This window comes from Schistocerca serialis, chromosome 4 (assembly GCF_023864345.2).
Source record: "Schistocerca serialis cubense isolate TAMUIC-IGC-003099 chromosome 4, iqSchSeri2.2, whole genome shotgun sequence".
Classification (NCBI taxonomy): Eukaryota; Metazoa; Arthropoda; class Insecta; order Orthoptera; family Acrididae; genus Schistocerca; species Schistocerca serialis.
This window is the reverse complement of record NC_064641.1, coordinates 726,135,238-726,279,416: the sequence shown is the minus strand read 5'-3', so window position 1 is coordinate 726,279,416 and position 144,179 is coordinate 726,135,238.

Genomic DNA, 144,179 nt, shown 5'->3' with positions numbered 1-144,179 from the left:
ACAGTATTCTGTGATGAAAATAAAAAATTGTTCTGGCAGCAACAGTTTGTTTTACAAAATTTTTAGCGTTTTTCTCGAAAGTAGAGTCTTCGGGATCAAATCTCTGAAGCTTTATGTCATCTTAGTACGATAGGTACAGAAAGACTGAATGAAGATGACTGAACGCATATTCGAAGTGAGTGCTAATTCAGACACATATCAACAAGTAGTATGTATGGAGTATTACAGAACATTATTCATAAATCATCTTATTACAGTAATTGTTGACATCATAAGTCATCTCATTACAGTCATTATTCGCACTCATTGACCAGTTACATAGAACTTTTATGCATTATTCAGAAGTCATCATTCAAAACAAGAGTTAATTATTGGCATAGCATTTATGCATAAGTCATCACATTAGAGTAATTACTGGCATAGCAATTATGCATAAGTCATTATAGTGATCATTGACATTGCATTTGTGCATAAGGCATCTTATAACAGTAATCATTGGCATTCATTTATGCATAAGTCATCTCATCACAGTAATCATTGGCATAGCATTTATAAAGTATAACAAAACATCATTCATAACTCATCTCATTACAGTAATTATTGGCATCATATCTCATTACAGTAATTATTGCCACTCATTGGCCAGTTACAAAGCATTTTTTATACATTATTCATTGGCCAGTTACAAAGCATTTTTTTATACATTATTCAGAAGTCATCATTCAAAACAAGAGTTATTGCATGTAGCATCAAGCTGTTAGTGTTTATATATCATGTAAGTGACAAAGGATGTATTTAAAATGTAACACATGGTAACTATTACTCAAGGTCTGTAGTCCAATAAGACATAGATATAATGGATTCAATACATCAGAGAAATTTGCATTATATTTAGGACTAGAAATATATCTTAAACTGGTAGCATTATTTGGTTGTATACTGGTAATAGTTGGGACTGATAATAATTTTTTTTGTGCTAACAGTGCATTGCATTGGGATCGACAGTCAATTGCTGGGGCATGAAAATATTTGCTTTTGACTTATTGCTGGAAATAAGGATTAAAACCTCATTTGTCATGAGTCAGCTGTAGCAAGGTTGAAACGTCCCCTTTGAACAATTATACATGACTGTGCTTAAACTGACACACAATATTTTGTTAGCGCAACGCAATCTGACTTTCAAAATTCCCTACAAAAGAATGGCCCTGACTAACATTAAACTATACCTTTCACAAATCACTTACCTCACAAAAATCTTCGCTGCTCAAGCTACTGCAATACAGCGAGCGCCACTACTGCCAGCTAAATAAAAGATTCAAACTACTAAAGGCACTAACTACTGATAGGGATAGTTAGCAAATGAAAGATATTAATAGAGAACAAACAAGGTATTTACCTTAATATCATCACAAGTCATAATATATATATCAGTTCATGACAAATTGCAAACCTCCGCCATCTCTCTCCCCACATCCACCACTGCTGGCGGCTCACCTCCAACTGTGCAACGCTACGCGCTGTTCACATCCAGCTGCCTAACACTACAATGGCGAGTATTACAACAATGCAAAGCAGACACAGACTGCCCACAGCACAGCCAGTGATTGTCATACAGAGGTGGCGTTACCAATAAAAAACCTAAACAGCCTACTTACATAGAGAAAACATAAACAGCCTACTTACATAGAGAAAACATAAACAGCCTACTTACATAGCCCCCATGCTCCCCACAAAAATTTTTACAAATGGTGTTGGGCACTGGCCAATACAGATTTGACAAAAATTTTTCACAATTACAGTAACAAAGATATAAAATGCACACACTTATTAATATTATGTTGGTCAAAAGATCAAAATTTCTCACAGTCCATAAAGACAGTCCACATTGTTCATCACAGTAAAAATGCAGAGTTTTTCTCAAAGTCCAAGCAGTAAAAGAAAATGCACATAGAAGTAGTGGATTTCCATGCAGTCTTGAAGAAGTAGTGTTGACCTTCCAACGGAAAGACAGTGCTGACTCTCGACATGCAGACAGGTAATGGGCCACAACAGAGCAAACCCACAGCAGAGTCATTCGAAGTTTGGAAGAATATTGGTAGGTAGGTCATCACAGAGCAGACCCACTGTAGTCCTGGTAGAGAGTATGGTATTGGTGGGCCACCAGAGGTGCAGACCCACTGTAGTCCTTGTAGAGATAATGGCATGGTGGGTCATCAAAGATGCAGACCCACTGTAGTCCTTGTAGAGATAGCCAGCAGCCATCTGTTGTGACTGTGCAGGTGCACAATCACCATTGAAGAGTCTTGCAGATAATATAGCAAGTCCATAAACCACCACTTGTGCACTCACAAAGTTTCTGGAATTGTCCTTAGAACCAGCAATGCTGTTATCCAGTCCCTTGCTGAATTATAAACACACGTGCAAACACTAACAGTCCCAACTTCTCACATATTATCCATATACTATGACCAACAGAAACGTGGGCAGTGAAATGTAACTTACAAGTTAATAATAAGATGATCTGGTGTCAATTACAATTTTATAAATTTACAACATGAAAATACAATTACAAAGGTACAAAATACATCATTAAAGAACATAATAATACAGATAACATTTGTAGTACAGGCTTTACAAAGAATAGAAATAGACATATACATCAGTGTTACAGGAATTATGACATAAGTACATACATAAAAGATCAGAATAACTTGCGAAACATCAACTTCACACATGAGCATTTAAACAGAATGAATAATGTCTAACATCTTTACAAAGTAAATAACATATTATTAATGCCAATTATATTTGAGCATAACAGTATTCCTCATCATAGTGAATGTAGCTTAATATTAAAAGAAGAAAAAATTCTATGAAACTACACAGAGACAGGAAGAAAACAAATACACAAGAGTACACAAACATATAATGGGATAACACAAAAGGAAAGGACAGGGTTTGTTGTACTGCAGTATTTTGCAAACAAAACTTTCTTTACTTCTTGGAGATCTCCCTTCATTCATCATTATTCCCAAAACGTCCTATCTATACCTGCTTTCTGTATTCTATTCATATTTCTTTCAATATAATTATTTCTCAGTGTACAATACTCATTTTGGCCCAAATCTTTTTCATATAACTTCGCAATGCATTCTTTACCTATTTTCCATAGTCAGTTTCTTATATAGTCTACCCCCTCTTAAGCTAACTTAAATCTACTGAGCTCAGACGCTAAACTAAGGGACGAGGCAATGCAGCAGCACATAAAACAATTAATATAAACAGCAATGAAAAAAATGGAAAATCGCAAAGCAAGCTACAGTAAATCTAAATTACCAAGCAATTCAACATTACAACTAATATGAGCCAATGTGCAGCAACATGAAAAATCAATGAGTAGTAAAATTGGCTTAGCAGAGTAACACAAATTAAAGTTCAGTAGCACTATGCCTGGCAAACAGCAGCTTATATCTAAACATGACATAGTGCAAGCAGAAAAAATATTACACTAAAATGGCCATGTCTAATACCTATGTCACATCTTAACATTAGAGTGATGCATCACAATTTATTCTACAAAAGAAATTACCAAGTACTTGAAAAGAAAATTATGTGTTACTGTTACTAGTTCCTTCTTATTGTTCTTTCCTTTCCAAGTGCTCCTTTTTTTTAAAGAATGTGGATCATAAAATTATTTAATAGATCTGTTGACAGAAAGTGTTCACATTAGTAAATGCATTTCATTTTATAAAAGCAATGCTGCAACACAGCTGGAAAACAGGTGTCAAATGAAATAAGCAATTACGCAAACCAAAGCATAAAAATATCATTCAGTAGTCATGTGACATTTCATAAGTTAGTAGCTCTCAACTCTCGTAGAAAGACGCTTGTCGTAATCAGGTGTGCAGATGTACGAATATTTCCCATCAATTCATAAGCATTTCAGTAATTAGCACAAAGTGCGAGTAATCATATGTTTTCAAGTAACGAGGGTGTCGCATTAGCGATGAAAGGCACACCCTAATGGCTTGTTCTCCAGGTGTTTGACACGTCCCACGTCCCCTTTTTTTTTCTACCTGTGCCGCTGAAAAGGGCTCGCAATAATGGCTTTTTCTCCAGGCGTCTGACACAGCTGGGTGCCCGCGACGCGACGCATTACGTGCAGGTGGTCACTTAACTTTCGTACGGAAATATTTACGACAGCAGTTTCTGCTACCGTTGCAGTCTCATTTAAAAATATTTCACAGGTCAAGAATTAGCGTTGCAAATCTGTAGAAACAAAATCCTATAAATATAAGTGTCCAAAAAAAAATATTCGTCAGCATTGTGATACAGTCACACATTTCATAACTCTTAAAGTACGATTCTTGGTTTCCAACAACCTTTTCATAAATCAGAGTCCCTAAACACTACTCATTATTCCTTACCTCATTATACATATACATATTCGTCGACACTTCTTCAATATTTCATCATGAGAAATACGTAGCATAATAAACATTCCTCAACAACATAATACACATCGTCGTCGTAATAATAACATCATAACACCTCAGTAAAATCTCAAAATCGTCGTAACTTCCTCCAATAATTTCTAAGCCTAAAAAAATTCTCTGCTCATGTCAAAAGTGTCAGCTGCCTCAAACGTACTTTAAAAATCATGATCTCATACCAAATACATCATTCAAAGCTCTCATAGCATCACAATGTGTCCGAAAAAATATGATCAGTTTACAAAGTACAGACAAAATACAGTTTCATAAGTGTGAAGTTACCCAACTGTGTAATTGCGTAAACATGTGTCACTGATGGAATAAAAAAAGTTTATCTCTCAGTTACATGATCAGATAGCTGTGTAATTTGTGTGTTAGAGAAATATGGTACCGATGTGTAAAGTTATATAAGCAAATACCATATTAGCTAGGGTTCCTTGTGGTTGCCACACACATGGTACACAAAGTAGGCGTGTACCCTCCTGAGGATTTATGTAATTATACCCTCAGGTGTAACAGATTACAGCAATGAAATGAAATATATCACGGAAAACTTTCTTTGTAATTCAAAAATCTTTAAAAATAAATGTTTTAAGTATAAAATTGATCACTGAAATGCGTGTCCTGTAGCGCTAAATGTGCATCTTGTTGTAAAATAATCTGTGTGGAAGTGTCGTAGTTATTTTCCTCCGAAAGCTAAGTTCTGCAGAAGCCAATGTACTTACCTCATGATAAACAAAAGTGAAATGCTTTGCGTATAGATATCGTAGTTATTATGCTTATTGGCGTGATGAAGAAAGTACTGTACAGTAACGTATTGTTGTGCCACGAAAAAGCTGTCTCATTGTTGCTATACCACAAAAGTTACTACTAAAACATGTTTTTCTTTCCAGAAGAATTCAGAAAACTGTGCAGATATAAAACAGATACACCGCAAAAGCAACATTGTAAATTGTCACTCATTAGTAGCGTCGTGATAAAAATCGTGTAGCTGTCACATAAACTAACCTCTGTGTCATCTGGTATCTCTCAGAAAGCACTTTAAATACAGAATGTATTTTCAGGTAACCAAAATGTTGCATTAAAATCTCATTAGCAGTACTGGTAAATGTTCTAAGTATGTGAGCCTTATAGTCGTTACGTAATCGTACAACTAACAAGCAAGAATGTACACACACAATAACACTGTGACGTCTGTTCACTATAACAATGCATTCGTCATTTCTGTTTAAATAAGTTCTCTTGGTTCTTGATTGGATATTTAACTTCAAACATTGTTGTATGTTAACAGATTCTAAGTCTGACAAAGCATATTAGTAATGTGAAGCGAAAAATTTTATGACAAAGACTAAGTTAAAAAGCAGATTATCTTTCAATAAACGGTTTTACATGTGAAATGTGGTGTAAACCTTTACTCTTCCTAGTACGCAGAGTTTCAACTTCAACGCAATTATCATGTGGTATACGTCGGATTCTGTAAGGTCCATTGTAAACTAGAAAGAATTTGTGACTCAAGTGTTTCTTCTTATGTGACAATGAATGAGCTTTAATGAGAACTTTCTGACCAATGTACAACTTCTTTGCATTTGCTTTACCGTGTAGTTTTCTCCTTTTGTCTGCTGCAGATTTTATATTTTTAAGAGCCAAATCAATTATGTCTTTGTGTCGAAGTTTACGTGTATTCGGGAAAGGTACAAGCTCTCTGAGTCTGTTCGGTGGTTCTTCATTCTTCAGTACAAGAGTAGGTGGTAAAGCAGTGGAGTCGTGAGGCATTTCATTCAGCACGTATTGAAATAAGTGTAAATATCTGTCCCAATGCTGATGCTTTCTGTGACAATAAAGTCTACAAAGCTTATTGATTTCTTTCATAATCCGTTCGGAGGGGTTACAATGTGGTGAGTACAATGAAATAAAAACAGGTTTGATTTTATGGTTGCGAAGCATGCGTGACCAAACAGCAGATCTGAATTGCGGTCCGTTATCTGAAATGACTTTACTAACGTGTCCAACTTCACGTAAGAAATTTTTAACAAAGGCGTTGGATACAGACCGTCCAGTGGCTTTACGTAACGGTGTGAAAGAAACAAATTTTGAAGTAAGTTCAACAGCGACTAGAACGTACGAAAATCCATTAGATGTTCTGACAAGCGGTCCCAAGAGATCAACAGCCGCAAATTCTTTTAATTTAGAAGGAATAATAGGAAACAACGGAGCACGATGTGAGACAGTGGATGGTTTCGCCTTTTGACAAAGTTTACAAATAGACAAGACTCTTCGAATTCGCTTTTCCATATTGTTAAAATAACAAGTCGTTCGAAGAATATGACAACATTTTCGTGGGCCAAAATGTGCGTAGCTGAAATGAATGTACCAAATGAGCTTATTAACAAAATCGTCAGGAATGCAAAGTACCCATAGCTTGTCATCAACAGTGCAGCGTTTGAAGAGTATGTTGTTTCTAACCAGGTAATAATGCCGAATCTGTGTGTGTGTCTTTTCATGCCATTTGCTCTTGATGTCTTTCCAAATCGGATCTTTATCTTGTTCATGAGCAATGTCCTTTAAAGATGTGGTGATGAAGTTTTCAAAGGCGACTTTCTGAATGTAAAGAATACTGAAATTTTTCTCGAGGTTGCCTTCTGTGGTACTTTTCTCAAGCCCAGCCGGTGCGCGTGACAGTGCGTCCGCAACAATGTTCTCCTTGCCGGGAATGTAGACTATTGTGAAGCGGAATTCTTGCAGAAACAATGCCCAACGTTTTAACCTGTCATGATTTAATTTTGAAGACATAAGAAATTGTAATGCACGATGATCACTGTATACTTTTACGTGCTTACCAGAAAGAAAGAAACGGAATTTGTTAAATGCCCAAACGATAGCTAAAGCTTCTAATTCAGTAACGGAATAATTTTTTTCAGATTTTGTTAGCACTCGGCTAGCAAAAGCAATGGTTTTCTGAACGGTAGTGTCATTTTCTATGGCTTCTTGAAATAAATGGGCACCAAGATCGACTTTAGAAGAATCCGTACTAAGGCAGAAATCTTGTGACAGATCAGGATGAGCTAGTATTGGCGCGTGAAGTAACGCTTCTTTCAAAGAATTGAATTCCAACTGTGCTTGTTCGTCCCAGTTCCAAATAGTATTTTTTCCAGTGAGAGAACAAAGTTTTGGTGTAACTAGAATTTGCATATTCAGAAAACGACGGTAAAAATTTACGAGACCTGGAAAACTGCGGACTTGTCTTTTTGTGGATGGAACTGGAATGGCTCTGATTGCTTCTAACTTTTCAGGATCCGGCTGAATGCCTTCAGAAGAAATAATATGTCCCAAAAACCTCACCTTTGACCTACCGAATTCAGACTTTTCCAAGTTAACTGTAATTCCAGATTCTGCAAAAATACGTAACAGACTGTTGAGGATGCGATTATGTTGTTCCCATGAAGCTTCCGCTATTAGAATATCGTCCACATATAAGGTGATGTGACGTTTTAAGAACTCAGGTAATATGGAATTTAGCCCGCGAATAAATGCTGCTGAAGAAATGTTCAAACCAAAGGGAAGTTTCCGAAACTGATAACAAACGCCGAAACAAAGGAAAGCTGTGTATTTTCTACATTCTGGATGAAGTTCGATCTGATAAAAGCTGGATCTGAGATCAATGGAAGACAACACTTTTACACCATTAAAATTTTGAAGAAGTTCTTCCAACGTTTGCGGCCTGTCTGTTTCAGGAATAATGATCGTATTGATTTGTCTCGAATCTAAGACAAGTCTGATCGATCCATTTTTCTTTTCAACAACATGTAATGGATTGTTGTATGAGCTTACTGCAGGCTCAATAATGCCCTCGTCAAGCATAGATTGTATTTCTGTTCTAACACGGTCCCTATAATGTGCTGGAATTACATATGGTCTAACACAAAATTTAGTATGCTCACGAACACGAAATTGGTATTGAAATCCCTTGATTGTTCCTGTTTTATGAGTAAAAACTGTGGAATGTGCTTGTAAAATCTCAAAAAGGTCCTGCCTATCAGTGTCATTACAATTCTCAATTGTTTGAATTTTATTCTGAATTAACTTATTAATGTCAAATGCGCCGTCGATATCATCCCTGTCAGTACTTGCAGAGTGATTGTTAGTGTCTAGTTCCGTAGAAAAGTCCGAACTGTTGTCTAACAGAAGGTAAAGCCGATTAATTTCCTCGTCATGGTTTGAGAGCCAGTCTTCAAATCTCAAAGCTATTGACTTACCTTCTTTCTCTAAACTTATTTCAGCATCGTGAAAGTTTAAGATTGCTTTGAATTCATTCAAAAAGTCTACTCCCAATATAATTTCCGTCGACAATAATGGAACAATAAGAAAGTTCGTAGAGAAGCTGTGGCTTTGACAAAAGAATTCTAAGTTGGTTTGTTGGCGTACATCTACACTTTTTCCAAAGATTGCACCTTGTAATTTAATCTTACGTAACGGAAGTGTGGGGCAATCGTTCGATTTGTTGCATTTGCTAAAGGCTGTTTCACTAATTACTGAGATGGGACTGCCAGAGTCAAGTACTGCCGTAAATTTTACGTCATTTACAGTAATGTGAATCACAGGATATGCAATGTTGTTAAGTTTTACGTCGTGTTCCTGGAGTAAGATGTCCCTAATGTCTTCCATTTTTACGTAATTACTAGCTACGGCAGCTGCGTCATCAATTTCATAAGTACGTTTTGTTGCTGCCAGCGGTGTGAGTCATTGCCTATTGTCTCTTTGTTGGCGCGCGTCGTTATTGGGATTTGGAGACCTAACTTCTACAAATTCACCGTGACGAGAGGGCCCTGCTCTGTTTGAATCCCGCCAGTTCTGATGCAATTCAGGTCTGTCGTTACGATCATATCGTCTGTCGTCATGTCGGTAGATTCCATAGTTTCTTTCTTGTCGGTCACATGGTGGAGAATTTCTCCCTGAATCGTAACTGCGCGCTGGTCCGTTGCGTCTAAAGTTATTCTGTCTCCCTTGATAGTATTTATTTTGGTTCCCATATTGTCTGTTTCTCTTATTGTCTCTGTGATAGTCATTACCACAGAGAGGTGATCTTTCCCTGTAGTTATTACTACTCTGCCAACGGTTGTCATACGGGTGGTGTCTATTTTGGTCACGATTTGTGTTGTGAGAATAGCCTTGTCGCGTCCAGTTATTATTTCTTTCATCGCGGAATTGCGACTGATGTGATCTGTAATTGTTGTGCTCCTGCGTTCCGCGATTGTCAGTGTCACTTTCCAGTTCTTGTAACAGTCCCTGAAAAGCTTCAATGTCGTCTTTGCAACGTCCTGCCAAAATAATATGTCGTAAATGTTCAGGTAATTTGATTAAGCAAATGCGGATGAGTTCTGAGGGGCTGTATGGATTTGACAGGTACTGATTCTTGTGCAACATGTCTTCAAAATATTTCACAAGACTGGAGAATTCAGATTGTTCGAAATGTTTCATCATTATGATGCCATGTTTTACACGGTCTTGTGTAGCTTGCGACCAATATGCTGAGAGGAAGGCATGGTAAAATTCTCCTTCACTGTGGCAATCGTGAATGACCGATCGCATTCTTACAGCTGGTTCATTCTCTAAGTAGCCACACATAAATTCTAATCTGTGCTCCAATGACCAGTTGGGAGGAAAACAATGAGAAAATTGATGGAGCCATGCTTGTGGATGAATGTCGTTGCCAGAATTCTTAAATGTTTTGAATTTACGTGTAGTAATGAACAGCTTATAGTCAAAATCGTCATGTCGGCGAGTCGCATATCGGTCATTGTTAGGTCGTGTCGGCCGTTCCATCTCAAAATTCGGTGCACATTGCCAATTTCTTTCATAATTTCCGAAATGCCCTGTGTTATTATTTTGCGGCTTTTCCGTGTTTCTAAGTCCCTCTTCCCGTGTTGGAGCGCGAGTGTCCTCTGAAATACGTAATTCTTGTATTACCTGTGTCAGCTGATCTTGTACTTCCCGGATTTCTCTTTGGTGTTGTGTATTAATTTGATTCTGATTTTGTTTGAATTTTCTTATTTGTTCATACTCTTCTGTGTCAGTGAAGGCTACGGGTCTTGTGTCATTCAGATCATCATCTACCTTCGCAGATAAGTTATTGACCTGATCCGAAAGTTCGGCTACTTTCTCCGATAGTGTACTTATTTCCTCCATGTGTCTTTCTGAACCAATTTTCAGGATATCTACTGTGTCCTTTAAGTTTTCCTGAGTTCTTGCAAGTTGCGTAACCGAATCGGTAGATGCAACTGAGTCAATTTTAGCTTGCAAGGTCTCATGATTTTCATGAACAATAGTTTGCAGTTCTTTTATGGCTGCTTCGTGATTCTGTAATGCATTTTCATGCCGCGAAAAAATAGGTTGAAAATGCTCACAAATTTGTGTTTTTACGTCATTACAGACTTTTTGACATTTCGATTCGATTTTATGTAACTCAGTAGTTAAATCTTCACGTGTTTGTTCAGGTGTGGTGTCTAACTTTTGAAGATTTTGTTCCATTGTGTCTAACTGTTGCTGTGTTTGTCTCTGGTGTTGTTCCACTGTGTCTAACTTTTTAAGATTTTGTTCCACTGTGTCTAACTTTTTAAGATTTTGTCCCATTTGTCTGATTTTGTTCCATTTGTTGCATTAATTGCAATAATAATGTATTAGTGTCTGGAATCTGTTTCTCTACGCTTTTCGGCAGTGCATTTGCACCGGCAACATTCACATTTTGACAAGCAGAAAATGTGTCTTGACTTATTTGAGAAAACGGTGATGACCCAAAACCTGAATCTACAGTATTTGCGAAATTGTGTCCTGTCATTTCGGATTCCTGAGGCGAGCTGTTGCCGACCGATCGATCGATAATGCTTCCCTGTTCACTACCTGTTTCAATGTCTACACCATTGTTTGCAGCCCGCTCCATTTCCCTATGCACAATTACCAAATTACTACTTTGAACATCAGTTAATTCATTACTCGGTGGCGCTAACACACTGCTTTCATTTTCACTGTCATTTCTCAGTTTACTTTGGAGCCTAGTATTACGTTTTTCACACGCCATTATTGTCACAGTATTTCACACGACAACACAGAAAAACACAATTTGAAGATCAAAAATAAGAGAACACATTAAGATAGCACTGAAAATAATATCTAGTTAATTACCAGCGCAGCTGCGAAATACTTGGTGCAAATCTACATGCATGCCACAACTGTTTTACAGTACAACAATGAAAGACTGCAACTACAAAGGAGATTCTCTGTACAATTACGCGCTAGCAATAAACAAAAGCTACACTAAATACACAAACTACAAGAAAAAATCAGAAGATTCCAGTGAGGTATCCTAGGCTAAGGGTCGCCATATGAAACGTCCCCTTTGAACAATTATACATGACTGTGCTTAAACTGACACACAATATTTTGTTAGCGCAACGCAATCTGACTTTCAAAATTCCCTACAAAAGAATGGCCCTGACTAACATTAAACTATACCTTTCACAAATCACTTACCTCACAAAAATCTTCGCTGCTCAAGCTACTGCAATACAGCGAGCGCCACTACTGCCAGCTAAATAAAAGATTCAAACTACTAAAGGCACTAACTACTGATAGGGATAGTTAGCAAATGAAAGATATTAATAGAGAACAAACAATGTATTTACCTTAATATCATCACAAGTCATAATATATATATCAGTTCATGACAAATTGCAAACCTCCGCCATCTCTCTCCCCACATCCACCACTGCTGGCGGCTCACCTCCAACTGCGCAACGCTACGCGCTGTTCACATCCAGCTGCCTAACACTACAATGGCGAGTATTACAACAATGCAAAGCAGACACAGACTGCCCACAGCACAGCCAGTGATTGTCATACAGAGGTGGCGTTACCAATAAAAAACCTAAACAGCCTACTTACATAGAGAAAACATAAACAGCCTACTTACATAGAGAAAACATAAACAGCCTACTTACAAGGTTATGACACAAGTAGAGTATATATGGGACACATTCATAAATGATAGACACAACTGGGTAAGAAAATGCAAGTATTAGAACAGGTTTAATAACTAGCTGATGATAGCATATTAATATCATGAAAAGCTTCTCCTGGAAAAAATACAAAATGGATTATTGACCTGAAAGAAAAATGTATATTATGCTGAAAAGTAGTAAACTTCGAATTAACAGGCAATCAAACGTGTACTTAATATGTATGTACTATAGCTGTCTTTCCCAAAACATTCAATCATTATACAGGGTTACTACAAATGATTGAAGCGATTTCACATCTCTACAATAACTTTATTGTTTGAGATATTTTCACAATGCTTTGCACACACATACAAAAACTCAAAAAGTTTTTCTAGGCATTCACAAATGTTCGATATGTGCCCCTTTAGTGATTCGGCAGACATCAAGCCGATAATCAAGTTCCTCCCACACTCGGCGCAGCATGTCCCCACCAATGAGCTCGAAGGCATCGTTGATGCGAGCTCGCAGTTCTGGCACGTTTCTTGGTAGAGGAGGTTTAAACACTGAATCTTTCACATAACCCCACAGAAAGAAATCGCATGGGGTTAAGTCGGGAGAGCGTGGAAGCCATGACATGAATTGCTGATCATGATCTCCACCACGACCGATACATCGGTTTTCCAATCTCCTGTTTAAGAAATGCCGAACATCATGATGGAAGTGCGGTGGAGCACCATCCTGTTGAAAGATGAAGTCGGCGCTGTCGGTCTCCAGTGGTGGCATGAGCCAATTTTCCAGCATGTCCAGATACACGTGTCCTGTGACGTTTTTTTCGCGGAAGAAAAAGGGGCCGTAAACTTTAAACCGTGAGATTGCACAAAACACGTAAACAATTGGTGAATTGCGAATTTGCTGCACGAATGCGTGAGGATTCTCTACCGCCCAGATTCGCACATTGTGTCTGTTCACTTCACCATTAAGAAAAAATGTTGCTTCATCACTGAAAACAAGTTTCGCACTGAACGTATTCTCTTCCATGTTGCAACCGCGCCGAAAATTCAAAGCGTTTGACTTTGTCATCGGGTGTCAGGGCTTGTAGCAATTGTAAACGGTAAGGCTTCTGCTTTAGCCTTTTCCGTAAGATTTTCCAAACCGTCGGCTGTGGTACGTTCAGCTCCGTGCTTGCTTCATTCGTCGACTTCCGCGGGCTACGCGTGAAACTTGCCCGCACGCGTTCAACCGTTTCTTCGCTCGCTGCAGGCCGACCCGTTGATTTCCCCTTACAGAGGCATCCAGAAGCTTTAAACTGCGCATACCATCGCCGAATGGAGTTAGCAGTTGGTGGGTCTTTGTTGAACTTAGTCCTGAAGTGTCGTTGCACTGTTATGATTGACTGATGTGAGTGCATTTCAAGCACGACATACGCCTTCTCGGCTCCTGTCGGCATTTTGTCTCACTGCGCTCTCTAGCGCTCTGGCGGCAGAAACCTGAAGTGCGGCTTCAGCCGAACAAAACTTTATTAGTTTTTCTACGTATCTGTAGTGTGTCGTGACCATATGTCAATGAATGGAACTACAGTGAATTTATGAAATCGCTTCAATAATTTGTAATAGCCCTGTACTATGTGACATAAGAGATACTGTCAAAAGAAACTGCAACAAATACTTAAGTAACTACATAGCATCTCTTAACTAATAGTAAATATATAAACTTCATCATTATTCTCATCTGCAAAGAAAAACTTCATTATTCATATTACCATAACTTCATCATTATCATCATTTGCAAAGAAAAGCTTCATTATTCATATTACCATATTCTTCATATAACTATTCATCATCATTTATTATCATCTGCAAAAAATAGACACTTCATTATTCATATTCATATTACCATTTACTTCATACAACTATTCATTATCATTCATTACTTCCTATAGTATAGAGTTTCTTACTTCTAGCATATTTCATCACTAAAATTACCATGTGTAGTTCTGTCTGACAGCCTGCAATAATAGCCTCGTATTCTGAAAGAAAAATAATTAGTTAAGATTGCTATTATAGAGTGTGTATAGTATATTCTTGTTAATGCTTGTTAATTCTGATCCATTTACTCTTCATGACACAGTACTGCATTTTCTTTCGTTCATTCCGATGGTAAAATTTCCTTTTCATAGTAAACCACTGTGGTTTGTTTAACTTATTTCTTTTACACGCTATTGCTTTCTGAAAATGATGAATAAGAATTAATATGTTGCATTTAAATCATATACCCATTAAATAATAACTTTTTTCTAGTGATACGACTAAGCATACAGCATAGCATGACAGAAAACGTATTATGTCAAAAACATAGACAGTTTTCAAGTGCAAAATATGTACACACAGTATCATAATGTAGTAGGAAAAAAGGTAAAATAATCACGATGTTGAGATATCATAAGACAAAATGTCAATGTCAACTGGTGTTTGTTACATCTTAAAGATTTCATAGTACATACAGAGAAAAATTCTACTTTCGATAGGAAAACAATCATACATACACAAAAAATGGAAAATGTGCACCGTCTGATGTCTAACGACAAGAAAAGCGACCTGCTAACCATACCTTGCCGGGCACTTGCCAAGAAAAATGCGATCAATGTCAGTAAGTAGTCACATAAATATAATTGCATAACTGGCCATATAAATATCAGCAAATGGCATTACAGTGTGATAAATCATAAAGTATGTTCATTCAATAAAGGGTTTAATATTGGAGACATGGTGATTGCCATTGCTTTTTCTGGTTCTCAAAGTTTCGACATGCACTACATTAGGGTGAGGAATGCTTCGTGTTCTACATGGACCTGCGAATAGAAGTTCAAATTTACTGCATCCACTCTTTCCTCTGTTGGATAAATAATGCGTGCGTACTAATATCTTCTGTCCAATGTGGAAGTCACGGCGTGTACAAACCTGTTTTTGCCGTCTCCTCCGGCGCTCTGCAGCACGTTTGGTGTTGTTCAGCGCAATGTCTATTATTTCATGGTGACGTAGTCGACGAGATGTACGAAAAGATACTAATTCTTTAATTTTGTTAGGTGGTTCAACATTTTTCAGTGTAACAGTCGGAGATAGCATAGTAGATTCATTTGGTATAGAGTTAATTACATCCTGGAATGAGAGTATGTGTGTATCCCAATCAATATGTCTTTTATGGCAGTATATTCTGCATAGTTTACCAATTCCTTTCATTAGTCGTTTAGAAGGGTTCGAAGAAGCGTGGTACCTGGATATACAGATTGGAGAAATGTTTCTAGCTCGTAACATACGTGTCCATACCGCAGATCGAAATTTTGGTCCATTGTCGGGGATTACTTTCAATACATGACCTACATGAAATAAAAAAATGTTTTACAAATGCATTCGAAATAGATTTAGCAGTAGCTTTGCGTAACGGAGTGAAGGTAACAAATTTCGAAGTAAGTTCAACAGCGACAAAGATGTAACAAAAACCTCTATTAGATCTGGGAATCGGTCCAAAAATATCTACAGCGGCCATATGTCTCAATTTAATCGGTACAGTGGGATGTAACGGAGGAATATGTGAAGTCGTGTCTGATTTAGCTTTCTGGCAGATTTTACATCACGCTAAAACTCGTCGAATACATTTTTCCATGTTGGCAAAATAACAGTTCTGTCTCAGTATAAGAAAACATTTTCTGGCTCTGTAATGTGCGTAACTTAAATGAATATACTAAATTAATTTGTTAACAAGCTCGTCAGGAATACATAATAACCCGTTGTTGCTGTCAGGGTGAGAGCGGCGAAACAGAATATTCTTGCGTACAGTATAATGGTTTCTAATGGTAACGTTATTCCTATCTTGCAAAAGGTGTTTAATTTCTTTCCTTACGTTGTCTTTGCTTTTCTCTTGTGCTATGTCTCGTAATGATGACGAAATGAATTTTTCGAATGCAACTTGTTGAATGTACATGACGCTAAAATTTGCTTGGCAGAAGTCGGTTGCGATGTCTTGCTGATTGTTGCTGAGAGAACGGGACAGTGCGTCTGCTACAACATTTTGTGTACCAGGAATGTGAGCAATTGTAAAATTAAATTCCTGTAAATAAAGTTTCCATCTGCTTAATCTGTCATGTGTAGATTTAGCGGAAAGTAAAAACTGTATAGCTCTATGGTTTGTGTAAGAGGTAGTATGTCTTCCATAAAGAAAATACCTAAATCTGCTAAATGCCCATACAACACATAATGTGTCAAACTCTGTAACAGAATAATTGCTTTCAGCTGGTGACAGAATGCGACTTGCAAAAGCGATGTTTTTAATTACTGTAGTACCGTCTTCTTCAATTTCCTGAAAAATGTGTACGCCTGAAGCGGTGTTAGAACTGTTGGGGACAATGGAAAAATTTCTGGTAGTATCTGGGTGTGATAAAAGTGGTGCGTTCAACAAAGCTTGTTTCAGATTGACAAATTCAGATCGTGCTTGGCTATCCCCGGACCAAATACAATTTTTACCCGTCAGTTGGCATAATCTAGGGGTGTCTAAAGCAGAGTAATGAATAAATTTACGGAAAAAGTTAATTAAACACAGAAAGCTGCGTAGTTGTTTCTTCGTCGTTGGAACAGTTATGTCACGTAAAGCTTGAAGTTTTTCCGGATCAGGCGTAATGCCTTCTGCCGAAATTACATGTCCAAGAAATTTTATAGAAGTCTTGCCGAAGTGTGATTTGCTAAGATTAACTCTGAGTCCTTGTGCACAAAAAGTTTGTAATAGTTGTTCAAGAATAAAATTGTGTTCAGACCAGTTAGCTTCTGCAATAAGTATGTCGTCTACATATATTGTGATTCTGTCTTTCAGTTCTGTCGGAAGTATAGTATTCAAACCGCGAATAAAAGCTACTAAAGAAATAGTTAAACCGAATGGTAATTTGCAAAATTGATAACAATCACCAAAACAGAGAAATGCTGTGTACTTCCTGCAGTTCAGATGGAGCTGAATTTGCCAAAATCCCGATTTTAAATCTAATGTGGAATAAATAGCAGTAACATGAAATTTCTGTAAAAGTTCTTCTAGTGTCTGGGGTCGATCTGTTTCATTAATAATAATGTCGTTGACATGACATGAATCAAGTACGACGCGAAGTGATCCGTCCTTTTTCTTAACAGTATGGAGCTGATTAATGTACGGACTAACTGCCGCTTCAATAATACCTTGGTCAAGCATAGCTTGCAATTCTTTCTTAACTTGTTCTCTGTGAATATACGGAATGGGATAATGTTTGGCTTTAAACGTGTCGTGCTGTTTAACTTGAAATTCATACATGAAACCGGACATAGTACCAGGGGTGTTGTCAAAAACTGGAGCTTGCTGTAAAAGAATATTGCGTAGTAGAGTACGTTCGACGTCTGTATTTGCACTGCTTTGTTTTACTTTATCACAAATCATTTGCATAACGTCATAGTCGGCTTCATCTGGTGTATTGTAGTTGTGAACATATGTATCTGTGAACAATGTGGAATGACAGTCTTTGTTACGTGATGCAGAAATGACCTCTGTCCGATTAATTGTTTGTTCTTCTGCAGATAAAGAGTGCTGAAATTCTAATGCCAGTTGTACATTTTCTTCCTTTAACATTGAATAGGAATTTTGAAAGTCAATAATTGCGTCGTGTTGTACCAAAAAATTCGTACCTAGAATAACGTCTGTTATCAATAAGGGAACAATCCAAAAATTTGAGTGGAACGTATGACCTGCAATACAAAACGATAAGTGTGTCTGTAATTTTACATCTACTCCTTTACCAGATACTGCTCCTTTTACTTAAGTGTTGCCTAATGGTAACGTAGGATAGGTATTCTCTTTGTTACATTCGCTGAAAGTTTCTTCATTTATAACTGACATAGGTGATCCAGGATCGATTACTGCTGAAAATGTGGATGCTCCAATCTTTACTTCAATTACAGGGTGGGAAATGGCTTTTTGAGTAACTGGTTTTTCATGCAAAAGTGTGTCTCGGATGTCGTTAAAAGTAATAACATTTTCGTGAACAAGATTGTGTCTATCTGGAGTATTGCTTGCGTTGCCGGAGGTTGCAACCTGTACTATATCTAGTAAAATTCTATCTGACGTGCTGTTATTTGCAGAAAGATGCTGTGGCATTTCAGCTATTTGTACTGTCCTGTTACTTCGTCCTCACGTATTAGGTTCGGGATGATACCTACTGTCTGGTTCATTCATGATAATCAGTTGTTGAGGTTGATCCTGCTGCTGGTGAGACCGACTGTTACGCTGAAAATTGTGCTCATTACTTTTACGTCTGTCATGATAGTCATTGTTATACGTCGCGTTGCGATATGAGTTGAAATGATGTGTCTTCTGTACGTAGTGATTTCCTTGTTGCTGTGCGTTACTATTTGGTGTGGCCGACGCTATACGTGTAGGCGACGAAACATTAAAGCTTGGTTGACCTTCCAAACAACGTTGTTGGTTAGGTATGCTAACCGGCTGGTTTTGTTGCTGTTGTGGGGAGAAGCCTCTATTGTTACCAAAATGCGTTTGCTGTTGCTGATAATTTTGACGGTAGTGATAATTAAAATTTTGTCTGTTATTAAAATTCTGGTGGTTGTCATTCCTGGAGCGTCTATCACCGTTGCTATTGAAATGGCGTGGTTGATCGTAATGACTATATGATTGTTGGCCTTGGTTATTATGTGAAAAATTTTTGTTTATGAAAGAAAAGTCTGATTGCTGAACTTCCAAAAGCTGTAACAGATCTCTAAATGCCGAAATATTTTCTTTCTGCTGACCTGTTAAAAGTGATACTCTTAAAGATCGTGGTAATTTAGAAATACACAATTGGATCAGTGCAGATTCACTGTATGGCTCACTTAAGTACTGGTTTTGTTGGACCATGTGTTCAAAAAATTGCGTGACAGTGGGAAAATTTGAGTTCTCATAATTCGGTAAACTAATTAATTGTTCCTTGATTCCGTGTTGTGTCGTCTTCGACCAATACGCTGACAGAAAAGCATTCTGAAATTCTTCTACCGAGTAGCATTGTCTCGTAATCGGTCTCATGCGAGTTGCCGGTTCGCCTTCCAAAAAACTGCAAATAAATTCAAATTTGTGTGTTACGGGCCAAGTTGGTGGAAAAGCAAAGCTAAATTGTTGTATCCAATCCAAGGGGTGAATCTGTGTTCTGTCATTCTTAAATACCTTAAATTTTCTCACGGATAGAAAGTGCTTGTAATCAAAATTATCGTCTCTGAATGTCTGAACAGGTTCAGGATTGTATGAGAATCTATTTGTCTGTGTTTGTCCAGATTCTAAGTCACGTACTCTCTGTAAATTACCTAAATTATACTGGCTGTGTGAGTGTGAGAAATGTTCGGAAAGTGGCGTATGCTGTATCGTGTTAGAGGCTGAGACATTTTTCATCTCTGTCACTTCTTGCTGTAAAGATGACAATTTTCTACGTAATATATTATTGGACGAACCTATCTCACTGATTGTTTGCTGTGTGTTTTGTGATTCACGTGTCTGATTAAACGAAACTGGTGACGTATCGTCTGATTTGGTATCATTGTTATTTTCGATAACGTCAATACGACTGGCCAATTCATCAAATTTTTCGGTCAGTGCTTTTACCAGATCGACGTGTTTAGTGTCATAAGCATTAATTTGTTTCTGCATTTTACATGTGGTTTTGTTTAATTTCTTAACATCTGCTTTAATGGCATCGGTATCCTGTATTAATTCTAACTGTTCAAGTCTGTTGGTCATTGTCTGAAAGTTTACTGTATATTTATTTTCCAAAGTCTGAATATTAGTATCTGTTTTTGTTTTTAGATCGGATATTTCACCATGCATTTCAGTGTTCAACTGTTTGATAGTATTGATTTCGTCTGATACTGTAGCAATGTTGTTGTCTACGTATGTATTTGCTTTCGTAAATAACTTACGCTTATCTTCCTGTCTCTGTACAGTAATTGTTTCCATGACTTGTTTCTGTACTTTGTTTTGTTCCTGTATAAATTTACGGTAACGCGTTTCACTGTTTTGTAGGTGGTGATTAAAACGTTCGTCAATTTGGCTGTTTTGTTCATCAAATTTCTTATCTTTCGCATCCAGTGTGCGTGAAAGTTCTGCTGACATTAATTTAAACTCGTCGCGTAACTGTGTTGCGTTTTCTGAACATTGTTTAGCAGCTGCACTAATTTCATCTATAAGTAATTTCGTTGTGGCTGTATGTGTATTACTTAATTCTTGTGCAACAGATCTAATTTCTTCACTACTGTTCCTAGCACAAGCCTTAATTTCCTCACGTAATTGTTCTTTAGTACCATGACATTGCACGGCAACGGCTGCAATCTGTTCACTAAGTTGTTTGAAGTTGTTGTCTTGTCTTTCTTTCTGTTGTAGCAATACTGCCATAACTTGATCCAAGCCAAAATTACGGACTCTTTTTTCTGTGCTGTGTGACGGTGTATCTGCATGTGTCACGTTTTGTGTAACCATTTGGTCATTGTCTGATTCACAAAAAGGTTTGCCAAATGTATGTGCACTGTTAGTCACTACGTCGGAATCAAATAAATCTGACATATTTTGAGTATTTTGTTCATTTTCGTTGGAAACATTTATCTGTTCACTGTGTAGATTTTGCAAATCAGATGTGTCAAACTGGGCAGCGTTCATCGAAACGGAACGTGCCGCGTCATCAGTTGTCATTAAATTTCGTGTGGACATAATTGAATTTATTTGTTCATCATTTGAAATAAAATCATTACTTGTGGTCGGCACGCAGTGATTGTCTGTAATTGGGGGATTATCATTAAGACACTGAATGTCGCTAGTATTATCGGTCAAATTATTCAGGTCGGTTTTTTCGCTCATAGCACATCGCGATGTACTGTTAGCAGTTTTTCGGGGCAATTTCACAAATCAAAGTTAAGCACAAAATCAAACAAAGATAAAGCAAAAATGGAACAAATACAATTACAACAAAGAGTAATAAATTGCCGATGATCTGTGAATGGAGGAGAGAGAAATTAGTACATGCGTTGCGCCAGATACAAACTACAGTTTATATTATGTAAATAAGAGCAGATGTATAACTGACTACTTCTCAGAAATTCACAAAAATACTATCCTGGCCGGTTGTCGCCAAGTGTGACCTCTGAACAAAAGATAGTGTAACCTCCCCACAGTAAAATAATATTATATATCATTCAGATTTAGTGTAACCTCCCAACAGTAAAATTTTGTAACCTCCCAATAATACAATGTGACTAACTTCTCAATAAAATTGTGACTCAATTATAACCTTTCAATAATTGACTGTAAATGTAAACTGGTAAATTTTTGGACGTCAGCAGTGCTGCGTCATGGCCCTGAAAGATCATTATGAATAAATAGAAAATTCTTACCTCAATAAGGTCGCCGGATAACGCATGTATATCTGCTCATACATGAAACTAAACGTTTCTGGCACAGCCCAGTGCAATGCTGGCCGATAGTTTTGTCATGTATAAAAGGAAACAATAATCGGGATGACCATTGATTGGAGAAATTAGTGAATTCTTTAAATTGAGATGAATGATTGTCAGAAGTTACTTTTTATGAGAAAGATTATTATTAACAGATTTTTTAAAAACATTTACATGGGACTTGATATAACAATACCACATAGGCGCGAGACTGCTTTTACCGTATACTACAACGCTCAAGCACCGCCATCGCTCCCCACGACCGACCCAGCCAACTCCATACACGCGACAGGTCGCTAGCTACTTACTCCTACTGCTACACAGTTCCTACTGCTGACAACACTGCTCTTTGGTCTCTGGTTCCCTTATAGCTTACATATCGCAGGCAGCGCGTGAGCAATCCATCGAAATTACATCTGCTCGAGTGCGCTAGCAACAAATTCCTTAATCATGGACCTCTTACAAGCTTGCAACTTTTTCCCAGTGGAATGTACTGAGTTAAATCTGTCGTAGGATATACAGTATTCTGTGATGAAAATAAAAAATTGTTCTGGTAGCAACAGTTTGTTTTACAAAAATTTTTAGCGTTTTTCTCGAAAGTAGAGTCTTCGGAATCAAATCTCTGAAGCTTTATATTATCTCAGTACGATAGGTACAGAAAGACTGAATGAAGATGACTGAACGCAAATTCCAAGTGAGTGCTAATTCAGACACATATCAACTAAAGTATTTTACGGATGATAGACATAGAAATTGGTAAGGAGCTGAAAAGAGCCGTCCTCACGACGGTTCTATCTGTCATAAATGTATTCTTTTCCAGGATGAGTGAAGGATAAAAGGACCTCTTTTGCATCTTCGAAACGGTAAATTATAAACAACATGAGAATCTGATATGCGTCGCTATGATGATGATCTACTTCTCGGTAAAAAAAAAAAAAAAAAATGGGAATGCGCAAAATAGATGTGCCTTATGTACCTCTCTTATAATATATCCAACATCAACTTCCGGTAAGAAATAATTGCCGGTCGCTGTGGCCTAGCGGTTCTAGTCGCTTCAGACTGAAACCGCGCGACCGCTACGGTCGCAGGTTAGAATCCTGCCTCGGGCATGGATGTGTGTGATGTCCTTAGGTTAGTTAGGTTTAAGTAGTTCTAAGTTCTAGGGGACTGATGACCTCAGATGTCCCATAGTGCTCAGAGCCATTTGAACCATAAGAAATAATTCGTCCCATGGAGCAAGATGCGGTAAAGTAAACTCTAGCAACATGATGTAGATTAGCATGTCTAGGGTTGTCATCCGACCATATATTGGGACCGTCGCACTTATGGACGGACTTGTCCCGGCTTTCCGGCAAGATTCAATTTTGTTCCGAGTTTGCGAACTACTGTTGAGAGCTTGGTTCATCTATTGAAGTAACGCCATCTCTTAGCGCAACATGTAAATTCAGCCTCAGGTTTGCTTATGTCAACAGGTTTATGTTGACAAAGTCGTCTCACAGATGGCGTTGCTCGTTGTGTATCCTGTATCAACGATGGAAGCACCATAAGGATCAAAGTTATAGCAATAATTAAAAATATTCTCGCATCACACACCGTGCCCGAATGTATAAAACAATAGCAAGAAGTTTCATTTTACGACATAGGCAGCGACGCAACAAACTACGAGACTGAAAAGATGTTTGCTTTATCTGTTCAATACTTTATTGAAACTGACGGAATGCAACAGAAGCAGTTGAAGTTTAATTCCCTGAATAACGGAATATCAGAGATAATGTCTAGACACTTTAAGATAACTGCAAATTCCATTAGATAAATTAATGACTTTTTGTTGTGACAGTACCAGTAGCAGTTTCGGAGGGCTTCATCCACGCGGACAGTGGAATGTGTTTCAGCAAATTAAAGAAGAACAAGGAGAAAACGTAGAATTAAATGCTCTGTCCATATTTTCCACAATACTACACTGGTGTCCAAAATTAAAGCAACAAACCGCGATTTCCCCGATCGGTGTCTGATTCGCGATATAATCATACAAACTGTCAACAGACGTCCGTACGCTCGTGTTCTGCTTGGATGATGGCAGTGCGGTCAACGGACAACCACGCCAGTGGTGACGTCAGGGCACCTATCAAACGAGGCGCTGTTTGCTTTGTAGTTCCACATCCACAGTCGCTGTGTACACAGTCACAGACTGTGCAATATGGCATAGAGAAGACGCCTAGCAGACTCTCTACGGTGAAGAGCCATAAGGAGAATGGAAGAAGGACGGTAGCAAACTGATGTGGCCGTATAGCGTTACGTGAATCGTTCTGTTGTTTCTCGGATGTGGCAACCGTTTATAGAGACCAAATCTGTACCCCAAAGACCAGAGCAGGACCGGCCACGTGTGAAATCAGAAACAGAGGACAGTTACTTGTCCGTAAGGGCACAAAGGTACCGCCTTAGCACTGCAGGGCAACTGGCATCTGACTTCTCAACATCCACTGGACGTGTTGTTTCGAGGAAAACGGTGTACAAGAGATTTCGGCAGAGCGGCCTTTATTGTCAGACACCTGCTGTATGCATACTTCTGATGGGTCTTCAGAGAAGGGAACCTCTAGAGTGATGTCATCAACATGTCACTTGGACGGCCGAACAGGGGCCAATATCCTTTACAAAGATGAGTCCCGATTTCGTCTGGAGAGTGATTCTCAACGGACTGGCATCTGGAGGAAACGCAGAACACGATTTCGGGACCCAAACATTGTGGAAAGAAACCGATATCGAGGAGGATCCCTAACGGTGTGAGAAGGGATTATGTTGGCCACTCGAACACTTCTTCATTGCATTGTATGGATGAATCGGAAAGGTTTAACAGCTGTCAGGTATCGCGACGAGATGTTAGGACTTCATGTGTGGTTGTTGTGAGTTGCTATGGGCCCAGACTCCGTTCTAATGGACGATAATGCTCGACCTCATGGAGCACAGGTGGCTGAGGTGTTCTTGGAAACGGAAGATCTTGCAGGTATGGCGTGACCGGTCCCCAAATTTGAACCCCATACAGGATGTAAGCGATGCACTAGAGAGACGAGCTGCATGACGTCAGCATCCACCAAACACTCTCCAAGGCTTGCGAGCAGCTCTACAAGAAGAATGGGCGTTATTGTTGCAACTTGACATTGATAACATCATTCACAACATGCTCCGTCTTTGTCAGGCCTATATTACTGCCGTAGATGGTCACACTATACACTGAGCATATAACCAGTTGTCAGACTGTGTGTGTGCAAATCTGTCAAGTTGGAAAAAACGAACAACATTTTTGTCTACCGTTATCCATGTTGTAGTTGTTCACGTTCTGTATTCTTTATATAGTTTCTACTTTACTGTGACCTGTTTATATTGTTTTGTGGGAAAGTAAACGCAGCCTTGGAAAATTTCCGTTTAGTGCTTGAATTTTCGACACCAGTGTATATCAAGCGCTGCTGGAGTCTTAACTGTCGACATTGGAATAATCGTTATGAAAATACTTAATTATTTTTCAATATACACAATACGAACAGAGAAGCTGAAATAGTTCTGCTTATACGTTGATGTCAATCATCAGACTCCTCTGTCTCACCCAAAACAAGATGGTTGTCGTTAATGCCCGCAGCTGAGAGAGCTCTTAAGCTTTGGATTTCATTAAAACAATTTTTTGATGCCAAAGACAGGTCACCCAAAATAATCTCAGATTTTTCTGTAGTCCGATCAGTTAAATTTACTTCAGGTTTCTGCAGTCAAATTTGGCTCCATTTGGAAAAAAAAACATAAAAAATATAAAATGTGATTACACCATAACCACGAAAAATACCCCATGCCACAACACCATCTCCTTTGAACTTCACTGTTGGCACTGTACATGACGGCAGGTAACGTTTTCCAGGCGTGCACCAAGCCCAAAATCGTCCACTACATTGCCACAGGGTACAAAGTGATTCATCACTTCAAATCGCTGTTTCCAGTCATCCAAAGTCCAATAGCGACTCTCTTTACACCACCCGAAATTACGCTTAGCAATGACTCCAAGAATATATGGTTTACGGGCTGGTTGACAATTCTACCCCACTGTTTTTAACTCGCCACATTCGGTCATCGTTTTAACTGAAATGCTGATAGCACTTTGCAACTCGCTAGTAATTCCTTCCACTTGTTTCATGCGATTTGTAGTAACCACCATCCACAATGATCGACTGCCGTGCTGCAGTACATGAGGTCTCCCTGTCATTCGCTGGAAATATATTTCTTTCATTAGAATATGAATAGCGTTGCACTCCACATGACTAATAGGTCGGAAAACGTACCGCTCTAACATTGTAGCGCGTTTTAAGTGCAGAACCATGCAGCCTTAGGAGAGCATGTGTTTATATTCTCTCTTACAAATGGGGCCTACCTTCTTGGTACTGACCTCAGACACTAGAACACTACTTTAGGATTGATAGCACAGTTGATTTACATAAAATGCTTAAAACATCATCCGTCGCGATCTCCATCATGCATAAAAAGACCCGTTTCTTCTTCTTAATCGTCCATTATCACAACACTTTCATATCTACTATAAACCGATAAGGTTGAGAGGCACCCACATACCTTGCTCATACTGTGGCATCAAGCAGTCAGGCCTGCAAGATGAGTGGTCTGCCAAGCGAGTCGATTCATTCTTATTTCTCGCAAAAACATCAATGACTGATCATGAGCTCTAGTACCCACAGTTAAGCTACAAATTATTCTCCTCTTTGAATATTACGCAACGGAAACGGATAACGCAAATCTATTAGTAATTTACACAACTCTGATTGTTCACTACGCTCTGGCAATACCACATTTTCTTTCTTACCCAACAGCTTTGACCAACACGTGGCCATCGCACTGAATATGAATGGCGCACACATTATAAATTCTGCGTATCATGACTACACACTATTCGAAGAACAAGGCCACCAATCTTTTTCTTTTCACTATCCTTTTTATTCCGATAAATTATATTATGATTCAAGGATTAAACACACCATTACATTTTATACAACAATTACACGTGAGAAACTCCACCTAGTGGGCATGGCTTTACATTGGTGATTCTCTATCTTATGGTCTTGTAACTATTTAACGCTACAGTGCACTTTCTGGGTGGGATGGTGGATCTTCCGCTATCTCACACTTCGACTCTCACATCCATCATCACGAAAATTTCCTCCAGACCGAGCGATACAAAAAGGAACATTGCATAACCCACTGCCTCTGAAACTATCTTGCTACTCTCCCATGCAAACCACACATACTTAAATTACATGAAATACATCACACTGACAACATAGAATACGTCACAAAGAATAGTCACAACGTTAGAATCACATCACTTTCAGCTTTCCCATTTCAATTAGTATTCATCCCAGTTTCACAAGACACTGCCCCACTTCGTAACTCTTATTTCCTACAACGAACTCTGGAGGATATTGCATGGGGGCTTAATTAAATAAAATGAAAATAATTTTTAAGTTTTTAGTTTAGCTGTATGCCCAATTACGCTGTGTCTCGTAAACGGTTGGCCCTGACTAGTATTATTACGCTATCTGACTGCATGGAACAACAACAAAGAATGAAATGAAAATTTCCTGTTGACACAATTAATTAATTAAGTCCCCAGCAACTATAAAACCTACGAATCCAACAAAGCACAAGTGTAATTGTTCTGCATGTGGGAGTGTGACTCAACGTACACATCTGGCACGGTTCTTCTTCAAGAAGACAAGAAATTTCAAATACCATTTATACTGACGTGATAGAAAAAAATTGGAAATACTATAATTGCGCAAGAAACCCAGAATTACACTCTAATACAAGAACACACGCCAGATGCTTTGTTGACTGAACCTGTAATGACGCATTATTCAGGACACTGAAATAATGAGAGAGAAAAGAAATTTTTTTTTTTTTACCTTCGTTTATATTGATGAAAAGCACTCTAAACATTACAATCTCTCCACACCGACTCGTTACTATCACATCTCAACAAGAACTTTTCAGTATCACATCTCAGCAAGCACTGACTCCCACGAGTTCTCCCCAAGCACTCACTACTACAAGTTCTGCCCAAGCACTGACTACTACAAGACCTCGACAGACACTGAGTACCACGAGTCCTCGACAGGCACTGACTACTACGAGTTCTTAACAGGCACTGACTACTATGAGTTCTTAACAGGCACTGCCAGTGGAGGCGGCTGAATAATACTCTTTGGCGCAATCTCTGGCGCTGTGGCTCAGTGTAGCCACCTTTCATATGCCCCTCCTCCACGGGCCAGAATTTGATGGTATTTTTGCCAGCATTGGTGGTGAAAATACCACCAAATTCGTCCACAAAATACAGACAAAAATAAAAGATAAAATTAATACCTAACCATTACATAATCGGATAAAATTTTGGCTTTGCACTGACCTTTCAATGACCTAATATATAAAATACAGTAAGCAATACAAATTCTTTCATACATGTGGCTTTACATAATGGTTTACACAATACACAAAAAATCAGTTTATACAAATGTTCACATAAAATGCTTTCAATGATTAGTTTCAGTAGTGGCACCCAGCGATGGTCAACAGGTGCAAACACCAACAAGTGACATCATTTTAGTAAAAGCAGTTTCATCAGTGGCACCCAGCAATGTTGAACAGGTGCAGACACCAACAAGTGACTTCATTTCAGTAGAAGCAGTTCCATCTGTGGCACTCAGCAATGTTGAACAGGTGCAGACAGCAACAAGTGACATTATTTCAGTAGAAGCTGTTCCATCTGTGGCACCCAGCAATGTTGAACAGGTACACACAGCAACAAGTGACATCATTTCAGTAGAAGCAGTCCATCAGTGGCACCAAGTAGTGTTGAGCAGGTACACACAGCAACAAGTCACATTATTTCAGTAAAAAAAAAACAGTCCATCAGTGGCACCCAGCAATGTTGAGCAGGTGCAGACAGCAACAAGTGACATTATTTCAGTAGAAGCAGTTCCATCTGTGGCACCCAGTAATGTTGAACAGGTGCAGATACCAACAAGTGACATCATTTCAGTAGAAGCAGTCCATCAGTGGCACCCAGCAATGTTGAACAGGTGCAGACAGTAACAAGTCACATTTCTCAGCAGAAGCAGTTCCATTAGTGGCACCCAGCAATGTTGAACAGGTGCAGACACCAACAAGTGACATTATGTCAGTAGAAGCAGTTCCATTACTGGCACCCAGCAATGTTGAGTAGGTGCAAACACCAACAAGTGACATTATTTCAGTAGAAGCAATCCATCTGTGGCACCCAGTAATGTTGAGCAGGTGCAGACAGCAACAAGTCACATTTCTCAGCAGAAGCAGTTCCATTAGTGGCACCCAGCAATGTTGAACAGGTACACACAGCAACAAGTGACATTATGTCAGTAGAAGCAGTCCATCAGTGGCACCCAGCAATGTTGAACAGGTGCAGACACCAACAAGTGACATTATTTCAGTAGAAGCAGTTCCATCTGTGGCACCCAGCAATGTTGAACAGGTACACACAGCAACAAGTCACATTATTTCAGTAAAAACAGTCCATCAGTGACACCCAGCAATGTTGAGCAGGTGCAGACACCAACAAGTGACATCATTCAGCAGAAGCAGTTCCATTAGTGGCACCCAGTAATGTTGAGCAGGTGCAGACACCAACAAGTGACATCATTTCAATAAAAGCAGTCCATCCGTTGCACCTAGCAATGATGAGCAGGTCCAGAGAGCAGTCCATAATATTCACTATCACTGATCACACTGTTCATCAGAGTTTATTAGCAGAAATTAAACATGTCCTAGTGGCACCAATCATGTAGAAAAAGTGCAAGTAACAGTCCATAATATTTACTATCACTGATCACACAGTTCATCAGCAGAAATTAAACATTTCTAAGTGTCACACATCAATGTTGAACAAGTGCAGGTAACAGTTCATAATATTTACCATCACTAATCAGACAGTTCAGGCGTGAACAATAGTTTGAATCCACATACAAATGCTTTTACACTAAACATACAAATCATAACAAACACACAAATGATGTCAGATAATTGTCATATTAACTATTACAAATACACAAATATCAGTAAACCTATAATATTTATGGGTGTCAGTGCAAGGCACTACAAACAAATAAAATAATATTTAGGAGATAGGTGGGTAGGATTAGGAAAGGAAAACACATAAAACACACTCACTCATCTTTCATCCACATTAAGTACTACTGTGTAATTGAATAGTGTTAACTGTGTATATGCAATTCTGTCAAAATTTGATGTTCATCTTGTGTATCAAGTAGTAGTGGCAGCAATGTATAACAGTCAATAATAGTTAAGTCAACGTCATAGTCATCATGTCAAAACCAATGTTTGCCAAGCCAGATCAAAATGTACTGTTGCTGAACAACTGTCAGTGAGCCAAGATATGCAATTACTTCCTCTCTCCAAAAAAAAAAGTATATACTGCTTAGTGATTTAACAAAGTGTGTGTATAGACTATCTTCCTTCTACTTTAGTGTTCTAGTCCGCCATCTTCATCCTCCTTGTCCCATATAGACCAACAAAAAAAAAAATATGCTCCTCACTTACTTTACCTCTTATCCACCAAAACTCCAATAATCATCAACATCACATAATCTCAATACCTCAATAATACCTCTTACGTCGATACATATAAATCTTATCATCAATATCATTTACCTTACCTCTTGTCCACAAAAACTCCAATAATCATCAATTTCATATAATCTCAATAATACCTCAATAATACCTCTTCAATACGTCGATACATATAAACCTTATTACCAATATTATTTCACTTCCATAACAACTCTTTCCTCTAGTCAGTCTCCTCGAACAAGTACAGATAAAATCCTAATGCAAACCTCATCATCCCATACAATCCGAAGACACATTGTCAACACACAACCTCTGTGTAATCCATCTGACCCAAATCTTCTGTCCATCATTAAATAAAAGAAATGCATACATGACCTCTAACAGTCTTTAGTTCGAATAACTCTCAGTAATTAAGTACGATTACGGAGTGTGAATGATCATAATATTTCACAGTGTGTACACCACTTCAAGAATTATGGCAAACAGAAGCAAACATGTGGAGTATTTCTTGTGTCAAGTGTCACTTCCTATTTCAATTGCTCACGAAAAATGCAGTGTAATAACTGTCAATGGTCTAAACCTAGTTTTGGTATGTCATGTCGTTAGCTTCCTTCCTATTAGCATACATTTATACAGCTTTCATAAAACCTCCAGCTCATGTGACTTCTATGAAGTTTCTTGTATTAATGTCGTTCGTCGAATTATAGCAGTTCATTTTCTTATCTTAAAAATATAAGGCACCGAGCGTAAGCAAAACATGCAATAGCGAGTAAATATACCAGTAGAGAACAGAATGTCAACAAGTGGATGCAGCACAATTATTACAACGAGGCTCTGCCAAGCGAACAATCTATAATTAATACAATAATGTGACCTAAACTCTCTGTTCGTACACAGTACATCAGCATTTCTATATACCAAATTAAAGAGTAGTTGTGCCGACAAACAGAAGTGTATAAATATGCAATCCATACGCATAGCAGTAAACATATATCTTACGTAATAAACAGGTCATTAGCATCATATCAGCATAAGCAAATAAATGTTCATATGTCATCTTAATAAGTAAACATGAAGGCGCAAGCAGATAAATCACAAAGTATAACTTACATACATATCCACAGTCAGCACAATTAATCAGGTGACAATTATAATTTAAATAAATAAGCACAGCATGCATATAATAGAAAAATATGACATCAGTGAAAAAGCATAGCAGCCATGCGATGCATAATATACACAAATTACAACCCAGTTCATTAATAATCATTGTCAAAATCAGTTAACGTACGCAAGCACGTCGCTTCACAAGTAATTTCATAGAACATGAAATTTAGCTCTAAGTATGAATCAGGTAATTGCGAGCAGAAAATTACGTCTAAAGTACGTACCTAAGTGGAAATTTGTTACCTGAAAAATGAACTCAATTAATAGTTACCTTTTTTAGTTTATTAGTTTCTTCTCCGAAATTACATTCTTCCTGAAAATTTCTCGATAGCAAGTCGTCTTAACGTCGGACACGCACAGAATTTACCTGAAGTTCTTAAATATTTTATAGAACCGTATCCTGAAAAATACTGAACGTTAATAACATAATTCAACAAGTCACTATAGCTTTATACTGAATTTAGTCGGAGAAATTAGACTGTGTATTTGTTTACGGCTGTCAGTGCATTCGCACTGAGCGCTCGATCAGCTGTAGGCGCGTGACGTAGGAAGCAATTGTTTGCGGTCAACGACTGCCTTGTGCGGCGCGCAGACTTGACTGTTGCTTTGAGTATATGCCGCCGACAAAACACAAGCCCGGTATCCTTGTACTCTCTGCGTGTTTACATGTAGCTGTTAGTTTCTCACAAGTATGTCATTCCACAAAAATATTAACGTTAGATATATGATGTATTCCCTTAGAGCGTCGTGATTTAAGAGTTTCTACTTCAACAGTGTTATCATGAATAATTTTGCGAATTCTATATGGACCGTTATAAAGCAGAAAAAAATTTGCGACACAAGCCCTTTCCTTTGTGAGACAAACGGTGAGACTTAATTAACACTTTTTGACCAACTGACAAAATTTTTAAACGACGAGGACGTTTAACTGATTTTTCTCTTTTAGCAGCCGCAGATGCAACATTTTGTAGAGCCAGGTTGACAACTTCAGAATGCCGCAGTTTCCGTGTAGGTGGAAAAGGAACGATTTCAAATATGCGATTTGTCGGTGCTTTGTTTTTTAATATCAGTATAGGCGGTAAAGAAGTTGAATCATTAGGAAGTTCGTTCAGAATGTTTTGAAAAATATGAAGATACTGATCCCACGTTCTGTGATTCTGATGACACTAAAGTCGACACAATTTATTGATTTCCTTCATCCATCTCTCTGAAGCGTTAGATTGAGGGTGAAAAAGTGAAATGAAAATTGGTTTAATTTTACGACGCCGTAGAGCACGAAGCCAAATTCTAGAACGAAACTGTGATCCATTATCTGATATAACCTTATCAACATGACACACTTCTTTAAGAAAATGTTTGATGAAAGCGTTAGATACTGAACGAGCTGTTGCTTTGCGTAACGGTGTAAAACACACATATTTTGATGTCAGTTCCACTGCTACGAAAATGTACGCAAAACCATTAGTAGATCGAACCACTAGACCGAACAAATCAACTGTAGCCATGTCCTTTAATTTCGCTGGAATGATAGGAAACAACGGTGATCTGTGAGAAATTGTTGGCGGCTTAGCCTTTTGACATAATTTGCATTTCGCCGGAACAGATCGAATACGTTTTTCCATATTACTGAAGTAGCAATTTTCCCGTAATTTATGAAAGCATTTTCTGGGACCAAAGTGTGCATAACTGAAATGCGTATACCAAATCAGTTTATTAAGCCACTCATCAGGAATACAAACTAACCAAACAGAGTTGTCGACCGATTTTCGTTTGAAAAGAAGTTTCCAGATAGATCGCAAAAACGAGGTGTGGCCAAATTGTTCAATCTAACAAAGCGTCTAAGAAAATTACAGACACCAAGGAAACTACGAACATCACGTTTTGTGGTAGGAACAGCATAATTACGAATAGCGTCTAATTTCTCTGGATCAGGAAGAATACCTTCTGTAGAAATAACGTGACCGAGAAATTTCACCTGAGAATGACCAAATTCAGATTTTTCTAAGTTCACTGTAATGCCAAATCTTGCAAAAATACATAATAATGAATCCAAAATTTTGTTATGCTCACTCCAAGAACGTTTCGCAATAACAATATCGGCAACATATGAAGTAATATTGTTACGAAGATAAACAGGTAAAATTTCATTTAAACTAGGAATGAATGCTGCTGAAGATACAGTAAGTCCAAACAGTAATTTTCGAAATCTCCTTTGGGTAAAATCGTCATATCCGGTTATTGTTTATCTACTGTCTAGATAGATTGATAGTCGAAGAGTTGTTTTTGACAGATGTAAAGAATAGTAAAAGAGTAGGCAGCGGTACAGGAAACTAAAAGAGAAATACACTCCTGGAAATTGAAATAAGAACACCATGAAATCTTTGTCCCAGGAAGGAGAAACTTTATTGACACATTCCTGGGGTCAGATACATCACATGATCACACTGACAGAACCACAGGCACATAGACACAGGCAACAGAGCATGCACAATGTCGGCACTAGTACAGTGTATATCCACCTTTCGCAGCAATGCAGGCTGCTATTCTCCCATATAAACGATCGTAGAGATGCTGGATGTAGTCCCGTGGAACGGCTTGCCATGCCATTTCCACCTGGCGCCTCAGTTGGACCAGCGTTCGAGCTGGACGTGCAGACCGCGTGAGACGACGCTTCATCCAGTCCCAAACATGCTCAATGGGGGACAGATCCGGAGATCTTGCTGGCCAGGGTAGTTGACTTACACCTTCTAGAACACGTTGGGTGGCACGGGATACATGCGGACGTGCATTGTCCTGTTGGAACAGCAAGTTCCCTTGCCGGTCTAGGAATGGTAGAACGATGGGTTCGATGACGGTTTGGATGTACCGTGCACTATTCAGTGACCCCTCGACGATCACCAGTGGTGTACGGCCAGTGTAGGAGATCGCTCCCCACACCATGATGCCGGGTGTTGGCCCTGTGTGCCTCGGTCGTATGCAGTCCTGATTGTGGCGCTCACCTGCACGGCGCCAAACACGCATACGACCATCATTGGCACCAAGGCAGAAGCGACTCTCATCGCTGAAGACGACACGTCTCCATTCGTCCCTCCATTCACGCCTGTCGCGACACCACTGGAGGCGGGCTGCACGATGTTGGGGTGTGAGCGGAAGACGGCCTAACGGTGTGCGGGACCGTAGCCCAGCTTCATGGAGACGATTGCGAATGGTCCTCGCCGATACCCCAGGAGCAACAGTGTCCCTAATTTGCTGGGAAGTGGCAGTGCGGTCCCCTACGGCACTGCGTAGGATCCTACGGTCTTGGCGTGCATCCGTGCGTCGCTGCGGTCCGGTCCCAGGTCGACGGGCACGTGCACTTTCCGCCGACCACTGGCGACAACATCGATGTACTGTGGAGACCTCACGCCCCACGTGTTGAGCAATTCGGCGGTACGTCCACCCGGCCTCCCGCGTGCCCACTATACGCCCTCGCTCAAAGTCCGTCAACTGCACATACGGTTCATGTCCACGCTGTCGCGGCATGCTACCAGTGTTAAAGACTGCGATGGAGCTCCGTATGCCACAGCAAACTGGCTGACACTGACGGCGGCGGTGCACAAATGCTGCGCAGCTAGCGCCATTCGACGGCCAACACCGCGGTTCCTGGTGTGTCCGCTGTGCCGTGCGTGTGATCATTGCTTGTACAGCCCTCTCGCAGTGTCCGGAGCAAGTATGGTGGGTCTGACACACCGGTGTCAATGTGTTCTTTTTTCCATTTCCAGGAGTGTAGCACCACTACAGCTCGGGGACCTATGCTCGCTACGGCACATATTCACTTAGAGTAGTGAATCCCCTGAGGACTTTAATAGCCGCACATAATTTCTAGTTTGTGATTTTGTGGCAAATCTGGCGGAAGTGCGTACATAAATTGATCTAACCATGCACATGGATGTATGTCATTCTTAGAATTACGAAAGATCTTAAATTTCCGAACAGTCAAAAAGTGTTTATAGTCAAAGTTTTCGCCTCGTGGCGACAAAGACCTACCGCGTCTGTCCCAGTCACAATGACGATTATTGTTAAATTCACGCTCCTGGCGCTCTCTTGTTGCATCCCGTAAATGAAATAAATTATTTTCTTCAAAGCCCTCTGCTATCTGTGATTCTAGATTTCTTCTGCTGTCTTTTCCTACTATTTCGCCTTCAATTTGTTTGACTTGCTTTCGTAATGCCTCAACTTCCCTTTTAACGCGTTCATTAAATTTTCCCTGATTTTCAACATGTTTATTTATGTTCTGATACTCTTCGGTTTCTGCAAATGGCAATGGTTCTGTATCATCTGAATCTTTGTCCCCATTTACACTAAGATTTGTCAATATGTCTGAAATCTCCTCAACTCTTTCCGATAAGTCACCTATTTTTCCTTTCTGTTTATTTACGTCTTCCGTAAGTGTCGCGACTCGGGTTTCAGTACTGACACATTTGGTAGTTAACTGTTCATATTGTTGTGTTAGGTTATTTAATCTGTCATTTGGCACGGATTCCTCGATTCTCTCAAATATTTCCTCCTTATCGTGTGCACGTTGTAAATTTAACTCTGAAAATTTCTGTACTATCACGCGATCTCTTTCCTCCTGTTCTCTATCCTGTTCCCTTTGTCTATTCGTGAGTCTAACCGTGTTTCCAGTGTTCCCATATCCGTTTTTAATTCAGATCCCAAAGTTCCCATCTCTGTTTTTAATTCAGATCTCAAAGTTCCCATCTCAGTTTTAATTGTTCCTATTTGTGAGTCTAACCGTGTTGCCAAAGTTCCCATCTCTGTTTTTAATTCAGATCGTAACTGTGATCCCAAATTTAATATTGCACTCGTCAACTGCTCCGTACTAACTTGTTCGAAATTCTTTTCGCCCCTAACATTTCCCGCAAAACCAGTTTCCTTCGTCATAGCTGTAAAGCTATCTGTGTTCGATACTATTCCAGAATCTTCTATCGTTAATCTCGTATTCTGTGAATTTTCTGATTGAGAAAAATTTTGAAATGGTTCCGGACTATTTTCTCGACTGATTAAATTGTTTTCCACTTCATTATTCATGATACTGTTTTCCTCTGTTGGCGAGTTCGCCATGTTAACAATTTCGTCATTCTCACTATCCATCATTTTTGCCTTTTTCATCGATCGCGTAATCATTTACAGAATATACAAAACTCGTCACTATATGAAAATTGCACACAATGACACTTTATCTCCAACAATACCATTCACACGAAATGTTTCCTTCAAACACGATTAACGAACAATTGAAATAATTGCACTAAATTGTCAAACGCGTGTACAAGGCAATAAAAATTAAATTTTGAAAAATACCATTAGAAGAATGCCAATTACCAAATCTACACATGCAATATAGACTACAATTACTAAACTACAAATTACTACAACAATACTACTGTCTACTATTTTTACAGTCAGAAGATTACAAGGGACGATCCGAAGCAGCGGTCGCCACGTGCATGGGGGCTTAATTAAATAAAATGAAAATAATTTTTAAGTTTTTAGTTTAGCTGTATGCCCGATTACGCTGTGTCTCGTAAACGGTTGGCCCTGACTAGTATTATTACGCTATCTGACTGCATGGAACAACAACAAAGAATGAAATGAAAATTTCCTGTTGACACAATTAATTAATTAAGTCCCCAGCAACTATAAAACCTACGAATCCAACAAAGCACAAGTGTAATTGTTCTGCGTGTGGGAGTGTGACTCAACGTACACATCTGGCACGGTTCTTCTTCAACAAGACAAGAAATTTCAAATACCATTTATACTGACGTGATAGAAAAAAATTAGAAATACTATAATTGCGCAAGAAACCCAGAATTACACTCTAATACAAGAACACACGCCAGATGCTTTGTTGACTGAACCTGTAATGACGCATTATTCAGGACACTGAAATAATGAGAGAGAAAAGAAATTTTTTTTTTTTTTACCTTCGTTTATATTGATGAAAAGCACTCTAAACATTACAATCTCTCCACACCGACTCGTTACTATCACATCTCAACAAGAACTTTTCAGTATCACATCTCAGCAAGCACTGACTCCCACGAGTTCTCCCCAAGCACTCACTACTACAAGTTCTGCCCAAGCACTGACTACCACGAGTCCTCGACAGGCACTGACTACTACGAGTTCTTAACAGGCACTGCCAGTGGAGGCGACTGAATAATACTCTTTGGCGCAATCTCTGGCGCTGTGGCTCAGTGTAGCCACCTTTCAATATATGCACGTCTTCCTGCGCAATGCAAGCCACGTGGCGGTTCTGGATAGACGGCTGACTTACCTTATAGTACCAACTCATAGTACACACGCCAGTAAAGCAGCTTAACCTTAGCACTGGGAAGTATTTCAACATAGTACTAGCACTCGCAATTATTTAAACTTAGTTCTAGCACTCGCAAGTATTTCAACTTATTCCTACACGTGGTTTCACTGACAGTTGGTCACTTCCGAAGATTACTACGACCCCCTTAATATTACCTGCCTGTCGTTTAATTCTCCCTCCAAAAGTTCCTGAAATAGAGAAATAATTATTCCAAACTACTCTTAAGTATTACACATGCATACCATTTTCTCCACTCTTTGTCTTTACGGAGCACACCTAAGACAGGTCTTACCAACACAAGATCCAGCGCCAGAGTGCTGAAAAATGGCCGTTCTTCAGGTCATCTCGCACCTCGGCCGAGGTGGGGGAACACCATGCTAACGTATTCGTCAGCCAAATTTCAGGCGCTCAAAGCTCAGGTAAATTTCATCCCTTTGGTTCCACCAAAGGTGACCAAAGGACCGTCTCAAAGATGATCGTATATAGCACATTCACTATCTGCGGTTAGCAGACGACCATACATTCATTCATTTCACAGATCTCATCAAATTGGATGTAGGGATTTATTTTGTGGGAGTGCACATGTAATCAATTAAATAAATAAATTGTCATTCTTTCCTACACTGGTATCCGGCTTCAGTGTATTAAGTGAAATTGAGTTATTATTACAAAAAATATGTTGTTCTGACAAGAATAACGAAGAATGTTGTTCCTATTTTCAACGTCGGGAGGTACTGTGCCCTTTCAACGGGTGCTAACCTCCTCGACATGCACTCATCTGGAGAAATCTTGTGCACGTGGATGGGTGCTGTGAGTAATATTGCTGCAGAACAGCAGTTACGGACTCAGCTCGATCTGCTCCTTCATGAGAAGTGGAATGTAGCAGTCAACTTCTTGTCAGCTGTAGATTAAATCAGTAGTTGTGTTGCAGGGAGGGTTTGTCAAAAACGATGCGAGGATATCTTTCAATCTCTAACTTTATCCTAAGAATGCGAGTATGCTCTGTGATTCCCATTCGCATACGGAATGATCATAAATTGCGCCCTATGATCGAAGTGCTAGAAATATGTAGGACGCTGTCTGGTATACTTTGGTGAATAGAATTAACAACGAATGGACATACTGTACAGTCCTCTACCTACATTCGCAGACTAGTATATGTCACTTGCAAAATAATGGAGGGGCGGTTTTAGCGATTATACAGAAATTTGGAAGCAAGCTGCCACGCCATTGGTCGCCGTTGAAATTACGGACAAACTGGTAAAATTGCTAAAATTTATCGCACTATCAACTGTGATGCTTTTTACAGCACATCAACGGCGTCGTTTCCATTCCATCCATCCACTGGCACCCTGTTTATTACCACGTAATGAATGACTGACATAGCTTGTTTCGAGATGGAGAACCATTCCAGGGATGGCTAGCACCAAGACAGTGATTGCGTACATGACTGCAACATGAGGAATCAATCGAAGTGGAACACAGAGCCATTTGCTATCCTGTCACTGTGAAAGGTACTTTTAAATATAGAGGCTGTCAAACACCTTTGGACAGCTGTTTGGAAACTCTCCACATGCCACTCTTTCAGTTTCCATATGCTCTGACTGTCATTTACTTAAAATCATCCTGTGTGTGTGTGTGTGTGTGTTGTGGGAGCAGCAGCAACATGATTTACACTGTGCAATCTCCAGCTTTCACTGAGAGATGGATCGAGAAGTGTAATGTCAGTTTAGAACCTGACACAAACCTTGGACTTTTGATGGAGAAAACAAAATGTATGACGGTGAACAAAGCTGTGTCATACACTGCTTGGATGAGTTACAGCAGAAAACAAAACACAGCATGTCAAACAACAACACAGGGCACAGGGACCCTCTCTCATGACTGATAGTCTGTGGGATATGGTCCTCCTTCGACTTAGATCACTGAGTGGATCAATAGCTGTATGTTTAACGGGGTCGGCGCATATGCTTGATGCCATCACACAGATGGAAAACAGGGACATGGTAACATCTTATTGAGTTCTCTACTGGATGATGTTAGCAGTCTTTTTACAGTTTGTAGCTTTTCATTCTCTGTTGGATGCTACAAAATAATGATGAACGAGAGAATGTTTGGGTGACAAATGTGAATGCACCCTGAGAGAGACACAAGTCTGTTTCAAATTGCAGTATCTGTATGTTGTTTGGAGACATACCACAATGCAGCAGCAAAATCCTCGCCTTCTCCCAGTTCCCATAACTGCTTGTTCTGTCTGTTCCTACTAGCGATCACCGTCTGTATTCAATGTTGCAGTGTTTGTATGGTAGACGATGTCATTCAGAAGCAATATCATAACATGGATATCGTTAATGATACTTGTGTCTGCCGGTAGAACCAAGACTGCTTGTGTCAGTAACATAGCCGTTGCAGTCATGCTTCTAACATCTGGTGGTTTGTAAGACGATTTGTCTCTGTTCCTAAGACACAATGGTACCATTTGCAAGAAAAAATATCCATGGCGAATTTTGGCTCAATATTGTTTTGTATCGCCAGCATTCAGTTATTGGAGAAGTAATACTTAGTAGTAGGGGGTGTGCGATAGTTTCGCTGTGATCAGCAGGCTTAAAATGCACGTGTACTGTGGTCAGTGTTCTGACATGTACGAAGAGAATGATTATGTCCTGTCATAGGGAAGGTATGGATTTGATGTGGAAAACTGGAATAGCCGAATGGGGAATGAAAGTTTCTTTTACGTGAGAAATTATGTCCAATCATAAGAAAGGTATAGATATTTGTATTTCCAGAGCCACAGCCATCAGGACCGGGTATTTCTGATACTTCATTCATTGTCGAATGTCACCAGAATGCGACTGCAATCGTGACATTTAATTGTAAGTACAGTGATAGGATATATGTGGCTGGTTTACTAGGACGATTCTGCCTGGGATGTGAAAGCATGCGCGTTGTGGCAGTAGCCTGTGGCTGGAATAATCGACATTTCCAGCTTACGGCGGGAACCATCCGAAATGGGGAGGCACCTGCAGCACAGGAATGTAGTTGACCTAACCGTGTCGCACTCTAGGCGACTGAATAGCGAACTAGAACTCAGTATGTGTTGGGCAGCCTTTGTGATCACGTGTGTTCTCCGTGAAAATGTGAAAAGATTCAGTATGGATGTGTGTTTGTGCTGGACCATTATTCCCTCCCATGTAAATTGTCGAATTCTGCATATTTCTCGTCTTTATTTGGTAGAGAGGACACCGATTGTGGTGTGTGTGTGTGTGCATCTAGATAGTGAAAGACAGGCGGAAGACGTGTTTGCTGGTTCTCTAGACATGAGGAACAGCTTAGTTGAGTTTGAAAAGTAGCAGCATGATTTGGAATATGTTAGATCATTGACATCAGTATTCATGAGTGGAACTACCAATTTCTGCTATCTTTTCAAGTTTATACATAAAGATCTTCACAGACGAGATAAGTTTCTGGTTACTTAGTGGTTTGCAACATGTTCCACCTTGCTGAACCTCTCTAAAGTTTTGGGTTTGTAGAGAAATAATTTCCACTCTTTATCTTCGGAATTATACTGTGCAAGTTGATGTGACGTAGCATGTGAAAGTTGCTGAATTGGACGGGTTACTCCTGTAACTTAAATATCAGATCTGAAGATGGTTCTGAATGAACCGAAACCGGTCATATGAATAATAAAAAATTTGCAATCAAGACGGATTTAAAGTAACATTACAAGTGATCGGTAGTTAACTGTTATGTGCTTGATATAGAGAACAATCACGTAAATGGTATGACATTCTGGCAAACCACATGAAAATGCATATGTTCTTGTAACTCCACAGTATGGATATGGATATAGAAAGTGTGGCAGGAAGCAAGCAGGTCGGTGCCAGAAACAGCAAAGTCTTTGTGCTGGGAGGGGGGTGGGGAAGGGTGAAGGAAACCAGCCCAGACTTTGGACAATAGTTCAGAGTGACCACTTTGCATTGAGTGTTCTTTGATCCCGTGCCAGGCCAGCATGTGTGTGGGGGCAGTTCACTCATGGCTGTTGGCTGTGGCAAATGACTGACGGACCTTGTGAGGAATATCTAGTGCTGTGACTATATGTATAGTGCATATGCTTATGTTTTTTCTTTGGGATCTGTCAGTCTTCTTGGCATATGTAGGAGTTTCTGGTGGTCGACAGCTATCTGCAGGATGCGGAAGTGATGATTTTGTATGGTGCAGGATACGATTTGTGTTTCCTGCATCGATGTGGTATGTGGTGATATGGCCCAGTTGGAGATTAGTTTCGAGCTGAATATTTCAAGCTTCCCTCAACAATAGCATAGCAGTGTAACTGAAGAAGTGTCTTTGGCAATAGTTTCCATATTTCATGATCTGTAAACCACTTTTGCAATGAAACTTCCTGGCAGATTAAAACTGTGTGCCCGACCGAGACTCGAACTCGGGCACACAGCTTTAATCTGCCAGGAAGTTTCATATCAGCGCACACTCCGCTGCAGAGTGAAAATCTCATTCTGGCACTTTTTCAATGGTTCAACTGTCAGTGCAATATGACTGCTATATTTTTCGACCTGCACAAAATAGTTTTGCTGCTGAAAGTCTCGTAATTTGTCTGTGTGCAGAAAGTGGCGGACAGTGCTGCCTCACTGGCAGCAGCAGCAATATGGTAGGTAAATTTAGTAAGAGGCAATGAGAATGCTCCATTGATAAGACATCCTTTGTGCAGATTATAGGAGCCTCTACAGACTGGTTCGAACAAGACAGGGGCAAGATATCTACAGAAAGATCCGAGAGTAACGTGATATCTTGTTTGTTCTAGTATTTAGAGACATGTTCAAGTAGATCATCCACCTTTGGCGGACTGCTGGCCCTCATCCGTCATTGTGGCTTTTGAGCAACTCCAGACCAGCCGTAGGACACCGAAAATTCACTGAAAATTCCCATTATTTTTTTGTCTGCAGGACAGTGCTTCGAATTCTGTTTGTGTAATTGCTCTGATTTTCCCATATGTACTTAGACACCAGTGTGGGCTTCGAGAAGTGAGGAAAAAAACGTCCCTGACTCCAGGAGCAGCAAATATAAAACTAGGCCCACTCACAGTTTCAGAGAAGTGATGAACACCACAGCAGCTGTAGGACTCAGAAATGTTTCTCTCTCTCTCTGGCACTGCCTTCACACAAGTAGCTAAAACTCGAAAAGTGGTGAGCGTTCTGTTCAGAGGTACAGAGATATTTATTTCGACTTCCAAATATAGTCGTTTTGGCATGTAAAATCAGATATTGCAACTGATATCTGCTTCAGGAACTGTTTCCCACAAAAGCATGTGAAGTGTATCAGGGAGGTTTTACAAGTGTGCAGCCATCTTTTTAGAGTCCATGTTCGAGTGCGGCAGTATACATCGTTTATTTTGTTTAAATAAACAATGTATACTGTACTTATGTCCATCCTGTCTGGCAGCCCAACACAGATTGAGTTCTTTTACAGCCAATTTCACGATGGGGGAGAGAAGGCTTTAACTCGTTCTTCGGAAACTCCTTCCAAAAGGGAGGCGTGACGTCACTCTATTCGAGAGCGTCATGTCTTTTCTTGCTCCTCAGAACTCTTGAGTCACAGACGCTTAAAATTACTTCCCTCCAATGCAACGTCATAGAAGCGAAATTCTGATGGGTAGTAGCACAGGCGAGTGAGTTTTCATACCCCAAAGCAGCCATATTCTTAACAGTTTACCATTTTGCTTCAAACGTGTACAGTTCCCAGTGAGCTTACAGTACACCGTGACCGCAAACAAAGCAATAGGCCAAATGCTGTGTGTTGCGGGCGTGGACTTCACTGTCAGGTTCTTTTTCCATAGTCAGCTCTATAAGACTGTCTCCTGAGTTAGTGAAACAAACAAGCTCTTCGTTCACGTCCCCGATCGTACTGCTTAAAACGTTGTAAACAATAAAGCTTTATAAGTCAAAAATAAATCCCACGTGCACGGAGACTCGTGCACAGCTATAAATAAATTCTTAGGCAACGCTGGATTTTTCAGCTAGTTTCATGATATTCCTTTTATTGCTTAAGTTTATGTACTGTGATTCTGAAGCACAATACTGACTATATATGTGCATGAGGTTTAAATATTAATTACTCATTTTTCGTCTAAAAACAAAACAACGTGTTCTTGAACAAGAGGTGCTTCCCTCCTCTCCAATCTTGCCTCTTCTTCAACAGTCCGCGAACAGGAGGGCGCTCGGTGTCACAACACTGTACAGTACGTTGGGCCGGCCGGATATAGGGGGGGGGGGGGGGGGCTGCAGTGGGGCGGAGCGAGTGGCAAATAATTAGAGCACGCAAAGTTTAAAAACTGTAATTTCAGAAGGTCATAACCTCGTACTAGCAGAATTACGGCCACTGTTTTCACGCGGGTACTGATGAATGGATCTGATATGCTGCTGATGTGCTCAGTTAACATTAAAACACAAGGTCAAGTTGGTAATGTTTCCATTTACACTCAAGTTCAGAAAAACAGGATACGTTGAACGACTGGATATAGGACGTTCGTATTAACGGGGCATGTACATTAGCATGTTCTGAAGAAATGATTTGCATTTGAAACACGTTGGCCATCGGGCTCAAGATCAACATTGATACAGCGGCGCAACACCACCCACCTGTAAAATGTGCCTGCGGCTCTCGTTGTCGCTATAAGCCGAAGGTAATGCATCAGTGTGACTTGAGCAGACATGCTGGGTGCCTCGCAGACATATGCGCGAACCGTACCGTCAAATTAGTCAGTCTGAAAGAGGGCGCAATATTGGCATGCGGGAAAGTGATGCATCCATCTGAGAAATTGCTGTTCGTGTTGGATTATTTATTTAATAGTATGGTGCTTTTATACAATATACAGTTGATATAAGACAAGTTATTTTATGCGATATATATATATGATATAAGACAAGATCAAACCTTGAAGTCCGTGTTTTTCAACCAATTAATTAAGCTGGGTGTGAGAGTGAACAAGTCGTCAGGAATTCCAGGGTATGAATGGACAGCGTTGGGCTAGATGTTCAATTGTCTGCTCTTCTTGATTACATTCACACATTTGAGAACTAATCCAGCCCCATTTGTACCTGAACAGTTACAACATCCATGTCCAGTCCTTAACCTGTTGAGGTGGCACCAGAGGTTCCTCAGTAGGTCAAAACCTTTTGGCTTCTTTGTGGGATCAAGGTGATGGGCTCTTGTTCCCAATGTTTTTGTTGACCATTCATGCTTCCAGCTTTCTTTTAGATCAAAACCATCTGCGATGAGTTGTCCTGCAGTAACACTTGCTGGTCTTCTTGATCGCAATCGTTGCTGAGGCGGATGACAGAATTCCTGGTGCAGTGGCAGAGAGGGTGATGCAGAGATTTTCTTGGCCTCCCTCAGTAGAGCTTGTTTCCGCTTTAGGTGAGGGGGAGGGATGTGACTCAGTACAGGTAACCAGTGGTATGGGGTTCATTTGATGGAACCAGTAATGCACGGCATTGTGTCGATCAGTTTTGTGTCTACCTTCTTCACACTTTCCAACCAGACAGGTGCACAGTACTCGGCAGCAGAGTACACAAGACTGATGTCAGTTAAACGCAGACAGTCAGCAGAGGTTCCCCAGGTGGTACAACTGAGTTTATGTAGTATGTTCTTCCTTGCAGCAACTTTATGAGAAAGCTTGGTGATGTGCTCTTTGTAGCTCAGGATTCTATCTAGAGTGATTCCGAGATATTTTGGGAAAGGATTGTACCTCAACGTTTGTCCATCGAGCAGAACTCTTGGTTTGTAGTTGGAAGCACGATTCGCTAGGTCGAAACCACTTTTTTATTTGCTTGGGATCAATCTCCAGGTCTTAAAGAAAGTTGACATCTTCTCCATATCCTCCATAAGAATTCGTTCACCATCTTCGAAACTACTGCTCCGTGCTACCAGTGCGAAGTTATCAGCATAGACGAATTTAGTTTATGTTGTGGTTGGTAAATCATTAATGTATAAATTGAATAGTGATGGGGCTGAAACAGATCCCTGTGGTAGTCCATTATTTAATTTCCGTTTGTGGCTTTTAGAGCTGCCTAGAAACACTTCGAATTGCCTTTCACCTAGTATGCTGGATATTAGATCCACAATTTCTCGACTTGGTACAACTTGCAGTCGTTTGTAGATCAGTCCCTAGCGCCAGACAGTGTCATAACTGGCTGTCAGGTCGATAAAGACAGCTGTCGATTTCAGATGGCCTTGAAAACCTGCTTCAATATGGGTAGTTAGGGCAAGCAATTGATCGGTGCAGCTGCGTCCTTATCTGAAGCCAGCTTGTTCAGGAGGGGTAGCAACTCGTGTGGGATGAACTGTTTCGATAGTGCAACAGGTGTATCCAGAATTGTTCAGGAAGGCCGTAGAACACGACGAGATGGGTCAGGTCGCACCACTTAGACCAACGCCAAGGAGATGGACACCTCATCCAAATGGCATTGCAGAACAGATCTGCGTTCCTGTCTGCTCTGACGCACATCGTACACTATCAGGGGCGACAGTCCGTCGCCGTTTATTACGGCCTGGGTTACGTGCGCGTCGTCCACTTCTCCGCCTACTTTTGACGAATGTGCAGAAACATGCTAGACCGCAATGGTGTATGGAACGACGTCACTAGGTACAGGAATAACATCAGACAGTGTTTTCGGACGAATCCATGTTCCGTTTGTTTGATAATGGTTGCCGCATTTTGGTTCGCAGCAGACAGGGAGAACGGCATCACAATGACTGAATTCGCACAAACTCAAGGCATTATGGTGCGGGTTGCTATTGGGTACAGCCACAAATCACAGATGATGAATTTCCAGGACAATGTGACCAGTCTGACCTACGTGAATTGTAATATTTGCGGCTTTACAGCCATCATATTCAGGTACAAGGAGCTCTTCTTAGTGCAGTTGAGAAGGCTGTAGCGGCACGATGACGTAATGTGGTGTGAGGTACCGATGACAGGTGGTTTGTTCGGTACGGGTATCGTGAGGAGGACCGCCTAAATTGTGGTTCTTCTCCGCGATTGGCTGCTGCATTCGGAAGCTGCGCGCCAAAATGATAAACATCTGTTATTAACATTACACAAATTAAACAGCGTGTTTACTTGCATTTCAAATTACTGCATCTCTCAATAGCATCCTATCTTTCATTATTTCAAAAGTATTAATAAACAGCAGAATAATAAACAACTGATAAACAAATAAACAGACGAAGCACTTTGGTGGTCGTCGGATCGGGCCTTATATGGATGACGGGCGAAGTGGTTCGGCTGTAAGATGAGAGCTGGTTCGGCAGGCTCGGAGGACAGACACGTTGTCTGCCGCTGCATCAGTAGAGACTTAATATGCAATGTCTGGTTTGTAAATGTGATAGCTGGTTCAGCAGTGTCGGCGGACAGACATATTGTCTGTCGCGGTCGGTGCCAGTTAAGACTTGATTAGCGATGTGTAGTTTGTAGGTAAGAGAACTGGCTCGGCAATGTCGGAGGACAGACATGTTACCTTCCGCGGTCGGTGTCAGATAAGACTTTATTAGCAATCTGTGGTGCCACCGCCAGACACCACACTTGCTAGGTGGTAGCCTTTAAATCGGCCGCGGTCCGGTAGTATACGGCGGACCCGCGTGTCGCCACTGTCAGTGATTGCAGACCGAGCGCCGCCACACGGCAGGTCTAGAGAGACTTCCTAGCACTCGCCCCAGTTGTACAGCCGACTTTGCTAGCGATGGTTCACTGACAAATGTCAGACTCAATTCCTTTAACTGTTCCAGACCTCACGCCAGCCTGCGTGAGCTTAAACGCGTACCTTTCGGCTATCTCCTAGTGGCTTGGCTGTCTTGCCAAGTCACAACAAATTGGCGACGAGCTAAATCGCGTTTGTCCTAATTCTGCCCTGACTTACTTGTGTAATGGCTTCGCCACAATCTCCAGATGTACTGTCCGAATTTTATCGCTTGCAGAACCAGCAGACGCAGGCCTTATTGGATGCACTTGGACAGCTCGTCCTGGGTCAACGTGCAATGCAAAACGATGCGGCCGCCGCTGCTCCACCGCTCCCGCAGCCACAACACGCAGTTGCACCACCTTTTCGTCCCTTTGATGTGGCACTGGAAAGCTGGATGGAGTGGTCTCGCCAATTTAGATTCCATCTCGCAGCCTACAGAATTCAAGGTAATGAGCGGCAGCCTTTTCTCCTTTCCGCCGTAGGCGTACAGACGTACCGTGTGATAGTGAAATTATTTCCCCGACGCGACGTAGCAACGCTGTCCTACGAAGAAATTTTGTCTGCATTAGATGCTTATTTCAAAGAATCAGTCAATGTAGTTGCCAAACGGTATACGTTCTTTCGTACAAAATGTACGGCCGGTCAGACTAATCGGGAGTGGGTTACAACTTTGCAAGGCCTTACTAGGGATTGTGCTTTTGAATGTGAATGTGGACTCCCTTATTCAGTTACTGTGGTACGTGATGCAATTGCACAGAACGTTTCTGCTGTTCGTATACGGGAACAGATTTTGAAACTAGTCAATCCCTCCCTTCAACAACTGATGGACATATTGGATTGGCAGGACACACTTGACTTTGCTCAGGAATCATTTGCAACTTCGCCACCCGTGTGTCACGTTAACCGGTCCGCCGGGCGAGCTGCACGGAACAGTAAACAGCCCTCGCGCCCATCCGCGCAGCTGCCGCCAAGCTCTCCGCCACGTGTGCCGCGCCAGCAAGCAAATGCAGTGCTAAAATCATGCCCGCGGTGTGCTACTAGACATTCGCGTGAGAATTGCCCATCATGCCAAGCTATTAGCTTTTTCTGTAATAAAAAAGGACATGTTCAAAGTGTTTGCCAGAAAAAGCTCCGATTGGAAGCTCAAAACCATTCCAGGCCCTTTGCTTCGCGTCGGAATCACCTTCCCCCATGGAAATTCATGTAGTTCATTCCACTCCGCCCAGTGCCACTCTCTCTAACTGTGACTGTGTTCGTCCCACAAATAGTGTGCATCGACATCGCCGGAAATCCCGTCACGTCACAAGTGATTCTGTACCAGTGTCAGTTCATGTTGCACGAGACAGTCGCTCTTGTCGTCAGCAGGATAATAAACTTTTTGTAGACTTGGATATTAATGGCAACGTGATACCATTCCAGCTCGATACCGGAGCTGCAGTTTCCTTGATCAATCAAGACACATACTAACAGCTGGGCACCCCTCCGTTGCGTGCCCCAAATGTTAAGCTCAGTAGTTATTCAGGACAAGCGATCCCCGTTTTAGGACAGTGCAACCTTCTTGCAACATACAAAGGACAAACAAAACTTGTGTCATTGTACGTCCTTCGTTCATCTGCTGCAGTGAACTTGTTTGGTTTAGATTTATTTCAGTTGTTTAACTTGTCTATAGTAAATCAGGTCCTATCAGTGAACCAGACTGTGCCTTCAGACAGTGTTTCTCGTCTATGTGAAGAGTTTGCAGACTTTTTGCACCGGGCCTTGGTTGCGCTAAGAACTATAAAGCACATTTGGAACTGAAAGTAAACGCGCAACCGAAATTTTTCAGGGCGCGCAATGTTCCCCACGCATTGCGTGATGGGGTCGCAAGATCATTAAACGATTTGGAACCACAAGGTGTGATTGAACGTGTGCAGGCTTCTCTCTGGGCATCACCCTTAGTAATTTTGCAAAAACCTTCCGGAAAATTGAGACTTTGTGTGGACTTCAAGGCAACAGTGAATCCACAACTAGTGATTGCAACTTTTCCTTTACCCCGTCCGGAAGATCTTTTTGACAAACTATGCCCGGGTAAATATTTTTCGAAGTTGGACCTAGCAGATGCGTACTTGCAAATACCGGTGGACGAAGAATCCCAGTGCGTTTTGGTGGTTAACAAGCATCTTGGTTTGTACCGATTCAAACGGCTGCCATTCGGGTGTGCATCTGCCCCTGCATTGTTTCAGCAATATTTACAAACTGTTTGTGCGTCGGTCCCTACTGCAGCAAACTATCTGGACGATATTGTGATCTCCGGAAAGATGGAAGAAGAACATTTAGCCAATCTCAGAACATTATTTCAGGTCTTGCGACAGAATGGCCTTCGCTTGCGGAAGGACAAATGTGTGTTTCTTGCTCGTGACTTACCCTATCTGGGCCCTGTACTCAATGCCCAAGGCATACATCCCAGTCTAGGGTACCTCCGTGCCATACGAGACTTGCCTTCGCCGCAGAATTTGAAGCAGCTACAGAGTGTGCTGGGAAAAATAAATTATTACCATAAATATGTGCGCCACGCCTCTTTCATTTCAGCTCCGCTTCATCGCTTACGCGGTAAAGGTGTTCCGTTCGTCTGGACGACGGAATGCGAACGCGCCTTTCGCCAGTTGAAATCGGCGTTGCTTTCCACTACTTGCCTTACGCCATTCGATCCCCAGAAACCCCTTTTGTTGATGGTGGATGCATCGGATTTCGGAATCGATGCTGCGATTACGAATATATGCTCTTCTTGCATGGCGTGTGCCGCACAACAATCCGCACCACCGCGGAAATTCTTTGCATGGCCGAAAGCCACTACCCCTTGGCAACGCTTACACATCGATTTTGCTGGTCCATTCTGGAATGCTCGATGGTTAGTTGTGGTAGATTCATTCAGTAATTTTCCTTTTGTTGTCCGGATGTCTTCCACGACGTCATCTGCCACCATCCAAGCGTTATCCGCTATCTTTTGCAATGAAGGTCTTCCACAGACTATTGTTTCCGACAATGGCCCACAGTTCATGTCCGCAGAATTTCAGTCATTCTGCAAGGCAAATGGTATTCAACATCTGACGTCCGCGCCGTTTTCGCCGCAGTCAAATGGGCCGCTGAACGTTTGGTCAGGACTTTCAAGTCACAGATGTTGAAGTTGAAAGAGTCTCATTCTCGGGAGGACGCGTTATTGCTCTTTTTGTCCACGTATCGCTCTCAGCCCCGAGATGGTCGCTCGCCGGCTGAGTTGTTGCACGGTCGCCCTCATCGCACCTTGATGTCTTTGCTACATCCGCCGCGTCAGGTTCCTGTGCAGCGGCAGACACCTGCTTTTGCCCCTGGCGACGTTGTATACTATCGCAACTACCGAGGTTCACAGCGTTGGCTCGCAGGGCGCATTCTTCGCTGCCTCGGCCGCGCTATGTATCTGGTTTTGGGGGCCTCTGGTGAGGTGCGTCGGCATCTCAATCAGTTGCGCCTCTGTCGTGGCACGGGTTCTGCCGCTCCCCGTCTGCTTTCAGCGACGGTGCCGTCCGGTCAGCGCCCTGGGGACCCATCTACTGGCTCGCCTCATCCCCAGGTGTTACCGACGCTGCCTTCCATTTTGCCCCATGGCGACGCGCCGCCGCCGCCGCCTGTTCTCCCGCCGGCGACGCCCGCAGTGGGTCGTCGCTGCAACCGCCGGGCGCCTCCCTGGGTCACGCGCCGCCGATCGCTTCCCGTGACCCGTTGTCCTCCGCCATGGACTTCTTTCCCGCTCCGGACCACATGGCGTCTTCGCCCGTCGGGTGCCCCGACCCGATGGAGGTCGACCCTTCGGCCCCTCCTGTCGCTTTAAGGGCGCATACACCGCTTGTTGGCGTGCACCCTGGACTAGGTTTTCAGGCGTTTTCTAGCTCCCCTCGGATCGAATGGCAGGGTGCGGGTGGCACAGCCTCGCCTGTTGTTAGGTTCCCCACCTCGTCGCATACGTCAACATGGGGTCCTCCCCACGGCGGGCGGAAGCCTTATAACACCACCGTACGCCGATTTGCGGGGGAGGAATGTAGTGTCGCCGCCAGACACCACACTTGCTAGGTGGTAGCCTTTAAATCGGCCGCGGTCCGGTAGTATACGTCGGACCCGCGTGTCGCCACTGTCAGTGACTGCAGACCGAGCGCCGCCACACGGCAGGTCTAGAGAGACTTCCTAGCACTCGCCCCAGTTGTACAGCCGACTTTGCTAGCGATGGTTCACTGACAAATTGCGCTCTCATTTGCCGAGACGATAGTTAGCATAGCCTTCACCTACGTCATTTGCTACGACCTAGCAAGGCGCCATTATCATTTGCTATTTATCTTGTGATGCATGTACCGTCAGACCGATGTTCACCAATTATGGATTAAAGTTAAGTATTCCAGCAGCTATGTACCTTTTTTGCTAGACTCAATTCCTTTAACTGTTCCAGACCTCACGCCAGCCTGCGTGAGCTTAAACGCGTGCCTTTCGCTTATCTCCTAGTGGCTTGGCTGTCTTGCCAAGTCACAACACAATCTATGGTTTGTAAATGTGATAGCTGGATCGGCAGTGACGGCGGACAGACACGTTGTCGGCCGCAGTCGATGTAAGTTAAGACTTTATTAGCAGACTCTGGTTAGTTGCACGTGTAGTTGAGAACAGTGTGATGGTATTTACGGAAATACACAGTTCGTTATTTTGTCGAAGAAGGAAATTATTTGTGACTCTAAAGTGAAATGTAATTGTGCTGTTTCTGGTGTTCTGCTAATAAAAAGCGCGTGCCATCCCGTATAAGCAAAAATAACTGAAAATTTAATGATTCACAGAATATCAGTTCCTCTCTAAGAGATTCTTACAGCCTCAAGAGAACGGATTCACGACCTACGGTTTGTTTTCTGCGCAGAGGCAACAAATAAAGAGGGCTGCGGGTCGGTGAGCATTTATTAGAACGTATGCATTCCAGTCGCGGCGGTGGAAGCGTATAGGCACCTCGCGTGTACTACAACCTAAGTAAAATGAGATCAGTGACACGTCATCTGTGGCGCCACACTGGAGGTATGAAGGGGAGAAGTTTTCACGGTAAGGGGTTTATCATACGCACATATATACAAAGTGTAAATTTTAAGTTGACAAACCAGAATACCTCGAAAAATGAGCTTAACACGAAAAAATGTGTAGAATGTAAAGTTGATTATTTTCGAGGGGGACATTTGCTGGTGCTAAAATTAGCCCGCCACTCCAGCCCCCTGGGGGTGGGGCGGAAGGCAACTTTAAAATTTCAAATGGGAATCCCCATTTTTTATTGCAAAATCAGATTCTACATGAAGAACTACGAACATTTTGTCTTAAAAAAATTTGTTTTGATTCTTTGTATTTGGCGCTGTAATTCAAGAAAATCCTTGTTCTCATTTTTGCGTGGAAAATAGTTACGGATAAATAAAAAATATTTACTTCATAAACTCTTCCTCTCTCAAACCCCACCGCATGGGGAGAGAGGGAGGGTTTTAGTTTTAGCGCCGGCCGAAGTGGCCGTGCGGTTAAAGGCGCTGCAGTCTGGAACCGCAAGACCGCTACGGTCGCAGGTTCGAATCCTGCCTCGGGCATGGATGTTTGTGATGTTTAAGACAAAATGTACGTAGTTCTTTATATAGAATCTAATTCTGCAATAAAAAATTGGGATTCCCATTTGAAATTTTAAAGTTGCCTCCCGCCCCACCCCCTGGGGGCTGGGGTGGCGGGCTAATTTTAGCACCAGCAGATGTCCCCCCCGAAAATAATCGACTTTGGAGTCTACACATTTTTTCGTGTGAAGCTTATTTTTCGAGTTATTTTGGTTTGTCAACTTAAAATTTACACCCTTTATATATCTCGCTCTCTCTATTCTTCTCTTTTTCAAGTTGCCGTACATGGCATCCACGGTGGGGATAAATATTTGAAATCGAAATGATGTGGAATTGCGAGGTTAGACTTTATTAACGAGAATTGTGAACTGTTACCAACCAGCGAAGTATATAAGGACTGTGATACAGTTATACTGTTGGCAGGGAACTGCATGAGAACTGTGAAAAGTAGGCTTTGAACTGTGTTTGAACTGATTTTGAACTTTAGTTGAACTATAGTAACTTACGCCTTTCCGTTACAATGAAAATAATATCGGTATAAAGCAGGAATGGGATGTACGGAAGTGTAACGAGAAAAAAAAATTAACATTGTGTGCGCAGTCCATGAGGTTACATTATTAATCATCACTTCAAGATTCTTAATGTTACGAGACGCCGCAGCGTACAGAGCAGCGTGAGGCAGCCACAGACGAGAGCCTCGGCGGCAACAGGCAGCGGCCGGCGCAGTTAACACTACACGGCGCGCCGCAAGTGGCAGCTGTAGCACACCACCACAGCGGAGTTTCAGCACGGCAGTACGCCAAAGAAGAAAAGTAGTGCAAGTGTTGCGCTTGCATATAGTTTTCTAATATTCTCTCCTTCATAACTTCTCTGTGTTACCATAATAAACATTTTAGCAAAATGTGTGAGGTAAAAGAAGTAAGTCATGGTACAGCATCAGCTGACGCTTTACAACTCAGGATGATCAAGATATAAGGTCTATGCTAAAATTAATTTTGCAACAAGAAAAAGAAAATAAGGAGGAATTAAGTAATAAATTAAATAAGTGGTTAAAAGAAGTCAATGTAGGAAAAGCTCAAATTAACGGTAAGTCCAATGCTTTGGAACAAAAGGCTTAAAATACTGAAGCTAAAACTGAGGGATGTTGTAAGAAAAAAGATCCTGAAACAAAAGAATTGGGGTGAAAAATTAGAAATTTGTAAGTCAATAAATCAAAAAGTTGATCATAAAAGACTTATTTGTAACATTTTACATGTAGTATCCTCTTGTAAAGGCAATACAAGTGTGATTCAGGGCTAATAGAGAGAAATAGAGCAAAAAGTACTTCCTCAGATGTGAGACAAAATAGAAAATGAAGTTAAACAAAAGCAGAAATTAGGTGTGATCAAGAAAGAAAAAAAGGCAGGTCTTGTACAAGTAAGTGAAGTAGCAAACTACGCTAATTCATATAAATTCCATCATATCTCTTGTAAGGGAATTATACACTTAGTAGCCTTCATTCAGCAGTTTGAGGGCATCATTACTGCAAACATGACTGAACAACAAAAAATCGAATTTGTGGCCAGCAGCTTAGAAGGAGAAGCAAAATCATGGGGAACAGGGGTCAGAAATACATGTAAAACACGTAACTAATTTGTTCAAGTATTCTTGAACCAAGACTGGTCTTGCAGCACACAAAACAGAGCGGCAGGTGAAGTATTTGTCGACAGAAAGCTTGATGGTGAAAAAGTCATTATACCACGAATGGATAGGAGTAAGGTACTAGAAGGTCCCGTGCCGTAGTTCAGTGGCGTCGTGATATCAAAAAACATAGCCTTGACAGCCAGCTTCTGTCAGTGGCCACTATCAAAAAATGGTCAAATGTATACTGCATTCGTCTATGCGAGACAAAGCTATCAGTTTTGTTCTAAAAAGCATCATATGGGGGGTAGATTACGTGGATGAATTTGAGGAGGTTGTGAATGATGTGCCTCATACTACCACGGAAATACCGCCACAACAATTATTACATGAAATGTCAATCAGTGACATGAAAAAATATTGTGAATACTAACCTCAGCCGACAATAACGTTTTTTGTGCTGTTAGGTAACGGACGATTACCAGGTGCCAGAGTTAACTGACAGCATGCTACATTTTCCGTTCCTGCTCTTAGTTCTTCCCCTTCTTTCATTCAGAACTATTATCTGTCTTCTTTAACATCTTCACTATCAAGGGTAAGACGAATAAATTTTCTTATACTGATAGGGACAACAAAGAAACAAGGTATGACACAAACAAAGTAATCCAGCAGAATAAGCATCTGCATAGCACGGGTGAAAAACAGACTTTTACTGGAATGGTGTGAAACGCCCGACGATAGTATAGGATTACATATACACCAGCAAGAGAACATAATATATAGTTGCAACAAGAAACCAAGGCCATAATAATGCACACAACTGAAAACGTATTATGAAGTATGTAGTAGAAGAATTTCTAAATATTTACAACAACGATACGTAAACCTTTATGTCTGAAAAAATTCTAAGAACAGGAAAGCAAGACGAGCGCCGTTGTATATAATACAGATGAAATAACGCAAAATAAATTAGCTGATAGCTGATAAGAAGAGAACTATGCTAAACCAGGGAAGTGAGTATGATAACGTACGATAGCAGAAATTCTGGTGACAAAAAGAATGGAAATAACTAAATGTTGTCTTGATGTATAAAATGTGTCAACATAGACATAACGTTACTCATTAGTACGAATTGAAACGGCGAAGTGGTTTACGCTGTAAGGAATCATGATATACTGACAGGCTAGGAACCTTCCTGCCACAGAGGTTTATGGTAAATGAAGAGTTATGGTTATTTGGTGACAGGAAAGTCTGTCAATTATTCATGAAGAGCTAAAGGAGGTAAATTGGGAGTTACAGATTAGGCGACAGAAAAGCTGGCCAACTGTGTACATAGAGAGAGAAATGTGAAGCATTGGTATTAGAACGACACGAAAGTCGGCCTATCACTTATGAAGAGTGAAGGAGGAAAGGCAAAATGCGATGTGTAAGTCAGCCGGTAAGTAGTATTTATGGGCGAAGTGGTTTCCGCCAACATTTTTGTGATGTACAAGAGAGTAGACATATTGCCCATACAGTACACAACACTGACATGGAAATCTCATAAGAGAGGGAAATGTAGTAAATAGGGCGTAAACAGAAGGCCACGTATTTTGAAATATGGAGAGTAATGACACACACTGGTTTTAAATATGATAGTAAGGTAGAATAAAGGTCTAGCTAAGAATAAGATAATTAGCCCCAACATATTACAAAGTCACATAATGCTCATATATGAAAGTCAGTAAGAAATCCACGATCATCACATGAGTAGAGTTCCGCTAGTGCTTTTTGTAGCAACAGTGACACTCAAATGTAGAAGGAATGATACCTCATACTGTGGAATGTGGCAACGAGTTGATAATGCATTATGTTCGAAGCAATATTCCAGAAGGTTCTCTCGATGTATCTGTGAATCGCAGTTGTGAGCCTCCGTACGTAAGATATTGTAAGTAGGCTGTTTAGGTTTTTATATTGGTAACGCCATGTAGCGCACTGTATGAAAAATCACTGGCTGTGCTGTGTGCAGTCTGTGGCTGGGTGACATTGTTGTAATATTCGTCATTGTAGTGTTGGGCAGTTGGCTGTTAACAGCGAGTAGCGTTGCGCAGTTGGAGGTGAGCCGCCAGCAGTGGTGGATGTGGAAAGAGAAATGGCGGAGTTTTGAAATTTGTAAGACTGAATGTCATGAACTGCTATATATATTATGACTTTTTAACACTAGTAAGGTAAATACATTGTTTGTACTCTATTAAAATCTTTCATTTGCTAACTATGCCTATCAGTAGTTAGTGCCTTCCGTATTTTGAATCTTTTATTTAGCTGGCAGTAGTAGCGCTCGCTGTTTTGCAGTAGTTCGAGTAACGAAGATTTTGGTGAGGTAAGTGATTTGTGAAACGTATAGGTTAATGTTAGCCAGGGCCATTCTTTTGTAGGGATTACTGAAAGTCAGATTGCGTTGCGCCAAAAATATTGTGTGTCAGTTTAAGCACAGTCTTGTATAATTTTTCAAAGGGGACGTTTCAATATAAAGAGCAAAGCAGATGACGCCGGCTTTCTGCGTGAGTCATTACCTAAGCACATCGATAGCAACAGATGGTGCGACCAAACACGGAACTCTTTTTAAAGAGTGCGAAGGGCAATGCCCCAGCTGTGTGTAGCTACAAGAGTTCAAATGGCTCTGAACACTATGCGACTTAACTTCTGAGGTCATCAGCCACCTAGAACTTAGAACTAAGTAAACCTAACTAACCTAAGGACATCATACACATCATGCCCGGCGCAGGATTCGAACCTGCGACCGTAGCGGTCGCTCGGTTTCAGACTGTAGCACCTAGAATCGCACGACCACTCCGGCCGGCTATGTAGCTACAGCTGTGACCAAAACAAAACGTTGATGAACCACTGTTGTAGTACGATGTAAACAGTGGCATTGTTTATAAACACCCAAAATCAAAACAAAACATTACTTATTACGTACTTATATTGTAATAGTGCATGAAAAGATATTTATTTAAATTTGGTTTAAAATTATTAGAAATCTAATTTAAGGCACCTTTTATTGTTTCATGGAATTGTACTGGAGATGTATGCTGAGGTTGGTGATGGGAGAATGGGCTGGCAGTTGTTGACCTTAACACCACTTTGGGAAATCTGTGGTTTCACGACGCAAGAGTACATCACGGACAGCAGAATTATCAGTGTGGGTTGCTGTTGTGGGCTGCTTGCGTGTGTTCTGGTAAAATGCGTGAGTGTAACGTTCTTCCGTCTCCACGTATTTGTGAAATGTATAGGTGCTGTGTTTGTACCACTAGTAACCATGAGAAGTGGACGTGTTTATGACGCTTTCAAATATAATTAAGTGCAGAATGGCGTGGTGCCAACATAACAGTGAGGAAAATTGGAAAGTGTATAGAATGTTTCACCTTATTGAGAGGACGGCAATGCGCCGATAATAGTAGTGCTACAGCAGTTGGTCAGTTCTGGGAACGGCAATGTGCCAAAAGTGAATAACAATGTAACTTCTTCACGAGAAATATTTTGTTGAATTTAATGGACGGAAATGCGCCGATAATAGCGTAACAGCAATATAAAGTAGTGTAAATGAAACTTTCCTAGGAGATAGTGGAATACTATAGAATTTTCTAGTAGAAATGGTAGATTGCAAATTAACAAAACGATTGTTGACAGCATAAAGGTGCAGAATGATGTTACTTTGAAAACCTTAACTATTTAGTGATTGATGTAATTATTGTGCAAAGTGTGATATCGGATGTAAGGTGGAACACGAATTTATTTAAGCTAACAATCAGTTTTTCTAATCACAAAATAATTAATTCTATGATTATAGAAGCTGATTAATAATATTAGAATGCAAAAATATAAAGTAGATTATGCTTTTAAAAAACAAAAACAAATTACCAGTATCGTGGAATGATATGGCGCTTGAGAGATAATAACCGAAAAATTTATGAAAATTTGAGTAAAATTTAGTTTATTTCCAAAACTGAATACTGTCTGCGAGAACATCCCAATTTTTGAAAATCACTGAAGGAGAGGGATATGTAATATTCATGACTTTACAGCCATCACATTCAGGTACAAGAAGCTCTTCTTAGAGCAGCTTAGAAGGTAGCAGTGGCAAGGTGACGTAATGTCCTGTGAGGTACCGATGACAGGTGGTTTGTTGGATACGAGTATCGTGAGAAAGACCGAGTAAATTGTGGTCCTTCTCTGTAATTAGCTGCTGCGCTCGAAAGTTGCGTGCCAAAATGATAATCTTCTGTTATTAATATTAGACAAACTAATGAGCGTTTTTACTTGCATTTCACATTAAAGCATCTCTCAGTAGCGTGGAATCATTCCATTATTTCACAAGTATTAATAAACAGCAGAATAATAAACAAGTGCTAAACAAATAAACAGATGAAGCACTTCGCTGACCGTCGGATCGGGCCTTACTTTATTTGGATGACGGGTGAATTGGTTAGTCTATAAGATGAGAGCTGGTTCGGCAGTATTGGAGGACGGATATGTTGTCTGCCGCGGTATCAGTTAAGACTTAATTTGCAGTGTCTAGTTTGTAAAATTGGTAGCTGTTTTGGCAGTGTCGAAGGACAGACATGTTCTCGGCCGTGGTCGGTGTCAGTTAAGACCTTATTAGCAAACTCTGGTTGTTTGGACATGTAGTTGTGAACAGTGTGATAGCATTTACGGAAATACGCTGTTAATTATTTTGTTGAACAATGGAAATTATTTATGACTCTACAGTGGAATGAAATTGTGCAGTTTCTCGTGTTATGCTAGTAAAAAGCGAGTGGCACCCCGTATAAACAAAAATAATAGATAATTTAACTATTCATATAATATTAATTCCTTGCTGACAGTTTCTTACAGCCTCAAGAAAGCGGATTCTCGACCTACGTGCTGTTTTCTGGTCAGAGGACAATAACTGTTTCGCCAGGTTTGCCGAGAGCGCTAATACGCTGCTTTCCTGACCCATGTAGGCGCGCCATCCCCGGATCGAATCCGCCTGGCGGATTAACGACGAAGGCCGATGTGCCGGCCAGCCTGGATGTGGTGTTTAGGCGGTTTTCCACATCCCACTAGGTGAATATCGGGCTGGTCTCCACGTCCCGCTTCAGTTACACGGCACACCGACATCTGAGCACATTCACACTATTCCATGGATTACACTAGATGCAGATAGTTGTGGTACATTAATTCCGTTCCAGGGGGTACGAGGTGGTGGCAGGAAGGGCATTGGCCACCCCTTAAATTAACCTTGCCTAACCCGATTAACCATACTGACCTTGTGTAACCATGGGAAAAAAGGCACCAGCAAAAGACAAAAAGAAAGGACAACTATAGAAGATTGCAGGTTAGTGAACAGGTGAACATTTATTAGAACTTATGCATTCCAGTCACGGTAGTGGAAGCAAATAGGAACCTCCAGTCCACTACAACCTTAGTACAAATGAGGTCAGTGATAAGTCATCTGTGGTAACACAGAGGAGGTTTCAAGGAGAGAAGTTTTCGAGGCAAGGGGTTTATCACACTCACAGATATATATCTCGCTCTCTCTATTGTTCTCATTTTCAACTCGCTATAGAATTACGTCCTGCGACTTGTAGCCATACTCGTTCTGCACAACACCCCAGAAAGACAATGCACAACGGCATGTTGCTGCATGAACACGTACCTTCTTGGTGTCACAGGATGTGAGCCTTTGGTCCTGGATCGCCACATTATCAGACTTGTCGCCAATCGAAAATGTGTGGAATATAGTGAAATGATGGCTGCAGCGTTGTGACCCAGTGGCAACCACCACAGATTAACTTTGGAACCAGATGAAGGTTCTGTGAATATGAGCGTTCTATCTCTAGTTGTTCAAGGTGTTCAGGTTTTTCTGAACATCATTGTAATAAACGAGGCTCTTCCCATTATTCCACCGAAGCTCACCGGCGTAACGCCAAGTGGCCGAGATCACGCTGGACGAGGAGAAATATACACGCCAATGACGGGGGCCTTTTTTAATACTAGTGATTTTTGCGTGCTAAAACAGAACATGATAACAAATAAGTTGAAAAACCAACCTTTGTTTAGGATTAACATTTAATATTTAAAAAGAAGTATTTTTAGCGATTTTAATGACATGTACATTGCCTGACAAGAAAGGAAAGCACCCAGAAGACATCGTTGGATGCCTATGTAGCTTCGTACATGTACATACTATGAACACCCACTTCTCTTTGACAAATAGTATGGCTACAAGCGTGCATTTACATGTACATTGCCTGACAAAAAAGGAAAGCACCAAGCAGACGTCATTGGATGCCTATTTGCCTATTTGCCTCTTTGACAAGTAGAATTGAAACCTTCTCGTCTCCTCTATATCTCTTTTGTTACGCAACCTTCCCTTCTACAATATCCTATGAAACCTTCCCGTAGGATTTCTATCTCTTGCTTAATAATAACAAATGAAATCTTCCCTTTGAAATTAATTCTCTTTCTCAGTCTTCGCATACAGATTTAAATGATGCTTATTAAAAGTTAATTGCTGATTATTTGGACGAAACATAGAATGTGTCGTCGTCGTGGCCCTCAGTCGTTATCTGCAATAACCCAAAACTGTTCCTTGCCGTTTTTTACAGTTACTGGATCGCCATCTGACTGCTACATCGAACTGCGACATGAATAAACTTACTCCGTTTTACTATACTCTAAAAGCTGCTGGTGGGCTTTCATAATAAGTGGCTGTATTTATTACCAAAGCTGACGTTATTCTTTAATATCAAAGCTGACGTTATTCTTTAATTACTTTGACTGAAGTTACGTAATTCATAGTTAAATTTTTCTTGACAACAATAAAATTTTGGAAAGTTTTACGTTGATGGTTTTTGAGATGGATTATAGTCAGTAACGCAATACTGCTGGCAAAAATTAATTATATTCTGAATGAAATGATTTTACAAACGTTCAAATGGGACCTACTTTTTAAAATACTATTACAACTAGCAATACGCAAACATACCTTCAGTAGTCTTGAGTTTCTCAAAAAATTAATTCAATAATATTAGATCCTCTTATGACAATAGTTAGCTGATGTCTGTGTACATCCGTTTATAGTCTCTTGTAAATCATAGCTAGTGGCCGGCAGGCACACCGCTCCTCTTACCCTCTCCCTTCAGACCTGCTACCGACTCGCTTTACATCTCGCTTACTACTGACTTCCTACGAACGCTAAAGTGCGGCTCTCCTGCCAACAATGCTTTCTGGTGCAGAAAATCCCTGTTACCATTACAAAATGTATCAATGCGCGGTCTTTCCCGCTCTTTCCTTAAAATGTATCCATACGTGGTATCTCCCGCTCTTTTTAAAATTATGTCAATGCGCGGTCTCTCTTGCCAACAATACTTTGGTGTAGACATTCCCTACTACCACAATTATTTCCAACATGACAAATATGAATTATTCCTACTTAATCCAATTAATAAAATATAAACATCTTTCATAAATTGTGGTTTGGCAATAGAAATATACACGTCTTACAGAATGGCTACCAGAGTGCATTCATTCTGGAGGACGACGGTTCAATGCCGCGTCCGGCCACCCTGATTTAGGTTTTCCGTGATTCCCCTAAATCGCTCCTTTCAAAGGGTACGGACGACATCTTTCCCCGTCCTTCCCTAATCCGATGAGACCGATGACCTCGCTGTCTGGTCTCCTTCCCCAAACAACCCTACCCCAACCCAACCCAGAGTAAATTAGTGTTGTTCTTGTTTAGGGCTGTTAGCAGGCCTGGTAGGGTAGGGTATATACAGGGCTTGAACATCGTAAGATGTTGAGCGATCGATTTCACGTACTTTGTTTGAGAGAGCATTATCAGCTCTTGATAGAGTTTGAAAGGGGCCTCAATGTGGGCCTCCATTTGGTCGGCTGATCGAATCATGTAGTATCCAGATCTGTGCGGCGTTCAGCTGTAATAGTGACCCAATGTAAGATTGCATGGCAACGTGAGGTAGTGCATACTCATCAAAGTTCCAGTCGACCACGTCTGACCACCAGAAGGGAGGATCATATTTTTGTGCACCGAGCATATCGTAACCCTTTCACATATGTGCCTGCCATGCGAGAACAAGTAATGGATTCCCTGCCACATTCTAAGTCATCCCGCACCATCAGTTGGAGACTAATAAAAGCCTTCCTATATGGCCTGTCGCTAACACCGCAACACAAATGACCGCGTTTCTCGTGGTGCTGTGACCGTGAAGTATGGACTACTAATGAATGGTATTGCATTGTTTTTAGCGCTAAATCGCTGTTCTGCACTACTCCGAATGGCCATCGTCGGTGAGTATGACAGTGACCTGATAAGAGCTTCTATTCTTCCAATGTTTCGGGGAGACACCACTGTGTTACTCCAGGCATCATGATGTGGGAAGCCGTCGGGTATGACTTCAGGTGTGGCTGGTAGTGACTGAGGGAGCCGTGACGACATAATAGTACTTCACTGACATCCTGCATCCTTAGTTGTACCTCATATGCGACAGTATCATGATGCCATTTTTCAACAGGACAATGCTCCGTCACACATGGGACGTATTTCTGCAAACTGTGTGCGTGATGTTTAGGTACACCCGTGCCCAGAAAGATACTCATATTTCCTCTTTATAGATCGTGAGTGCGACCAGCTCGGACGACATTTCCGTCCCACTGCCAGTACTCAAGATATCAAGGATCAGGTGCAACAGCTTGCCTCAGTAGAGAACATAACGGATTTATGACACCCTTTCCAACTTAATTTGCGCATGCATCCGGGCCACAGATGGTGCAACGTCACACTGATAAGTGGACTCATGCTGAAATAAACCTGACCTAATTTGTGATCACCCTCTCAACTCGTGCAGTTTCGTTTCGTTTCCTCCTCCTCTTCTGTGGATTCTCTTTTCTTGCCAGCCAGTGTATTTCATATATTATTTCAGTTAACATTAATATTAGTAATAGAAGGAATGAAAATGATCCAAAATAAGCTGGTCTGCCAGAAAGCTTTGAAGTCTGTCAAGATAAAAGTTTTGCCCAAGAACGTCGTGGACCCGAACTGAATTCTATGAGTGTTTCAAGTATTTCTTCGAGACGTTTCCTATCAATGAGAAACTAAATTGAAAGAAGTTGTTCTTGGGAATGACTTTCGAAAAATAATGTTTGAGTCCAACTTTGAAATAGTAATGAATGTGAAGACAGTGGGAGGCTTCGATAATATCATCCAAGGAGGTAGGCAGGCAGTTTGATGAGCCTCTTGGTTCACTTTTTGAACTGCCACCTGGATTTTTTTGCCTATAAATTTTGGTCATGCCAAAGAGGAGCCAGGCAACTGCTTTCATGATGACATCAAAGTTGTGGAAGGACTGCATTAGTGCAGCTGCAAAACCAATGTGGTAGGAGACTATTTGGGTCTCTTTCCACAGACGTCAAAGATAATTGGTTCAAATGGCTCTGAGCACTATGCGACTCAACTTCTGAGGTCATCAGTCACGTAGAACTTAGAACTAATTAAACCTAACTAACCTAAGGACATCACACACATCCATGCCCGAGGCAGGATTCGAACCTGCGACCGTAGCGGTCGCTCGGCTCCAGACTGCAACGCTTAGAACCGCACGGCCACTCCGGCCGGCAAACATAATTAATTGGAGAAAAATCTGTACTGGTTTTCACTGCATTTACATTTGTTTTGCTAATTTTCAAGTTCATAATACAGTCATATTGTGACAAATGCGTACATGAAAACTGAGTTCAGTTACGGACTCAGGTATCAAAGCTGTTATATAACAAAATGAATATTTATTTGTCCATTGGCCTGCGATATTAAGGGACAACTTCTAGTCAACTAAGACGCCATTAGAGACGGAGCAGAAGGTCGAATGGACAAGGATGACCCGAGAAATCCATGATATCCCCATAGAAAAACTCTTATAGACTTTAACGAATCAATGGAAAATCTAAACCAGCTTCACCAGACATCACACTCATCCGAATGCGAGTACAGCATGTTATTCACTGTGAAAATCACTCGGTCCGTGGAAAAATATTCCGCCAAAAACTCATCATCGCCCAATCTGTATGTTTAGATGATTACTGAAATTTTTTGAAAAGTGTTGCAGCATACTGTAACGTTTAAACCAAACGGTCATATAAAAATCTCCCAGGAAGTGTGGGGTAAAATGACAAGCAAACTTTTTGTACATGTTACCGACAAATATACTACACTGGTGTGAGAAACGTCAGGACGAAAGTACGCTGAAGAGCCAAAGAAACTGGTACACCTGCCTAATGTCGAGTACGGCCCCCGCGAACACGCAGAAGTACCTCAACACGACATGGCTTGGAGTCGACAAATGTCTTAAGCAGAGCTGGCGGGAATTCACACCATGAATCCTGCAGGGCTGCCCATAAATTCGTAACAGTATGAGGGGGTGGAGATTTCTTCCGAATAGCAAGTTGCAAGGCATTCCAGATATGCTCAATAATGTTCATGTCCGGGGAGTTTGGTGGTCAGCGGAAGTGAACTGAGAAAAGAGTTCCTGGAGCCACTCTTTAGTAATTCCGGACGTGTGGGGTGTCGCATTGTCCTGCTGCAATTGCCCAAGTCCGTCGGAATGCACAGTGGACATGAATGGATGCAGGTGATCAGACAGGATGCTTACGTACGTATCACCTGTCAGAGTCGTATCTAGACGTATCAGGGATCCCATATCATTCCAACTGCACACGCCCCACACCATTACAGAGCCTCCACCAGTTTGCTAACATGTAGCGTCCATGGATTCATGAGGTTGTCTCAATACTCGTACAAGTCCATCCGCTCCATAAAATTTGAAACGAGACTCGTCCGACCAGGCAACATGTTTCCTGTCATCAACATTTCAATATCGGTGTTGAAGGGCCCAAACGAGGCGTAAAGCTTTGTTTCGAGCAGTCATAAAGGGTACACGAGTGGGCCTTCGGCTCCGAAAGCCCATATCGCTGATGTTTCGTTGAATGGTTGGGCAAGCTGACACTTGTTGATGTCCCAGAATTGAAATCTGCAGCAATTTTCGGAAATGTTGGATTTCTGTCACGTTGAAAGAATCTTTTCAGTCGTCGTTGGTCCCGCTCTTGCAGAATTTTTTTCCGACCGCAGCCCTTTCGGAGATGCTGTGCCCTATCGCTCATGCACCGACTATAGCACCACGCTGAAATTCACTTAAATCTTGATAGCCTGCCGTTGTAGCAGCAGTAACCGACCTAACAACTGCGCCAGACACTTGTCATTCCCGACCGCAGCGCCGTATTCTGCCTGTTTGCATATCTCTGTATTTGAATACGCATGTCAGTACCAGTTGCTTCGGCGCTTCCATGTAAGACCCTCATGATGTGCCATTGTCAAGTAACATAGCTCGATAAAACTTGGACCATACATACAAAGAATGCTGCTGTATAGTACAGAACATAATTGAAATAAATACTGCATGAGCCGAACAAGAATGTTAGGACAGTTTAAAGGCAGAACATGGTTCTTAACAGGGTATGTGATCACCATGGACGGGAATGCATGTTCTGCAAAGTGCCCCCATCCTGACCTCAAGTTGGTAACGAGTTCTTGATGTAGGGCATTCCATTTCTCCACCAGGACGGTTGACAAATGCTGGAGGGTCGTTGGTGCAACGCAACCCACGCGTGCTCGGTGGGATTTAAGTCGGGGCACGGTCATGTGAGTCCATTCGCCAAATATTATGTCGTTCCAAGAGCTCTTCCACCTGCGTAGTTCAATGCGGTCGCACAATGTCGTCCATAAAAATGAAGGTAAGGCCGAATACTTCCCAGAAAAGACGCACATTGGGAAGGCGAACAATGTCACAATACGAAACTTTCTGGCAGATTAAAACTGCGTGCCGGACCGAGACTCGAGCTCGGGACCTTTGCCTTTCGTGGGCAAGTGATCTACCATCTGAGCTACCCAAGCACAACTCACGACCTGTCCTCACAGCTTTAATTCCACCAGTACCTCGTCTCCTACCTTCCAAACTTCACAGAAGCTCTACAACTAGTTCTGGCCGGCCGGAGTGGCCATTCGGTTCTAGGCGCTACAGTCTGGAGCCGGGCGACCGCTCCGGTCGCAGGTTCGAATCCTGCCTCCGGCATGGATGTGTGTGATGTCCTTAGGTTAGTTAATTTAATTAGTTTTAAGTTACAGTTCTAAGTTATGACCTCAGAAGTTAAGTCGCATAGTGCTCAGAGCCATTTGAGCCATTTTGAACTAGTTCTGCAAGGTCTGCAGGAGAGCTTCTGTGATGTTTGGAAGGTAGGAGACGAGGTACTGACGGAGTTAAAGCTGTGAGAACGGGTCGCGAGTCGTGCTTGGGTAGCTCAGATGGTAGAGCAGTTGCCCGCGAAGGGCAAGGTCCCGAGTTCGACTCTCGGTCCGGCACACAGTTTTAATCTGCCAGGAAGTTTCATATCAGCGCACACTCCGCTGCAGAGTGAAAATCTCATTCTGGAACGTCACAATACCGCTGACCAATGAGTGTACAATGGTGATCACACATCTTATTAAGAACCAGGTTTCGCCTTCTTAATTTTTATAGGACCATAATAAATTGCGGTGCTTTCAGTGCAGTTATTTCTTTCAGTTTTCATCTGAACTACACTGCAGCAGTTCTTTTCATGTATAGTCCTAGTATCATCGAGCTATGTCACATGGCAATAACACATCACGTGAAAGTTACTTTCGTTCTTAGGTCTTGTGCACCAGTGTACTTCTCCGTAACGACCGCCTGAAAATCACATTTCTGTTTACGAAGACATTAATCGAGGTATGAAAATTTGGTATATTATACCATGAAAGTTGTTGTCTGCAGGATCTTCAAGAGGGTGCAAGATCGTATTGTAAGTCCGTCGGTCACAGAAATAGCCACTGCCGTCTCAATGCCATAAGACTTAAACCAAGAAAAAGCGAAAGAACGGAAATGATAGGGCGGTCAGAACAGCGAAAGGAAAAGAAACACGGGAATACAGCCGTGTAATTGCCTTTATAAAAAGGGAAAACGGCACGAGTAATACAGAAGCGAAACAACGAAGCTGCTGTGACTTCCCTGTTTTTCTGAATGTACTGTTTCGCTGAACTGTTTATTTTAATGATAGTATTACTGAGTAGGTGCGACCGACGTAAGAAATAAAATAAATGCTCTTTAAAACGCACCAGAATTGCTACAATGAAGGAGTCTCTTAAGTGGGAAATTCATCAAAATACGATAACTGAGAAGATCTGGAGAACGAGAGAGAACAAAGGCATAATTTGTTTCGTGAAGTATGATTACGACTTCTCTGGGTGCAGTTCTCGGAAAACTATTGTGGAAATTTCCCCGTCTTTAATTTACTTCATAGCTTGACAGCTTGTCATGTGTACGAAATATTAAGATGTTTGTTGTGTTACTCGGTGTACTACTTGTCATGTTTTCAAAGGACGGGTACCAAAGCTGGAAGTTTAATATCTATGTGATAAAGAAAAACATTGTAAATTGCAACTATTTTTTAGCGTAAAGCAACGTTAGCACAGTTCACATTTTTGGATGAATGTAGAGGGAAAGTTGCTTGGCGCAGGATGAATGTACAAAAAAACAAAAACATAGAAAGCTGGGAAAGAAAAAGAGAGAGAGAGCGCGATAAAGGGGGGAATGGAATGAGGAGTTACGGGGGGCGAGGGTTTGACATTTATAATCTAACGCTACGCTTCACTTCCACTTTCATGAATTCCGACTCGACTGTTCCTCTTTCTTTCCAAACCGTACTGGATCTCGTCAATATTCCATGACAAAACCTCTGTATAATGAATATGCGCAGGTTCATAGTTTTTTCTATATAACAGTTACTGATGATCGTTAGGACATTGCTGCTCTGGTTATTACAGCAGCTAGGAGGAGGACTTGCGCCTAGACTTTGTGTAGTGATTTCCTTTCTAGCTAGAAAATGTCTTTAAATATTAAATATAAAGATGAACGAAAGTGGTTAGTCAAGTTCTCAGAGCAACTAACTGTTCCTTACCATTGTTGAAGTTTAAGGGAAAACAATCTCCTAAAACAACCATTTGTGTCGATGAAGTTCGTGATGATTACGCAGTACAACACGGAATGTTGTCACCAAGGGGAGAAAGCGTCAGTGTAGGTAAATAATGTGGAGGACAGTCCCATATTTGGGCGATCGGTTAACTGGCTACTTACAGTCTGAACGTTTACATTGACAGTGTGTGGAAGTTTTAATTATGCGAAACGCTCGGAATACTGTAATGCCACACACCTTGGATCAGAACGAGTGCAACATCCTGCTTTACAAGAAGGTTTCGCTGCCTACCCATCTCCTTACCGACGATCGCATCCTTTCGGCTGTATATTCCAAAACGTTAATTGTCCCGTACACCGGTCTAAAACTCTGATTTCTGGGCTCGGAGAACATTCAAAGACAATAACACATCAGTACTAGGTTGCTAAGTTCCTGAGTTTGAAAATTTCTGGTCAGCCCCGAACAACGCACTACATGATACGGATAACATCAATGACAGCTGGCTGATGCGGAGGAGTTGTAAAAACACAGGTCGGACATTCAAATCTACTGTTTCCAGAATCTTTTTCAGTCCATGTCATACCCAATTTTTAGCTGTCAGAGTGAAGGTAAGTATTTTTTTCTGTAAACTTGTCGGCCACCAACTACAAGTTTTGCGGTGTTCCGGATATACATATGGAAATCACTGGATCCAAAGCGTTTCTGGGTTGCTGAAATCAATACACAGTGCTCTGAATCACAGTAACGAACACATCTGAAAAATACAAAGGAGGATATAAGATAAACATCAACAAAAGCAAAACGAGGATAATGGAATGTAGTCGAAATAAGTCGGGTGATGCTGAGGGAGTTAGATTAGGAAATAGCACACTTAAAGTAGTAAAGGAGGACACAAAATATAGACTGGCAATGGCAAGGAAAGCGTTTCTGAGGAAGAGAAATTTGTTAACATCGAGTATAGATTTAAGTGTCAGGAAGTCATTTCTGAAAGTATTTGTATGGAGTGTAGCCATGCATGGAAGTGAAACATGGAAGATAAATAGTTTGGACAAGAAGAGAATAGAAGCTTTCGAAATGTGGTACTAGAGAAGAATGCTGAAGATTAGATGGGTAGATCACATAACTAATGAGGAGGTATTGAATAGAATTGGGGAGAAGAGGAGTTTGTGGCATAACTTGACTAGAAGAAGGGATCAGTTGGTAGGACATGTTCTGAGGTATCAAGAGATCACCAATTTAGTATTGGAGAGCAGCGTGGAGGGTAAAAATCGAAGAGGGAGACCAAGAGATGAATACACTAAGCAGATTCAGAAGGATGTAGGTTGCAGTAGGTGCTGGGAGATGAAGAAGCTAGCATAGGAAAGAGTAAACGGAGAGCTGCATCAAATCAGTCTCAGGACTGAAGACCACAACAGCAACAATGAAGATTATGTGATCGACTAATTATGTTCTTTCATTTTCTTACAACGACAATCATAAACGCATTTCAAATGCTGATACTAGAATCGAACAGCGAGTAGTGTTCATCAGACTGCGTGAATACACATGCTGCAAGTTGTAGCGTGGGAGTCCTTTTGCATTGTCCACATACGTTTCCGTAGGCAGTCTAGTGAAGACCAAACGCTGGTCGCATCTGGTAACTGCAGTTGAAATGATTTTACGACTACTGTCGTAAAATAGCAGAACAAGTTAGTGTGCAAATGACAGTCATTAAGGGATGTGAAAACTTAAGTTCTACCGGTTCTTCATGAGCCCATTGGGCTTTACATAGCCAGCGGAATACGCAAAAAAACGGGCAAGAAATTCCTGACTCTACGAGCATACTTGACTATTTCCTCGGCTGACACGGAACTGGAAGGTTGAAGATTCTGTAGAGAGTTTAACTTCCCGTTAAAAGATATCAAAGACAGAAAGCAATCTAGAGTTGAACTAGGATCGTCTTCTTACTTAAGAAACGATTCAGAAATTCATTTCCAATAAAACCACGGAATACATAAATCAGGATGTTGCGAAACATTTGAAGATTTGAGAAGATTCTGAATTTGATGTTTGATATTACTCTGAGGTGTCAAAAGTCATGGAGATATGGACATACATAGATAGTGATAGTTGTCGTGTCCTGACTTCGGTGGGAGAGGGAAGAAAGGGGTTACTGGTCAGGCTGCGCTCCTGAGCGGTACATGGCAGAAGGCAGAAGGACAATGTACAATGAAGACATTTGATGTTTTCTTCTATCTGAGCCAACAGTGATACGGGCATTTACTAGAATGCAGCTGGTGAGGCTCTGTCGGGAACTCGTTGTGGAGACTCTTGGACAAACACGGTTTTGAAACAGTTGTTTATTCCAGACAGGACTAACTAATACACTGGAGGATAGTTCTAGGGTTAAAAAAAGCATGAATAACACTGTTACAACAGAAGCCATTGCAGAAGTCCCAGGAGTGGAGGCTAACCACAGTAGTAAACACTAGCAGCATCTTAAGGCAACAACTTACTTGAAAAACAAAACATACTGAATGTGACACTGTTCACTGAGGCACTCCAAGAGACAGAGCAGACTTACGCGGAGCTGGACCGAGGCTGGAGTAGACGGACGCGGATTCGGAGCCCAGATCGTCTGACTGACAACTCTGCAAAATTGCGAAATCTAGGGGTTTTAAAGAGTCGCATAGGGGCACTGTTTTTCCTACTTAAAGCCACCCAGCCAGACCCGTAGGTCTCTCCGAGATGCCTGCCAATCACGGTTTAGTTAGGTCCCCTCTACTGCTCCTAAGGCGGGGATGTTAATGCAGTTGCACTAACTAAGTCCTTATTTGGTATCAACATTGTTCAGCTGAAAGCTAAACGTAACTGCTCTGCCAAATAAGGCTTGCAACATTATTTTTGTACGTCATTTAGCCCCGCCCATCGGTCTCCCCGGAGTAGAGACTGTTAGGTCAACAGTTTTTTGTCGTTTTCGCTCTCTTTCTAACCCTTGTGAGCCTACTGACGTTGCTGTTCTCAGGGCTGGTATCAAGATGGCTATATACGCTAGTAAGTGCCTGTTGGTAACCAAGTTCTATGGTGGCAACCTACCACAGAGTCTAGACGACATATGAAGTTACATGTTAACTCTTTGAAGAGTAACTAACGCCCTGGGACCGCGTCAGGGGGCGTCTGCATTTTCGCAAGGCTCTCCCCTTATGGTTTACTTCATGTAAAAATATCTCTCATAGTTTCGTCTCAGCGTCGTCACTGCTTCCGCGCCTTGGAACGCCTGCCCTACTTTCTCACAGCTTCAAGATAACACTACAGTAGCAAAGAATAATCAATATATTACATAGTGTCGCGTACACGAGGTATAAATTGGCAGTGTATTGGCGGAAGTCATTTTTCGTCAGGTGATTCCTGTGAGAAGGCTTCCGAAATGATTGTGGGCTCACGACGGGAATCAACAGATTTATTGCAGAATGTTTGCTGGAGCTAGACGCATGGGATGCCCCATTTTGGAAATCTTTAGGGAATTCCATATTCGGAGATCCACAGCGTAAAGAGTGTACCGAGAGTACGAAATTTCAGGCGTTACCTCTCATCACGGACAACACAGTGGCTGAGGGCCTTCACTTCACGACCGTGAGCAGCGGCTTTTGCATAGTGTTGCCAGTCCTAACAGACGAGGGACACTGCGTGAAATAACCGCAGAAATCAGTGCGGGGCGTACGACGCACGTATCCGTTAGGATAGTGTGGTGAAATTTGACGTTAACGGTCTACGGCAGCAGACGAGCGACGCGATTGCCTCTGATAACACCACGAAATAGCCTGCAGCGCCTCTCCTGAGTTAGTGACCGTATCTGCTGATCCAAAACGAATGGAAAACAGTGGCCTGAACAGACGAGTTCTGACTTCCGTTACTAAGAGCTGATGGTGTGGTTTGATGGTGGCGCAGACCCCAATGCTTAATGGTGTGAATTCTGTGGTCCAACTGAACCCATCATTGACTGGAAATGGTTATGTTCGGTTACTTGGAGACCATTTGCAACCATTAATGGAGTTCATTTCCCAAATAGTCATGTCATGTCCCAATTGTTCGCGATTGGTTTGAAGAACATTCTGGACAGTTCGTGCGAATGATTTGATCACGCCGATCGTCCGACTGGAATCCCAGCGAACATTAAAGGGACGTAATCGAGAGGTAAGTTATTGCACAAAATCCTGCACCGGCAAGACTTTCGCAATTACGATCGGCTATAGGAGGAGCATGGCGCAATGTTTCTGCATGGGACTTCCAACGGCTTGTTGAATCCATGCCACGCCGAGTTGCTGCACTAGCTGGGCAGTATGAGGTCCGACACGATACTAGGAGGCATCACATTACATTTGTCATCTCAGTGTATGTTGGCAACGCAAAAGTAACATATTTCGTCAGTGCTGAACGGGTTATTACAGTGTTTTACGTTCAATATCGGACAGCTGTACATATTTTACTGTACGAAACTGGCTTCAAAATTAAGATTTTTGGTGTACTAAACTGGACTAAAATTACAATTTCAAGTAGACATTATGTTTAAAATATTAAATTTTTAAAGTGAATACACTCCTGGAAATTGAAATAAGAACACCGTGAATTCATTGTCCCAGGAAGGGGAAACTTTATTGACACATTCCTGGGGTCAGATACATCACATGATCACACTGACAGAACCACAGGCACATAGACACAGGCAACAGAGCATGCACAATGTCGGCACTAGTACAATGTATAACCACCTTTCGCAGCAATGCAGGCTGCTATTCTCCCATGGAGACGATCGTAGAGATGCTGGATGTAGTCCTGTGGAACGGCTTGCCATGCCATTTCCACCTGGCGCCTCAGTTGGACCAGCGTTCGTGCTGGACGTGCAGACCGCGTGAGACGACGCTTCATCCAGTCCCAAACATGCTCAATGGGGGACAGATCCGGAGATCTTGCTGGCCAGGGTAGTTGACTTACACCTTCTAGAGCACGTTGGGTGGCACGGGATACATGCGGACGTGCATTGTCCTGTTGGAACAGCAAGTTCCCTTGCCGGTCTAGGAATGGTAGAACGATGGGTTCGATGACGGTTTGGATGTACCGTGCACTATTCAGTCTCCCCTCGACGATCACCAGTGGTGTACGGCCAGTGTAGGAGATCGCTCCCCACACCATGATGCCGGGTGTTGGCCCTGTGTGCCTCGGTCGTATGCAGTCCTGATTGTGGCGCTCACCTGCACGGCGCCAAACACGCATACGACCATCATTGGCACCAAGGCAGAAGCGACTCTCATCGCTGAAGACGACACGTCTCCATTCGTCCCTCCATTCACGCCTGTCGCGACACCACTGGAGGCGGGCTGCACGATGTTGGGGCGTGAGCGGAAGACGGCCTAACGGTGTGCGGGACCGTAGCCCAGCTTCATGGAGACGGTTGCGAATGGTCCTCGCCGATATCCCAGGAGCAACAGTGTCCCTAATTTGCTGGGAAGTGGCGGTGCGGTCCCCTACGGCACTGCGTAGGATCCTACGGTCTTGGCGTGCATCCGTGCGTCGCTGCGGTCCGGTCCCAGGTCGACGGGCACGTGCACCTTCCGCCGATCACTGGCGACAACATCGATGTACTGTGGAGACCTCACGCCCCACGTGTTGAGCAATTCGGCGGTACGTCCACCCGGCCTCCCGCATGCCCACTATACGCCCTCGCTCAAAGTCCGTCAACTGCACACACGGTTCACGTCCACGCTGTCGCGGCATGCTACCAGTGTTAAAGACTGCGATGGAGCTCCGTATGCCACGGCAAACTGGCTGACACTGACGGCGGCGGTGCACAAATGCTGCGCAGCTAGCGCCATTCGACGGCCAACACCGCGGTTCCTGGTGTGTCCGCTGTGCCGTGCGTGTGATCATTGCTTGTACAGCCCTCTCGCAGTGTCCGGAGCAAGTATGGTGGGTCTGACACCCCGGTGTCAATGTGTTCTTTTTTCCATTTCCAGGAGGGTAGTTTTTTCTACCACGTTACTTGGCATGTTTGTAGGAAGGACCGAAACGCAACGATCCCCTTGCAACTGAGAGAGAATAAAAGAAGAGGGTAGCAGAGGAAGGAGGGGGGAGACATAAATAGAGAAAGAAAGAGAGAGACAGAGAGAGAGCTTCACAGTGCAGCTTCAGTATAAAACTACGTGACGAGTTGTATATGTATATCACAATAATTTGTTTAGATTGATACCGAAAAATAAAGTTAGTAAAAATATTTTACTGATCCTATTGTGATGTCCAAAATAGTTACATGCAGTTGGTGACCAGCTACGTATAATCAAATTGTGGTTACAGTAACTTCGTATCCGTCACATGTGATGCCTTAAATTAGACATTTTTTCAATTACATATCGTTGCTCTTTCATTTTATTACTTTCACACTTATTTCGTAATATTTCGGTACTAAAAATTACCTTAAAGTTGTAAATGTCTTATTCAGCTTTTCCAATAAACCCATAATACACAACATCTTATAGACAACTAGAGAACTACTTAATGAATGTGCCATCATCAATAAGAGCTTCAAGTAGGGAAGAATGTTGAACCTGGTAAACTTCTAAGGCTTTCGCTTCAAGCGATTTGTAATGTATTTTCTTATTCTATTTGTAAATCATAGCATTTGTGTGTGCTGCAGTCTTTTTCTGAAATTAAAAATATTCCTCTAGAAAATTTACGTTTTTAGAAACATAAAAAAGTGCTCTAACGTGCTTCGTCATCTACATACGAGGATGTACTCTACTGAAATTTAAAAGTGTTGTAATCAAGAAAATCGTGGTAGTACTGTATTTAATAGTCCATGTTTTACATTATTACCCTACCACACACTAACAATCAGCAAGTGGAATTCAAATAAAAAAGTGTTAGCAAAATCCACTTACATCCTAACAGAAGCTATTTGTAACTAAAGCGAATTTCCATATCCAAGGCAGAGAAATTTGTTAATACATTAAAGAAATTCATTTTATTTGCGTTATCACCTGCTCCATAGTAGGAGACCTCCTTCTACAATGTTACGGTACACGTCGATGTAACGTATGTTAATCGGCTATAAGTTATATGATTAGTTTTAAAAATATATAGTAATTTACTCCCCATAAAATTTTGTAACTAAAGCATTATCTTCCAAATAACTTTAACATGTTATAGAGCACATACATGTGTAGAGCTCGTAATATTTACAAACGTTGCCCAAAACGCAATCTTATATCTCAAAACTACCAAAATAACATAATTACTTATGGCGATTTCAAGTGCGCGTTCCTTTATGTGATTGTAAAATCAATCACTGCACTGAAACAGCTACCAGGAAACAGTATGTCTTCGCTAGCACGCTATCCTCTAGATACAACAACCTCATATACAAATAAAGATTTTCTTTCAATTAACTTCTGTCTTCGCAAAATCATTCAACATTTCGTACCTGTGTAAACGTCTGAAATATCTATTAAGGTATATTTAATTGCAAATATATTACAATGACAGAAAATGTAAGTAGGCTGTTTATGTTTTCTCTATGTAAGTAGGCTGTTTATGTTTTCTCTATGTAAGTAGGCTGTTTAGGTTTTTTTATTGGTAACGCCACCTCTGTATGAAAATCACTGGCTGTGCTGTGTGCAGTCTGTGGCTAGTTTGCATTGTTGTCTGCCATTGTAGTGTTGGGCAGCGGCAGCTGGATGTGAACAGCGTGTAACGTTGCGCAGTTGGAGGTGAGCCGCCAGCAGTGGTGGATGTGGGGAGAGAGATGGCGAAGTTTTGTAATTTGTCATGAACTGCTATATTTATATATGATGATATCAAGGTAAATACATTGTGTGTTCTCTATTAATATCTTTCATTTGCTAACTATCCCTATCAGTAGTTAGTGCCTTCCATAGTTTGAATCTTTTATTTAGCTGGCAGTAGTGGCGCTCGCTGTATTGCAGTAGCTTGAGCAGCGAAGATTTTTGTGAGGTAAGTGATTTGTGAAAGGTATAGTTTAATGTTTGTCAGGGCCATTCTTTAGTAGGGAATTTTGAAAGTCAGATTGCGTTGCGCTAAAAATATTGTGTGTCAGTTTAAGCACAGTCACGTATAATTGCTCAAAGGGGACGTTTCATATGTCGACCCTTAGCCTAGGATACCTCACTGGAATCTTCTGATTTTTCTTGTAGTTTGTGTAATTGGTGTAGCTATTGTTTATTGGTAGCGCGTAATCATAGAGAGAATTTCCTTTGTAGTTGTAGTTTTTCATTGTTGTACAGTAAAACAGTTGTGGCATGCATGTAGATTTGCAGCAAGTTTTTCGCAGCTGCGCTTGCAATTAACTAAATATTATTTTCAGTGCTATGTTAATGTGTTCTCTTATTTTTGCTCTTCAAATTGTGCTTTTCTGCGTTGTCGTGTGAAATATTGTGACAATAATGGCGTGTGAAAAACGTAATACTAGGCTCCAAAGTAAACTGAGAAATGACAGTGAAAATGAAAGCAGTGTGTTAGCGCCACCGAGTAATGAATTAACTGATGTTCAAAGTAGTAATTTGGTAATCGTGCATAGGGAAATGGAGCAGGCGGCAAACAATGGCGTGGACAGTGAAACAATTAGTGAAGAGGGACGCATTATCGATCGATCGGTCGGCAACAGCTTGCCTCAGGAATCGGGAATGACAGGACACAATTTTGCGAATACTGTAGACTCAGGTTTTGGGTTCTCGCCGTTTTCTCAAATAAGTCAAGACACATTTTCTGCTTGTCAAAATGTGAATGTTGCCGGTGCAACTTCACTGCCGAAAAGCACTGAGGAACATGTTTCAGACACCAGTGCATTGTTATTACAATTAATGCAACAAATGGGACAAAAGCTTGAAAAGTTAGACACAATGGAACAACACCAGAGACAAACACAGCAACAGTTAGACACAGTGGAACAAAATCTCAAAAAGTTAGACACAGTGGAACAAAATCTCAAAAAGTTAGACACTACACTTGAACAAACACGTGAAGATTTAACTACTGAATTACATAAAATCGAATCGAAATGTCAAAAAGTCTGTAACGACGTAAAAACACAAATTTGTGAGCATTTTCAACCTATTTTTTCGCGGCATGAAAATGCATTACAGAATCACGAAGCAGCCATAAAAGAACTGCAAATTATTGTTCATGAAAATCATGAGACCTTGCAAGCTAAAATTGACTCAGTTGCATCTACCGATTCGGTTACGCAACTTGCAAAAACTCAGGAAAACTTAAAGGACACAGTAGAAAGACACATGGAGGAAATTAGTTCATTATCAGAGAAAGTAGTTGAACTTTCGGATCAGCTAAATAATTTATCTACGAAGGTAGATGATAATCTGAATGACACAAAACCGGTAGTCTTTAATAACACAGAAGAGAGCGAACAAATTAGGAAACTGAAACAAAATCTGAATCAAATTGATACGCAACACCAAAGAGAAATCCGGGAAGTACAAGATCAGCTAACACAGGTAATACAAGAATTACGTATTTCAGAGGACACTCGCGCCCCAATAAGGGAAGAGGGACATAGAAATACGGAACAGCCACAAAATAATAACATAGGGCATTTCGGAAGTTATGAAAGAAATCGGCAATGTGCACCGAATTTTGAGTTGGAACCGCCGAAGCGACGTAACAATGACCGACATGCGACTCGCCGACATGATGATTTTGACTATAAGCTGTTCATTACTACACGTAAATTCAAAACGTTTAAGAATTCTGCCAACGACATTCATCCACAAGCGTGGCTCCATCAATTCTCTCATTGTTTTCCTCCCAACTGGTCGTTAGAACACAGATTAGAATTTATGTGTGGCTACTTGGAGAAGGAACCAGCTGTAAGAATGCGATCGGTAATTCACGATTGCCACGGTGAAGGAGAGTTTTACCATGCCTTCCTCTCAGCATATTGGTCTCCAGCCACACAAGACCGTGTAAAACATAGCATCATGATGATGAAACACTTTGAACAGTCTGAATTTTCCAGTCTTGTGAAATATTTTGAAGACATGTTGCACAAGAATCAGTACCTGACAAACCCATACAGCCCCTCAGAACTCATCCGCATTTGCTTAATCAAACTGCCTGAACATTTACGACATATTAGTTTAGCAGGACGTTGCAAAGATGACATTGAAGCATTTCAGGGTCTGTTACAAGAATTAGAAATTGACACTGATAATCGCGGAACGCGAAAACAAGGACACAACAATTACAGGTCACATCCGTCACAATTCCGTGACGACAGAAACAATAACCGGACACGACTGGTCTATTCTTACAACGCAAATCGTGACCAAAATAGACACCACCCGTACGACAACCGTTGGCAGAGTAGTAATAATTACAGGGAAAGATCACCTCTCCGCGGTAGTGACTATCACAGAGACAATCAGAGAAACAGACAATATGGGAACCAAAATAATTATTATCAAGGGAGACAGAATAACTTTAGACGCAACGGTCCAGCGCACAGTTACGATTCAGGGAGAAATTCTCCACCACTTAACCGACAAGAAAGAAACTACACGAACTACCGACATGACGACAGACGATGTGATCGTAACGACAGACCTGAATTGCATCAGAACTGGCGGGATTCAAACAGAGCAGGGCACTTTCGACAACGTGAATTTGTAGAAGTTAGGTCTCCTAATCCCAATAACGACGCGCGCCAACAAAGAAACAGACAATGACTCACACCGCAGGCAGCCGCGTGCGCCGGCTGGCTCAGAGAAAAATAACATTGACGCTAACCTTGAGCAAGATTCCAGTATTCTTTACGGACGAATACCGCATGATAATTGCATTCAAGTTGAAATTCTGCGTACTAGGAAGAGTAAAAATTTACACCATATTTCACATGTAAAACCGTTTATTGAAAGATAATCTGCTTTTTAACTTTGTCTTTGCCATAAAACGTTTCACTTCACGTTACTAGTATGCTTTAGAAACTGTTACCATGCCACAATGTTTAAAGTTAAATATCCAGTCAAGAACCAAGACAACTTATTCAAACAGAAATTACGAATGCATTGTTATTGCGAACAGATGACACAGTGATTAGTTTATGTGACAGATACACGATTTTATCACGACGCTACTAATGAGTGACAATTTACAATGTTGCTTTTGCGCTATATCTGTTTTATATCTGCACAGTTTTTCTGAATTATTCTGGAAAGTAAAACAGGTTTTAGTAGTAACTTTTGTGGTATAGCAACAATGAGACAGCCTTTTTCGTGGCACAACATTACGTTACTGTACAGTACTTTCTTCATCACGGCAATAAGCGTAATAACTAAGACATTTATACGCAAAGCATTTCACTTTTGTGTATTATGAGGTAAGTACATTGACTTCTGCAGAACTTAGCTTTCGGAGGACGATAACTACGACACTTCCACAGAGATTATGTTGCAACAAGACGCACATTTAGCGCTACAGGACACGTATTTGAGTGATTAATTTTGTACTTAAAACATTTATTTTTAAAGATATTTGAAGTTCAATGATACAAAGGTTTTCAGTGATACATTTCATTTCATTGCTGTAATCTGTAACACCTGAGGGTATAATTACATTAATCCTCAGGGGGGTTCACGCTTACTTTGTGTACCATGTGTGTGGCAACCACAAGGAACCCTAGCTTATATGGTATTTGCTTATACAACTTTACACATCGGTACCATATTTCTCTAACACACAAATTACACAGCTATATGATCATGTAACTGAGAGATAAACATTTTTTTTACTACAACAGTGACACATGTTTACGCAATCCACAGTTGGGTAACTTCACACTTATGAAACTGTATTTTGTCTGTACCTTGTAAACTGTTCATATTTTTTTCGGAATCATTGTGATACTATGAGAGCTTTGAATGATGTATTTGGTATGGATTCATGATTTTTAAAGTACTTTTGAGGCAGATGACACTTTTGACATGAGCAGAGAATTTTTTTTAATTATTGGAGGAAGCTACGACGATTTTGAGATTTGACTGAGGTGTTATGATGTTATTTTTACAACGACGATGTGTATTATGCTGCTGAGGTATGTTTATGATTAATAGGCTGAGGCTATATGAGTTATTTGATTATGCTTCATATTTATAATGACGAAATATTGACGAGTGTCGATGGATACGTATATGTGTAATAAGGTAAGGAGTAATGAATAGTGGATAGGGACTCTTGACTTGTGAAAAAGGATGTTGGAAACCAAGAATCGTACTTTAAGAGTTATGACATGTGTGAATCATGTGTGAATGTATCACAATGCCACTGAAAATTTTTTTGGACACTGTTATATTTATAGGATTTTGTTTCTACAGATTTGCAACGCTAATTCTTGACCTGTGAAATATATTTATATGAGACTGCCACGGTAGCAGAAACTGCTGTCGTAAATATTTCCGTATGAAAGTTAAGTGACCACCTGCACGTAATGCGTCGCGGGCACCCAGCTGTGTCAGACACCTGGAGAAAAAGCCATTATTGCGAGCCCTTGTCAGCGGCACAGGTAGAACAAAAAAAAAGGGGAGGCCATTATCCTCGGAAATATTCTTACATCTGCAAACCTGATAATGACAAGTGTCTTTCTACGAGAATTGAGAGCTACTGACTTACGAAATGCCACATAGCTATTGAATGATGTTTTTATGCTTTGGTTTGCGTAATTGCTTATTTCATTTGATATCTGGTTTCCAGCTGTGTTGCAGCATTGCTTTTATAAAATGAAATGCATTTGCTAATGTGAACACTTTCTGTCAACAGATTTATTTAATAATTATTTTATGATCCACATTCTTTAAAAAAGGAGCACTTGGAAAGGAAAGAACAATAAGAAGGAACTAGTAACTGCATTCATAATTTTCTTTTCAAGTAATTGGTAACTTTTTGGTAGAATAACTTCTTGTGGTGCACCACTTTAATTACATAGACATTAAGATGTGAATATACATTTCCCTTATCTGCATTGTTATCTTTAGTGTACTATTTTTTCTGCTTGAGCTATGTCATGTATAGGTATAAGTTACTGCTGTTTGCCAGGCATAGTGTTACTGAATTTAATTTGTGTTACTCTGCTAAGCCAGATTTAATTTTTTGTTTACTGCGCATTGGCTCATATTAGTTGTAATTTTGCATTTTTTCTGTTAATTTAGATTTACTGTAGCTTGCTTTGCAATTTTCCAATTTTTTGGTCATTGCTGTTTGTGTTACTTATTTAGTGCTGCTGCATTGCCTCGTCCCTTAGTTTAGCATCTGAGCTCAGTAGATTTAAGTTAGCTTAAGAGGGGGTAGCCTCTAAGAGAATGAGTTGCGATGAATTGGAAGAAATGCATTGAGAAAACACGTTTAGGTAGGATTTTCTTGGAAATAAATGTTGAGGTAAGAAATGTGTGAACATATAAATACAGAAAGCATGCTTAGATAGAATTTTTTTGGTGGAAACAATGGATGAAATAAGAGGAAAGATATATGAAGTTTTGGGTTGGACTGCAGTACCAAAAGTTACACTGAAAACGAACCCTGTCCTTACCTATTGGTGTTATCCCACTATGTGTTTGTGTACCCTTGAGTATTTGTTTTCTTCCTGTCTCTGTGCAGTTTCATAGAATTTTTTTTTCTTTTAATATTAAGCTACATTCACTATGATGAGGAATACTGTTATCCTCGAATATAATTGGCATTAATAATATGTTATTTACTTTGTAAAGATATTAGACAATATTCATTCTGTTTAAATGCTCATGTGTGAAGTTGATGTTTCAAAAGTTATTGTGATCTTTTATGTATTTACTAATGTCATAATTCCTGTAACACTGATGTATATGTTATTTCGATTCTTTTGTAAAGCCCATATTACTACTAATGTTATCTGTATTGTTATGTTCTTTAATGATGTATTTTGTACCTTTTGTAATTATATTTTCGTGTTATAATATTGTAATTGACACCAGTTAATCAAATTAAGTAACTTGTAAGTTACATTTCACTGCACACGTTTCTGTTGGTCATAGTATATGGACAATATGTGAGAAGTAGGGACTGATAGTGTTTGCATGTGTGTTAATGATTCAGCAAGGGACTGGATAACAGCATTGCTCGTTCTAAGGACAATTCCAAAAAACTTTGTGAGTGCACAAGTGGTGGTTTATGGACTTGCTATATTCTCCGCAAGACTCTTCGATGGTGAATGTGCACCTGCACAATCGCAACAGATGGCTGCTGGCCATCTCTACAAGGACTACAGTGGGTCTGCATCTTTGATGGCCCACCATTACCATCATCTCTACAAGGACTACAGTGGGTCTGCACCTCTGGTGGCCCACCAATACCACAATCTCTACCAGGACTCCAGTGGGTCTGCTCTGTGATGACCTACCTACCAATATTCTTCAAAACTTCGAATGACTCTGCTGTGGGTTTGCTCTGTTGTGACCCATTACTTGTCTGCACGTCAAGAGTCAGCACTGTCTTTCCGTTGGAAGGACAACACTGCTTCTTCAAGACTGCATGGAAATCCACTACTTCCGTGTGCATTTTCTTCTACTGCTCAGACTTTGAGAAAAACACTACTATTTTACCGTAATGAACAATCAGGACTGTCTTTATGGACTGTGAGAAAATTTGAGCTTTTGACCAACATAATATCAATAAGTGTGTGCATTTGATTTCTTTGTTATTGTAATTATGAAAAATTTTATCAAATCATTATTGGCCACTGCCCAAAAAAAAAATTTGTAAAATTTTTTGTGGGGAGCATGGGGGCTATGTAAGTAGGCTGTTTATGTTTTCTCTATGTAAGTAGGCTGTTTATGTTTTCTCTATGTAAGTAAGCTGTTTAGGTTTTTTTATTGGTAACGCCACCTCTGTATGAAAATCACTGGCTGTGCTGTGTGCAGTCTGTGGCTAGTTTGCATTGTTGTCTGCCATTGTAGTGTTGGGCAGCGGCAGCTGGATGTGAACAGCGCGTAGCGTTGCGCAGTTGGAGGTGAGCCGCCAGCAGTGGTGGATGTGGGGAGAGAGATGGCGAAGTTTTGTAATTTGTCATGAACTGCTATATTTATATATGATGATATCAAGGTAAATACATTGTGTGTTCTCTATTAATATCTTTCATTTGCTAACTATCCCTATCAGTAGTTAGTGCCTTCCATAGTTTGAATCTTTTATTTAGCTGGCAGTAGTGGCGCTCGCTGTATTGCAGTAGCTTGAGCAGCGAAGATTTTTGTGAGGTAAGTGATTTGTGAAAGGTATAGTTTAATGTTTGTCAGGGCCATTCTTTAGTAGGGAATTTTGAAAGTCAGATTGCGTTGCGCTAAAAATATTGTGTGTCAGTTTAAGCACAGTCACGTATAATTGCTCAAAGGGGACGTTTCAAAAAAATCTGGCCGTGCGGGATTAGCCGAGCGGTCTAGGGCGCTGCAGTCATGGACTGTGCGGTTGGCCCCGACGGAGGTTCAGTCCTCCCACGGGCATGGGTGTGTGTGTTTGTCCTTAGGATAATTTACGTTAAGTAGTGTGTAAGCTTAGCAGTTAAGTCCCATAAGATTTCACACACATTTGAACATTTTAGAAGAAATGTCAGTAGGAACTGCCATCAGCTGTTGTGGGACCATGCTGTATGTTTAGGATACTCTTATAAAAATTTATGTATAAATGCTTGATGTACTTACGTTTAGGTAATCCTCTACCCCGGCCGAGCTGCGACTGCCACTGCATTGGCAATATAATCTGCTGAGTCTTCCACTAATCTGTGCCGTTCCTCGACATCGTACACGTTTCGTATACGTCCTGTCTGTGCAGTTTTGTGTGTAGTAGTCGCCGTCAGAAACGAGCTTTAGATGGTGCCCAGCAACAGACAAGAGAACGGAAATTAGTGACCAGAAAACAAATAAACCCCGAACGTTCCCAAACTTTGACAAAATGTTAGTGATAAGTTCAATTAGGGACAGTAGTCTCTGTACAAGGAAGCGAATGTCTGTACAGTCTGGAGTAAGTAACGCAGAAATGAGCGAGGGTTTCAAGTTACAGGTTAATTGGCCGTCAAAAATCGAGGTCATTTCCGAGGACGTGTTGCAAACTAGTGCCTCCGAATGTATGCAAAAACTCTTGAAACTTTTTCAATAAAATAAACGTTACTAACATTGTGCGTCTTTATTCTTCATGTCTACACCTCTGCAGCGCTCTGTCGCTAGAGTGCTCCGGAATGGACGGTGTAATGTAACTACATTATGTGATCAAAAGTATCCGGACACCCACAAAAACATGCGTTTTTCATATTAGGTGCATTGTGCTGCCACCTACTGCCAGATACTCCATATCAGTGACCTCAGTAGTCTTTAGATATCGTGAGGGAGCAGAATGGGGCACTCCACGGAACTCATTGACATTGAACGTGGAAACTGGAAATTTGTAGTAAGGCCTTATGGTAGCAAACTGCTGAGGTCATCAGTCCCTAAGCCTATCCACTACTTAAAGTAAAACTAACGTACGCTATGGACAACACACACACCCATGCCCGAGGGAGGACTCGAACCTCCTACGGGGTGAGCCGCGCGGACCGTGACAAGGCCCCTTAAACCGCGCTGCTGCCCCGGGCGGCACTTCGGACGTGGTCAGGGGATTGTGTGTCACTTGTGTCATATGTCTGTATGCGAGATTCCCACACTCCCAATCATCCCTAGCTAGGTCCACTGTTTCCAATGTGATAGTGAAGTGGAAACGTGAAAGGACACGTACAGTACAAAAGCGTACAGGCCGACCTCGTCTGTTGAATGACAGGGACCGCCGACAATTGAAGAGGGTCGTAATGTGTAATAGGCAGATGTCTATCCAGACCATCACACAGGAATTCCAAACTGCATCAGGATCCACTGCAAGTACTATGACAGTTAGGCGGGAGGTGGTAAAACTTGGAATTCATGGTCGAGCGGCTGCTCATAAGCCACTCATCACGCCGGTAAATGCCAAACGACGCCTCGCTTCGTGTAAGGAGCGTAAACATTGGACGACTAAACAGTGGAAAAACGTTTTGTGGAGTGACGAACTACGGTTCATAATGTGTCGATCCGATGGCAGGGTGTGGGTATGGCGAATTCCCGGTGAGCGTCATCTGCCAGCGTGTGTCGTGTCAGCAGTAAAATTTCGAGGCGGTGCTGTTACGTTGTGGTCGTGTTTTTCATGTTTGTTGTTTTGCGTGGCACTATCACAGCACAGTCCTACATTGATGTTTTAAGCACCTTCTTGCTTCCCACTGTTGAAGAGCAATTCGGGGATGGCGATTGCATCTTTCAGCACGATCGAGCACCTGTTCCTAATGCACGGCGTGGGGCAGAGTGGATACACAACGTTAAGATCTCTGTAATGGACTGGCCTGGACAGAGTCCTGACCTGAATCCTATAGAACACCTCTGGGGTGTTTTGGGCCGCCGACTTTCTGCCGGGCCTCACTGACCGACATCGATACCTCTCCTCAGTGCAGCACTCCGTGAAGAATGGGCTGTCATTCCCCAAGAAACTTTCAGCACCTGACTGAACGTATGCCTGCGAGAGTGGAAGCTGTCATCAAGGCTAAAGGTGTGCCAACACCGTACTGAATTTCAGTATTACCGATGTAGAGCGCCACGAACTTTTAAGTTATTTTCTGCAAGGTGTCCGGATACTTTTGATCACATGGTGTATGTCGGTGCGTGAGAAACAGCGTGCTGTAATTGAGTTTCGAATTCGAAGAGTTCGCCCACACATGGCCCACAGTATCCTTCAGCATGACAATGTCAGAACCCATACGAGCGCTGCGACATCTGCAACAATCCGATGCCCTGGGCTCGCTGCCATCCATCACCCTTCATACGGTCTCGACTTGGTCCCATCCGATTTTTATCTGTTTCCTAAACTTAAAGAATACCTTCGAGAGCTTCACTTTGATAGTGATGAAGCGGTGCAAACAGAAGTGAGCTTGTGGCTCCGTCAACAAAATCAAACATTCTACACTGACGGTATCAATAAATTGGTCTGTCGCTGGGAGAAACGTATTCATCGCCACGATGACTATGTTAAGAAACAATAGACATGATGAATAAAGATATAAAATGTTAAAAATGTCTACCCCGTTTCAAAAGCTTCAAGAGTGTTTACATAAAAAAATCTGAGGCATTACTTTTCAGCACGCCTTCGTAGGTCAGTTTTCGTTCATTCGTCCCGTACAGAAAACACATCAAGGAAAAAACCTTCGGGGATGTGAGGAGACATATATTAACTCATAAATGCTGCCTTCGGTTTAATATGAAACAAGTGTTTATTCATATATTGCTGCTCTCTCAGTTGACGAGGTACGAAGGCAGTTGATCCACTATAAATTCCTGGTTTCTCTGAGGGTCTCATACCCCATTGTTAAAGCAAATGTCAGACACATTTTTTCTTCTGCTATCAACTGGGTTGTTCCTTACTTCATCAGAGAGACCTGAAACGACCGTGTTCGACCGTATTGCAGTGAAGCGGTTCTACAAAAGCATATACTAGTGGTAATCGCTGCTTTTCCTCTTTTCTGTATCAGCATGTAGGTTATTCGGAACACCTACTCGGAAAATTAGCACGCCGCTTCTGGGTTCGAGCAGGTGCGTGAGCTCCGGATCGTATCAGCCAGGGTGCCAGCCAGTCTGAACGTGGTGTAAGTAGGCTGTTTAGGTTTTTTTATTGGTAACGCCACGTAGCGCTCTGTATGAAAATCACTGGCTGTGCTGTGTGCAGTCTGTGGCTGGTTTGCATTGTTGTTGGCTATTGTAGTGTTGGGCAGCTGGGAGTTAACAGCGCGTAGCGTTGCGCAGTTGGAGGTGAGCCGCCAGCAGTGGTGGATGTGGGGAGAGAGATGGCGGTGTTTTGAGAGCGGATGATCTGGACGTGTGTCCATCAGAGACAATAAATTTGTAAGACTGGATGTCATGAACTGATATATATATATATATATATATATATATATATATATATATATATATATATAATGACTTTTGAACACTATAAAGGTAAATACATTATTTGTTCTTTATCAAAATCTTTCATTTGCTAACTATGCCTATCAGTAGTTAGTAACTTCAGTAGTTAGAACCTTTTATTCAGCTGGCAGTATTGGCGCACCCTGTATTGCAGTAGTTTGAGTAACGAAGATTTTTGTGAGGTAAGTGATTTGTGAAAGGTATCGGTTAATGTTAGTCAGGGCCATTCTTTTGTATGGATTATTGAAAGTCAGATTGCGTTGCGCTAAAAATATTGTGTATCAGTTTAGTGTTGATCAGAATAAGTAAAGAGAGTAATGTCTGAGTACGTTCAGTTTTGCTCAGCTGTTTGAAAAGCGAATAATGTAAGAGGTTATCAGCACAGTCATTCATAAATTTTTCTAAGGGGACGTTTCAGTGGTTTCAAAGTGATTTCCCGCATCCGACTTGATGAATACCGCGCTGGATCCCAAGTTACCAGTTACACGATTCGAAAACATTTAAAAAAAAAACGTTCGCACACTTCCATCCCACCCCGGAGGTCACGGGAGGGGGGGGGGGGCGACAAGGGTATCCGCTCGCCCCTTAAATTAACCATGCTACCTCCAGTATACGCCGACCTCGCGGCGATGCGACAGCAAAAAGAAGAAGACAGTTGTATACGAAAGGAGCGAAGAAAATTATTTAGAATCAGTCACAGTGGGCATATTCTGTGATGTTCTCGGCACCTTCTTGACGCAGTATATCTCGAAATATTGAATTCCCCAACGATTTCTGAAGTGGAATGTCCCATCTACTATTTAGAGTCAGTTAATTCCCGTCGTGTGGCCATTACCACTCCGAAAGTCTTTTCATGTGAATGAATTGAGTACAAATGAATACCCTTTTATACCTTTTTGATTTAGCCCGTTCGTATCTGGATCGCGACAATACAACGAATTATAGTAATGAACGTGAAATAGAGATCAATTAAGTTTACAGATTGGTAAAATATGTTTCGTTCAAACTCTCTGTGCTCGAGCATGGCTTTTTTCTGTTAAAGGTCCGTTGATGTATTTTTAACCCTGTTTCTTCTCTCTGTGTTTTCACTAAAATCGGACATCGTAATAAGATAGCACCCGAAGACGACGGTGGATCGAGCTGGTCGACTTTTTTCTTAAAAGTACGGAACCTTTTGCCATATCAAGTCACCCAACAATCTTACAATGTCTAAAGATACAAAATAAAGCATACATAGGTTAGTAATAACAGTATATTCTGAAATAAAACACAAATTACGACACTTACATTGAGCTTGCATTACGAAGTTACGAGTGCCGATTGGTTGAAACTCGTGAATGTATTTAAAAAAATGATATAGTATTAATGGCGGTGTGCCAAAATAGGTCCGATCTGGACAAAACCTAGAAAACTAAAGGTGCCTCTTATTCCGCCAATAAAGCGATGATCAAAAATCTTCAAATGTTTCCAGCGGCTGCATATAATATTTATACAGCCGTGGACCGTATTTATGGCTCAAATTATTTCTTTATTTCATTACTTATAATTTCGTTTTCTAATAATAAAAGCTCAAGCATGCAAGTATACCTCTAAACCTTGTGTCAGCAATACTGCCGCCAACTGTATTCAGGACGAACATTAATAAAACCGACAAACGGCAATGATGGATCCTGACTGGGAATAGAGGAAAGTAGTTCTTATGAACACATGTCTGGAAATGTATTATTGCCACGGTAGATGCTGTGTATTCCTTGTGTGTTACAGGTTGTGTCATAGACGTAGCGTACCGTAACCAGCAAAATGATCTATCATTTACGTCAGGAACAAGCCGAGAAGATGTTTGTGCATGGCCAAGCAGATGTAAACGGTCCAGAGGCAGCACGGCTGTACCGAAACATGTACCCTTACAACGCTAACCACATCACAACACACTTCAAGCCCTTTTCCGGAGGCGGTGACTGTGGCCGAGCGGTTCTAGGCGCTTCAGCTCGGAACCACGCGCCTGCTACGGTCGCCGGTTCGAATTCTGCCTCGGGCATGGATGTGTGTGATGTCCTTATGTTAGTTAGGTTTAAGTAATTCTAAATCTAGGGACTGATGACCTCAGATATCAAGTCCCATAGAGCTTAGAGCTATTCTGAACCTATTCCGGGGTTTGTGTGATCATGTAAACGCCAAAGAAGGGTTTGTAATGTTGTGTGATGTGGTTGGCGTCTATGAGGGTACATGTTTTGGTATAGCCGTGAGATTTCAAATGTGTGTGAAATCTTATGGGACTTAACTACTAAGGTCATCAGTCCCTAAGCTTACACACTATTTAACCTAAATTATCCCAAGGACACACACACACACACACACACACACACACACACACATCCATGCCCGAGGGAGGACTCGAACCTCCGCCGGGACCAGCCGCACAGTCCATGACTGCAGCACCTTAGACCGCTCAGCTAATCCCGCGCGGCTTGGTATAGCCGTGCTGCCTCTAGACCGTTTCCATCTGCTTGGTCATACACAAACACCGTCTCCGCTACTTCCCGATACAAATACCGGACCATTCTGCTGCTTACGGTACACTGCGTCAGGGACACAACCTGAAACACACAAGGAACGCACGTCACGTGGTCAGAGGAACTGACATTCGTGAGCACCATCTACCGTGGCAACAATACATTTCCAGACACGTGTTGATAGGGCCCTTTTTCCTCCATTTCCAGTTTGGAATCCTTCCTCGCTGTTTATCTGCTTCATTAATGTTCACCCTGTATGTGCATATCACTATTCCATAACTTTTTTCGTCTCTGTTTATCTCTGTTTTAGAAAACTGAATGAAATGATAATTGCCAGTTTTTTAACAGACAACAATTCATCAAAACAACTGAATCATTTATTTATTGTTTCACTTTTCTTGGGATTCGTACCATATGTAGTTTTACATTTCAATTTCTCTGAAACACATTTAGGAACCATTTCGTAGTATGCTTTTAAATGTGATACATTTGGCAGTCTTTACTAATTTAATATTCATGTTACGAAATTGCTCCATTCGATATGTGAACCTAGACAGTCGCCTAAGCGTTTCACAGGCAGTGCTATTCTGACTAGGCCACAATCCTAGGTCCCACGATTATTTAAAGCTTTAAAGCGTCTTTAAAATTTTTACTCTTCCAGGAATATGTATTAAGAAAGTGACTGTTGCCTTAAATCACGCAATGAATTTTCGGAATTAAACAGCCGCGATCATAACTATGGAACTAGATGCAGAAATGATTCTGGCAGAGAAGTATATAGTAACGCCGTATTTCAGAAAAGTATCTACTTCTATCTTCTGTATATACCTGAAAAAATATCACAGTCTACTGCCGCGATTCTGGCTATATATTCGTGATTATCTCAGGAAATAATGTAGAAATTGTAGTACGGTTCACAGTAATAGATAGATTGACTTACAAGCAAGGTATGTCTACGTACAAGGTGTATAACTTTGCTTCCGCCGTTTGCCGATAGGTGGCGACAACGGTAAATAGCGATCGAAACAAACAGATCGCAGACGTCAAGCAGTTTGCTTGGACCTCGGTCAACATAACCTCATTCAAACATCAGTCGATTTGTGCCTGCATCATGAAGTTGTTCTTGATTGAAAATGTCAGTTTACTAGCCTAATTCTCGTTATTTGAGGGAGGTGTTACTGTTTCGTTTCAATATAAAGAAAACAGCGGCAGAGTCTCATTGAATGCACTCAAGTATGTATGGTAAGGACGCTATTAGTGAAAGAACGCGTCGTGAGTGGTTTCAACGCTTCAAGAACTGTGATTTTGACGTCGTAGACCGGGATATTGGTGGAAGAGAGAACGTTGTCGAAGATGCAGAATTGGAGACATTATTGAGTGAAGACTCGCATCACACTCAAGAATAATTGACTCTATTAGTGGGAGTGACGCAGCAAGTCATTTCAAAACGTCTCAAGGCTATGGGAATCATTGAGAAACAACGAACGTGGGTCCCGTGTGAGCTGAAACCAAGAGACTTTGAACGGTGTGTGTGTATGTGAACAGTTGCTTCAGATGCAAAAACGGAAGGGATTTGTGACAGGGGACGAAAATTGGGTTCATTACGATAACCCTAAACGCAAAAAATCATGGGGATATCCCGGCCATGCTTCCACGTCGACGGCCAAACTGAATATTCACGGCTCCAAGATCAAGCTCTGCATTTAGTGGGACCAGCTCGGCGTCGTGTACTATGAGATGTTAAAACCAAGTGAAACAATGACAGGTGCTCGTTATCGAACGCAATTAATGCGTTTGAGCAGAAATTAAAAGACAAACGGCCGCATTACAGCGAGAGACACGATAAAGTGATTTTGCCGCACGACAACGCTCGATCCCACATCGCAAAAGAGGTCAATACTTACTTGGAAACGTTAAAATGGGAAGTCCTACCCCACCCGACGTGTTCTTCAGATGTTGCTCCCTCTGACTATCACCTGTTTAGATCAATGGTGCATGGCCTGGGTGACCAGCACTTCCGATCTCACGAAGAAGTCACAAATTGGATCGAGTCGTGGATCGCTTCTAAAGATGGACAGTTTTTTCGACGCGGGATTCGTACAGTGCCCGATTGATGGGAGAAAGTAGTGGCCAGCGATAGAAAATACTTTGAATGATACACGTGTAACCAATTTGTTTCATTAAAGTCTTAAATGTTGGGGAAATAACGGCGGAAGCAAAGTTGTCAACCTTGTAATTTATAAATCTTTCGTGCAGATTCACTGAACTGTGATGATGCAGCTGCCGCTGTGAAAACGCTGCCATGCCAGCTATCAGTGAATGGGGATCGCAGTAGCTGATGCGACCTGACGATGCAGTAGCGGTTCTGTGTGGTAGAGGCTGCTCCGTAGCGTCGCTGCATGGTGGAGGCTGCTCCGCACTAACGATGCGTGGCAGAGGGTGCGTCTTACCAGTTTTACCTGTCAGATGGTGCTTCGTGCCGATGTTGTATGACAGAGGTTGCTCCATACCAGTGTTGGTTGGTAAAACATGCTTCATACCATATGCGGCAGAATTTGCTTGCTCCATTTCGGTGTTGAGTAACATGTGGTTGAATGTGCTTGGTACCGGTTGTGCGTGGCAGAAAGTGCTACGTACCAGTGTTACGTCACAGAGGGTCCTTCGTACCGATGTGTGGCAGAAGTTGTTTCATACAAATGTTGGGAGACCAAATGTGCTCTATCATGGGCGACAGAGCTTGCTTACTTCATCCGTACCATCTGGTGGAAGGTGCTTGGTACTAACTGTGGGTGGCAGAGAGTGCTACGTACAAATGTCTCGTGGCAAAGGGGGGCTTCGTATCGATATGTGTGAGAGGTTGTTTCATTCATATGCTGCGTGGTGGAGGGTGCTTCGTACCAGTTTATGCGGCAGCGAGTGTTTTGTACCATTATTATGTGGGAGGAGCTGTTTTGTACTAATGTTGGTGACAGATGATGTTTCGTTGCGATGTTACATTCCAGAGGATGGTTTGTGCCAATGGTGCACGGCAGATGTTGCTCCTGATCAATGTTGTATGGCAGAAGGTGCTCCTTACCAGTGAAAACTAGCTGAGGGTGCAACACACTGAGGTGACAAGTCACTGGATAGCGATATCCACATGTAGAGATGGCGGTAGTATCACGTAAACAAGGTATAAAAGGGCAGTGTATTGAGGGAGCAGTCATTTGTAGTTAGGTGATATATGTGAAAATGTTTCCGACGAGATTATGGCAGCAGGACGGGAATTAAGAGACTTTGAATACGGGATGGTAGTTGGAGCTAGACGCTTAGGACATCTCATTTTGGCAGTCGTTAGGGAATTCAGAACTCTGAGATCCACAGTATCAAGAGCGCGCCGAGAATACCACATTTCAGGCATTACCTCTCACCAGAGGCAACCAATGGCTGAAGGCCTTCTCTTAACGACGGAGAGCAGCGGCTTTTGCGTGGAATTGTCAGTGCTAACAGACAAGCATCACTGAATAAATAACCGCAGTAATCAATATGAGTCGTGCGACGATCGTATGCGTTAGGATTTTGCTGCGAAATTTGGCGTTAATGGCTATGGCAGCAGACGATGGACGCGAGTGCTTCTGCTAAGCTACAAAAACGCCTGCAGCGCCTGTCCTGGACTCGTGACCGTATAATTTGGATCCATACGACTGGAAAACCGGGGCACGAGTCCCGATTTTAGTTGGTAAGAGCTGATGGTAGGGTTCGTGTGTGGTGCACACCCCACAAAACTATGGACCCAAGTTGCCAACAAGACACTGTGCAAGCTGTTGGTGGTTTCATAGTGGTGCGGGCTGTGTCTACGTAGAATGGACTTGATTCTCTGGTCCAGCTGAACCGAATATTGATTGGAAATGGTTATATTCGGCTACTTGGAGACCATATGCAGCCATTGATCGAGTTCATGTTCCCAAACAAAGATGTAATTTTTATCGATGACAGTATTTCATGCCACTGGGCCACAACTGTTATCGATTGGTTTGAAGAACATTCTGGGCATTTCAAGCCAATGATTTGCCCACCCAGATCGCTCGATATGGATCCTATAATCTAGATGATGGCTTATAATCTAGATGTCAGTTTGTGCAGAAAATCCTGCACCGGCAACAGCTTCGCAATTATGGATGCCTATAGAGGCCCCCCCCCCCCCCATGAACCATGGACCCTGCCGTTGGTAGGGAGGCTTTCATGCCTCAGCGATACAGATGGCCGTACCGTAGGTGCAACCACAACGGAGGGGAATCTGTTGAGAGGCCAGACAAACGTGTGGTTCCTGAAGAGGGGCAGCAGTCTTTTCAGTAGTTGCAGGGGCAACAGTCTGGATGATTGACTGATCTGGCCCTGTAACAATAACCAAAACGGCCTAGCTGTGCTGGTACTGCGAACGGCTGAAAGCAAGGGGAAACTACGGGCGTAATTTTTCCCGAGGGCATGCAGCTTTACTGTATGGTTAAATGATGATGGCGTCCTCTTGGGTAAAATATTCCGGAGGTAAAATAGTCCCCCATTCGGAACTCCGGGCGGAGACTACTCAAGAGGATGTCATTATCAAGACAAATAAAACTGGCGTTCTACGGATCGGAGCGTGGAATGTCAGATCCTTTAATCGAGCAGGTAGGTTAGAAAATTTAAAAAGGGAAATGGATAGGTTAAAGTTAGATATAGTGGGAATTAGTGAAGTTCGGTGGCAGGAGGAACAAGACTTCTGGTCAGGTGACTACAGAGTTATAAACAGAAAATCAAATAGGGGTAATGCAGGAGTAGGTTTAATAATGAATAGGAAAATAGGAATGCGGGTAAGTTTCTACAAACAGCATAGTGAACGCATTATTGTGGCCAAGATAGATACGAAGCCCACGCCTCCTACAGTAGTACAAGTTTATATGCCAACTAGCTCTGCAGATGACGATGAAATTGAAGAAATGTATGATGAAATAAGAGAAATTATTCAGATAGTGAAGGGTGACGAAAATTTAATAGTCATGGGTGACTGGAATTCGGTAGTAGGAAAAGGGAGAGAAGGAAACGTAGTAGGTGAATATGGACTGGGGCTAAGAAATGAAAGAGGAGGCCGCCTGGTAGAATTTTGCACAGAGCGCAACTTAATCATAGCTAACACTTGGTTCAAGAATCATAAAAGAAGGCTGTATACATGGAAGAAGCCTGGAGATACTGACAGGTTTCAGATAGATTATCTAATGGTAAGACAGAGATTTAGGAACCAGGTTTTAAATTGTAAGACATTTCCAGGGGTAGATGTGGACTCTGACCACAATCTATTGGTTATGACCTGTAGATTAAAACTGAAGAAACGGCAAAAAGGTGGGAATTTAAGGAGATGGGACCTGGATAAACTGAAAGGACCAGAGGTTGTACAGAGTTTCGGGGAGAGCATAAGGGAACAATTGACAGGAACGGGGGAAAGAAATACAGTAGAAGAAGAATGGGTTGCTTTGAGGGATGAAGTAGTGAAGGCAGCAGAGGATCAAGTAGATAAAAAGACGAGGGCTAGTAGAAATCCTTGGGTAACAGAAGATATATTGAATTTAATTGATGAAAGGAGAAAATATAAAAATGCAGTAAATGAAGCAGGCAAAAAGGAATACAAACGTCTCAAAAATGAGATCGACAGGAAGTGCAAAATGGTTAAGCAGGGATGGCTAGAGGACAAATGTAAGGATGTAGAGGCTTATCTCACTAGGGGTAAGATAGATACTGCCTGCAGGAAAATTAAAGAGACCTTTGGAGATAAGAGAACCACTTGCATGAACATCAAGAGCTCAGATGGAAACCCAGTTCTAAGCAAAGAAGGGAAAGCAGAAAGGTGGAAGGGGTATATAGAAGGTCTATACAAGGGAACAGGATGTAGATGAAGATGAAATGGGAGATATGATACTGCGTGAAGAGTTTGACAGAGCACTGAAAGACCTGAGTCGAAACAAGGCCCCTGGAGTAGACAGCATTCCATTGGAACTACTGACGGCCTTGGGAGAGCCAGTCCTGACAAAACTCTACCATCTGGTGAGCAAGATGTATGAAACAGGCGAAATACCCTCAGACTTCAAGAAGAATATAATAATTCCAATCCCGAAGAAAGCAGGTCTTGACAGACGTGAAAATTACCGAACTATCAGTTTAATAAGTCACAGCTGCAAAATACTAACGCGAAATCTTTACAGAAGAATGGAAAAACTAGTAGAAGTCGACCACGGGGAAGATCAGTTTGGATTCCGTATAAATGTTGGAACACGTGAGGCAACACTGACCCTACGACTCATCTTAGAAGCTAGATTAAGGAAGGGCAAACCTACGTTTCTAGCATTTGTAGACTTAGAGAAAGCTTTTGACAATGCTGACTGGAATACTCTCTTTCAAATTCTGAAAATACAGGGAGAGAAAGGCTATTTACAATTTGTACAGAAACCAGATGGCAGTTATAAGAGTTGAGGGGCATGAAAGGGAAGCAGTGGTTGGGAAGAGAGTGAGACAGGGATGTAGTGTCTCCCCGATGTTATTCAATCTGTATATTGAGCAAGCAGTGAAGGAAACAAAAGAAAAATTCGGAGTAGGTATTAAAATCCATGGAGAAGAAATAAAAACTTTGGGGTTCGCCGATGACATTGTAATTGTGTCAAAGACAGCAAAGGACTTGGAAGAGCAGTTGAACGGAATGGATAGTGTCTTGAAAGGAGGATATAAGATGAACATCAACAAAAGCAAAACGAGGATAATGGAATGTAGTCGAATTAAGTCGGGTGATGCTGAGGGAATTAGATTAGGAAATGAGACACTTAAAGTAGTAAAGGAGCTTTGCTATTTGGGGAGCAAAATAACTGATGATGGTCGAAGTAGAGAGGGTATAAAATGTAGACTTGCAATGGCAAGGAAAGCGTTTCTAAAGAAGAGAAATTTGTTAACAGCGAGTATAGATTTAAGTGTGAGGAAGTCATTTCTTAAAGTATTTGTATGGAGTGTAGCCATGTATGGAAGTGAAACATGGACGATAAATAGTTTAGACAAGAAGAGAATAGAAGCTTTTGAAATGTGGTACTACAGAAGAATGCTGAAGATGAGATGGGTAGATCACATAACTAATGAGGAAGTATTGAATAGGATTGGGGAGAAGAGAAGTTTGTGGCAGAACTTGGCTAGAAGAAGGGATCGGTTGGTAGGACATGTTCTGAGGCATCAAGGGATCACCAATTTAGTACTGGAGGGCAGCGTGGAGGGTAAAAATCGTAGAGGGAGACCAAGAGATGAATACACTAAGCAGATTCAGAAGGATGTAGGTTGCGGTAGGTACTGGGAGATGAAGAGGCTTGTACAGGATAGAGTAGCATGGAGAGCTGCATCAAACCAGTCTCAGGACTGAAGACCACAACAACAACAACAACATAGAGGCGGCATCGCCCAATATGACTTCCGACGACTTATTGAGTCCACACCACGTCTAGTTGCTGCACTACGCTAGGCAAAATGAGGTCCAACACGTTATTAGTAGGTATGTTACAACTTACCAGCCGGCCGTTGTGGCCGAGCGGTTCTAGGCTCTTCAGTCCGGAACCGCGCTGCTGCTGCGGTCGCAGGTTCGAATCCTGCCTCGAGGATGGATGTGTGTGATGTCCTTAGGTTAGTTAGGTCTAAGTAGTTCTAAGCCTAGGGGACTGATGATCTCAGATGTGAAGTTCCACAGTTCTTAGAGTCATTTGAACCATTTGAACAACTTACGTAAACTGAGCGTGCACCAATATTGCATGGCCGAGAGTGTTTCATACCAATATTGCATGGTAAGGGTGCTTCGTATCATGCTGTGGAGAGCTCATCATAGCGATTGTGCGAGGCAGAGACTGCCTTGTACAAAATTTGTGCAGCAGAGGGTTCCTCGTACCAATGTTGTGTGGCTGAGGGTGCATCCTACCATTATTGCGTGACAGACGGTGCCTCGTGGTGAGGTTGGGTGACAGAGTGTGCGTCATATCTATGCTACATGGGAGAGGATGCTTCATACTGATGTCTGATGGCAGAGGGTATATCCTACTGAAGTTACGTGGCAGAAAGCACTTTGGACCAATGTTACCTGCCAGAGCTTATTTTGGGGTGATGTTACGTTGCAGAGGTGATTCATATCAATGTTGTATGATGGAGAGTGCTTCTTACCAATTTTACGTAGCGTTTCGTGATATAGGGTGCATTCAAGCGGCTTTGCTTAGCAGACGATGCTTTGTAGCGATTTTACATTGGGAAATGTGAGAAAAGGTTACATATAAAATGTAGCTGTTGTCGGACTGGTGCTGGAGTGGGGTGGCTAGAAAGTGACCGCAGCTCGTGCCGAACTGCGTTGTGTTCTGGCAGACAATGACCTGCTGGTATTGCGGTAAGGCGGCTGGCAAGTGCCTGTAGCTCACGTCTAACTAGCAGTGTAGTAAGACAGACTGAGCATTTCAGTAGCTCGCGGTTCCCGTCATTGCCATGTGATGTCAGTACAGACGCTAGGTAAATGTGGAACAGATAACATTCGCATTCTGACGTGTGCTGTTAAATCGTTTAAGTTATATGGAAGAGATGATATGACACTGTTCTCTGAATTTTTATCAAACTGTCAAGTCGTCTGGCTTCAAATACTTATTGCTGTCCATATGAAATTGCGGTGGGTCGCTAGAGCTATATTAATCACAACTAGTATTTTCGATGTACACTGACGGAAAAGATTGCAACACCAAGAAAGGGTTGTGTGACATAAACGAAAGTTGGTAGCGGCACTAAGCTTTAATTTGAATATACGTTGTGACGGACGTGAGCGACAGTTATCTTTGAGACTGGACGTAGTGAGACGATGTTAGTCAAAATGTCTTTAAGGTGACAAAGATGCCATTATCAACACTTCACTGAGTTTGAAGCTGGATATTCCTTCTGCCATACTGCAGAAAGATTTCGCAGGAATGTTGACAATGTACCTGATTGCTGGCGTTGGTGTTCACGAGAATGTACGGTCGTGAGAAGACCAGGCTCCGGAAGGTCACCGTAGAGTCAAGAGAGAGCTCACTGGAGGGCACAGTGGAGGTCTGTGTTTTCCGATGAACGCTGGTTCTGCCTAGGTGAAAATGATGACCGTATGTTGGTTATAAGGGGGCCAGTTGAGGACCTACATCTAACCTGTCTGCGTGCTAGACACACTGGACCTACACCTGGAGTTATGGTCTGGGGTGCGATTTCGCATGACAACAGGAGCACTCTTGTCGTTTTCGCACGCTGCCTGACAGCAACTTTGTATGTCAGTCTGGTGATTCAACCTGTTGTGCTGCCATTCATGATCAGCATTGCAGGGGGTGTCTTGCAACAGGATAACTCACGCTCACAAACCGCTGTTGTAGCTCAGCATGCGTAACAGAGGATCGACATGTTGCCTTCGCCTGTCGATCACCCGATCTGTTTCCAGTCGAGTACATACGAGACGTTATTTGACGACAACTCCAGTATCATCCACAACCAGCATTAGCCGTTCCTCTACTGACCAAGTAAGTGATGTTGGAACTCCATACTACAAACTGACATCCGGCAACTATACTACACACTGCATGCACGGATGCTCGCATCCAACACACTGGCGGTTACACCGGTTATTAATGTACTAACATTTCACATCTGCATTGCTTATCTTGCGCTTACATTCTGCAATGTTAGTCACTTAAATATGTTACATAGACAAATGTATTCCCGAAAATTTCATTACTATACATTAATAATTTTTTTGGTGTTTCGATTATTTTTATCGGTATAGTTAAGAAAGAGTAGAATAGATACTAATGACCAATAGTTTTTATGGCATTGTGCAATCCATTAATTATTCGAATTGACAAAACCTGCCACTCTTTTCAGGAATATTTGTGATGTATTTTAATATGTCATTTATATAAAGAATGTTTTTGCTGCTGTTTCGTGTTTTGAAAGTTTCATACAATTGGGGGCCCCTAAAGTTGTTGAAGAAAACTTGGGGATGAGCAACAATAATTATAAAAATCTTAGGGCTTTCGTGGCTGTACTCAACAATGACAAATCATATGAGTCGTTAGACTCAGTCATATTCCTCTACGAACTTCTTCACTGCTCGACGTTTCGATCCCTCTGCTGGGATCTTCTTCAGGATTCCGCTGGTGTTCCTGGATGCGATAGTGCTCAGCCGTCCAGGGACACCAGTGAAATCTTGAAGAAAAGCCAAGTAGAGGGAACGAAACGTCGAATAGTGAAGAAGTTTGTAAAGGAATATGACGCGGCTTAACTCAGAAGAATTAGCAATCAATCAGGAATAACAATTGCTTGACTGAAATAATTTGGAAGAAATGTTGTGATTGAAAAGTTATCAGTATGTGTGGGCGTGTGTGTGTATGTCTGTATAAATTTCTGACTCTGGAAGTGAAGAAATATGAATTAAGACACAAGAGTTTTATCGTTATCGTAGATGATAAGACATTTTTTCCCATGTTGCGATATCCACATTCTGTATAGTTCTTTCTAGGCGACTTTTCTAGTCAACGAAAAAAATGAGCAAATCATGAGTAATCATTATTGTTACTATTATATTTCTATTGTCTAAAGAATAAAAGTGGGTTATCATCTACAGGTGTGATAGAATGTAGCTCTGTACAGATAATTTACACTGATGCACAGAATACAATGGAAATCGCTCCCTGAGTTTTGCACAGTAGTTAATATTTGGGATGGACCTTCAAGAGCAAAGAGCTTCAAATACTCTCTTTGATTTTCTATAAATTTTTTTTATCGTCTCAGACGAATGCCACCGCGGGAACCATAGTTGTCAGTCTGCGTTAGTACTCCTCACGAACTTCATGTTGACAGAACGTCAGATTCTGGCTTTGTTCTTGTTTCACTTCTTCTTGGACGATTGTCGAAATCATAATTAAGCTGTGGTACTACGCCAGATAATTATTGGTGTGATTCACGAAAGCATATGAAGCTTTCATCTCTGTGACTCAGAAGCAGAGAATTGCAGTTCCTGGTGTTTCAGTCGGATGACAGCATCGTCTATTCATTTCAGTTCAATTCTTCTTTGAATTTATTAGTTTGTAGTATAACACATGGTTATCGCTGTTAGTTTTCATTAAGTTGGTGATGTATTGACATTAGCGCGGCCTTTGGCCATAAACAGTGTAATTATAATTAAAGTTAAACTTTGAAAACGCTGTAGAAATAACACCACTGGTCAGAACGACGTCAAATTGCAACGTAGTATTATCGGAGAAAGGGGAAAAAAAGGCAGAAGAAAAAAAGTTGTGTGAAAATTAATCAATAGTTGGCGCTGTATGTGTCAGAATACGTAAATGAAAACACCTGTGCTGCGCACGACCCATTAAAGTCGGTATAAACATGCCGGATATTTTCCTCCTTTCGCGTCTGCGACGTTCGCCATGACTGCCTCAATGCAGGATCGCGCTCTGCTTGTAAAGCTGTATTACAAGAATGATGACTGTGCGCACGTCGCTCTGCAGAAGTTCAGGACACTAAAGGGTTTGAAAAAAGTCGTTGATCCGATGATTGCTATGGGTCTGGACAAAATGATTCGGAAATTCAAAAAGATGGGTTCTTTTGGTGTGTAACCTGGTAGAGGGAGGAAACGAATTGACTCGACGTCAGTGGAAGCAGTGACCACAGCAATGCGGGAGGAGACGAGTGATGAGTGCAAACGTGTAGTGCACGGAGAATTGTCTGAACATTGGGTATACCCGTGGGTACGGTGCGTACGAAACATCCTCCTTTGCTATCCATTCAAAATTACCCCGAGTTACTTCCTGTTGACCTGCCAGCAAGAGAGAGACCTTTGCTTTAGAATTTCTTTTTCGCATGGAAGTGGACATTGATTGGACGTGGAAGATTTTGTGGACAGACGAAGCCCACTTCCAACTGACGGGATATATCAATAAACAGAACTGTCGAATATGGGCAACAAGAAACCCACACGCAAATCAAGCAGTACCACTTCATCCTGAAAAGGTCACTGTGTGGTGCGGGTTTACGGCATCATTTTTTCGAAGAGTCAGGTGCTTCCGGCCCTGTTACCTGTATCATCCATCACTGGTAAGTGCTATAAGTGTCTTCTGCACAGTCACGTCATTCCAGCTCTCCAACAGCGTGGATGTGAGGATGGGATCATTTTATGCAAGATGGCACACCTCCATACATTTAAAAAATCCAGTTAAGCAACTGCTGAAGCCCCATTTCCCCACATTCTGGCCGTCCCTATCACCTGATCTTAATCCGTGTGACTTCTGGCTGTGCGGCTATCTGAAAGATGTTGTGTTCAGTGTTCCGACTGCAAACTTTGCTGCATTGAAGAAACGCATTGCGAACACATTCTGAACGTGACCCCGGAACCACTCCGATCAGTTGTGGAACATGCTGTTTCTCGATTTCAGCTTGTTGCAGAAAACGGTGGTCAGCAAATTGAACATGTTTTGGGCCAGTCACACGGAAATTAATAATCCGATTTGATTTTGATTCTTGCTTTTTATGCAACTTTTGGCCTCAGGACAATAAAAATCGGATATAATTGATGCTTTTTAAGCGGTTTTTGGCTTCGGGACAATTAAAAACCGATGTGGTTGATGCTTTGTATGCGGCTTTTGGCCTCAGGACAATTAAAAACCTATGCGAGTGATGCTTTTTATGCGGTTTTTAGCCTCAGGAAAATTAAAAACCGAGTTTTACCATCCGATGTGATGTGACCCTGCCGTGATGGATGGGCTTACGTAACTAACAGTATCACACGTGTAAACCCATGCACACTGAGTAGTACAATTTGTCTAATGTCAAACGTACACCTTAAGCATTGCTGTATGATTCATTTGTCATTTGTAGTCGGCCACTATTAAATTATGATGCTTACAACACCATCTATTGCTACATTTCTTAACTATTTATTTTTCTTCCCCCATACGTTTTCCCCTTCTCCAATAATTTTCCATTGCAATTTGACGTCATTCTGACCAGTGATGTTATTTCTACAGTGGTTTGAAAGTTTAACTTTCACTGTAATCACCATGTATTATGGCTTATAGTGTAGACCTTTCTACCACGTCTCACTAAGGATATAAGATGGTACTGTCGGTGAAAGTTTTATTCAGTGGGAAAATTCCAACTTTGCTGGAAGATCAGTCTGTGTACTTACAGCGCGTCCGGAGCGCGTTTTGAGGACATCAATTACACTACCCACGCTGTGTCGAAACGGTAGTGAATACTCGAGGGCCCCGGTAATGGCTACCTTTGGTTGAATGTTGAATTTAATAACCCAAAGCTGATACAAATAAAATAACGACTATTTCTCACATAACCCTTTTTCTCAGTGACACTTATCACATCTGACATAACTTCCCACCTGTAGTAAAATATGTAGCTGAGTAGTCCTGTTAACTGAAAAAATTATTTTAGCGTACCGAATTACGAGAAGGGAATATACAGAATGTTTCAATATTTCTCTTACACAGTTGTCTCGTTGTCATATTTTGGCAAGAGGTGGAATGAAAGACTGACTTTTGTGCCTTATTTTCACAAATTTTCAATATTGGTTGACATGGACTGTTGATCGAAAACATGACAGACAAATAACCCCTAGAGCTGGCCTGTCATTGTTCCGTATGTACGAGAATAACAATCACTATTGTTATATACTTACTAACGGGAGGCCCTAGTCACACGACATTTACATTTACCGTCAGTACATTTATAAACTTACAAGATACCGGAATACGCAATATTTATTTCGTAGATAAAATAGTTATGATTTCTAACTTGCTTCATTGACAGATATTCCAATGGCAATGAATTATTAATTCAGCCACAAATGTTTTTGAAGTCATGTTTGAAGGCGCAATTAGGAATTATTTGTTTACGTGTTTAATAAACAGCCACCTTGTTTCACATCTTTTTCTAGAGAGCTTTATGATGCGAATTACAACTAAAAGATGGTATTAAATAACAGGATTGAAGTTAAAATAAATATACAGACTGAAAAAGATGTTAGCTCATTCTTTCGCTTTATACATTATCGTGATTTAGCATAAAACATGAGATGATGAACTTTGGTGTCTTTAAACTATTTAAAATGATCTTAAATAGCATTTAATACATGTGAATGCCAGAAACATCAACATAAAATGCAACTAAACGTGTTAAAGCTATACGACGATGAATCGAGTATTGAAGTAAACATTAAATATTGCGTAAAACAACAGAAAAGTTTATCGCCTACTAACATATTTCATTATGTAGCCCTTCTAACTTGGTAGTTGCATCTCACATTGCTCTTCTGATTACCCACTCACTTTTTTAATAAATAACTTGCTTTCTTTTTCAGATTAGTCTTACTAGTAAAACATAAACTAAACGAAAGGTAGGCAAATTGATTTTGGGTCAGATTCGTCGATACATTATTTACTTAATCTTCGTAAAAACACAAGTCCTCGAAGTATACACTCCACAAAACATTCACGGAAATAACGTACTGATGGCTCCGGTTACGCATGCATCAATGTTTCTGATTCTCGTTATATGGAGGGCATTGGGGCCTGAAGATCGTATTAATGAGATGGCGAAAATGGCGTGAAATAAAATAACAACTTCTGAAAACATACGGCAGTTTGGTGATTTTTCTTTCGTAAATAAAATAGGGAAGATTTTTCAGAATCGAATTAGCCAACATCTAGCCTAATCAACAGCTTTTAAAATACCCATACTTTACTCGCACTTAATAAGATGATTCCGCTAACAGTATTTATAATAGGATGTGCATTTCATTTTTTAATGAGATATTGTAAAAAGTTTAGAAAGAAACCTGAGATAATTAGGAAAAATAACAGGAAACAAATTGTATTAAAAAATGTAATGTACACAGAAGTTCCCTTTCGAACCGTGCACTCAGATGCTCCCAAATGACTTTTTTTATAATATTCTGCTGTACAATCAGCACACTTTTGACTTTTACGTATTTAATCATAAGTGCTTTTTCTTTGGACATTTTGTAGTGTAAGTATCATACCTCTGCAAGGTGTGTTTCAACAATGAGTAAGGCCTGCATTGTTTCAACTTTCATTCTGTTATTCTGTGTTTTTTCTTTTCCTGACCGCAAATAATTCAATAAAGACTGATTACCACGACGGAAACGGAATTCCTGATATCTAAACCAATCGAAAATACAACTTAACATGAATCTATTGTAGAGCAAGTTATAGAAGTGGCGCTTCCTAGCGCATGCAGTTGCGCAATAAATTGCTAGCGTAAAATACTTTAACCAAGCGGAATCACGAAAAAGCATCCCCAAAAAGATGTTCGGGGCAGTGGGATATTTTGGGAAAAAAGGAACACTCCCGGAAAAAACGGAAAGAATGAACACCCTAATTTAGACCAGAGGTAAATACCGCGACTTTCGATATGTCAACTTTTATTGTTAAAACGTACTACACATTGATCTTACAGACGACCTAGATCATAGAAATAAAGAAGTACACGTGATATTATGGTGATGTTCGCATTCTGAAGTACAAGTACATTTTTCAGACTAATAATGATTGCACTGAAATTACAGGTTAACAGGTAGAAGTTCTGCAGAAGCATCTATGGACCTTACGTTCTTCCCCGATTCATATAATGCTCTAAAGCAGCCGTGACTCGATTAGCCTGAAGCTTGACGTATAAGCTGACAAAATCTCTCATTCACAACAGTGGCATTCTAGAAACAAACGATTCATATGCTATAATGAATTCCTTAAGGCCTTCTGGATTCCATAGCTTGTAAGTAGTTTAAATGATACGCATTATTAAAACATATCACAAAAGAGTTATCTGTGAAAGTCTCATTGCCACTTATTTTATGACGCGTTGCGAGCGATTGGATTCTTATCTTCAAGTGTATATTTGTTGATATCCATCCGTTTCATATTTTTCCAATACTTAAACACTCGCCACTTTCCCAAAAACAACTCAAAATTATTACATAATGTTTAATAAAATCTTTATATAGATAAAAGCATATTTTTATTGATTCACTCTGGAATCCCAGCAGTGCTGCACCTTTAGCGTTGAGTTACACGTTCTTCGCATGACTGTCTTTGTAAATACCCACTATGTGACCATGATCTGCAGTCGCTCAAGTGCTAGCTACATTTTGTCGAGGATGTTAAAAAGCAAAGAATCCGAATGTCACCACCGTACAAAATACTTCTCATCTTAAAACAATAACCTAAAAATTAAAATACAGCCTCTAGGGACTATGCCTACAGTACAGAAGGTTATTTCCACCTAGCAACGGCCTCTGCGTGGAAATTTCTCCACAGTATGGCAGGTCGTGTAGATCTCACTGCAATCACACAGTACGCCTTCTCTTAGACCACACTTATGCGGTACGGCGTTGACGACTCTCCATCCGCTAAATAACAAGAGCTGAATAGAAACTGTGATGAGACTTTTTCTTTCATGGCTGCGGAAATGAAACCTGGTTTTTGCACTGAAGTCGAAAGAAACAGAAGGAAAACTCATTCGCCTCCAAATGAGGCACCGCGCTATGCAAAATACGAAATCACTGACTGCGTAGCACAGGCTCAGTGACAATTGGAAAGCGGAGACACGATTGCTGTAAGGAGCACCGGAGAAAGTGCAGTGAAATGCTTTCGTTTCTAGCGAATAAAAGTGAAATTATGAAGCCTGAAAGTGAATCTAAGTAATGAAGCTTGTACTTTAATCACTGCAGTTTGGAATTGACGGAGAAAGTATTCGCAAGAGATTCGATTAATGAGAAAGCAGCGGAGAGGCAGATGCTATCGTATTTCCAGGTGAGAAGTAAACAAACGCTACTGCCATCGTTTTCTACCTTTTTTGTGTCTAACCGCAACACAAGGTAGGAAGGCCACTGCCGTGTAACACGTGCCGTGTGGAAACTTAAATCTCCGCTAAGTCGATGGCCGATAACGTAATGGACCGACCATGGTACGACTGCCAATTACGTCTTCTATCTTTGCAGAAGCGGTGTTTTGGAACCTTCTTCTTATTCATCTTTTTCTTTCTCGTACTCTGGGTTTGTGTTTCTCGTGAATTACCAATTTACAGTAGAGTTTTCCACTTGTGTGAAAGGAATTTTTTTCTAATCATCTACCGCCAACGCAGTTCAAATTTCCAACCGCAAGTTTTACAAAGCAGTGGAATGGCTAAGGATAAAATAAAACACCGATTAAAGTTTCATAGAATTACAATTGTCGATACTACTGCCAAAAATTATCTTCTACTTTAATTGGTTTCTATATTTATTATTTTGTAAGTCGATGGAAGACGAAGCATCAAACGTGATATGTCCACCGACGGTGGCACAAAAAATATCCGTCTACCAATGACTGGACAAGGTTAATGATGCTTATACTCCGACATGGGTTAAAACAAAACATAAAATAAGTCAGCTCTTGAAATAGAACAATAATACTCCTGGCAGCTGAAGGCCACAGAGACTTTTAGTGACCCTAAGCTCGTTTAACTCATACTTCATAAAAGTGAAAGTTCTATACGATTGTCAGGAAGTAGAAACTGAACGAACATAGTTTAAGTCCTATAGGAGGCAAATTTGTCCAAGTCCAGCGTGTAGGAGTGAAACAAGAACAAATTTACAGGTCCACAAGTCTGCATTGAGGGCAGAGTCCCCGTCTTCTTTGTGAGTAGGCCCTGAAAACTCTATGCCCTCTGCTGATGACTCCCTAGATGACCAAGTCAGACATGGATGACAAAGACGTCGTGGTGGTGGCTCTCGAGGGAGAATTCTGATTGAGGGGATCCTTGCATCATAGGTGCCTGGTCCAGGAAACTCACCTGCAGCGAAATGATCTAGTCTGACCAAGAGCTGCCCTAGATACCACTCAGCGTTAGGATATAGCTGGGCCTATCTTCGATCACGTATCCTGTGGAAGACAATTAGTTCGTAAAACCCGCGGCTTTCGGGTGCTTCGATTGCCTGCTAGTGCACTGTCGGAGCATGGCCGTCTGTCTTCTAGAAAATTGTCCCCAATGTATTAGGCATCTTTGAAGCACTAATGTGATGTCGGTTGCTGACACTACAGACATTAAGTCTCGGTGGACCAACCCTCCTCCGAGTCGTGGAGACGGGCAGATAGCGAAGCTCATCTTGACATCCCTGAACTGGTCGCTGTCAGTTGGGGTCACTTGGGGCTGGGGGGGGGGGGGGGCGGTGTTGATGACGTCAACTTCCCCTATAGTGACATGGTGTGTCAACGGCTGCTCCACTGAGCTAGCTGCTAGCAGCTGTTGAGATGGCCAGGCCGTGACCAGGGTGGAGGCGACAGGTGGCTTTATCCCTGGAACAAACGAAAGTGAGTGTCAGTAGAGGGACCACGACGAGGTCGTAATTGGTTGGCATGTTTATGACACCGTGTGCCGTCCTTGGACATGTCCCTGTCTAATAATTTGCGAATTGCTGCCAGAAACCAATGCTGGTGTCCCTTAGTAAAAAGAGCGGTCCACAGTAGGGCCTTACGAGACAAACAGTGGCACCTCGACCACCGAGTGAAATGTGGGGTGCAGGATAGAAAACTGGGACTGATGGGATTGGCCGTAAAGTTTCTTAGCAGGAGACTAGACATCCAACAGGGCTGATCAGTAGGGTCCCAGGAAACGGATGAGGGCTTCATCCAGAAGATGGTGAATTTAGGCATTTTAGTTTCAAAGATGCAGACGGAACACACCGTTAATCCAATTGAGGCAGGGCGGAAGGGTGCTGTGTGAACTGGGGTGAAGCCATATGTGGATAATTCTGCAAATGAAGACTGGGGACCATTTTAGGTGACAATGGTGTCACGAAGTCATACAACGGGAAAAAAGCGAGATATACACTCCTGGAAATTGAAATAAGAACACCGTGAATTCATTGTCCCAGGAAGGGGAAACTTTATTGACACATTCCTGGGGTCAGATACATCACATGATCAAACTGACAGAACCACAGGCACATAGACACAGGCAACACAGCATGCACAATGTCGGCACTAGTACAGTGTATATCCACCTTTCGCAGCAATGCAGGCTGCTATTCTCCCATGGAGACGATCGTAGAGATGCTGGATGTAGTCCTGTGGAACGGCTTGCCATGCCATTTCCACCTGGCGCCTCAGTTGGACCAGCGTTCGTGCTGGACGTGCAGACCGCGTGAGACGACGCTTCATCCAGTCCCAAACATGCTCAATGGGGGACAGATCCGGAGATCTTGCTGGCCAGGGTAGTTGACTTACACCTTCCAGAGCACGTTCGGTGACACGGGATACATGCGGACGTGCATTGTCCTGTTGGAACAGCAAGTTCCCTTGCCGGTCTAGGAATGGTAGAACGATGGGTTCGATGACGGTTTGGATGTACCGTGCACTATTCAGTGTCCCCTCGACGATCACCAGTGGTGTACGGCCAGTGTAGGAGATCGCTCCCCACACCATGATGCCGGGTGTTGGCCCTATGTGCCTCGGTCGTATGCAGTCCTGATTGTGGCGCTCACCTGCACGGCGCCAAACACGCATACGACCATCATTGGCACCAAGGCAGAAGCGACTCTCATCGCTGAAGACGACACGTCTCCATTCGTCCCTCCATTCACGCCTGTCGCGACACCACTGGAGGCGGGCTGCACGATGTTGGGGCGTGAGCGGAAGACGGCCTAACGGTGTGCGGGACCGTAGCCCAGCTTCATGGAGACGGTTGCGAATGGTCCTCGCCGATACCCCAGGAGCAACAGTGTCCCTAATTTGCTGGGAAGTGGCGGTGCGGTCCCCTACGGCACTGCATAGGATCCTACGGTCTTGGCGTGCATCCGTGCGTCGCTGCGGTCCGGTCCCAGGTCGACGGGCACGTGCACCTTCCGCCGACCACTGGCGACAACATCGATGTACTGTGGAGACCTCACGCCCCACGTGTTGAGCAATTCGGCGGTACGTCCACCCGGCCTCCCGCATGCCCACTATACGCCCTCGCTCAAAGTCAGTCAACTGCACATACGGTTCACGTCCACGCTGTCGCGGCATGCTACCAGTGTTAAAGACTGCGATGGAGCTCCGTATGCCACGGCAAACTGGCTGACACTGACGGCGGCGGTGCACAAATGCTGCGCAGCTAGCGCCATTCGACGGCCAACACCGCGGTTCCTGGTGTGTCCGCTGTGCCGTGCGTGTGATCATTGCTTGTACACCCCTCTCGCAGTGTCCGGAGCAAGTATGGTGGGTCTGACACACCGGTGTCAATGTGTTCTTTTTTCCATTTCCAGGAGTGTAATTCGAATAGTTTGACTAGTTGATGTGGTAGACTTGCGGGAAACGTATGGGAACCAGCTGCCTGTGTCTCTTGCAGTGAGCCAAGTGCGGCCTAAAAAAGGCTTTGCGAAATCCAAATAAAGCATGAACCAAGGGCTGGAATAGGCTGGCCAAGGGAAGAACCGGCGTGGAGGGGACTGCTTGTTCTGGAAAATGGTGCAAGACGATACAATTTGGGTAATAGCAGTGTCCATGACACTCCAAAAGACATGGTAGCAGACCAGACATCTAGTGAGCAACGCATCCCAGAGCACAACAGGAAGCAGTGACAAAAAGTGCTGTTGGACAGATGCAGGGATGGGCATCTGGGTGCGATCATTTTCAGCTTGGAGCAGCAGCAAATCATTCAGTGTAGAGAGCTCATTACGACGCTCCTAATAGGCCTACACCTCTGGCTGCCAACCTGCTCCAGTCTGGCGGCCAATAGCGCCGTACCAGGCGGAGGACGTCGCTGGAAGTTGGGTTCTCCACAGTGTGGCGTGGGATGAGCTTGCTACCCAGTGGTAGATTGTCCATGATTTCTTCTGCAGCGATGTACTGGCAGAAACACACTCCAGGATCCTTATCGAACACCAGTGTTTGCATGTTACATGTTAGAGTGACACGTCTTAATATCGTAACTATAACGCAATACGAACAGGGCCCACTGTTGAAGGCGGCACGCGGTTTTGATAGGAGTGTTGGCTGAAACCTTGAAAAGAGGAAGCAAAGATTTATGGTCGCTGCATAATGTGAAGGACCTACCATGCACATACTCACAGAATTTTTAATGACAAAAATGGCGGCTAATTCTTCTTTCTCAATTTGGCTATAATTTCACTGAGCATCACTAAGCGTTCTGGACACAAAAGCGATTGGGCGTTCCACCTCAGCAATTACATGGGACAGTAGTGTCCCCATCCAGTAGTCCAACGCCTCCCCTGCCAGGATAAGAGGTTCACCAGAGTCGTATGCTGAGGGATGAGAGGCAGGGAAGGGTCTGTTTTAATTTTCTGAAAGCTTTGTCACACGCTGGGGTCCACTGCCAAGGATGTTTCTCTACAGAAGGTGATGTAGTCGTTTGGCAGTGTTGGCCATATTGAAAATAAACTACCGGAAGTAGTTTAATTGTCCCTACACTGATTTAGAATGGGTAGTTTTAGTACTGCCTTGATGAACATAGGCGTGAGGCAGATGCCAGAAGCATTGAAAACGTGTCTGAAATATTCAATTTGATGAACAAAGAAACAACACTTGTATTTATTGTATTTATGATTGGAGGACCATGAAAAGAGCATCCAAGTTGTTGGCTAGGTCCTAGGCATCTTTGCCTGTAATGAGAATGCCGTTTAAGTAATTTTCTAGTACATTGCGAGAGAGGTGCTCCAGATATTGTTGAAATATCGCTGGGACGCTGGTTATACCATGAAGAAGTTTGTTGTACTAGAACAATCTGAAGGGAGTGTCAATTGCTAGGATACGTAGGTATCCTTGGTCCAGTGATAGAGGTATGTATCCTATAGGTCAATTTCTGATAACACTTTTCCACCCATTAGACAGGCAGTACTGTCCTCTATCTTAGGTAGCAGGTTCGCATCAGTGACTGACTAGGTACCACCATTTGGTTCTTCAACAGTGACAATGCGCATGGCCCATTGGCTTTTGGGGACTGGGCTGAGGATACCCTCATCTTGTAGACGCTGCAATTCCCCCTGAAGCATATACCTGAGTGCAAACGGAATATTTCTAGCCTTAAAAAACTTCAAAATCTCTAACACATGACGAGGGCTGTGAAAATATGGAGTCCAATTTTGAAAAAAGTCTTTGAGGAACAAATTTGTACCCAGGGAGTTGACAGTGGGGGCTGGAGTCGAGAATTTCTAACCCAAATGAATTAAAAAGGTCCATGCCTAAGAGACCGACAGCTCTCGTTGCACCCGCCATCAAAACCATGGCGGTTATGGTGTGTAACTTGGGCCATAAATTATTCATGAACTTTTGTAAGGTCGTTGCTGTAGCCACGCACTGGCTATCAAAAGGTTGGAGAAGAAGGGATCCAACGCTATAACTAGATTCCCTGTTGTGACTAGGCGAAACTACTTCCATCCGGCTCTGGGAGAAGGCCCATCAGACTAGAACACATGAAATATTAGTGCACTGTATTACATTAATGAATAAAAATTTACTTTAACACATTTCTTGTCATAGGAGTCTGGATAATTTACAACTGCTATTGACTGTGAAAGCATCACTTCACTAAGAAACGAACCGTTCTCTTGAGGTAAGACTTTCGACATTTACAACAGTTCAAGTTCATTTGACACTTTAATAGCTCCTTCGTTCTATACTGTGATGCTGACTTCTTCAGATATGGTTATGAACTGGGGAAGACAGTTTATTTGCTAGGCTCTATACTGATCTCCAGTTTGAGGGTGCTGCTGCCGATAGGGGAGGCATGGTCTTCAGGAGCGCCTCCCGTGTGTTGTTGCGAATTCCAATGAGACCTCGCTAAAGTCTGTGGTATCAATTCGCAATGCCGATTTTCGTGTGCCACCGTGATCACTGGATGATAACACGTTCGATAATGGTCGTGGCAGACCTCTTATCTATGTGAGAGAAGATGGTAATATCACTGATTTTGTCAGTTAATGGTGAGAGACTTTCAGTATGGTGTTGGAACACTGACTGAATAAAAGCTGCCTCTGGATACTGTTAATCCATGTTATCTGCACCATGTTTGAGGGGTCCATGTGGGTACAGTCTACTGATATCTTCAAACTTGTCTGACACGCTTCTGCCTTATGTCTGGATTTCCTACAACAAGTGGACTCTGCTCGCGAGTAATGCTATTGTTGTCGCTGATGTCTTTCCTTGGATTTTGTAGATCCTATCAGACGGGAGTCTGTAATTGGGTTTGAATACGATGTGTTACCCAAGTTGCAAACACTTGTGAGGATCCTGTAAGGTAGCTGAGGACCAAAGAGGTTGTTCGAATGACCTCATGATGGGAAGACAAGTTTCTTGATATGGATCCCCGAGTTTCAAGAGATCAGTTCTAAGATCATAATCCAACGTACGCACCAAAAGCATGTCTCTAACCATGGGAGCAGCATATGATTGCTTGCACTTGAGGTTGTTGCTTAGAAAACGGCAGTTGCTATATAAACCCTGTTGGCAGGCAGTCCATTCCCTGTGTGACCGTCCTTATAGCTTGTGGCTAGCTGCCGCCATGTAGAGTCAAAAGATTCAAGTAAACTGGTCTTCAGCTTGTCATACGGAAGGGCACTAGTTGTAGTAATTAATTGTTGATAAAGGCCTACATCTACATCTACATCTATACTCCGCGAGCCACCTTACGGTGTGTGGCGGAGGGTACTTATTGTACCACTATCTGATTCCCCCTTCCCTGTTCCATTCACGAATTGTGCGTGGGAAGAACGACTGCTTGTAAGTCTCCGTATTTGCTCTAATTTCTCGGATCTTTTCGTTGTGATCATTACGCGAGATATATGTGGGCGGTAGTAATATGTTGCCCATCTCTTCCCGGAATGTGCTCTCTCGTAATTTCGATAATAAACCTCTCCGTATTGCGTAACGCCTTTCTTGAAGTGTCCGCCACTGGAGCTTGTTCAGCATCTCCGTAACGCTCTCGCGCTGACTAAATGTCCCCATGACGAATCGCGCTGCTTTTCGCTGGATCATGTCTATCTCTTCTATTAATCCAACCTGGTAAGGGTCCCATACTGATGAGCAATACTCAAGAATCGGACGAACAAGCGTTTTGTAAGCTACTTCTTTCGTCGATGAGTCACATTTCCTTAGAATTCTTCCTATGAATCTCAACCTGGCGCCTGCTTTTCCCACTATTTGTTTTATGTGATCATTCCACTTCAGATCGCTCCGGATAGTAACTCCTAAGTATTTTACGGTCGTTACCGCTTCCAATGATTTACCACCTATGGCATAATCGTACTGGAATGGATTTCTGCCCCTATGTATGCGCATTATATTACATTTATCTACGTTTAGGGAAAGCTGCCAGCTGTCGCACCATGCATTAATCCTCTGCAGGTCCTCCTGGAGTACGTACGAGTCTTCTGATGTTGCTACTTTCTTGTAGACAACCGTGTCATCTGCAAATAGCCTCACGGAGCTACCGATGTTGTCAACTAAGTCATTTATGTATATTGTAAACAATAAAGGTCCTATCACGCTTCCCTGCGGTACTCCCGAAATTACCTCTACATCTGCAGATTTTGAACCGTTAACAATGACATGTTGTGTTCTTTCTTCTAGGAAATCCTGAATCCAATCACAAACCTGGTCCGATATTCCGTAAGCTCGTATTTTTTTCACTAAACGTAAGTGCGGAACCGTATCAAATGCCTTCCTGAAGTCCAGGAATACGGCATCAATCTGCTCGCCAGTGTCTACGGCACTGTGAATTTCTTGGGCAAATAGGGCGAGCTGAGTTTCACATGATCTCTGTTTGCGGAATCCATGTTGGTTATGATGAAGGAGATTTGTATTATCTAAGAACGTCATAATACGAGAACACAAAACATGTTCCATTATTCTACAACAGATTGACGTAAGCGAAATAGGCCTATAATTATTCGCATCTGATTTATGACCCTTCTTGAAAATGGGAACGACCTGCGCTTTCTTCCAGTCGCTAGGTACTTTACGTTCTTCCAGCGATCTACGATAAATTGCTGATAGAAAGGGGGCAAGTTCTTTAGCATAATCACTGTAGAATCTTAAGGGTATCTCGTCTGGTCCGGATGCTTTTCCGCTACTAAGTGATAGCAGTTGTTTTTCAATTCCGATATCGTTTATTTCAATATTTTCCATTTTGGCGTCCGTGCGACGGCTGAAGTCAGGGACCGTGTTACGATTTTCCGCAGTGAAACAGTTTCGGAACACTGAATTCAGTATTTCTGCCTTTCTTCGGTCGTCCTCTGTTTCGGTGCCATCGTGGTCAACGAGTGACTGAATAGGGGATTTAGATCCGCTTACCGATTTTACATATGACCAAAACATTTTAGGGTTCTTGTTTAGATTGTTTGCCAATGTTTTATGTTCGAATTCGTTGAATGCTTCTCTCATTGCTTTCTTTACGCTCTTTTTCGCTTCGTTCAGCTTTTCCTTACCAGCTATGATTCGACTACTCTTAAACCTATGATGAAGCTTTCTTTGTTTCCGTAGTACCTTTCGTACATGATTGTTATACCACGGTGGATCTTTCCCCTCGCTTTGGACCTTAGTCGGTACGAACTTATCTAAGGCGTCCTGGATGATGTTTCTGAATTTTTTCCATTTTTGTTCCACATCCTCTTCCTCAGAAATGAACGTTTGATGGTGGTCACTCAGATATTCTGCGATTTGTGCCCTATCACTCTTGTTAAGCAAATATATTTTCCTTCCTTTCTTGGCATTTCTTATTACACTTGTAGTCATTGATGCAACCACTGACTTATGATCACTGATACCCTCTTCTACATTCACGGAGTCGAAAAGTTCCGGTCTATTTGTTGCTATGAGGTCTAAAACGTTAGCTTCACGAGTTGGTTCTCTAACTATCTGCTCGAAGTAATTCTCGGACAAGGCAGTCAGGATAATGTCACAAGAGTCTCTGTCCCTGGCTCCAGTTCTGATTGTGTGACTATCCCATTCTATACCTGGTAGATTGAAGTCTCCCCCTATTACAATAGTATGATCACGAAACTTCTTCACGACGTTCTGCAGGTTCTCTCTGAGGCGCTCAACTACTACGGTTGTTGATGCAGGTGGTCTATAGAAGCATCCGACTATCATATCTGACCCACCTTTGATACTTAACTTAACCCAGATTATTTCACATTCGCATTCGCTAATAACTTCACTGGATATTATTGAATTCTTTACTGCTATAAATACTCCTCCACCATTGGCGTTTATCCTATCCTAGGCCTATGTATTCCAAAGGGAAAGCACGCCGCTGGTCGTTACCTGGGACAACGTGAGCCAGAAAATGCCGCTACGTGCCTGCAACTCAGTTCGCCCATGGTTCGGCCTTTCTTTCGAATGGCTGGAAAACTGGTGGTGCTGTCGGGAAACCCTTGATTGCGGAGCTGATCTCGGAGAGGCGCGAAGGTTACATAGAGGCGGCCACCAGACGCTTGAACAGAAGTTCGTGGCTGCTCTGCATCTGTTGTAGTAGTACCAACACCTGAACGGAGGGATCCACCGGCTCTGTCATGCTGTAAGCAAATTTGTAATGAGCATATCGTCAAGTGCAAAACACGCGCAAGCACCGTCTACAAGGATCAGAGCACACGCATTAGCCTGATCTAAACACATTACTTCGTCATCAACTGACAAATCCACGGACGGTTACTCATAAAATATCTAGGTAGCAATGACTGGGGGAGTTTATTTGACAAAGATTAAGATCATGTCTACTATGACGTGGACTGAAATAAAACATAAAATAAGTCACTTATTGAAATAGAACAATGACATTTCTGGGTGGTTAAGGCCAGTTATATTATCACTGAATCAAAGTTAATCAAACAAACACTTCACACACTTTATGAAAGTTAGAGTCCCATAGAATCCTAAGAGTTAAAGTAGAAACTGAATGAACAAAGTTTAAGTTCTGTAGGAAGCAAAACTATTTACGTTTGATCCATAAATATGCTATGTCGACAAAGTCCCCATCTTTTTTGGCGAAGAGACCCTGATCACCATGACCATCACCCATTCGACAGCCACTGCTGGCAGCTTCAGGAGTAGTGAAGACAGGCATGACTGGCAGCGATGTCATGCAGGCAGCTCGAGTGACAGTCCTGATCGATGGAATCCTTGATGAATGGCACAGGAAACTCACCTGGAGCGAACTGGTCTGGTTTCTCCCGAGCACTGCCCTAAGCTCCACTCGGCGCTAGGATACACCTGGGTCAATTTTCGATCACGTCTATTGTGTAAGAGAACAGGTCCATGCGATCCGCAGTCTACAGCGGATGGACAGTCGGAGCATTGTCGTCTGTCTTCTGGAAAACTATCTTTCGTGTGTTAGGCATTTTCAAAGCATTGAGGTGGTAGTGGTTGCAGACACCACATGCGTTAAGTATCGGTACAGCAAACCGGGCACAATTTTAAACAATTTGGAGCCGTTCTTAAATCTTGTGTTCACGGTCGACCAAATTATAGTGCAAGAAATGGGAAACTATAATCAAATTCTAATGTATCAAACAGGTACCCCATGTAACGATAAAATAAGAGATCAGACGAGGAAACAAAGAGGCAGGACGCACTCTCTTCAGTCACTGTTTTAGCTGATAACTAAATAGTGACTAACAGTTTCATATTTGAGCAACTACAATATTTTAATTTTTTTCGCTGTGAAGTTACAATAAACCAAAATAGTGACATAAAAACAAAGTTAATAACATTAAATTTGAACGTGGAGCGATAAGCAGAAATATAAAATATGTGAAAAAAGTAAAACCACGTAATAATGTGCAATTTGCATCCCTGACGGAGGATGTTAACTATATACCGTCCATCAAAAAATTTCCGAGACTGATTTCATTCCTGGCATACAAGAGACGACAGCGTAGTTAATACGGTGGCAGGTCGAACTAACAAATGCAGCAACCCAAATGCTGCTATGAGCAGGCAGTGAAGTAGTGCTGCCCGTTGTTGCGCCACAAGTTAAAACGAAGCAACATCTCTAAATCAATTGTTCAAGAAATTGTCCGTAATGTCTTGAAAAAGAGTAAGTGCGAAGTTTGTCCCGCACACTTTCACTCCCGAACAAAAACAATGACGTATGGACACCTGCAACGATAGGATTGAAATGCAGAACGCTAACAATTCTTTTCTTGAAACAATCATTATGGATTAGGAGACTTATTGTTATCAGTATGAACCTATCACAAAATGACAGCGTGCAGAAATTCACAAAAGGGCTAACGCTTCGACAACATAACCGATGTTCAAGTCAGTGCGATGCGTGAGTTGGACAGCGTCCCAAAGAAAAACTTTTCTGGGGATTTCTCATAGTTGTAAGTACATTCTGTGCTTTGTGCTCAAGTTGGGGAAGTGTGTAGAGCCCCTAAAGAACTAAAACCAGAATAGTAATGTTTCGCTATTGTTCATTAATCCAGCCTAGGAACTTTTTGCACTGACGGGATGGGTGACTAGTAACAATGGCGAATTAAAATTACTCTCAGCTGAAATACAGTTGCCCAAACAAATTAAGGGCCCAGAAAGCGATGGGCATCTAATCGCTGAGTTTTTCTTAATCCGTGATGGGAATATAATGTTAAAAATGTGCGTTTTTAAAAATTCCAGGTTGAAAAGCCTTTCTTGAAGTGAATGCACCAAGTCTGTGAGGTGTTGGATTTATTTCCCACACGTTATATGTTAGCTGCGTTGATCGATTGAACAGTTCTGTCATACTGACTTCTAAGTTTTCGACTGTTGTGTGATCAAATCTCTAATTTTTAGCAGATGATATCTAAAATTAATACGTAAGTAGGTACGTGCTGTAAGAACGTTCTACATTTGAGTAATATGTAATGGGGTGCTTGCCATATTACTGAAAAGTACAGTTAGGAGTGTGTTTCAGCTAGGTTATCGCTTTGGTCTTTATCAACTTCTCAAACGGAACAAATACACTTGAGAAGAATGCAGATCGTCTATGCTGCCCGAGAAACATCGCTCCAGCATTCCTGTTAGTCGATGAGTGTTCAACAACATCACAACCCTCATCTATTCAACACCCATTGCTGGCCTCCTATAGACTACCATTACGTTACGATATTCAGCTATGCGTACCTATGTCGTTACTGTGTGTTTTCTTATGTCCTCTCTTGGAAACCAGAAAATAGAGCTTCCTTGGATCCTCTGCCAACCATTAGCCTGGTTTCATGTCCCGTGTATCTCTACATGAATTTCATTATAATTATAATCACGGCTTCCTCTCTAGTTTATTACCTTATCAAATCGCTCGTTTTCCTTTATCTCCAAGTAATTTCCATCATGTGTATTCATTGTTCGCTTAGCAATCATTAATTTTGACTTTTTTTGCCTTAAAAATCCGAGTCTATAAGATATTTATTTGTTTTCTGGTATGCCCCGGTACGAGTGCTATTCGTTTATAAATGTCTGATAGTCGCGTAATGGAAACCACAGTGAAAATAAAAAATGTTTTACACCTTCCAGCTACATAGTCGCCGTTCCAACATAGTCACATGTCGTAGCATTGTACCAACGTTCCAATACTCCTGTCATAGAAGGCAGCCGCCTGCGCTTACTGCCAATTCTCTATGCTGGTTTGCAACTCGTCGCCTGTGCCAAAATCCTTACTTCAAAGCAGAGATGTGAACAGAGATGAAAATCAGAGGGAGCAAAGTCCGGGCTGTATGAGGGGGAGGGGGGTGGTGATCAAAGACCTCCCATTAAAAACGCTGCAGGAGCATATTCATTGCTCTTGCAATCTGTGGCGGAGAGTTGTCATGAGGAAGGAAATACGTGACAGTTATGTCGCCTGCATGAAATCAGGCGAAATGTCTCAGCACGCACTCGTACTTGGGGCGGAAGTTATTATTTTCTAGGCGTCTTTAGTTGCTCATTGTGAGCTTATAACAGAAAAGAGCTACGTGAAATGATCAACAGACATACTAGAGGCACTGCCCAACACATTTTTGCAAAATGTAATCGCATTTTCACTGTCGTGTCCATTTCGCGACCGATTGGAACTTAATTAATGTATAGCCCTCGTAATGTCCAACGTACATCATCACCGTTTGCTGAAAAACCCTATTGTTTTGAATCACTTCCACTATAAGATACCGTGTCTCATTTTCGCCTGCCAATAGTGGTAGTTCTGTTAGTTTTGGATACAGCGGATGCTTAGTTACGAAAACTTCGTTTACCTCTTCAAACGCGCTACTGGCTCTTCTACTCTTCGATTTATTTATTTCGCTGTCCATCATGTCGGTGTCTTCATATGCCTTAAATACAAAAATTCATGAACTTGTTCTATGACCTTATTCTTAATTTGTGAAACTTTGTGTTGATTATAAATTATTTCAATCTTATTATAACAGACTTTCACTCACCGGGTACAAAATTTTCCCATTACTTGTTGAAGTTTATCTGTACTTTACTTAGAGAATAACTTGTACCAGAAAGGAGGCTGAAAGGCTTTTAGTTTTTTAACACCTGGTCTGTTAGCTTTCTTGTTTAGAGGGCCAGCTACAATATTGCTACACTTTGGCCAAATAATCTAATTTGCAAAAATGCTGTTTATTTTGTGCTGAACATTGGGAAAGTGTTTCATATTTAGTATACTTTTCTTGTAATTTTCTTTTTTCAATTGTTTTGCTGGTAACTATGAGTTTCTGTAGCACTTCATAGACATTTTTTTCCTAGTCATTAGACTGTGAGCCGTTTGGTTAACAATCTGGAATGAAACATATAGATTTTATGCTAAAATGACAGAAGTCGTGGGATACTTCCTAATATCGCGTCGGACCTCCTTTTGCCCGGCGTGTTGTAGCAACTTGACGTGGCACGGACTCAACAGGTCGTTGGAAGTCCCCTGCAGAAATATTGAGTCATGCTGACACTATAGACGTCCATAATTGCGAAAATGTTAACAATGCAGGATTTTGATCACGAACAGATATCTCCATTATCTCCCATAAATGTCTGATGGGGTTCTTGTAGGGCAATCTGGTGGGAAAATTATTCGCTCGAATTGTCCAGAATGTTTTTCAAACCAACCGCGAACAACTGTGGCCCAGTGACCTGGCGCATTGTCATCCATAAAAATTCCATCGTTATTTTGGAAGATGAAGTCCATGAATGGCTGCAAAAGGCCTCCAAGCACCCGAACATAACTATTTCGAGTTAATAATCGGTTCAGTTGGACCAGATAACCCAGTCCGTTCCGTGTAGATACAGACCAAATTATTATGGATCCACCATCGCCTTGCACAGTGCCTTGGTGACAACTTGGATCCAATGCTTCGTGGTGTCTGCGCCACACTCGAATCCCACGACCAGCTCTTACCAACTAAAATCGAGACTCATACGACAAGGCCACTGTTTTGCAACAGATATGACCACGAGCCCACAAGAGGGGCTGCAGGCGACGTCGTGCTGTTAGGTCGTCTGCTGGCATAGCCCAATAAAGTAATATTTCACTGCAATGTCCTAGCGTATACATTCGTCGTACGTCCCACAATGATTTCCGCTGTTATTTCACACAGCGTTGTTAGTATTTTAATACTGACGATTCTACGTAAACGCCGCTGCTCTTGGTAGCTGAGAGAATGCCGTCGTCAATGTGTTGTCCGTGGTGAGAGGTAATGTCTGAAACATGGTATTTCTCTGCACAGTCTTGACGCTGTGGATTTCGGAGTATTGAATTCTCTAATGATGGAATGCCCCATGCGTCGATCTCCAACTACCATTCCGCGTTCAAAATGTGTTAATTCCCGTCTTGTGGTCTGAATCAAGTCGGAAACCTTATCATATGAATCACATGAGTACAAATGTTAGTTCTGCCAATGCACTGCCCTCTTATGCCTCGTGTACACGATACCACAGCCGCCTGTACATACGCATACCGCTATCCTATGACTTTTGTCAACTGAGTGTGATTCTGTTTTATCTTTCTCAACATTTATGATCTCTGCAACGTATCATTTTGAGTTAGTAATATTCTACAATTTATTGACATTAACTAGAAAGCCGTGAAAACATTAATATGATATTCTAAAAGAAAAAATGGAGAAACGTGTGTGCTGGGGTTGTCTAGACCTGAGAGAAACTAAATTTTCCGACTTACTCAAGTCACGCCCAAAGCAGAGACGGAGAAGGTTCAAGATAATGATCGAAAGTGCGTTCTATATGATATGAAGTTATTCATCTTAAGCCTAGCATTTATTTTCTATTTGTTCTTTGAGTTTTTTTCTTTATTCTTTTCAAGAACTATAATTTTTATTTTAGGTATCTATTCTTTAGTAATTGATTATAGAGTTTTTGTTGAATGAGAACTATTTAATTTGAATGGTTCTATGGTTGTTACGACTTTGATTTTGGATTGAATGTCTCTTATTTTTATGTCTTTTGTTATATATATTTCTTCTTTGGTAATTTACTATAAAGAGGATAATTTGTCAGGCGAAAAAAATATAAACGTATTGTTATTATTGGTTTAATGTTTATTCTTTCAATGTGATTTTTAATTATTAGTCCTACATTGAATAGAATTTTATTAGGATGAGATGGTTTAGGTTTGGTTTCTTATTTTTTAGTTATTTATTACCAAAATATAAAATCTTACAGTGCTGGTATGTTAACTGCTCTTTCTAATCGGATTGGTGGTGTTGCTATTTTAATTTCTATTGCTTGAATATTAAATTTTGGTGGTTGAAATTATATTTATTATTATGATTTTATTTCTAGTTCTTTTGAAATAAAGCTTGTTACCATATTAATTGTTTTGTTTTTCGTCTTGACTTCCTGCTGCTATGGCTGGTCCTACTCCTGTTTCTGCTTTAGTTCATTCTTCTACTCTTCTTACTGCAGGCGTTTATTTGTTGATATGTTTTAGACCAATGTTAGATACCTACAAATGTGGTTGATTTTTACTTTTTATTGGTTGTATAACTATGTTTATAGCTGGATTGGGTGCTAATTCTGAATTTCATTTTAAAAAAATTATTGCTCTTTCTACTTTAAGACAACTTGGTTTAATAATAAGAATTTTTGGTTATCCAAAACTTGCTTTTTTCCATTGGCTCATGCATTATTTAAGGCGTTGTTATTTATGTATGCAGGTTCAATAATTCATAATTTAAAGGATTCTCAGGATATTTGTTATATGATTTCAATTGTTAATATTATACCCTTAACTTCTGTTTGTTTCAATGTTTCTAGTTTGTCTTTATGTGGTATACCTTTTTTCGCTGGTTTTTATTCACAGGACTTAATTCTTGATATAGTTTGTTTAAGATGAATTAATTGTTTAATTTTTCTTCTTTATTTTTTTCTACTGGTCTAACTGCTTCTTATTCTTTTCGTTTATTTTATTATTCAATATCTGGAGATAATAATTTTTATTCTAGAGTTTCTTTTGATGGTAAGGGTTATTATATTTCAAAAAATGGTTCAAATGGCTCAGAGCACTAAGGGACTTAACATCTGTGGTCATCAGTCCCCTAGAACTTAGAGCTACTTAAATCTAACTAACCTAAGGACATCACACACATCCATGCCCGAGGCAGGATTCGAACCTGCGACCGTAGCGGTAACGCGGTTCCAGACTGAAGCGCCTAGAACCGCACGGTCACGCCGTCCGGCTATTATATTTCATTTGGTATAATTGGTTTATTATTTGTTGCTGTTTTTGGTGGCAGTCTACACTTATATCTACGTACATACTCCCCTCACGTGAAATTCTGAGCTGTGACCTCTTTTTTCCGCACATGTCGACACCTTGCTTTGATAATTACAGTGAAACAGGCTAAGGCTATTATCTCATGTAAATAACGAAGTCGATAGTTTATAGGGATCGCAGCTATTTTTTCCTTATAAAAGTATTCCGTCAGAGAAAAGACCGAACTGAGCTCCACAGAGTAGCGTAATGATATGTATGCCTGTCAAGTTCACACGATAAACCATCGACAATTTTCGTTAGTCAAAACTCAGTCCTTCATCACTTGCTAACTGAAGGATACGTGTTATTAACATACCCCAAGACATATGAAGCATCCCTGAACTCATAATAAAATCTGCGTTGATGACCCAGCTACCCGCTCACTTCCTAAGCCATGCCACGACACTTATCACTGACTAGTTGGAGCGAACCACTTCGCTGGTCGGTCATCCGTTACATTGCCGATGATGCACAAAGTAATTTGTGTCTCCTTAGAAAGTTAACTGTTTGCAGAAAATTAAATCTAAAAGAAAGTTCTGATTACATCATAAAGTACTGAAACAATCTCCTTGTCTACTTTGGACTGTTTTTAAAGATTCATTTAATTGCTATAAATGAATGAAAATAAGCAGTTTCGAGCACAGCCACACGGGTAATGCTGTATTTTCATTACAGCAGTCATTCAGAAAGCAAGTAGTTTCTGCTGGTGCATTTTCCCACCAGCACTGCATCTAGATAGCAGTGTGAATAGTAGTTGCCTCATCCTACCTTATTACGTCATCCGTCTGCTATTATAATCTCGCTCAACTCGGATGCAGTCTACAGGAATAAAGTGACGGCTCCAAGGGCCAGAAATGCTGCAACAGACATGACATTTTCCTTATAACCACACATCCAGTTTCAGTGAAGCCCAAAGAAACTGGTTCACCTAACCAATATTGTGTAGGGCCCTCGCGAGCACGCAGAAGTGCCGCAACACGACTTGGAATGGACTCGACTAATGTCTGAAGTAGTGCTGGAGCGAACTGACACCATGAATATGCAGGGCTGCCCATAAATCCACAAGAGTACGAGGGAGTGGAGATCTCTTCTGAACAGCACGTAGCAAGGCATCCCAGATTTGGTCAATAATGTTCATGTCTAGGGAGTGTGGTGGCCAGCGGAAGTGTTTAAACTCGGAAGAGTGTTCCTAGAAACATTGTGTAGCAATTACGTACGTGCGGGGTGTCGCAGTGTCGTGCTGGAATTGCCCAGGTCCGTCAGAATGCACAGTGGACATGAATGGATGCAGGTAATCAGATAAGATGCTTACGTACGTGTCACCTGTCAGAGCCGTATCTGTACTTATCAGGGGTCACATAACACTCCAAGTGCACACGCCCCACGCCATTACAGAGCCTCCACCAGCTTGAACAGTCCCCTACTGACATGCAGGATCCATGAATTCATGAGATTGTCTCCACACCCGGTCACGTCCATCCTCTCAATACAGTTTGAAACGAGACTCGTCGGACCAGACAACATGTTTCCAGTCATCAACAGTCCAATGACGGTGCTGACTGGCCCAGGCGAGGCGTAAAGCTTTGTGTCGTACACGAGTGGGCCTTCGGTTTTGAAACCCCATATTGATGATGTTTCGTCGAATGGTTCGCACGCTGACACTTGTTCATGGCCCAGCATTGACATCTGCAGCTATTTGCATTTCTGTCGCGATGAACGATTCTCTTCAGTTGTCGTTAGTCCCGCTCTTGCAGGATCTTCTTCCGACCGCAGCGATGTCAGAACTTTGGTGTTTTACCGGATTCCTGATATTCATGGTACACTCGTGAAATGTTAGAACGGGAATATCCCCACTTCATCGCTACCTCGGAGATGCTGTGTCCCATCACTCGTGCGTCAACTATAACACAGCGTTCATACTCACCTAAATCTTGATAAACTGCCATTGTACATCTACATCCATACTCCGCAAGCCACCTGGCGGTGTGTGGCGGTGGGTACTTTGAGTATCTCTATCGGTTCTCCCTACTATTCCAGTCTCGTATTGTTCGTGGAAAGAAAGATTGTCGGCATGCCTCTGTGTGGGCTCTAATCTCTCTGATTTTATCCTCATGGTCTCTTCGCGAGATATACGTAGGAGGGAGCAATATACTGCTTGACTCCTCGGTGAAGGTATGTTCTCGAAACTTCAACAAAAGCCCGTACCGAGCTACTGAGCGTCTCTCGTGCAAAGTCTTCCACTGGAGTTTATCTATCATCTCCGTAACGCTTTCGCGATTACCAAATGATCCTGTAACAGCAGTAACCGATCTAGCGACTGCGCCAGGCCGCCCGGTGTGGCCGAGCGGTTCTAGGCGCTTCAGTCTGGAACCGCGCGACCTCTACGGTCGCAGGTTCGGATCATGCCTCGGGCATGGATGTGTGTGATGTCCTTAGGTTAGTTAGGTTTAAGTAGTTCTAAGTTCTAGGGGACTGATGTCCTCAGATGTTAAGTCCGATAGTGCTCAGAGCCATTTGAACCATTTTTGACCTGCGCCAGACACGTGTTGTCTAACATACGCGTTGCCGACCGCAGCGCCAGATTCTGCCTGTTTACATATCTCTGTATTTGAAAATGCGTACGTACGCCAGTTTCTTTGGCGCTTCAGTGTATGTGCCGACGAATGAAAGTATTCCCATCTCTACGAGACGAACACGTCTTGGAGGTGGGAGAGGTCTCTTCAGTGACGGAGAATATTCTGGTCGGAGCTTTCGACCTCCTGCTCTGAACGAATCGGTCAGCGAACGTGAGCGGAGACTGATCGATAAGGGAGCCGAATTAAGGGACGACTCTCACCAAAACCGATGATGGCCAGGCGTAACGCTGGGAACGGCGGCGGTGGGAAAGAGTCGGATTTGGCGAAAGGGTGGCGGGCTGGCGGTCCGGTTGCGGTGCGAGCGCAGAGGCCAATCCGTCATGAGGCGGCGTGACTAAGGGGCGCGCGGGCTGGCCGTGGCGACGTGTGAGGCCCTGATTGCCCCTGACAGCCGCACAATGGCGCGCGCCCATTAGCCGGCTACTCGCCGCAGACTGCGGAGGGCGCCCATGGGCCGCCGCTCGCCTCACGAGCGGCCGCGCAGGTAGGCGACGCACGGGACGCAACACCTCCGTTCTACTGGTGGTCCACAGATGCATTAGATTAGATTAGATTTACTTTCATCCCAATTGATCCATAGTGAGGAGGTCTTCCAGGATGTGGAACATATCTTAAAAACAATCATACATGACAAATATTTACAACTGAAACAAACAAGCTAATGTACCTTCCACAGGTCCCAAGTGGAATGACCATCTTTTTTTTAATGAACACTATATAAAAGAATCATTTTACAAACACTAATGCACCGAATTTAAAATAATTTTTTATTTTATTTATGAGGTAATGAACATGATCATGTTAGAAACTTCCATGAATGGTGGAGAAGGGTAACTGTATCAATTTGAGTTGTTGTTGTAGTTGTTGTGGTCTTCAGTCCTGAGACTGGTTTGATGCAGCTCTCCACGCTACTCTATCCTATGCAAGCCTCTTCATCTCCCAGTACCTACTGCAATCTACATCCTTTTCAATCTATTTAGTGTATTCATCTCTTGGTCTCCCTCTACGATTTTTACCCTCCACGCTGCCCTCCACTACTAAATTTGTGATCCCTTGATGCCTCAGAATATGTCCTACCAACCGATCCCTTCTTCTAGTCAAGTTGTGCCACAAACTTCTCTTCTCCCCAATCCTATTCACTACCTCCTCATTACTTATGTGATCTGCCCATCTAATCTTCAGCATTCTTCTATAGCACCACATTTCGAAAGCCTCTATTCTCTTCTTCTCTAAACTATTTATCGTCCATGTTTCACTTCCATACACGGCTACACTCCATACAAATGCTTTCAGAAAGGGCTTCCTGACACTTAAGTCTGTACTCGATGTTAACAAATTTCTCTTCTTCAGAAACGCTTTCCTTGCCATTGCCAGTCTACATTTTATATCCTCTCTACTTCGACCATCATCAGTTATTTTGCTCCCCAAATAGCAAAACAATTTTACTACTTTAAGTGTCTCAGTTACTAATCTAATTCCCGCAGCATCACCCGACTTCATTCGACTACATTCCATTATCCTAGTTTTGCTTTTGTTGATGTTCATCTTATATCTTCCTTTCAAGACATTATCCATACCGTTCAACTGCTCTTCCAAGTCCTTTGTTGTCTCTGTCAGAATTACAATGTCATCGGCGAACCTCAAAGTTTTTATTTCTTCTCCATGGATTTTAATAACTACTCAGAATTTTTCTTTTGTTTCCTTCACTGCTTGCTCAATATACAGATTGAATAACATCGGGGAGACACTACATCCCTGTCTCACTCCCTTCCCAACCACTGCTTCCCTTTCATGCCCCTCGACTCTTATAACTGCTGGCTCTGAGCACTATGCGACTCAACTGCGGAGGTCATCAGTCGCCTAGAACTTAGAACTAATTAAACCTAACTAACCTAAGGACATCACACACATCCATGCCCGAGGCAGGATTCGAAACTGCGACCATAGCGGTCACGCGGTTCCAGACTGAAGAGCCTTAAACCGCACGGCCACACCGGCCGGCTTCTTATAACTGCCATCTGGTTTCTGTACAAATTGTAAATAGCCTTTCGCTCCCTGTATTTTACCCCTGCGAGTTAAGCGACCCTAGTATGGGAACGAAAGTTATAGGGAAAAATCGTGGGTGAAAAGTATTTAAACCGTAAAACTGTGGGAGGTTGTAGGGGACATTAAAACAAACATTTTTCCCTAAAGTCATTTTTTCCTATGAGGAGTATTTAAACAGGTAGAGGAAGATTTCTCTGACGGCAAATTAATTAAACCAACAAATACTTTATTTTTTTATGACCAAGAGACAACAACTAGGTAGCAGATACGGCCCAATTAAACAGTCCCCAACAACACCGACCCACACATTAACGAAGAACCGCACCTGATGAGCGCTAGTAACTGTGGCATGTGGGTTATCCTCACTCCAAACATGCGAATTGTGGTGTCTCCGCCAGACACCACACTTGCTAGGGGGTAGCATTTAAATCGGCCGCGGTTCGTTAGTATACGTCGGACCCGCTTGTCGTCACTATCTGTGATTGCAGACCGAGCGCCGCCACACGGCAGGTCTAGTCTAGAGAGACTCCCTAGCACTCGCCCCAGTTGTACAGCCGACTTTGCAAGCGATGGTTCACTGACTACATACGCTTTCATTTGCAGAGACGACAGTTTAGCATAGCCTTCAGTTACGTCACTTGCTACGACCTAGCAAGGCGCCATATTCAGTTACTACAAGAATGTATTCTGAACAGATAATGTTGTGACTCATGTACTGTCAAGAGCGACGTTCATCACTAATGGATTAAAGTTAGCCGGCCGCGGTGGTCTCGCTGTTCTAGGCGCGCAGTCCGGAACCGCGCGACTGCTACGGTCGCAGGTTCGAATCCTGCCACGGGCATGGATGTGTGTGATGTCCTTAGGTTAGTTAGGTTTAAGTAGTTCTAAGTTCTAGGGGACTGATGACCGCAGCTGTTAAGTCCCATAGTGCTCAGAGCCATTTGAACCATTTTTTTGATTAAAGTTAAGTATCAAACTAGCTACGTCCGCTTTCTGAATTCTAATTCCTTGTCATGTTCCATACCTCACGTCAGTATAGTTCTTCCCTCCTCACGCCAGCCTGCGTGAGCTAATCGCGTGCATTTCGGTCTCCAATAGTAACACGGTGTTGGCTCTTCAGCCAACACAACACGAATTGTGCATGTTGAAGACTCCATCACCCCCGAACGTTGCTTCATCGGTAAACAACACTGAGGATGGGGATTCAGGATGCATTTCACACTGTTCCAGGTACCTCTGCGAAAACTGTGCTCTGCGTGGATAATCAACTGGTTCCAGGTTATGGACACGCTGTAAGTGAAATGAACGTAACACTTGCTCTCGAAGGACTGTTCTTACATTCGTTCTGATTCGTCTCCATGTTACGTGCAATTGCGCGACTGCTGATTGAAGGATCCCGCTCCACATGCTGCAAGACAGCTTCCTCAACTTGTAGCGTTCTTACCGTGCGACGGCGTCCCTGTCCAGGAAATCTGCTAAATTACGCGGTCTCACGCAGACGTTGGTACACAGCAGCAAAGGTCGTATGATGCGGGCTACTGCGATTAGGATATTGTTCTTGATAAACCCGCTGTGCAGCTCGTCCGTTGTGGTGCTCTACGTAGTACGCACCAACCATATCAGTGTACTCACTCCAGGTGTATCGCTCCATTAGTAAACAGAGACAATGCACTACTGCACTGGTGGACAGCAGTTGGCTACAACTGGAGAGCGTAATACGCCGTATAACAACTGAAGATCGTAATACGGCCTCTAACAACTGAAGAGCGTAATACGGCCTCCACCGGTTTAAATAATCCTCACAGGAAGAAATGGCATTAGGGAAAAATATTGGTTTTGATGTCCCCTACAACCTCCCAGAGTTTGTCGGTTTAAATACTTTCCACCCTGTATACCTCCGACACTAGACCTCTTGTATTGCAAGCTCCTTGCTTTCCATGTCTTAAGAGGAGGTACTATGGACCAAAACACGAAAAAACGTCCACTGAATGTAGACTCTAAAGAGCATACCTTAAGAGCTATGAGCACTTGTTCATCTATGCTACTGCGGAACATATCTCTTCTACCGAACAAGTACTAATAGCTCTTGACGTATGCATTTTAGAACCCAAGTTTACTAGATTTCTTTTCTTTTCTTGGTCCATAGGATCTCCTCCCAAAATATGGAGAGCAAAGACCTTGTAATAGAAGAGGTTCGTTGTCAGAGGTATCAGAAGAATTTCCGCCTACAACTTGAGACTCGGTCGTTTCCGGACCATGGTCCCTAACATTAGATTGATACAGTTACCCTTCTCCATCATTCCTGAAAGATTTCAACATTATCACGGAATCATCCTGTGCAGTCAAAATATACCGAGAACAAAGACATATAAGGTGAGCATAATCTCTTTGCCGCATTACAATAATTTATTGCTAAGAGACTGTGCTGGATACAGCTATGTGCTTTATTGCATAAGGTGGCTTAATTCAAAGTTCTTTGCGGCTACACTTCCACACGTGCTGCGTCTGTTTCCTGTACAAGGCCTAGGCTCCATGTCTTTGTCAATATTTCTTCAAATGGTTCAAGTGGCTCTAAGCACTGCGGGACTTAACATCTGAGGTCATCAGTCCCCTAGACTTGGAACTGCTTAAACCTAACTAACCTAAGGACCTCAGACACATCCATGCCAGCAGCAGAATTCAACCTGCGACCGTAGCAGCAGTGCGGTTCCGGACTGAAGCGCCTAGAACCGCTCGGCCACAGCGGCGGGCAATATTTCTTCCATCACCACTTCTACACCATCTCGTATTCGTGCCGTAAGACTGCACATCAGGAATTGGTGAAGCGAATACTTTATCCTTAACGAAACCCCACAGAAAAGTCAGGACGCTTTATGTCTGATCAACGTTGTGGGCATGATGTTGGGTCGTTTCCGGTGGTCCATCAGTCGAGGGAGATTTCATCCAAGAACTGGCTAACTAATAACACCCCAGTGCAGTGGAGCACAGTCTTGTTGAAATCCCTGTAACTGAAGTGTAACGACCAATTCCAACACGCCCAGGGTAGCTGTTACTGTAATAGCAGGCTCGGTGAAAAGGAACAGCCCGAGAACTGTATTGTGTATTAAGCCACACTACACATATCGTTCGGGCTGTCACTTATCTGCTGCACCACGATACGTCAGTTTTCCGACCCCCAAATTAGGACATTATGCCTGATTGCTTTCCCTGAGATTTGAAAAGTTGCTTAATCGAAAAACAAACTTTATTAAGGTGTCCCTGTCCGCATGTGTTCGTTCCAGCATGTTCCTAGAAAACTCATCACGACTGAATCTATCAGGTGGTTGCAAAAAACTTGCGGGAGCTGCATGTTGTATGCATGGAAATGCAGCTGTTTGCGTAAAATCTTCGCCTCAGTCCTCGATTTCCGCGGACTGCGTTGAAATTATGTACGCTCGGCATCAACAACGTAACTGACTTCAGGTCTCCCTCTTTTTGCCATGTCACCAACACTGCCAGTCTCTTTAAACTTCTCGTATCATTCTGCGGTGCTCTTCACAGCTGGCGGATCTCGACCATAGACGCAATGGAAGTGTAGCCGAACTATAATATGCGATCTTGCGTTCTTCTGCACAGACTCCATTGTGGCAGCTGCATTCTTTAAGTTATACTACCTGTAACAAGAAAGAGAGAGAGGGAAGCAGATAGTGTCAGACTAAATGTAGAAGTACAACCATAAAACCTTTCTGAGCTAAGCTAAGCTTTGCAACAAACCGCTTAGCTTTATCTAGCACTGTTCCTTTTAAAAAAAACTTTTGTAGTTAGGCACAGACTTTACGAGGTTTACATCGAGGTTTCGGCAGCAGAAAACGTTGTCAGAAAGGAAAATTGTAAATTAATGTCCCGTCGTCAATAGCTCTGACTTGGGAAGGATAGGAAGGAACTACCTTGGCATTCGTCGGAAGGGTTTTAGATTATGGTTGTTGTAGCCTACAGACCAAAATTGATTTTATGCAGCTCTTCATGCTAGTATATCCTACGCATGTCTTTCAGTATCGCGTAGCTATTGCAGCCTACATCCTCTTGAACTTGCTTACTGTAGTTCAGCCTTTGTCATCTTACCCGCGCTTCTCTTCCTTACCAAATGAGCTATTCCTTGATGCCTCAGTATGTGCCCTATCAACCTATCCCTGGATTCAGTCCATTTCCGCCATAAAGCTCTTCTCTCCCCAATTCAAGTCAGTCTCTCTTCATTAGATAATCCATCTGCCTATTTAAGTTCCAGCATTCTTCTGTAGCAATACATTTCGACAGCTTCTAATAGTTTCAAGTGCTTGTAGTCCACGTTTTACTTCTGTATACGGTTGCACTCAAAACAAATACCTTCAGAAAAGACTACCTAACACACAGTTTGTTGTTAGCAAATATCTCTTTTTCAGAACCGCTGTTCTTGCTATTACTGCTCAAACTCAGGCTTCGTTTGCCACATTTCTGCCCGAGTAGCAAAACTCATCAACCACTTTCAATATCTCATTTTCTAGTCTAAAACCTTTAGCAAAGTTTGACTTCATTCGACTACAATCCATTATCCTAGTTTTACTTCTGTTTACGTTGATCTTATAAACTTTTTTCATGACGCTATCTATGGCGTTCAACTGATCTTCGCAATCATATGCTGTCTCAAACAGAATTACTATATCATTAACAAACCTCAAGGATCTTATTTCTCTTGCTAAAGCTTTAGTACCTTACTCTGTTCCTTCTAGGTTTCCCTTACTGTTTCCTCTGTGCTCGAAAACATGGAGAAGGCGAGGGACCAGCATGGACTGAAACTCGGTCTCATTCTCATCTCAGTCGCTGCTTCCCTTCTATGTCCTTCGACTCTTACAGCTGCAAGTTGATATCTGTACAAGTTGTAGATAGCTTTGTACACTTGATAAAATTCTCTACATGCTCAAAATCTACAAATGCTATGAATGTATGTTTCTTTATCTGCAATCTGTCTTCCAATGCAAACGGTAGAGTCAGTATTGCCTCTCGTGTTCCTACATCTTTCCGGAATCCCAGTTGATCTTTCGTTACACGTATTTCCACCAGTTTTTCATGTGGTTCATTCGTGTTAGTATTTAGCAACTGTTAATTATTTAACAGGTAGCTCCTATTTTAACTATAAAACACTGTAGACACCTTGAACGAAAAACTGTGCCCAGTGATTGTAAGCAAGCAAAGAAAGCAGAGGTCAAACCTCTCCACAAGATAGTTAGCAGATATGATCCACAAACTAGCTAATGAGGTATCTCGAAGAGAATGATCTCCTCATTGCCGACTAGCATCGATTCGCAAACCATAGTTCATGTGAGTCTCAACTTGCGTTTTTCTCACATGACATCCTGAAATCCATGGAATAAGACAGTCAGGCGTTGAAGTATTTTCATCGGTAGCACACTAATGGCTATTAACAAAAGTTCAGTTATATGTGATGTCAAAGACATTTTTTAACAATATTGAGGATTTCTTGATAGGAAGAACGCGGCTGTTATCATTGATGGTGAAAGTTTACCCTACGGGGCTCTTATACAGGGTGTTACAAAAAGGTACGGCCAAACTTTCAGGAAACATTCCTCACACACAAATAAAGAAAAGATGTTATGTGGATATGTGTCCGGAAACGCTTACTTTCCATGTTAGAGCTCGTTTTATAACTTCTCTTCAAATCACATTAATCATGGAATGGAAACACACAGCAACAGAACGTACCAGCGTGACTTCAAACACTTTATTACAGGAAACGTTCAAAATGTCCTCCGTTATCGAGGATACATGCACCCACCCTCCGTCGCATGGAATCCCTGATGCGCTGATGCAGCCCTGGAGAATGGCGCATTGTATCACAGCCGTCCACAATACGAGCACGAAGAGTCTCTACATTTGGTACCGGGGCTGCGTAGACAAGGGCTTTCAAATGCCCCCATAAATGAAAATCAAGAGGGTTGAGGTCAGGAAAGCGTGGAGGCCACGGAATTGGTCCGCCTCTACCTATCCATCGGTCACAGAATCTGTTGTTGAGAAGTGTACGAACACTTCGACTGAAATGTGCAGGAGCTCCATCGTGCATGAACCACATGTTGTGTCGTACTTGTAAAGGCACATGTTCTAGCAGCACAGGTAGAGTATCCCGTATGAAATCATGATAACGTGCTCCATTGTGGTTTAAGACCACAATGGCCAAGGGGTGCAGGAGTGAGTCAAGTACTCTGGCCCTAAAAATGTGGATAGCGCAATCTGAATCTATGTGACACTGAACAGACTTTGATTGATTAAATCTGCTGTGGTTTCACTACATAGGTGCAGCCGAGAGCAAGTGGCGATTGAGATCTGTACGCCCTGATAATGCCAGAGCAGCAGTAAGTTACCCAGTTTGCTTCGTAAGGCGATGTAACTTGCAGCAGGCGAGATGGGTGGAGCAGAGGTGAGACGCGAGGCGGTACCTGTGAATCGATCGCGGCCATGAAAGAAATGCAAAAATCTCACGGACTAATGACCAGGCAGACACATCGGAATTTACTCTCTACCAGAGCCCTGATATCACGGTAGATTTCAGTGTGTGACACACCTGTTCGCTGGTCATACCAAGGACCAATATGGCTCACTTATACAACAGAGCACACAAGGATACCAAACGTCAAGACTGGTAAACCGAAAACAAATAAGTGCGCCATCGGAAAATGAGTAGTCTGAGATGTCTGAAGTCACACTGTTGGTACAGTAAGAACTTCAGCACAGGCTCCCCTGTCTAAACTACTCGCAAGTGAAGTCAGTCTCAGAACAGGCCCCAAGCACTAACCACAAATGCCAGAGCATCGACCAGAAGTTCCCTTACCAGACCATAGTCGAGCACCCGAGTGCTTCGCACCTCTTCAGAAAAAATTCCATTTTCCCGCAAAGTACACGAATGACCCCGCCTTCACGCCGTCTTGGGCTAACCATAGGGCTCTAGAGGCGCTAAATCTTGTAAGTAGGCTGTTAAGGTTTTTATACTGGTAACGCCACGTAGCGCTCTGTATGAAAATCACTGGCTGTGCTGTGTGCAGTCAGTGGCTGCGTGGCATTGTTGGAATAGTCGCTATTGCAGTGTTGGGCAGTTGGCTGTTAACTGCGCGTAGCGTTGCACAGTTGGAGGTGAGCCGCCAGCAGTGGTGGGTGTGGGGAGAGAAATGGCGGAGTTTTGAGAGCGGATGATCTGGACGTGTGTCCATCAGAGACAGTAAATTTGTAAGACTGGATGTCATGAACTGCTATAAATATTATGACTTTTGAACACTATTAAGGTAAATACATTGTTTGTTCTCTATCAAAATCTTTCATTTGCTAACTATGCCTATCAGTAGTTAGTGCCTTCAGTAGTTAGAATCTTTTATTTAGCTGGCAGTAGTGGCGCTCGCTGTATTGCAGTAGTTCGAGTAACAAAGATTTTTGTGAGGTAAGTGATTTGTGAAAGGTATAGGTTAATGTTAGTGAGGGCCATTCTTTTGTAGGGATTATTGAAAGATTGCGTTGAGCTAAAAAAACATTGTGTGTCAGTTTAGTGTTGATCAGAATAGGTAAAGAGCGAAATGTCTGAGTATGGTCAGTTCTGCTCAGCTGTTTGAAAAGCAAATAACGTAAGCGGTTTCCCAGCACAATAATTCATAAATTTTTCTAAGGGGACGTTTCAATCTCCCCTCCCACATGAGGGCACAAACTCAGGTCAAACTAGAGCACGAGGTACAAAACCTGTATCTCTGCAAAAAAAGGAAACCGCTAATTACTGGCTTTTTTAAGTTTTCGCGGAGGGGGAAGATGTTGTTCTCTGAAGTCACACCGCTTCCCACAGTAACAAGCGTAGAGATACAATCTTATACATCTTTATCTAAATCTCCTGTGTCTAGCAGCTTGTTAGTCCTAGCTATGAGGTGTAATAAAGATTCTGTCTCTAAACGTTTCTCAGATGCCAGAGTTTCTTATACAACCGAGGCAGCCGATGGAAGTGGGTCACAGGCCTATACGCAGTATCAGCAAACATGAAAACTAGTGAAATTTTATTATGCGTGGCACTACACACAATCCCAGTTTACGACTCCACTCTGTAGACATGTCCCTTCAGTCTGTTGCCCCCAGCCCAACCTTCAGCTGGCGCCAATGCAGGTATCGTGGCATTGTTCTGCTGGAGACCGGTCTCAATGACGGGCTGCTCTGTCTGCCCTGTATGGCTGTGTACCTGTCCAGCAAGATTTACTGAGAGATGGGCTCGCCACCAATTGCTTTCAACTTCAGACATGCCATTTCTATAAGCTAAGAACCATAAAAATACCTCCATCAAGGTTCAGGCCTTTAGCTTTCTAGAGTGTTGCTCAAGTTGCATCAGGGTGTAACAAAATCTTTGATAATTTTCTGTCTACGAAAAATAGGTGAGAGAGAAACTTGTGCTCTCCCCACGGGGAGCCATCTACAGAAGCAGAACTAACTTTCGATGCACCCCATGGATTCTGTTGCGACCCTTCTTGCTCATATTGTATACTAATGACCTGCCAGACAGTATTAAGACGGTAAATAAAAGCATCACGTGCAAACAATCTAAGACAGATAGTCTCCTATATCGTTAATATAGATCAGGAACAATAGAGGGAATATAACACTTCCTTGGGGAACACTGGATATTACTTCTGTTTTACTCGATGACCTTCTGTCTGTTACTATGGACTGTGACCTTTCTGACAGGAAATCACGAATCCAGTCGCACAATTGAGGCGATATTCCATAGACACACAGTTGGTTAGAAGACGCTTGTGAGGAACGGTGTCGAGCCTTCTGGAAATCTAAAAATATGGTATCAATTTGACATCCCCTGTCGATTAGCTAGTTGTGTTTCGCAAAACCGATATTTTCTGAATCAGGTCTGACTATATGTCAATAAGTCGTTTTCTTCGGGGTACTTCATAATGTTCGAATACAGTATATGTTCCAAAACCCTACTGCAAATCGACGTTAGTCATATGGGTCTGTAATTCAACGGATTACTCCTACTTCCCTTTTTGGGTATTGGTGTGACTTGAGCAATTTTCCAGTCTTTAGGTACGGATCTTTCTGTGAGCGGATGGTTGTATATAATTGCTAAATATGGAGCTATTGTATCAGCATACTCTGAGAGGAACCTGACTGGTATACATTCTGAAATTGCCTTTATTAAGTGATTTAAGCTACTTTGAGACACAGAGGATATCTAAATCTATGTTTCTCATCTTGGCAGTTGTTCTTGATTGGAATCCAGGAAGATTTAATTCGTCTTCTTTGCTGAAGGAGTTTCGAAAAACCGCGTTTAATAAATCTGCTTTAGTAGCGCTGTCATCAGTGACTTCACCGTTGTTATCGTACAGTGAAGGTACTGATTGCCTCTTGCCACTGGTGTGCTTTATGTATGACCTGAATCTCTTTGGGTTTTCTGCCAGATTTTGAGAAAGAGTTTCGTTATGGGAATTATTAAAAGCATCTCGCATTGAAGTACGCACTGTATTTCTAACTTCTGTAAAACTTTGCCTTTCTTGGGAATTTTGCGTTCTTTTCAATGTGGCATGCTTTTTTCACTGCTTCTGCAACAGCGATCTGACCCGTTTTGTGTACCAAAAGTGGTCATTGCCATCACTTATTAATTTATGTGGTATATATCTCTCAACTGCTGTCGATACTATCTCTTTGAAATCATTCCACGTCTTTTCTACGCTTACATGAACAGATGGGAAGGAGTGAAGACTGTCTCTGAAAATGGCGTGAAGATCATTTTTATGAGATTTTTTTAAACAGATATACTTTGGGATTCTTTTTGATGGTTGTGGTTGCTACGGTATTCAGCCTACCTGCAACTTCTTTGTGGTCGCTAATCCCTGTATTCGTCACGATACTCGCTATTTGTCCTAGATTATTTGTTACTAAGAGCTCAAGTATGCTTTCGCAACCATTTACGCTTCGATTTGGCTCATGAACTAATTGTTTAAAATAATTTTCTGAGGCAGCATTCAGTACAATTTCGGATGACGTTTTATGCCTTCCGCCAGCTTTAAACGTATAATTTTTCCAGCATATCGAGAGCAGATTGAAGTCACCACCGACTATAACTGTATGAGTGGGGTACCTATTTGAAATGAGACTCAAGTTTTCTTTGAATTGTTCAGCAACGATATCTACTGAGTAGTCGAAGGGGCGGGGGGGGGGGGGGGGTCGGTAAAACGATCCAATTATTAATACTTTAGTCCGATTGCCAAGTATAACCTCTACCCATACTACTTTGCGGGAACTATCTACTTCAATTTCACTACAAGGCAATCTACTTCTGACAGCAATAAATACTCCACAACCAACTGTATTTAATATATCCCTTCTGAAAACTGTTCGATCGTTTAAAAAAATTTCGACTGAACCTATTTCCGACTTTAGCCAGCTTTCTGTACCTATAACCATTTGAGCTTCAGTGCTTTCTATTAGGGCTTGGAGCTCTGGTACTTTCCCAACATAGCTACGACAATTTAGAATACCGATCGTTTCTACAACTAACTTACTTGTTTTACCTGTCCCCTTTTAGACGGACCCCCTTTGTGTGGTTCCCTGTGACCCTCTAACCTAAAAAAAACACCCACTCTCTTCCACATAGACCCCGCTACCTGTGTAGCCGCTTCCTGTGTGTAGTGGATTCCTGACGTGTTAAGCGGAACCCGGAAACCCACCACCCGATGGCGCAAGTCAAGGAATCTGCAGCCTACACTGTCACAGAACCGCCTGAACGTCTGATTCAAGCCGTCCACTCGACTCTGCACTAAAGGACCACAGTCGGTTCTATCGACGATGCTGCAGATGGTGAGCTCCGCCTTTATCTCGCAAACAAGACTGGCAGTCTTTACCATTTCCGTTAGCTGCCCGAAACCAGAGAGAATCTCCTCTGATCCAAACCGACACACGTCATTGGTATCGACATGAGCCACCACCTGCAGCTGGCTGCACCCTGTACTCTTCATGGCATCCGGAAGCACCCTTTCCACACCCGGTATGACTCCCCCCGGAATGCACACGGAGTGCACACTGGCTTCCTTCCCCTCCTTGGCAGCCATGTTCCTAAGGGGCATTACTTTTCAGCACTTCTTCCGACGTCTCTAAGTATCTACATCGACCTACGATACATATTTATTTTGCAATTTAACGCTACTCTACAGTACACTGATACGAATGCTGCAGATTCGACCCAGAGCAGGCTAGTCAGCCCTCACTGCCACTCTCTACAAATGTAATCACCCCATTTCAACGGACGTCCAAACTGGTGTCACACTATCGTTTCTGTCCCTACCGATAGGTTTTTTGCAACCCACAATGCCTTCAAAAACCAGGAGCGAGATTTTCATATTCTCTCGCTCGCTACCTTAAACTATTAGTGCTACAGAAAAAATGAACAGGACATTCTTGCAGGAAATTTTTATGTAGTTAAATATTGTACTGGGACACGTTCTCACTGGAGGCCATGGTTTTCGAGTCAGCCAAGAAAAACGCATTTGAAGGTTACTTTTGTATGTTTTTATTGAGTAATTCTAAAACTATGACCTCTAGCAAAAGCGTCTCCCAGTACAAAATTTAACTGCACTAAATTTATTACTAAAACATCCTGTTTATTTTTTCTGTAGAACTAGTAATTTGCTTATAGCAAGCGAGAGGGTATAAAAATCTTGTACGTGGTACTTAAAGGCATTATGGGTCGTGTAATAGCCACGTGTGGGCAGCTAAATCAGCTTGTATAAAACTGGAAGGTCCAATGTATCTGGTGTAATCATTCATATATATGAAGTTATTTGGATTAAACTGAGAAGATTGTAATTCCAGTATTAGGCAGAGCAAAATGACACAAAAAACACAAGAATATGAGCTGCACACAAAGTTCTGTCACTGTATTGGTGCTCTTAATGGCAAGCACATAAGTTTATTGAAATCAGAACATTCAGGTTCCTTGTACTACAGCTATAAGCATTTTTTTTTCCCAGTACCATTGACGTTATGTAATTCTTCTCATCACTTTAATCGTATGAATACTGGCGCATCAGGAAAAGTTCAATTTGGGCCTTTTCAAAAATTCTGTTTCGTAATAAAAACTGGCTGAAAAAACTTCAAGTGTACCATATCCAAGGCCCTTAAGAGAAAACTATGGAATGCCACTGAATTACGAAACAAAAATTTTTAATTATAGACTAAGTTAAGCATGCAAGTCTGTTGAATGTAATTTTGCTGTAGCAAGTAAGACATGGAGAATGCTATATTGTTCATTAGATTTGATATGAACTGCACCGAAAAGACTGTCGAGGCTATTACAGTTCATCACGTCAGAATGAGGTGCTGGTATAAGGTACAACAAATTCTGAGAAGCAGACAAACTTACATTGGACGAGCCACGTCAGCAACGGATACTGTTTGAACAATATTTACTGATCAGTTTTTAATAGGACGTGGACTCGAATGGGAAGATCAGACGATATGAGACAAAAACTGTATCTCAGATATGCGAAAATATTTGGAAAAATAATGACAGTACAATAACGGCAGTAGCAAATGTACTTGAGGATGACAATGACATGAGGTCTACTTTTACTCAACAGTTTTCTTCTTCCTTTTATAAAATTAAGAATTCCTCCAGAAAACATCTCAACCATTTCTTCCTGAGGTCGCGTAAAGACAAAGCAGCAAATGTGAAAGGGACAGGTTACACAAATAATACCGTTGTTATCTGTTGGGAGACAGGTTACATAAATAAAATGTTGTTATCTGTTAACTTTGGACGTATCGCAATGCATACATAAAAAAGAAAAAAAATTTTGTTCATTTTAGAGCCACTCTTTTTTTGAAGGTAATTTCTTCATTCCAGGTACTTATCTTTGGACATATCGCAATGCATACATAAAAAAGAAAAAGAAATGTTGTCCATTTTAGAGCCACTCTTTGTTTGAAGCTGATTTCTTCATTCCAGGTACTTATATTTGGACGTATCGCAATGCATACATAAAAAATTTAAAAAAAATTTTGTTCATTTTAGAGCCACTCTTTGTTTTAAGATTATTTCTTTATTCCAGGTACTTATCTTTGGACGTATCGCAATGAAAACGTAAAAAAGAAAAAAAATCTTGTCAATTTTAGAGCCTTCTAGGGGCATACAGTTCCGCTAACTTACTTTTCTTTCAGAATTTCAAAAACGGCTATTCCAGCAATGGTTATAGAAGTTTATGGAGCTACATGGAAAACATTACTAACAAAACCCGTGCCAAGTCAGCAGAAAATTTCTTTTAAAAAATAGTGCAATATTTTTGGGACAGATGACAATTCCCTGCCTTGGTAGTACTGATGGGAATCACAACTGCATATAAAAAAGCAGTATATCTGCTTCCGCGTATTATCGCTACAAATCCTTCCATTCGATTGGATTATTAGCTCTCACTGAAGCAAATTATACGTTTTTACGCTGAACGTTCGCTCCTACGGCAACGAAAACGACGCGAACGTTTTTGATGAATGCTCCTTCCGACACGTATTAGAAACGGGAAGACCAAAAATACCTAAAGAAGAATTTTTGGCGGGGTCCACTATAAAGTGTCCGTATGTTTTCCTAGCATTTACTCTGAAGGATTATTTAATGGGTTCTTTACCGGGAAAACGACGGCTGTTGGTGATACTAAAGATAGATACAACTAACGGTTATCTTGGGCAAGAATGATGGTAGAATTTTCCTTTGGTTCTACAACATTTAAATTTAGAATTTTACATAAACCTATCAGACCACTACTGCAGAAAGCGCACTACATATTGTGAAAGCTATAACTTTAGCGTAAAACATCATACGTCATCTGGATCAAATTAATGAGGCTCAGATTGCACATTAAAAAGGTGTATACTGAAATATCCCAAAAACACTACAATACAACTTACAAAAGACATAATGCTTCATCGAGAGCAGCGTGCAAGTGAGGGAATATTTTGAACTGCATTTTGAAAAAAATTATAGACAGTGCATTTAAACTACACTGTTTAATAAATATGTTATTTGTTCTTACATATAGTGCCAATTACTTTGGCAATTTCCTGCCATTCACGACACGATATTATACGTTTATTATAGGTTTTATTTCTCTTATCCCAGATTCTGATTAAAATGTCAGACATCATAACTTGAGACATAAACCGTAATTAGAGACACTTGGCGCGAAAATATCAGACCAAATGATCGCGTCCCCCTAGTCGCATCGCTAGTCGCACAATGCCGCGGACGTTCACTCCGACAGGACGTTTTTAATCGCTGGCGAGTGTTCGATGTTTTCTAGTGGTCGCCTCGCCGCTTTCGCTACTGTTCGGTTGCACAGGACTCCGATTATGATCGTGGTATCGGGCCGACAAGTGTTGTGGAGCTTGTAGTGGAGAACAGCTGGTGCTGGTTGTTTTATGTAACGCAATGGTCCACCGCTTCCAATTTCTGTCCTTCTTCTTTTCTGTTAAAATCATTTTTCTACTCATAAATGTCTGCGGCCTTTCTCTACATCCTACATAATAATGGTACAAGTGATATCACTACAACTAATAATGCTGTGGTTTCATCGTTGCCTTACACATCCTTAGTAGAACCAATCGACTTCAGGAATGGTTTCCAGTTGCAGGGGCATGACAGTCTCCCCTTTCATACGGTTAATCCACCATCCGAAACGGGTGGTGGGACTTTTATGGGTGGAGTCTCTGCATCATAGACCCTTGGAAGAATATTTATATAGACGTTTGCCACTCTCTAACAAGGGCAGTCGACCCTTGGAAGAATATTTCTATAGACGTTTGCCACTCTCTAACAAGGGCAGTCGACCTCACTGGTTTGATGCG